Consider the following 144,179-nt stretch of genomic DNA (forward strand, 5'->3'; position numbering starts at 1 on the left):
TTCCAATACATAAAACATAGTTTTTGGAAAGCGCCCCTACCTCAAAATGCAAATTCCATAACTCGAAGGCATCACAGCGTCCTTTCCGCCTCGACCCAAAATCAACAATCAAAATCCCGACTACCAAAACCTCAGCTCCAAACCGTTTCCTCAGCAACCACAACGACTCTAATCGCAATATATAATAACCGAGATTAACTCTCATAACAACAAATGCTACGACTCCTCAACGTATAATAGAGCAGTAAATAGAGGGCTTTCAGATCGAAACGCTTACCGAACCAAAGGAACGGCTGAACCGAAATGACGGCGGTCTCCGAACCGGTTCGGCGGCAGCCCGGCAGTTAGCCCCAAGCAGCAGCAGGGACCTGAACAACATGCAGCGACAATGAAGTTCCCAGAAGCTCAACAGAAAGGAGAACCAGCTTAAAAATCCTTACCGACAAAGCCGTCTAGCGACAGCAATGGCGTTTCCGGCAGCTAGGCGCGGCGGCGCGGTTGACTTCTCCTCCGGGAGTGGCTGTAACGGAAACAACTTCTCCTTCCTCCTTTCACGGTCCCCATGGTGGCAGGAGCTCTGGCAGTGCTAACCTATGCTTGGCGGCAACAGGAACGGCGGCGGTCGAAGTCCAGCCGCAACGGGAACCAGGCACGGCGACGATCCCACCCGCGACGGTGACAGCGACAGCTTCACCTCTTCCGCGCGCGCCCCTTTCTTCTTCGTCTGTGGTGGTGTCTGCTCCAGTCTCATCTGCGGTGGCGCCGAAAATCAATGCGGCGACGCGAGCTCAAGCCCCACAGACAGGACGGTGGTGATGGCGGCGTTAACGGAACGGCGACAGGGACTTCTCCTCCTCGCGACGGTGACGGGTCGGAACGGGCGGATCTGCGGGGACGAGTCAGACCCGCGCCTCCCCTTCCCGCGGCTAAGCTCCCTCACTCCCGTTCTTCCTTCGGTGCGCCATGGCGGCGGCGGCTGGCAACTCGGCGGCGACGGCGATGCCCACCGTTGCTAGCCGTGTCTCTCTTCCTCCCCTGCTTCCCTCTGCGTTCCCCTCCGATCTCCCCTTTCTGTGTTTTCTGTTTCTTTGTTTATGGAGAAGGGGGAAACCATGGGTGTTGCGTTCTATTGGGGAAAGGGGAAAAGATCTGCTGCTGTTGCTGTGTATGGAGATAAGGGAACCGGGTCATGGTAACGGGTTACTGGGTTAGGGTTTCCTTATTTTGAAAAATTAGGGTTAGGGACATTTTAGTAATTTCAAATAAAAATAGGGATATTATAGTAATTAGAAATAAATTCTAATCCATTAATAATAATGTATAAAAATACTATTTGCTCATCAATTTCATAAATTATTTTCAATAAAATGTCCCCACCAAATAATTAGAAATAATATACTTATTTTCTTCATTTTCCAAAATAGTAATATCAATATTCTAAAATATTACTTATCCAATCCAAATCATTATAAAATACTTATTATTTTATAACTATCAACTTTATAATTCAAATATAGATAATAATCCAATAATTATAAAATTGGATAATAATCATAGCTTATCTCAAATCCAATAAATCAAAACTTGCCTTAATTATCTTTAATAAAATAATCTCTGAAATTAAGGCTATAAATAATTGTAGGATTTGAGACTTGATCATAATAAGACTTTTCAAAAGTTCTGGGTCTTACATCCTACCCACCTTATAAAAATTTTCGCCCTCGAAAATTGATACAAAATGAAAGAAATTCCATAACAGTTCACCCTTGAACACATTTAAAGAAGAAGCAAAAATATCTCAAAATATAATCATATATACGATTTTCAAATACTTTGATTGTCATATGCATAAGGATGTAAAGGTAGGAGTGATTGCAAAGCAAACGTTACAAGGTAGGCTCAATGTAAAAGATAACATGGGTCAATCATGTGATAGGAAGGCAAGGCCTCAAAGGCTATCAAACAGGATGGAGTTAAAACGACGTGCTCAACATCCGCACACTAATCTCACATCAACCTCAAAGCTTCAGCTTTCCAACTCCATCAAGCACTTTACAATCCTCATACTCGATCACAAGCCTGACAACCGCAAACCCATTCGCAAAGAATAAAACACCCACAACTTATACGTTGCACACCTACCGCATTCAACTTCCGTATACACATCACATCTTAAAGAACTAACGTATCGCGTTACTATGCCTACAAGTCGCACGTGATACCAAAACAATTCTCGAGTCTACTCAGAAGAATACAAGATTTAGAAATGAGAGATAAATGTCAACAATAATACTCATAGATTTGAGCGAGTGTATCCAATTCTAGATAAACAAGGATGCTCAAGCAATGAAGTTTTCTAAACACAATTCAATTGACAACTTCAAAGATAACCCTTGGATCAAAAAAAATTCAATAGGATCCATAGGAAGAAAATCAGCGCATTGGTTTGGAACAAATTCAAACTGAGTCGAAGAAGTATGAGGTTTACAGAAGAGAATATCTCAAACCCAAGGCAAAGCTCATAGAACTTAAGAGCATGATTAAAAATACTCCCAAATACATTGTTCATAAAAGAATCGAAAACTTGCGGAAAAATCACTTCGCAGTTTAGAAGAAAGTCAAGTAATAAACATTCTTCAAGAGAGTAACAAAAGCATAAATGTGGCTTTGCTCTAAATCAATTTCACGTTGAGGTAGATTATGTAGAGTTTTAAAACAAAATGCACACAAGTTTGGCTAAGAGCCAAAATATTTCCTCAAATATTTTAGAAAGATAATTAAATGCACAACTTAACCAAAAGCAGTTCATAAAAACTCGGAAATAATCAGATGCTTGTTCGAAATTCTCAAAATTTCATATTCAAACAAGCCTGTATAACATTTATAGCAAGTACGAAAGAGGAAGTTAAACTCTTTTTAGAAAAGAAACTCCGAGATAAAAATTTGCTTACAATCTGGTAAGGAAATAAGTGGTGCGTTACAAACAAACCGGTTTCCACTAAACAAGGAAACTTTCCAAAACCTCATTTAAAATAGCGCATGCCGATTTTTAAATTAACTTCATCAATATTGAACAATGGTTTCAATCTAAATCAAGAAACAGAAAATAAATTCCGTTTAAAACTTCTTACAAGAGAATTCAAAACTTCTTTAAAAAGTCCAAAATAATACTCCAAAAGTGTTCTTGAAATCTCCATCGCAGAAGAACATTCAAGAAGTTTAAGATGTACTAAAAAGGAGTCAAGCCTTGCAAGAAAGGATCTTAAATTAGAGTAGTTCAAACAAGATCCACTAAGCATGAAATATCAAACAAGTTTTAAATTGATCCAAAAGAATACAAAAGTCATAGAAAAGACAACTCAATCATTTGTAATTCTTCAATGATAGATCTTTAACTAAAAACTCTTGTAGAGATAATGGGAGAATAAACAATGTACTATCCTGAAACGAATCAAACTGACCCACATAAGGATGAGATTCACAAGAGGGGACAAACCAAGATCAATGGTAATGTTCACAAGATGTAAAAGATTAGTTAAAAACAGAATCACGTATGACATTCATAGAGGTGAAAAGCTTAAGAAGGAGCGAGTCTGATCATAAGAAGAAAGCTATGAGTCCAACATTTTCAAAAGAACAACAATAGCATAAACCATGTAGTATGCTAAATCAAACTCAAATCAAAATGAATTAAGTAAAGTTTATCAAATGAAACTCAACCGGGATAAAAGCGAGAAATCCCCTTTCTTTCCAGAATTTTGAAGAATACCTCAAATACATAATCAAATGAAGATGTACATTGGAACTATTGTAAAATTACTAGAAAGTCAAATTTACTTTTAAAGTAAGTGCAATTCCGTAAACTAGTAAAAGTACAGGCGAGGTATTAGAAAGAAATAGTTGTTAAACTGTATAAATAATCTCAAAGTCTCATATATAGAAAAGTATATATCTAATCAACAGCAATTTATAAAATCTCAAAATTGGCTGTGATCACTGTCAAGTAAGAGAAAAACTAAATCAACAATTTCTCAAAGAATGGACTCAGAACCCGAAGTTAAAAGGGCATAGCGCATTAAGACAAATTCAAAGCTATATCAAAGAATACTTGAATCAAGAAGAACTCAAACAGAGGAAGATAGACGCAACAAGGATTCCAAACAAGCATATGCAATTAAGATCAAACAAGAATGCATATGAATAGAGGAATAAAGTTGAAAAATCAAACTACTTTTCAAAAGGATTAGAAAACAAGAACTTCAAATTAGGACATGAAGGAACAGGTCGACTCGAACAGAATTCAAGACACACAACTGAATAGCCTCGAGAAATAGTTTTCAACGTTCCCAACACCGCGATTCGCTTTACTCGAAACTCGTATATCATCTATGATAACCCATCAGTGCTTTCATATACATAATTCACTAGTATTAAGCCGGCCAAACTTAATATCAGGAATTATGCAATGCAAGACTAACAGTGTTAATCAATAGACCGTCATGCGCATAAAGCTCTAATTCTCGTCATTCAACAAGACCTAATACATGACAAATGCTCAGAGTATGCAATTGAAGCATAGTCAGTCCATTCCTCAGGCTCTACAGGAAGAACTGCTCTGATACCATAATGTAACACCCTAACTACCAAAGCTCACACTTCCGGCTGCGCGACTCTGATAGCTCGGACATTACGACGACACTTATATTATTTAATACTAAAATATGAGCCTGTTTAAAACTTTAAACCGCAATACCGCTCCCAAAGATACTTTCGTTCGATAACGTACATCCATAAATATACATAAATATATATAAATAATGTTACAAACATAATCCAATACAATCCCTATCCCTCTTACAGAATATATTAAGATAAAGGCGAGGGTACAATAAACCATAACTAAAACAATACGGAGCATCACAACAACAATTAAATAAGCTCTTCATAACTTCTGCGCCCATATCCTGAAAGGGGAAAAATGTAGGGGGGGTGAGAACATCATCCTCGAAAGGGTTCTCAGTAGAGGGTTTTTGGGAATTACTGTAATAGGATACATGAAGATAAACCGTGCCAGTGATTTATAACCGTCTTATGCCTCTTTTCAAAAACAACGGTTTACAATAAAAGTAAAGTCGGAAATCTTTTCTGAAAGAGGAACCATTCTATTCTCAAAACATCAAAGCCTTTCAAAAAGGTTTATCTATACTGTACCAAAATAGCTTTTCATATTTTATTCCAAACCAGAAACACGAAACCAAAATCAACCATCGGTTCATATCATTCCAACCACGGCCCTAGGCCCAAACAATCCAACCATCAACCAATCACCACAATCCAACAAAGTCCCAATAGCAAACACAAAAAGGAAGATGCAAGCACAAACAAACAGTTATTGCAAGTAGAACAATTAGCAATTAATCACATAGGCAAACCAAGTATGATATGCACACCCAAACAATGTCACGTAGATGCATATGATGCATGCCTGTCCCTAATGGCTGATGATATCATCTGTCGGTTATAGAGCCAACCCGACAAGTCCTGGTAGCTAACCATTGGACTGTCCCTCTGTCGCGCATCCCCAACTCGAGTTATACTCATCATAAACTTGATCATAATCATGATCCATATCCATCACCTTCACTGGTGAATATTTACGGGGGCGAGCTCATCCGGGACTTTCACAGTACCCGGCCACACTTACGACATAGGGTCAACAGAGTATCAAATCTCAACCTGGAGCACGTGGTGGCTAGCCACTGCTACTACCCAGGGAAACTCGTATCTCAGATAGTGGAAGTGCAACATTCACATTTATCAATGATTCAGCATAAACATGCATTCAATCTCATCCATGGATCAACATCCATCTCAGCCATCCGGCTCACGGTTCAGTCCAGAACCAGCCAATATTCATATCATACACAGCCATTCCGGCTCACGGTTCAATCCAGAACCAACCAATATTTATAATCATACACAGCCATTCCGGCTCACAACAAAACAGCACTTCCACCATTCAAAATCATCAGATATATGAAATCGGCATTTAAGCCATAAATCATTTTCTCAATTCATTTCACTTTGAAATCAAGTTTCAACTCTTTTCAGCCTTGGCTTTAGAAATCTCGTTTCTCAAATCATCTCAGGCTCATAAGTCAAATTTACTCAAAGTGAGTTCCCTTTTTAACACAAAGCCACTTTCGGCATTCTCTTTCCAAAACTTCCAAAACCATGGCAAGTTAAGGATTTATTTCAAAATATTCAAAATCACCCATACAAAAATGGGATTTCATAACAAAAGTTGCTCGGCAGAGTCCCAAGTCTTTAGGGGAGAATAACATATCTCATTTCGCCAAAATCATTTAAAATCATTAAAACATTGGCTTTCTGATTTGAGTAAGAAAATAGGATCTAAGCCAAACCGAGTCACGTAACCTTTACTTCTTTCAAAACCATTTCCTTTACTTAAACAAAACCGGCTTCAATTCCATAATTAAATCTGAAGCGTTTCAAACTGATAAGAGAATCATTTTCGTTGTGTTAAACTAAAGTTCAAAAGATACTTTGAATCTTATTTAAAACGTCAAAATAATGAGGCTCATCAATCGAAATCCAATTCCTTTTAAAATCACGAAAACTCTCCCAAGGGACAATCTTTGTGTTTAATAGAGAAAAACATAAACCCGTTTTACCTTTTAAAACAGCCTCAAAGCAAAATTCTCTTTCAAATGAATTGTACCCAAAGACATACTGTTCTTCTTGGAAAATAAGGATAAATCATGATTCTCTTTTCAATAATTCTTTCAAATCATAACTTCATTGCTTTCTTAATTGCTCTAAGTAAAGGTAATAAAGAAGCCATAATTTCACAATCCTCAAAATAGATAGGAAAGGCATTAAACTCAAAATTCCCCAATTAACATCTCAAATAAGGACTCGGATTCTATAGAAATTTCGGCAGCACCTCCCCTAAAACTTGGACTTTTGCCACCCGGTTCGGGTCCCAACTAAACCGTTTCTCATTCTTTTTCAACAGCTCAAAACCAGAAATCAATTCAAAAGCAAGCTAAATCCAACAGTCGCCTCAGTGGCATATCTCAAGGAAGCCATTTCAAAAATCAACTCAATATCAACCGATTTAACTCATTTCCAAAGCTTTAAAGAATCGGTTCAGCAATAAATCGTTTATCAAAACCAAATCAATTAAAGCAACACAGGCTGAATTTCAAGAGTATTCTATCTTCCACATCATCAAAATAATTGACTCAATTCAAACCAATCCTCAACGGATTAAACTCATTTCAAATATTTAAAGAATCAACTTCAAACATTACATTTCACAAGCCACACAACAATTCAGCCAAGCCAACATCCATAATCATTCGAGTCAATCAAATAATACATAAGGCAGATACAATCGCCAAATACACAATATCTCACATCAGTATCCATATGTAATAATTCCAATACATAAAACATAGTTTTTGGAAAGCGCCCCTACCTCAAAATGCAAATTCCATAACTCGAAGGCATCACAGCGTCCTTTCCGCCTCGACCCAAAATCAACAATCAAAATCCCGACTACCAAAACCTCAGCTCCAAACCGTTTCCTCAGCAACCACAACGACTCTAATCGCAATATATAATAACCGAGATTAACTCTCATAACAACAAATGCTACGACTCCTCAACGTATAATAGAGCAGTAAATAGAGGGCTTTCAGATCGAAACGCTTACCGAACCAAAGGAACGGCTGAACCGAAATGACGGCGGTCTCCGAACCGGTTCGGCGGCAGCCCGGCAGTTAGCCCCAAGCAGCAGCAGGGACCTGAACAACATGCAGCGACAATGAAGTTCCCAGAAGCTCAACAGAAAGGAGAACCAGCTTAAAAATCCTTACCGACAAAGCCGTCTAGCGACAGCAATGGCGTTTCCGGCAGCTAGGCGCGGCGGCGCGGTTGACTTCTCCTCCGGGAGTGGCTGTAACGGAAACAACTTCTCCTTCCTCCTTTCACGGTCCCCATGGTGGCAGGAGCTCTGGCAGTGCTAACCTATGCTTGGCGGCAACAGGAACGGCGGCGGTCGAAGTCCAGCCGCAACGGGAACCAGGCACGGCGACGATCCCACCCGCGACGGTGACAGCGACAGCTTCACCTCTTCCGCGCGCGCCCCTTTCTTCTTCGTCTGTGGTGGTGTCTGCTCCAGTCTCATCTGCGGTGGCGCCGAAAATCAATGCGGCGACGCGAGCTCAAGCCCCACAGACAGGACGGTGGTGATGGCGGCGTTAACGGAACGGCGACAGGGACTTCTCCTCCTCGCGACGGTGACGGGTCGGAACGGGCGGATCTGCGGGGACGAGTCAGACCCGCGCCTCCCCTTCCCGCGGCTAAGCTCCCTCACTCCCGTTCTTCCTTCGGTGCGCCATGGCGGCGGCGGCTGGCAACTCGGCGGCGACGGCGATGCCCACCGTTGCTAGCCGTGTCTCTCTTCCTCCCCTGCTTCCCTCTGCGTTCCCCTCCGATCTCCCCTTTCTGTGTTTTCTGTTTCTTTGTTTATGGAGAAGGGGGAAACCATGGGTGTTGCGTTCTATTGGGGAAAGGGGAAAAGATCTGCTGCTGTTGCTGTGTATGGAGATAAGGGAACCGGGTCATGGTAACGGGTTACTGGGTTAGGGTTTCCTTATTTTGAAAAATTAGGGTTAGGGACATTTTAGTAATTTCAAATAAAAATAGGGATATTATAGTAATTAGAAATAAATTCTAATCCATTAATAATAATGTATAAAAATACTATTTGCTCATCAATTTCATAAATTATTTTCAATAAAATGTCCCCACCAAATAATTAGAAATAATATACTTATTTTCTTCATTTTCCAAAATAGTAATATCAATATTCTAAAATATTACTTATCCAATCCAAATCATTATAAAATACTTATTATTTTATAACTATCAACTTTATAATTCAAATATAGATAATAATCCAATAATTATAAAATTGGATAATAATCATAGCTTATCTCAAATCCAATAAATCAAAACTTGCCTTAATTATCTTTAATAAAATAATCTCTGAAATTAAGGCTATAAATAATTGTAGGATTTGAGACTTGATCATAATAAGACTTTTCAAAAGTTCTGGGTCTTACAAGAAACTCTGTTGATTCTAATGGACTAATGTTATAGATTTTCTCCTTTTGATTAATGCATTGATGTTTTTTCAAGAAAGAGTTTTCGTTCTTCATCATATGGATTTGAATCTATTAGGAAATAGTTCTAATCTTAAATGAATTCTAATTATCATATTGGAAAACTTGATTTTTTGAATTAAGCTTGAAACTTCCTTCTCACGATTCTTTAAGTGTTTGAAAATAGACTTGATAAGTAACATAGAATCAACTAGGGTTAATTCTTGTGAATTGTGTGGTTTATAAATCAATGAACGTATTTGTGGTTTATTAAGTTAAGAGAAATTGAATTACCAAGGGATTGGAGTTTGATTACTAATGATTTGCCATAGATATATCGTGCATGATTAAAGTAAAAAGTGAAAAATATTATTCCCGAAGTTTAACATCTCTAAAACCTTAACACTTTCCATCATATTGCTTTCTCAACAATTACTGTTTGCTGTTATTTAATTCACTGTTTTATGTTAACGATTTCTAAAATCCTAAATTTTGATTGTCTGACTAGATTAGTCATTTGATCATTACTTGCTTAGTCCGTTAATCCTCGTGGGAGTGATAATCTACTCTTGTGGTATTACTTGATACGATTCGGTGCACTTGCCAATAGTTTGTGGTTTTATAAAATCCCTCATTTGTATTTTTGCAATCATTATTAAAAAATAATATATTTTCATCCTTAAAATTTGGTAATTTCATGTCAAATAATTTTTTTAAAAAAAATTATTGTGAATGATCACATGTTTTTTGCAAAATAAAAAGAAAAATCTAGAGATCAAATTTTTTCTCGAATTTATTTTGCACCTTCTAAATATTTATTCAAATGTTACGACAAAAATGAGGATCAAATTGATAAATTATTTGCTAAATATGAAAGTGTTTTGTCACTCACAAAAAATATATTTTTATTGGTTATTTTTGTCATATTTTTAAATCATTCAGGAACTGTTTTGTCAATAATATCTTTCAAAGACTTTTTTATCTGCGACTGAATTTTTTGGATACTAAATTGATAGCTAATCTTGATAAAAATTAAAGAGATGCTTTCCATTCTATTTGGGAATTCATAAATCAAAGGAGTAGTATGAATTGGCCATCAAATCAGTCTGGCTTAAAGTAAAAACAGCCTTGCAGCGAACCAATAAAAAATTTTTTAAAAACAATTAAATAGTCAAACCGATGTACTTTTTTAATAGTTAACTAGTTTAAAATAATAAATTACAAAAAATTAATTTTAGAAAATTGTATATTCTATATATAATATATTATTTTATTATAACTGAGTTAAATCTTTAAACTTTCAAATTTTTAATTTCATCAGGTTAATGATGAATTTGATTTTTAAAATCTTGGATTTTGCCTAGTTTTTCATATTTTTCTTATTTGATCATTTACGCCTCACTTCCATAACTTCCTAATAGAACCTATACTTAAACATTTGGCATAATGAAAAACCAAAATCTATTCTATCTATTCTATTATATAAAAATCGAATTTCTACGCTTAGCTTAATGATAGAATTAACGTGGCATGCTTTTGAGAGTATTTTCTAATTTATTTTTTTAACTCATTAAATTCAATTCATTACGATGAATTAATTATATTAACTAATTGATTTGTTAGATATTTAAATATCACACAATTTATTATAATTTATATCAATCAATTATTATCAATTACTTTAATTTATTATTTTATAAGGGGCATAACAAAATAGATGATTTATTATTTATTCTAATTGAATGTAATATAATAATAAATACACATTAATTTAGTTAAAAAAATTATTGTCACCTATATAATTTATTATAAATATTTTTATATAAAATTAATAGTTAAAAATTATTAAATATTATTAAATTATCAACTATATGTCAGTTTTCAATCATCTTACTATATATACATAATTAATAACCATGACATTTAGTAAAAAAAAAAGATATTATGATGATATTAATAAAAAATAAAAAAAAATATTCAAAAACGAAATATTAATGATATTATATGGATATAAGAGATTAATTTGTATAAAATATATATATTAAAATATAAATATATATTAAAAATAAATTAATCAAAATATATATATATATATATATATATATATATATTGATTAATTTAGAGTTGTAAATATAATATTTTAAAATATCATAATGATCTAAAAATTCATAATTATATTTGACTTTCGTAAATAATAATAGAAAGAAAAGACATGGAATAATGAATCTAATTTAATAGAATAAATTATTATATGAGAATCATGGTAAGAAATTATAATGTGAATAATAAATTATCTTGATGGGCACGTCTCCTTATTCTTGAACATATAAATACTTAAATACTCCGAACGGTGGTTTTTCATATTTTTTCGAAGTTGGTTTTTCGCTTTACCTTTTATTTTTATTTTTTTGTTCTAAATAATTTTACAAACTATAATAATAGCTGCATACGAAGTTGTTTATTTTATCCTTCGACTCTCATCACCATATTCTTTTCTTCTTTTTCTTCTTTGGTTTCAGGCTTATTTGTTGTTGCTTCACATTATTTTATCGGATTTATTAAATGCTACATATATATATTAACAATGATTCAAGCACAACTATTTTAACAATAATAATGAGATTTATTTATTATCAAAAGGTTTTTATTTTTGCAATGATTTGACAATTCCATTTGTCTATTTCATTTAAAAAGGGTGTGCACACTTATTATCATGTCTAAAAATAAAAATAAATTAAGAACAATAATACGCCATTACACAAATATTTTTCTAAAAATCATACGGAACTATTTATTTCACCTTTTTACAGAAAATAGTGGAGTTTTGAGAGATTATATGAAACTATTTATAGAGTTGGTGTGCTATATTTTGAGAATGTTTTTGATTTTTTTTATTTATTAAATATAATTTATTATGATGAATTAATTATATCGATTAATTAATTTAATTAGATATTTAAATATAACATAATTTATTAAAATTTATTATAATTTATATTAATTTATTTTGGTATTATTTCATTCTTAATTTATTTCTTTTAATGTTTTGGTAATATTTTTAATTTATTTTTTTAATTTATTAAACCAAATAAATTATACTAATTATGTGTATTAATTAATTAATTTAATTAATGTATTAGTCATTAAAAAAATAAATCTATGAATAAAATAAAAAATTGAAATATTTTCATCTAATAATTAAATCAAATCAAATGTATTGAGCAAGGTTTTTTGGTTCCAATCACTGGACTGTTTTAGTTATTGGTTTACTGGCTCAATCAAAATAACTATTTTATAATAAAATAATAAATAAAATATAAATAAACACACAAAAGTATAATTATAGTCTAATATAAACTTTAAAATAGTATCCAAATTAAAAATACATCAATCACAATATCAGATAAATTATGCCAATATATTACACTATCAGACAAAAATTGATTAGATTATATTGTTTTCAATGAGATGAGTAAGTAGCAAATTTTTAGGCCTAATCATAGTTAGAATTGAGAAAGGTAAAAAAATACAAATAATATAAACATTGTTTATTTTTAATATCCAATAATAATAAATATAAAAATTAAAACTAATATTATTCTGTACAAAATAATGAAACATTTATTATACTCAAAGTATATTTAATCGGTATCAGTTGTCATTTATTTATTGATTATGTTTTGACAAATTTAGTTATTAAAAAATTAAAATTAAAACACACTATTGTTTCATACTTTTATTTTTATTTTATTATCATGAAAAGTCATATATACTAGAAGAGAACCTCGTCTTTTAATTAATGATTCTTCTATTCAGTAGTTTCTATTAAAAAAAAAAGATGACGTATAATAATATTATATTTGGCAAGAATATATGAAATTTTGAAAGGTTTAAGTAAGGGTTTGGCCCGTGGCATATTCGTAGATAAAGTGTAGAGTGGATAAAAATAGGGCTAATAAAAGAATAAACGATTAAAGCTTCCTCAATACTAAAAATCGTAGTACATCATGAGTGTTTTATAATTTTTTTGAATTTGATTGTTTCTTTATTATTGTATGTTAATATGTTTAATTTGTGTTAAAGAGGCTTTTAATGATGATCTTAATGTGTTAGTGTAAGGAGTGAGTGTTATATTTATTGTGTATGCTCTTAAATTTTATGTCTCTGATATATATTTGTGATTGATTAATTATTAAAAAAATTTGTTTAATATCTATTTTATATTTTATTAAAATGATAATAGTGAATATATTTTTTTCTTTTTTTAAATAAATAATATAATTTTTTATAAAAATAAAGTTTAAATAATTGTGAAATTAGAATATTCTACGGATAATAATAAATATTTTGCCATTAGATTTGTTATAAAAAAAACTTATAAAAATATTATGTTGTATTATATAATTTACTTATATTTTTCTTATTTTCAATTTAGATTATTTAGAGTAAAAGTGTTATTCAATTTTTTTAAATTATTAAATCAAATCAATTACAACTAATTAATTAATTTGATTAAATATCTTACAATTTAATATAATTTAATTTATATAGATACATTATTTTTACTATTTATGTAATAAATTTTAGAGATAGTTTTTACAATTTATAATTTATTTTTTTATCTACATATTATACTTTTAATAATAATTTTTTATTTATTTAGGAATAGATTATATATTTTCTACTAATATATATATAATGAATATGTAATTTTATAATTTTAGACTATTATATAAACACTAATTAATATTATCTTATTTCTATTATTTGAGTATCAATACACTATAATATGATCTTATAAATTTTTTTATTACATAATTTACTTTAATAAAAAATAATATAATTTGATTTATAAAAATTTAAATTTGAGCGCTTTATTATGGTTGAGCTTAAATTTTAGTTTATTTTTTATATTATATAAATATTAAATTCTTTAATTAAATATTTATTTAATTACAATATAATATTATATATAACTTTATATTATCAATTAAATTTCAGTTGTTGCATAGATGTTATATTTTAGATAATTGTATATTTTTAGGATCATTTAATTATATTTATTTTTTTAAAAGAATTACTATTATAAAAGAGCAACTAATATTTGTGATATTCTAAAATTGAATAAAAAATACAAGATATCAATACTTTAAATTTCTAAAATATAAATCTTAAAGTAAGTATACATGATTATGATTAATGTCATCATTAAAGGCCTTTATTTTATTTCAAATTTTACAGAACATGTTTACCTTATTTAAATTTTATTTTTTATTAATTGCTAATTTTTTTTGGGTACATTTAACTGTCATTAATTTATATCAATTAAAAATTATAATTTAAAAAGATAGACATGTATGTAAGAAAATGAACAAAAAATATATTCTTTTAAAAAAAAATTTATGTCATTTTTTTTTTGCATTATATCTTATATTTTTACTATAATTACAGGTTTTACAGATACAACAAACTAACAGTTATATTATTAAATATAAATTATTAAAAAATATATAATATTTAGTTAATTATTATAATCACGTTTAAAGGTATCTAAGTAATTTTCATATAATAAAAGTGATATGCTTTTTTGTATATAAAATTGGTGATATATTCTAATATATACATAAATATATTTCTTAATTTTAGTAACCTCCTCAATTTCTGTCTCCACTTTGATTTTTTTTTTTCTTTTTTTTTACTCATTTACAGCATCAGTTCTCTCTGATCTCTCTCACATACACATTCTCTATCTCTCAAGTCGTTCACTACATCGCTGAATAACGTCAAAAAAATTTATGTTATGCTATTATGTTAGAATATATTTTTGTTTTTTTTAAATATTTTTTTCATAATGAATATGTTATGAATTGTATTGAATTATATTGAATTGATTATTTTATGATTATTATATTATACTTTTTTTGTTGTTATTTTTTTAACAATGTCCAAAGAATATTTGTAGATACTCGATAAAATTTGTATTTCCTAAAGAGATAATTAAATAAGGACTTGCAAAGATGGAGAGGGGACATTGATGCGTGAGCATCTTTCCTATCTTTTCCTAGTGAATTTGCATCTAAATTGTTGAGTTTAATAAAGAATTAATTATCTTTTAGCCAATATGGATGCTAATTTGAATCTTGTGCAATTTTGTTTATTTTAGGTAGCATTCAGTGGGATTTGATGGAGTTTCTGCAGAAGAAGAGATGAAAGCGAATGATGCTGTCAACCCTGACCTCTCTGCACTCAAACCTGAATAACTCAAGTTACAGAGGTCCAATGGACGTGATTTCAGTGGCGTTGGAAAGCTAACTTCCAGAGCTTTCCAACGATATATAATAGTCTATACTTCTTCTCTGAACTCACTACCAAGACTGCGCCTAACTTGAGATTTCTCAAGTTAGGCGCAAGACACAACAACAATACGCGAGATTGGTCCTGTCCACTTCAAGTTAGGCGCACTAAAGCCCAAGTTAGGCGTACTAAAGCCCAAGTTAGGCGTGGATCCTAGTGAAGCCAAGTGGTCCCTATCCATCAATTGAAGATTTGTTGATTGCTATAATTAATTCTAATTTAAATTCAAATTTTAAAAATAGGAAAAGATATTATTTTAGTTTTAAAGATAGATTTTAAATTAATTAGGATTAGATATAAATAGGGGATAACACCTCAACATTATTCCATCCCAGACTACTAAAATATATTTTATTAGAATCCTTATTTTCTACTCTGAACCATGAGCAACTAATCCTCCATTGTTAAGGTTAGGAGCTCTGTCTATTTCTATGGATTAATTTTATTGCTTTTTCTATTTTAATTTATGCATGGATTTATAATTTAAGAATTATTTTCGCTCTTTATCTTATGAATTTGGGTGGAACGGAAGTATGACCCTCTTTCTATTTGAGCTCTTGTAAAACTTGAAAAAGCACTTTACTTGAACAACAGCTTGAAAATATATTTTCCTAAATTTTAATTATCTAGATTTAACGGGATACGTGACATATAATCCTTTTATTTTTGCGTAATTAGAATTTTTGTGGCATATAAACTGGAATTTGATCATGTAGCTTCTACTTGGAATTAATTGACCAAGGAATTGGCAGTTAATGAATTTTAGAGGAGACTAGAAATGTCTAAGGAATTAGGGTCTAGTCACATATAGTTTGCCATAAATTAAATCCTACATGACTAAAATAGTTAGTAAGAAAAGTTAATCCGGAACAATAGATAATTCTAAAACCTTAACTGTCTTCTCAATATTTTACTCCCAACTTATTCACCTGCCTGTCTTCAAACTCTTCTTTATTGTTTAATGCTTTTGAACTCTCAATTATTCTTTTTTGTTTGTCTAACTAAGCCTATCAAATACTATTATTGCTTAATCCATCAATCCTCGTGAGATCGACCCTTACTCACGTAAGGTATTACTTGGTACGACCCAATGTACTTGCCAGTAAGTTAATCTGTGGTTAAAAAATATCCGCACCAAGTTTTTTGACGCCATTGCTGGAAATTGACTGTGATTAACAATTATTAGTTATTTGATTGTTTAGATTAGACGTTTTAATTTTAATTTTATTTAAATATTGTTCTATTATTTTTCGAAAAAAAAAATAAAATTAACAATTTTCCTTCTTTTCTTTTTTTACGTTAACACTCCCCTCCCCCTGTTTCGTTTTTTTTTTAGTTTCTTTAACTTTAATTTTTATCTATTATTTTTTTCGTTAGCCTTCTCCCATCCCCTGATTCTTTCTTTTGCTTTATTTTATTTTTTAATTTTAAAATATATAAAAAAAAAGAGACTTTCGTTTTTTTATTATTATTATTTATTCCTCTTTTAATATTTCATTTTTTTTGCGCCTCTGCTCTAGTTTTAATTAAATTTATCTTTTCTTAATTTCTCAAAATAAGTTTGGTGTTTCCTAGTTAGTTTTATTTTAAATTTTCTTATTTTAATTTTTAGAATTCTGTTCTTTCTTCTTTACTTTCCTATTTACTACATGGTGCGTTTAATTCTGTTTAGTGTGTTGTGCTAAGGAAAATAATGGAGAGAGATCACATGGGTTACTACTCCCACCCAAGTAGTAATTCATATGATTGTGGATGGAGAAACTATCCGAATTTTGGTTGGTAAAGTCAAAACCAAAGAAACTTCAAGGCTCCATGTTCCAACTATCAAGAACCACCATCTCCATATTCATATCAAGAACCACCACCTCTCTACCAATATCAAGAACCATCATCTTTCTGCCCATATCAAGAGCCACTATCTCCCTATTCATACCAAGAACCATCCTTTTTTTACACTTATCAAGAACCATCACCCCCTCCTTATTCATCTCAAATACCATCAGATCTTGAGCTTCTCATGAAAGAATTCTTACATGATATAAAGACGAGTGTCAAAAATGTAGAGAAACATGTGCAGTTGATTATCAAGCAACAGGAAGAGGAGCAAGCAAATTCCTTTCCAAGAGATATAATACAAGATCCTATAGAAGAAAGTGAGAAAATCAATCAAAGGAGTTCATACTCTAGTGAACTAGAGAACTTTCCATCCTCACACATAGAAGAAGAGGAAGATGCAAAAACAAAGGAGGAAGATGCACCCACAAATGAGGAAGATGCACAACCTCCCATGCCCTTGGTAAGCAATGAAGAAGAGATTGAATTAGAAGACAGCTACCAAGAGGAAAAAGTTAAAATTGAGGAAGCTTGCAAAGAAGTAGAAGAATTCAAAGAAGAACACAAGGGAGTAGAGCTTGCAAGACCTCTCCCAAAGCCATCACCATCCAATACAACATTCAAGTGTGTAAAATTCCTATCCTTAACCTTTACGTTCCCACTTGAATATGGGTTATTGGAGATGGATGGTCAACTTAGAGCTCTTTGTGGTATTAAAAGTAAGAGGAAGATGGTTAGTGGTAAGAGTTGTCAAGCAAGGTTCAATATGGTTGCATGCTCCAAATTGAAGTGCAAGAATTGGTGTAGAGCTCAATTGAATGGGTTTAGAAGGTTGTTTGGATGTCTCTATGAGAATTCAGATCGCTTGCCACCCGGTGGGAATAATGGTGATCCACAAGGAGACGGGTATAAAAGCAAGGTTTGGGACCTTGGAATTCATTCCCACAATCAACACTCATAGGGCTTTGTCACTTGCTTCAACTTGCTCGAAGGCGTCATGCGCCTAGTTTGGAATCCTGGTGGCCATTGGAATTACAAACATTGGTGGAGATTCCTGGATCAGTACAAGCACAAGCCACCATGACAAGGAGCTCACCACATGTCCAACTTAAGGACTTTAATTAAAAGTGCTAGGTGGGAGACAACCTACTGTGGTGTGATCATTCCTTTTCATTCTCAACTTTATTTTGTTTTATTTTTATTAGTAGTAGTTTTCTTACTTATTTGATTTTTATTAAGTTCTTAATAATTTTCTGATCATGCAGCTATTTTATCACAGGAACCGAACACCTCAGGCTAAAAAAAAAAAAGCACACGACGCGCAAGCGTCGCTGATGCGTACGCGTCATATGGGTGTGCGTGAAAAAAATAAAGTGAACAGAGAGTTGCGCGTGCGTGCGGCTGGCTTCGCGCGAATCGCGCAAAACCCAGGGCACGCGGACGCGTGCCTGACACTGACGCGTCATTAAGGAAATTCGCAACTCACGCGTACGCGTGTCGTACGCGTACGCGTCGCCTTCACTGCCCAGTTTTAATTTTCTTTCTCTCTCTCCCAATCCTAATTCTCTCTTGTTCTTTTATCCTTTTATTTTTCTTTTCTCATAATATCTGTCTCTTTTTATTTTCAGTTCTTCTTTGCTTGAGAACAAGCAAACATTTAAGTTTGGTGTTGATGCTTCGCTTAAGAATTTTTTGTCTATTCCGATGGCACCAAAAGGGAGGCGAATCATCTTCACTGAGGAGTACAACCTGAAGAATAAAATGACCGTCCAGATAACTAAGGTGGTTGAGTTCTTTTCATTTTTATTCCCTCCCCCTTTTATTATGTATGTTCCGATTTTCTGCTATTTTGCTTTGTTTGCTGCATGATCCTTTATTAGTAGATTCATAGGTTATAATTTAATTTTTCTGTTAAGTGCTTCAATTTTGAAAGATGTCTCATGTATTGCCCACTAGGTTTTTGCTTTAATCCTTTATTAGTCTCACTTACTTAGATGTGGTGGTATTTTCTGTGATTCTGAATGAATGCTTGAACAGTGCATATTTTTTATAGTGAAGTTTATGAATGTTAAAATTGTTGGCTCTTGAAAGAATGATGAAAAAGAGAAATGTTATTGATAATCTGAAAAATCATAAAATTGATTCTTGAAGCAAGAAAAAGCAGTGAAAAACACAAAGCTTGCAAAAAAAGAGAAAAAAATAAAATAAAATAAATAAAAAGAAAAAAAAGCAAGCAGAAAAAGCCAATAACCCTTTAAACTAAAAGGCAAAGGGTAAAAAGGATCCAAGACTTTGAGCGTTAATGGATAGGAGGGCCCAAAGGAATAAAATCCTAGCCTAAGCGGCTAAATCAAGCTGTCCCTAACCATGTGCTTGTGGTGTGAAGGTGTCAAGTGAAAAGCTTGAAACTGAGCGGTTAAAGTCGTGATCCAAAGCAAAAAGAGTGTGTTTAAGAACTCTGGGCACCTCTAACTGGGGACTCTAGCAAAGCTGAGTCACAATCTGAAAAGGTTCACCCAGTTATGTGTCTGTGGTATTTATGTATCCGGTGGTAATACTGAAAAACAAAATGTTTAGGGTCACGGCCAAGACTCATAAATAGTTGTGTTCAAGAATCAACATGCTGAACTAGGAGAATCAATAACACTATCTGAATTCTGAGTTCCTATGGATGCCAATCATTCTAAACTTCAAAGTATAAAGTGAGATGCCAAAACTATTCAGGATTGCAGTTGTAAACCCCACTATAAGAAGAGACATGAGCTTAATTTAACTCTCATTCACATGTAAATTCACATCCTAAGCTTATATTAGTTCTGGTTGCTTGAGAACAAGCAACAGTTCAAGTTTGGTGTTGTGATATGTGAGCATCTTTCATATCTTTTCCTAGTGAATTTGTATCTAAATTGTTGAGTTTAATAAAGAATTAATTATCTTTTAGCCAATATGGATGCTACTTTGAATCTTGTGCAATTCTGTTTATTTTAGGTAGCATTCAGTGGGATTTGATGGAGTTTCTGCAGAAGAAGAGATGAAGGCGAATGATGCTGTCAACCCTGACCTCTCTGCACTCAAACCTGAATAACTCAAGGTACAGAGGTTCAATGGACGTGATTCTAATGGCGTTGGAAAGCTAACTTCTAGAGCTTTCCAACGATATATAATAGTCTATACTTCTTCTCTGAACTCACTGCCAAAGCTGCGCCTAACTTGAGATTTCTTAAGTTAGGCGCAAGACACAACAACAATACGCGAGATTGGTCCTGCCCACTTCAAGTTAGGCGCACTAAAGCCCAAGTTAGGCCCACTAAAGCCGAAGTTAGGCATGGATCCTAATGAAGCCAAGTGGTCCCCATCCATCAATTGAAGATTTGCTGATTGTTATAATTAATTCTAATTTAAATTCAAATTTTAAAAATAGGAAAAGATATTATTTTAGTTTTAAAGATAGATTTTAAATTAATTAGGATTAGATATAAAAAGGGGGATAACACCTCAACATTATTCTATCCCAGACTACCAAAATATATTTTATTAGAATCCTTATTTTCTACTCTAAACCATGAGCAACTAATCCTCCATTGTTAAGGTTAGGAGCTCTGTCTATTTCTATGGATTAATTTTATTGCTTTTTCTATTTTAATTTATGCATGGATTTATAATTTAAGAATTGTTTTTGCTCTTTATCTTATGAATTTGGGTGGAACGGAAGTATGACCCTCTTTCTATTTGAGTTCTTGTAAAACTTGGAAAAGCTCTTTACTTGAACAACAGCTTGAAAATATATTCTCCTAAAGGATACGTGACATATAATCATTTTATTTTTAGGTAATTAGAGTTTTTGTGGCATATAAACTGGAATTTGATCATGTAGCTTCTACTTGGAATTAATTGACCAAGGAATTGGCAGTTAATGAATTTTAGAGGAGACTAGAAATGTCTAAGGAATTAGGGTCTAGTCACATATAGTTTGCCATAAATTAAATCCTACATGATTAAAATAGTTAGTAAGAAAAGTTAATCCGGAAAAATAGATAACTCTGAAACCTTAACTGTCTTCTCAATATTTTACTCCCAACTTACTCACCTGCCTGTCTTCAAACTCTTCTTTATTATTTAATGCTTTTGAACTCTCAATTACTCTTTTCTATTTGTCTAACTAAGCCTATCAAATACTATTATTGTTTAATCCATCAATTCTCGTGGGATCGACCCTTACTCACGTAAGGTATTACTTGGTACGACCCGGTGCACTTGCCGGTAAGTTAATATGTGGTTAGAAAATATCTGCACCAGACATGGGCATTTTTTTAACTAGAAGTGAGGGATTGAAAAGGGACCTGCCACACTATTTTTTAGTATCCATTATCATACCTAATTAGCAACGGAGATCTAATTTGAACTAATTTAAAAAAGAACATGTGGACTCCATCTACATTGGATCTTAAGATAATGAATCTAAGTCAGATTTGGAGTCCTAACAATGGGCTTAGGTTGATTTTGCTTTTTTGAAGTCTTACTAAACCTAAATATATTTTGGATTAATATTTTGAGTCAATATTATTATAAATATTATACTATTAAATATTATAACATTTAGTATATGCAAAAATTTGATATATTTACAAGAGATTTTTTTATTCAAATTAAGAAAATTTTTTAATTATTTTTTTTAAATTTTAAATATTATTTACTAATGTAACGAAAAAGTAAAAGTAACAATAATCACTCACATAATTAAAATAGATAATTCTAATATATACATGACATTACATATATAAAAAATTATTATATATGATAAATATTTTTTTTGTAACAACTATTTACATGATTTAAGAGACAAGATATTTAAGGGATAAGTATTGTTTTGGTCCCTGACGTTGAGGGTCCGAATCGAAACCGTCCCCATTGTAATTTTGGATTTAAAATCATTCTTAACGTTTTTTTTCGTATTAAAATCGTCCTTTTAATTTTTTTGGACAAAAATACCCTCACCACTACTAACACAATTACCTCCTCCACCAGCACCATCACCACCACCAGCACCACCACCACCAACACCAATACCAACACCAACACCACCACCACCACAACCACCACCACCACCACCACCACCACCACCAACACCAACACAAACACCACCATCAACACCAAACACCACCACCAAGAACATCAAACAATAGCAACAACACCAAACAACACCAAATCAAGAAGCAGAAACAGAAAACAAGAAAGCAGAAGCAAGAAAGCAGGAAACAGAAAGTAAGAAAGCAGAAGCAAGAAAACAGGCGGCGAGGTTGCGAGGCAGAGGCGGCGAGGCAGAGACGGCGAGGCAGAGGCAGCGAGGCGGAGGCAGCAAGGCAGAGGCGGCGAGGCAGAGGCGGCGAGGCAGAGGCGGCGAGGCGGCGAGGTTGCGAGGTGGCCGCCGTCCCTTCCCCCTCCCCCTCCCACTCTCCCCTTCCCCCCACCCCCGCCCCACGTCCTTTCTCCTTTCCCCACTTCGAACCCGCATCCCCTTCCTCTTCATATTGTAGGATAGTGTGGTCATTTACTATTTTTTAATGGCAAATATTATCAAATAAAATATTGTAAAAAATTAAAAAAAATATATTTACTAATTCAAACAATACTAATTTATTTTTTAATAAAATAAATTATATATTGAATAATAAAAGTTGTTATTGATTTTTCTTCACATTAATACTCAACGATGATGTTCTGGTAATGTTACAAAAAATATTAATTAATCTAATATCTTTTGTAACGACATAAGTCTATAAGTTTGAAAACTTGAAAATCAAGTCATAAAATATGATTGTTTTGACTTCAAGAATAAATATGATACTAACAAATAAAATTATTTCAAGTAAATTTCAATAACGGTAAATCTCCACAAGTATTGCTATCAATAAAAAATTGTTTTATTTTAAATACAAATATATTTTTTTTTTCTATGATTTTTCTAACTCAGCAGGTTGAGGACTAATCCACCACGTATTGATGTTGTTCTATTTATTAAGGGTCTGCCGTTAGCCAATAAATTACTGTATACACAAAACAGGATTCAAACTCCAAATACTTAGTTAAACAGAAGAATGAGATGACAATTCAACTAACTCAAATTGATTAAAAAAATGCCAATTATTTTTAATATGTTCATGTTATAAAAAAATTTATAATAATAATTATTATATATTTTTTGTTTAATTTTTTAATAAAATTTTTTTATATAATTTTATGTATTACATACACTAGTTCATATGTAAAAATGAAAATAGAAATGAGTAAAAAAAATTTAGATGCTAAAAATAGTAGTATCACTCCAAGATCGTTGGGAGAAAATAAATAATAAAAAGAAATTAAAAAAAAAAAGAGATTTAAATATAAGACAGATACAAAAAAAATATTAATTACTTAACAATTTTTTTTTTAAAATCACTCACCATCTAAGACTACTCTAAGAAGAGAGACCTATAACATAAGATTGTTGTGTGAGGGTTTTTAAAAGGGCTGCGACTCTAGAAGCCGCATTTGCGGTGACTATTGATGGCTATAGATTGATTGTCCAATTAGATGATGACATGCAGAGTATGGGTTATTGTGGCTAAGATTTCCTTCACAGATTAATAACGATTAATTTTTCTACTTACTACGATGATAGTATTGTCAATAGGTGATATTTTGAGATTAGGAATGTCAATTAGTGTAGTGGTTCATCGACATTTGGGGTTGGCCCTTGGTGTCAGAAAGAGGAGAGATGTACAGAAGATGTTATTGAAGAAAATGTTGTGCTCGAAATGTTATGATTATGTGTGTATTGTTGTTTGCTTATTACTGGTACCTATAGACGAATGGCGAACCAGAATGTGAGGTTAGTGGGGTGATTATTGGTGATGCATACGAGAAGGAAAAGTCAATATATTATCTGTCAATTTGTTGTTAATAATAATTAATTATTATATTTTAATTATAATTAAAATTGATATGTATAAAGAGATATATTCACAAAAATATTTTGGTGAACTCTACCATGTCTTCTTTAAAATAAAAGGTAAATTACTCCTTGTGGCATATACAATGATTATTAATAAATTATCTTTTAACTAGAGTTTCAAAGTTCGAATGAAATCGTCAAATCTAATTACTATCTCTAATACGATCGCTAGAAAATCCTAAAAACGAGAGAGCTAAAAAACTGATAGAAATTTTTGGATATATTAGTTAAAAATGATGGTAATTGGTGCATGAAAGAAAACACCAAGGTATTTTATTTTATTTTTATCTTTAATTGTTCTTAAATTATTTTTCAATCATTATTCAGATAATAAAAATCCTAAGATGGTAATTATTGACTCATTGTTTTTATGACTAATTAATATTTTGGTTTGTTTTTGTTATATAGTTATACAAGACTATGGGGGTTGGTTATTTGAAGAGGAGTATCATTGTTGATCCGACTGAATTTTAAGAAAAATACTAGGAAGAAAATCTTAGGAAAGAGAGAGCTGAAAAATTAACAGATGTGCTCGTTGAAACGAGAGATTGAAAGTATATGAACAAGTTTAAAATCCTAACCTAATTGATTGGAAATGGTGATTGGATTTGAGAGGAATTATGGTTTTAAAATTGAAGAAGAGGTGTATTTGGTGCAGATTATAAAAATAACACTACTATCAAATTTCAAGATAAACATCGCGTCAATTGAAAAGAAAAGAGAAGATAACGTGAATCTTAAAACTCTGGTAGAAGAATAATTTATGAATAATCACTGTATATGTCACAAGGGGTAATTTACCCTCTATTTTAGAAAGGGTAGAGTAGAATTCACCAAATATTTTTATTAGATACGGTCATAAAAAAGATAATTAGAGATCTACAAAAATACTTTTATTAAATACAATCATAAATAAGAGTTAGTAGAAATTGATAGAATGTTTGTTGATTATTTAGCGAGATTGATGGGAAAAAGGTGAGATCTATGCTTGTGTGAATGACGTTACATAGTGTCGTGTATGATATGACCGAGTGTTGGAATTATGCCTTTTTTTTTTTTTCTTGGGTGATAGATTGGACAACCTCCATTCTTAAGAATGATGCCAGTTTATTTCAAAATCTGAAGCAAATAAAGCTTAGTGTTACACGTACCATGGTTGCTAGCCCGAGGGTGTTTTTTGTTAAAAGAAGGTTTGGGCTTATGCTTGGTTTTGGTTGGTGAGATTTTTTGATGTGGACACCATTGGATCCACATATCCCAAACATTTAAAGGTTCAAGTATAGTTGCTTTGCTAATAAAAAAATTGAAATAATGACAACTACCTGTATTTACCATACTTGATTAAGAATTTTACCGTGATTAACAACATTTAACCCAAAATTAAACCACTTTCTCCTTTCTACGCATAGTGTACTAATTGGTGGAATGCTAGTTATTGTAGCCATACAATAATTATGGCCACCACAAAAGACACTTTATAAAAAATAAATTTGAAAGAATTTAGGAGCTAAGTTTTCTATAGAAAACAGCCATAGGAATTTTTTAAATTACACACCAACTCAAGTTTAGAAACCTCAAGAAAGCCTTGTGATATATATCTCCCAGTAAATTTTCATCAAGAAAAGCTGTGTTGATATTAAATTGCTGAACATGCCAATTCTTTGGCTGCAGCGATGCCAACAACACTTGTATTTAATTTAGACATGCTACTACGAGTACTAGCATGTAATATTCCTTCTTTTAATTCAATTATTAGATAGATAATTACGATAATTTCCCTAAAATATACAAGACACAAGACTTACTATGATAACTGAATATAATAGATCTTGTTATACACAATATACAATAACATGCAAAACAACAAACTAAAAGATAAAATAGCTAACTTTCTAGGTAGCAGGTAGCATATAGAAAATGTTACTACAACAAATTGAACTTAAAATGTAGCATAATCCCCAAACTGTTTTATTTTATCTCTAGTACTAACTAGCATTAATTAAGAATGAACTATGCACCTACCTAGCTAAGGGAGTCATGTCACTACTAATTAAATTCACACTTACCTGCCCAAGTGCCCAACTAAATCTTCGTTTTGAATGTCACAACTATTATGTTTTCGAGCTAACTCTGCAGCCAAACACTCCTTTAGCTCTTTTACTATATCAGTCATGTATGGCCTTTCCATCGAAATGGCAGACACAGAGGCCATTGCTATTTCAACCGCTCTCCATGCAGAGTTGCTATCAAAATCTCCTTGTAACCTTGAGTCAACAATTTTTGTTATATCCCCTTTAGCAACCATGGAGTTGACCCATTGACTTATATGATGAGTCATATCTTCCCTTCCTATTATCACCGGTTGACCTGTGATTATCCTTAAAAGAACTACTCCAAAACTATACACATCACTTTTTTCTGTTAGTCTGTTTGATGTCGTGTACCTAACACGGCAAATCAAATAATAATTTGGTTAGAAAATTTTTCGTTATCTCTCATCAAACTTCTTTCAATCATCAAAAGAATAGATAATTAATCATATCATTAAAATTAAACACATACTCAGGATCTAGGTAGCCTGGAGTTCCGGCGACAATTGTTGACACATGTGTATCACCATCAACAGCAAAACATTTGGATAATCCAAAATCAGCTAGTTTGGCATGAAAGTTTTCATCTAATAGAATATTTGTACATTTTACATCTCTGTGGATTATAGGTGGCTTACAACCATTATGCAGATATTCCAATCCTGAATTTAAATTTCAATCATGCATAGATAGTTAAGAACTAGAAGTTAACGAAGAAATTTGCATATGCATTCATTTTCTTTCTAGCTAACCTTGGGCTGCGTCCAATGTTATTCGAAGTCTATCTTCCCAATTCAATGACTTTTCCTTATTGTTTCCTCCTGTAAAAAAATAAAAGTAAGAGACTTTCACAATGTTAAAACCTTTTAACATGTATTTGGTGAATAACATGAATAAAAAGAAGTATAATATTCTTAATTATATTTTTATTTTTAAATTTGATAAAATTATAAGGACTTTGAGACTAATTCAACTAAAGTAGAAATAATTGGATCGTACCTGAAAGATATTCATTTAAGTTTCCATTATTTGCCATATATTCATAGATGAGTCCTATATTAGTTTCTTCGTTGCAATAACCAATAAGAGAAGTCAGACTTCGGTGATGTACTCTCATTAGAAGCTTAACCTGCCATTCAGAAGTCACATGATCTTTTTGTCAAATAGAGTAACAATATAATTTACATTGAGATTTCTTTAAAATTTAACATTCTTTCTTATGCGTATTTTGATTTTCGAGAACTACTCGCCTCTGCAACAAATTGTTGATATCCATGCACCGATGATAGGGAAAGCATCTTGACAGCCACTTGAGTGTCCTCAATAAATCCGGAAATGGATCCTCTCCAGTTTTTTCAACACTTGACAAAATACAGTGCAATCTCTCACCTTTGATTTTAATAGTGGGACCAGAAATAAATAAGAGAGAAAATATGGTGAATGGTTAGATTAAACACTGTACACCATCCAGTTTTTTATTCACTGGAGAGGATCCACTCCCATATACAGTTCCAAATCCACCTCTGCCAAGAATCCTATCAAAGCTGTTGGTGATCTTAACAACTTCATTAAATGAATATTGTCGTTGCTTCAATTCCAATTCTGACCCCTTAATTGAATTACGAGGCTTTCCAAGAATAATGCTTTTATCAACATCTGATTTCCATGAAAATTTTCAGTTATTCACAATCACATATTATGTCAAGTTAGAAAAATTAGAAATTCTCTATTCATATAATTTTCTATGTAAAAGATTGTAAATGTCAGTTAGTAACAGTTTCCATATTGCTTTTTAAGGTGAAAGATTACCATAATATTTGCTTTGGTAAAAGGTTATAACTGCTGCAATCACAAGAAGAAGCAATATCCCTGCAATTGATGCTAGCACTATAATAACTGCATTATGCTTTTTCTTCTTTGTATCATTTGTTTGTTGGTTGCATGAAGTTGAGGCACATAAATTTGGATTTTGTCCCACCCTAGAATAAACATTGAGAGGACAACAAAGTAAAGTTAAAAAAATCTTTTATGAAAATACTCTTGAATGCTAGGTGAATAAGTCATTTTGGTATTTAAGTCCAATTAAGTTAGACCAATTTAATAAAAATTACTCACATAATGTGTGAATCACACTCCTCTTCTTCTGTTGTGGATCTTTTTTTTTACTTTATTATTGTTATATTGTTTATTTCTTCTTCTTCTTTGTTTGTATTTTTTCTTCTTTAGGGTGAAACATAAAGAGAAGAAGAGGGAGGAATTTACAAAAAATACAAAAAAAAATATAAAAATATTAGTTGAAAAACACTAAAATTTTAGTTGTATAGTATATAAATTGTTTTAAATTGTGTAGATTTTTTAATTAAAACACAAAGAAAAAAATGCAAAAATTTTAATCGCATAACCTACAAACTTTAGTTGCATAAAACAAATTGTTTTGAATTAGGAAGGTTTTTAGTTAACTAATAAAGAAGAAAACTACAAAATTTTTGTTGAAAAAACATAGAAATTTTGGTTGCATAGCACTAAAATTGTGTTTTTTTTTTTTTCAAAAAGTGGATTTGCCCTAAAAAATTTTTTGTGTTTCTTCTTATATTTATATTAAAAAAGTTGTCTTTATCTTTAAAAAATCTTTGGGTTTATCATCATAATACTTTTATATTTATTATCAATAAATTTCTATTTTTTTTTTCTTTGTTTCTCTTCAAATAGTTATATGTTTAGCATATTCAAAAAAAAAATTTATTTATCACTAACAAATTCTTGTGCTTTCTTTCTTTATTTCTCTTTAAATATTGTGCTTACCTTAAAAAATTTTTCTGTTTATCATAGTAAAATTTTTATATATTTTTTTAATAAATTTATGTGTTTTCTTTTCTAGAAGAATGAAGAAAAAGCAAAAAATTATGAAGTTGGAGAAAAATGATGTAGAAGAAGATGGAGAAGAGAAGGAGAAAGAAAAAATGATCGAAGTTGAGTGCCTGCATCAGTAAGGTAAATAGAAAAAGTTTATTGGATTTAATTTCAAAAATAACTTTTTCATCTAGCATTTATATTTTTAAAATTAGATGATAAATTATCATCTCATGTATTATTGTAAAATAGATTTTCTTTACACAATTTTAATACGTGAAATAATCGTATATTTAACTAATCTCACAAATGGTAACAGTTTCGATAAAAATAAATTTTTGAAATATGCATCAAATATATTCTAGAATTATTTGCAAGTATTTCTTAAATTGTATAGTTTCATGAGAATAAAGAAAATAATGTAATACGTTAATAATATAAGTTTTGTGGAACAAATTGAAAACTGCAATATGTCAATTGGTCCAATTATAAGAGTAATAACTAGGAGAATAAAAAATTTTTTGCAAACATGATTAAATTATTTGTTCAATAAATGCATCAAGAATTAGCCAAAATAATGGTTAATGATTGCAGAAAACCAAACATCTTATTATTTATAAGTTGCATTAAAGACTCTCGTTAGTCAAGTTAAATCAAATTGCATAACTTTATTAGTATTTATTTTAAGACTTATTTTATGTTTATGTTTATGTTTATTTTATTTTATTTGTTTTAGGCTCAATTATGATTTGGCCCATTTTTATTTTAGTAAACTTATGAATTAGAATTTTAAACTTAAGAAGTATAAAAATCTCTAAAATCTTGTAGCCATTTTTTTTCTTAAGTTTGATGAGTGAAAATTTTTTTGAATTTCTTTAAAAAACTTAGGTGTGAATAGGAGAAGTATAGTGATTTTCTTTTGTATTAGAAAATAAAATTGAAGTAGAGAAATTCTTTTTTTATTTTATTTTCATCTTATCTTGAGTTTCATTCCGTATTATTTGGTATCTAATTTCATATATTAGATTAATCTTTAGTAGTCCATATTTGTTTATTTATACCCTAACAAAAAGACCAAACAAAAAAATAAAAAACAAAAAAACAAAAACAAAAGCATTCACAGCATGCACAAGAAACAATATATTTTAGTTTTATTCTCAAATTTGTTTTAATTTGTTTCGTTAATTTATTCCTTATAGACACTTTCATATATTTTGGTGTTTTTTTATTTTTTTATTTTTTTTGTGTTTTCACCCCATTTTTGTTGATCCAATTTTTTTATTTTTTTTATTTGATTTCTAAAGTACAACAACCAAAAAATTTTTAATAGTGATAAAAAATAAGAGTGCTGAGTTCAATAAAAGATAAAATTTAATTTTAAAAATATACACAAGTGTCCATTATTGAATGAAATACGTGAGAGTGATTGCGAGGTCTTTGTTATAATATTTTTGCAAGTTCATTGCTATGGCGACCCACTTAGAAGATACTCTAGTTGATATGGAGATGATGCAAGGATCATTCAACACTTGACTAATCGCTTGAATGAATTGGAAGAATGGAGGCAGGAGATGACACAAACATTGTCCAAAAGTACTAAACATGGCACTGTTATGAGTTGACGTTAGGCTCATGAACCTTCTGATGATGACTCTTATGGGGCTACAATACCTCAACATAGAAGATAGGATAGTGATATCAATGACATCAAGATGCAAATACCACCATTTAAAGAGAGGAACAATCTTGAAGTTTACTTAAAATGCGAACATAAGGTGGAGAGAATTTTCGCTTGTCATAATTACTCTGAGGCAAAGAAGGTTTGCTTGGCAGCAGTCATATTTTCTGATTATGCCTTGTTTTGGTGGGATAAACTAGTGAAAACAATATAGTGCAATGATAATTACTCTATAGAAATTTGGGATCATTTGAAGCGCCTCATAAAAAAAAGATTTGTGCCTTCGTACTATTACAGGAAAGTGCATCAGAAGTTACATTGGTTGACTCAAGGCTCCAAGTCCGTTGAAGACTATCATAAGAAAATGGAGATGCTTATGGTCACTGCTAATATAGAAGAGGATACCGAGGCTACTATGACATAGGTGGTTTGAATAGAGAAATTGCTGATGTGGTGGAGTTACATGATTATGTAGAGATAGAGGATTTAGTCAGTATGGAAGATTGTCTCATGCTAATCTAAAGTGGTTCACACAAAATCTCGTAGTGATGACACAATAAAGACTAAGAGTGTTGAATCCAAGGATAAGTTGTTTTTATGCTACAACGAAGAAAGGTAATTCTAACTCTTTTTCTTCTGCTACTTCTAGGCATAGAGATATTAAATGCTTTAAATATCATGGTTTGGGTTATTATGCTAGTGATTGCCCGAACAGGAGGATAATGGTTATTAGAGGGGGTGATATTGTATCTGATTTTGATCAAGGTGATGACTCTGATCACAATAGTATGCCATTTTTGGATGATTGTTCTGATAGTGATATTGAGTATGTAGTCCATGATGAATTTCTTGTGGCTAGATGTGTTTTGAATTTGTAGGTGAAAGAAGATAGTCTATAATAACACCAAAATTTTTTTACACTAAATATTTTTGTGGGTGAAAAAGTGTGTAGTCTGATTATTGATTGAGGGAGTTGGACTAATGTGGCTAGTACACTTGTAACGACCGAGTTTTTAAAAAGACAGAATTTTTTTCCGAAGAAACGGAGTTTTTTTGGAAGTTCAGTAAAGCAAACACCTCCATTGCATCGTCAAACACCTTAATCTGCATTATTACTGCATCATCATCAAGCAAGCACCTCTACTAAGTTAAGCTTACTGATTCAGTTGCGAAAAATCTAGTGTTTGAGCCGCTTCTGCTAGGATTTCAAAATTCTAATTCTCGTAGTTAGTCTCAGTTTAACGAGTCAGACTCGAATCACGAGAGAAAATAAATAATAATAATATAATATTATTATTATTATATTATTATTTAACCTGCTTGAGTATTATTATATTATTATTTGATCTGCTTCTGTTAAAACAAGAGATAAGTTTAGAAATATAATAACCGGACTCAAAGTCTATTGATGCAGGTTAATGTCAGTACATTTTGATGACTTTAGTAATGCTAATATTTTATCATATACCTTGTATTCTCATGTTTATCATGTTAATAGTGTTATTTATACTATTAACTCATATATATGTTTACCTCTAGATATTTTACTACTTGTGTCTTAATACATCTACCTTTAGTAATTATCCGCCTGAGATATTTATAACAAACCTTCTTACTAAGCTACAATTTCTCCTTTCAACAAGTGACACCTAGCAGCTCTTATCTCTCCTCTAGCCGAACTTGATGAACAAGAAAGAAGAGAGAGAAAACTCCATGGTTCATTAATTTTCAAAGCTTGATTTCTTCCTAACCAAAACTCCGATCAAAATTCCGTACCAATTAAAGTGATCCTCTATTTTTCTTCTTCAAAAAAATGTAACTTTTCTTGGATCAAATTCAGGTTAGGTGGCTGCTCAATCCTCTTCTTTGGTTCGGCTATGAGGAATCACACTTGAACTAGTGTTTTCTTGATGTTTCTTCTAAAACTCTTGCTTAGGAGACTTGTGATCCAAGGAATCACCATTTCAGCAAGGTTAAGGTGAGGAAACCTTCCTAATGAGTTGATGATGGTTCGGCCAGTTTGGAGTTTTGAGATTTAAAGTTGTTTTTGATTGAATATTAGGAGAAAAAGTGAGTTAGAAGCTTTCTTGGTGCAGCCAAATTTGGAGCAGCAACTAAAGGTAGGGTTTGACAAAATTAATTTTGATCAATTGTGTTCTTGAGTGATTGTTAGATGATTTATTTGTGCTTAATTTTGGGTGTTTATGTGCTTGAATTTTGTTGAAAATTAGATGAGAATTTGATGAAAAATGAACTTGTAATTTGGTTATTATATTATTACTGCAGGGAAAACCAAAACTCTAGCCCAGTTTTGATGATAAAATTGAGTTGAAATCATGCTGGAAATGTTGTAAAAAAGTGGCTGAAAATTGGAATTGAAAAGTGAAAAAAAATCGGTTACCAAAAAAAATTGAAAAACTAGTTAAAGATCAAGTGAAAATTTGATGAATTTTTGAAGAATCTGAAAAACACTTTGAGTTTCTTGAAGAACAAGAAACCCTTGATGTTTGATTATTCGGGATCAAAGTATAAATATTAAAAAAATTGAGGTTAAAAGTTAATTAATTAAAGAAAGTTTAGGAACTAAAATATAAATATCAAAAGTTAAGGAAGTCAAAGTACATATATTAAAAAGTTTGGGGGTTAAAATACAATTTTCAAAAGTTTATGAATAAAATATTATTAAATATTAAATATTATTATTTTATTAATAATATAATAATGGTAAAAAAAGGCAAATTTTTCTAAAAGTCTTAAAAAGACAACTTTAAGTCCAGAATCTCATAATTCTCTTCATAAAAAAATCTAAGGAATGGTAAGAATATGTTAAAGAGACAAAGATAAAAGAAAAATAAAATATTAAAGAGGTGATAAAAATTAGAGGAAAGAGAAGTAAAATATTAATGGAAAGATAAAAATTTACTAGGAAAGTAAACTAGAAACAACGTAGTTAGTACTTGATTTATGTTTGAGATTTAATAAAGTATGAAGAATTAAATTAATTCAGTATAAACTTAATGAACTTATGCTTAAAACATGTTGATTATTCATACACTTTAAGTAACTTTTAAGCTATAAAGAAATTGGAATAAATTGTAATATAAATGTTAAAAAATAAAAATAAAAGTAAAATAAAAAAGCAAAGAAGAAAAAAGCTCTACAAGAAAAACACCTATTTAGGTACACTTGAAAAGTGTAGCTAAAAGTGAAAAAAAAAAATAATGCCTTAGATTAAGGTTACGCTTTTTGGGCTATGAAGATGCTTTAGTAGGGGATGTCTATTCGACCGTTGCTTATTCTCAAAGGCTACGCTTTTCTATACTAAAGACTACACTTTTGGCGTTTGGGAATAGGGTGCGCTTTTCAGGTAATGCTGTTCAGGACCAAAGGCTATGCTTTTCATCTTCCATCCTTACCAGAATAGACTATACTTTTCAATACCACTGCATCACTTGTAAACCGTAGCCACATTATATACCATAGTTACCGTAAATAAGTGTAGCCTTAGGTCCCTCATTATTATTATTTTTTTTTTGTATACCATAATTATTGCATATATGTGTAGCCTTAGGTGCTTATTGTTTTTGTTTTTATTTTCTATATATATATTAATACAACATAATATTTAGTAATATGATTACGTATTTTTAATTAAATGAGTTAAATATTATAAAATAAAAATAAATATATAATTATATTAAATAATTTCTTTAAATAATAAAAATTATTTGTAACCAAAATATACATTTATAATAATTATCCAAGATATTGGAATGAAGTCAATTTTGAATATTCATACATCTCACACTAAAATAAGTATAGCCATATCAAAATAAACATGATACCACTTAGAATTTACTACTAATACTCTATGTTACGTATTAGTTAATATTTAGAATTTAAGTCAAATATAATACTTTATATTCAAATAAAATATATAATTAAATTTATTGTGCAATAATATATAAAATAGCAATTCTACCTTCTAGTTTTCAAAAGAATACCAGAATACTTGCCTATTTTAGTTCATTGCTTTAAGTATATATCAAGCATACCTTAATGATAATATACCATCTCTTTGTTTTTGAAAGAGTTCATTTGGAATTGAACCTGATAGGTTGTTGTTCTCCAAGTTTCTGCCAAAACAAACACAACTAAGATGCTTTATCTATTATTATTTAGTATTAACCTACCACAACTAAGATGCTTTATCTATTATTATTTAGTATTAACCTACCACAATGAGATTGACTTACAAGTTTTGTAGTGATTGCAGTTGTGCCAGAAAATAAGGAACATCCCCAGTTAGGTTATTGTTCGATAAATCCCTGAGAGAGCATATCATTCAAATATCACAGTCCAAGAGCAGAAAAATAATTATTTTTCACTACTGGAATAGAGGCACTAATCCACTTTTTTATTAATTAAAGGTGAGTAAAAATAATGAATTTAAAATTAATTAAGACGGTACATACTTTATTTTTTAAATAAAAATGCCTAATTCAAATTTTTGGAATATAACTATTTTTTATGAATGTAAGTTAGATACTCACAATGACTTTAGCATAGTAAGCTTTAAGAGATCAGGAACTATGTGTCCTGTCAATCCACTTGTAGACAAGTTCCTGCATTCATTTCCAAACATAAATGTCATGAACTGATAGTTAATTAATTAATAAGATAAATCACAAAAAATAACTCAAATAATTTTGTCAGACAAAAATACATTTAAATTTTGTTATCGACAAAAATGCCTTCAAATAATTTAAAAAAACGCGACAAAAATGCCAACATTAAATATGTTTCTCAAAAAATACTTTAAAAATTGAATTTTGATGTAGTTTTTTGCAAGTATGATTAAAAAAATAAGATATTTTTATCCTTAAAATTTGGTAATTTTTCGCTAAGTATATATTTTTTGTGATTTTTTATCAACAACTAATAATATTTTTAAAAAATAAAAAAGATAGAGAACTAATTTTTATCCGAATTTTTGTATATAATTTTTAAATAGTTATCTAAATATTTCTATAAAATTTGGGATCAAATGCATAAACGGTTTGTCAATCGTTTACCACTTACTAAAAAAATAATATTCTTTTTAAATATTTTTGCTGTGCTTTTAAATTATTTGAAAGCATTTTGTCGATAATAAAATTTAGATGCATTTTTATTAAAGCTAAAATTATTCGAATGCATTCTTGATAGTTTACCTGATTAATAATCAAACTTCGGTATTAACCCATTATTCTTTAGAGATGATTAACTAATTTTATAAAAATATTTGGGAGATAATAACAAGTTAATCTAAAATAATTTAAATTTTGTTTATTTTATATTTTTAATTATTATTAAAATAATTAGATAATATTAAATAAAATAAATATGTAATCATAAATATTATATATATAAAATTACATATATTAAATAAAATAAAATAAATTTAGATTATTACTTCTTTAATATTGTCGTTAATTCTACAGGTGTATATATGAATTATAAACTTACATCGAAGTGATTCTTGGGATCCCATCGCCATCAAAATTACAATCTAGACCATCCCACTTGTATGCTTCAGGGCCACATGGATCTCCAAGCCAATTTCTAGTCACCCTATAGGCTAGCTTGATGTTTGTGATAGCATCAACTGCCATGGCATTTTAGATATTACTTTATAGTTAATTATGGATTTCCAAGCCTTGCATTAACTTGTAAATATATAATTTATATATAGGTGATTAGATAAGAATGATTAATTGCATACATACCATCATCTTTTTGAGTTTCTAAGAGCATTGATGATGGGTGGAAGGGTAGAGAACTCTGTCCTCAAAAATGATAATCGATATGTCTTGAATCCACTATGAGGTGAAGGAGTGTAACTGGTTTGTGTAGAACGGTATTTAGGAACAAAAGGACCATCAATTGGCTTACCATTGAGGGTGATATTGAATGACCTAGTTTCATTTGCTTTCAGTTTTTGGATCTCATTAAAATGTAGGTAGAAATAAATACGGTCAGTTATAGTATTTGCATCCCACTTAAAATCCAAAGAGGCACTAGAATTTCTTGGTGTGGCAGCAGTGCTCATGACAATTACAGGTGGCATTGATACTGTATTATTTAGATCATCAGTGTTAAGTGAGGTGCTTAATTGTGTCCACTCCTTGTTCGAATAAGGTTCCCATAAACGGTCGTATGGATCATCTTTGTACCTGATTAGTTACCATCAAGATGTAAAAAATGAACCAATAAAATTAAAATTTCAAAAATTCAATTGAGATTCATTAGAATTAAATTAGATATAAAAATAGAATAAATAATAATTTTTAATTATAAAAAATTCAAAAACTGGCAAAATTAATAATAAAAAAATAAAATTAACGATGTATTTATAAAAAATGCATTTTATTTAACAAAGATACCCAATGATTAAATTTCTATTGATTTTATTAAAAAATAATTAGAATACCCAAAATAGTCTTATCTTATTATCTTCAATATTTTTTTCTTTTTTTTTTATCTCTCACACCGTTATGTTAACGGTTACGGACTCGACCCTCGGGTCCCCCACTCGGAACGGCCTCCGAACCCGGATATCCAGGGTTGGCCCATCTTCTTCCTCTAGAAGAACCAAACTGGTCTTCTAGACCTTCTAGTCGACATTTAAATTTAAATATCTTCCTTATCTTAGTCCATGGACATGAAATACAACGGGACCAAGGATCCCCAGAAACACCTAATGGCCTTCGAGGCAAGGATGAACCTGAAAGGAGCCGTCGATGCGGTCCGATGCAGGGCCTCTTGACCGGACCCACGATCAAATAGTTCAACGCCCCCCGAACAGCTCCATAGCCAGCTTTCACGATATTTCGAGAAAGTTCATGGCCTAGTTCACGACTAGAATCACCAAAGCTAAACACTCCCATTAACCTGCTCGAAGTCACCCAAAGGCAAGACGAATCTACGAGGAAATACCTTGATAGGTTCAACGACGAGTGTCTAACGGTTGACGGACTTACGGATACGGCCGCAAGTCTCTGTCTGACCAACGACCTCATGAACGAGGACTTCTGGAAACGTCTCACCTCCAAGATGGTCTAGACTATGCACGAAATTCAAAGCGTCACAAGGGAATACATAAATGATGAAGAGGTGAGTCAAGTCGTGGCTGTCAACAAACGACAGCACGGCAACACGGCACTTGGTAACAACCTACCACCGAGAGAAACTCAGAAAGAACACTCCAAGCCGGCAAACACCAACCGACCACCCAGGGTGGAAAAATTCTCAAACTACACCCCCTGCCTACCCCATCACAGAAATCTACCACTAAACAGTGGAGCGAGACATCCTCCCAAAGGCATGACAACTGAAAGAATGGACAGAAGGCAACAAGAGCCTGTACTGCGACTATCACCGAGGATATGGGCATAAAATCCAAGACTGTTTCGACCTGAAGAACGCCCTCAAACAAGCCATTCGAGACGGAAAACTCCCTGAGTTCACCAAATTCATTAGGGAACCAAGATGAACGGAAAAAGATAGATCACCGGAGCGCGAAGGACGTAACCCAAGGACGTTACGACAAACGCCACAGGAGAGTCCAAAAACTAACCCCACCATAATGGTAAATGTCATCACCGGAAAGGACACACAGGAAAAATCAAAATCAACATTGAAAAAGGATCTTAAAATCCTGGCCGTAAGAAACCAAGCTCCAAACACTCCGGTCGTAGAAACGATTACATTCTCCCCCGAGGACTGCTAACACAGCACCTCGACAGAAGATGCCCCATTTGTCATCTCTGCAAAGGTCGGGACTGGACTCGTGAAAAGGATACTGGTCAACACCGGAGCAGATTCCAATATCCTCTTCAGAGGAGCCTTCGACAAGCTTGGCCTCCAAAACGAAAATTTACAAACCCATCGCAATGGGGTAACCAGACTCGGGGACAATTTCCTCAAACCGGACGATTCCATAGTCCTACCGCTCACCATCGGAACTAGGAGCCAGAGGAAGACCATCATCTCCGAGTTCGTGGTCTTCAAGGACTCCACCGCCTACAACATCATCATCGGAAGAAAAACAATCAATGACCTTTCCACCGTCATCTTCATCAAATTCCTCCTCATGATGTTTCAAGCCGATGACGGCACCATCAGAACAATACACGGGGACCGGGAAGTCACGGTAGAATGTGACAATACCAGCCTGGCCCTCCGCAAAAGGTCCTGAGACTTGGCCAGAATATTCCTTGCTGACCTCGGTGAACACCAGGACGGCCAGCCTCGACCAGAACCAGAAGGGGACATGAAAAAACTACAGATAGAGCAAACCAAGGAAGAATATACATTCATCAACAAGAACCTGCTCTATGACCTGAAAGGGGATTTGATAAATCTCTTGAAGCAGAACAGGGACATGTTTGCATTTACCTTGGCCGACATGCCAATCATAGATCCCAGCCTAATGTCCCACCGCTTGGCCGTAGATCCAAAGGCCAAGCCTGTGACCCAAAGACGAAGGAAAATATCACCAAACCGAGCAGCTGAGATAAAAAAACAAGTCAAAGCCCTGCTCGAAGCGGGCTTCATCCGAGAACTACCTTACGTGACATGGCTAGCCAACGTCGTATTAGTCAAGAAAGCAAACGAAAAGTGGGGAATATGCGTCGATTACACGGACTTGAATAAAGCATGTCCCAAAGACGCCTTTCTCCTTCCAAACATTGACAGACTCGTTGATGCCGCGTCAGGGCACTAGTACCTTAGCTTCATGGACGCCTACTCGGGGTATAACCAAATACCTATGTATCGGCTCAACGAGGACAAGACGGCCTTTGTGACTCCCAACGGCACGTACTGCTACACAGTCATGCCATTTGGACTGAAAAACGCAGGAGCTACCTACCAGAGGCTTGTCACCAAGATCTTCCAAGACCTTTCCAGAACCAAGTTGGAGGTTACATCGATGACATGCTCGCCAAAACCTAAACCGGCGAAGAGCTCATCGGCGATCTTGAACTCGTGATGAATACCCTAAGGAAACACCAAATGCGCCTCAACCCAACGAAGTGCGCGTTCAAAATGGAAGCCGAAAATTCCTGGGCTTCATGATCACCCGATGGGGGGTCGAAGCCCGAAAAATGCAGAGCCATCCTTGAGATTAGGAGCTCGGAAAATCTCAAGGACATCCAAAGACTGACCAGTTGACTGGCCGCCCTCTCCCGATTCCTCTGAGCATCGGCCCATAAGACCATCCCTTTCTTCAAACTCATGAAAAAAGGCATCAACTTTAAGTGGGAAACTAAGTGCGAAGAAGCTTTTCACTACTTCAAAAAAGGTACTAGTAGAGCCCCCATACTCTCCAAACCCAAAACGGGGGAACACTCTACCTTTACCTATCCATAATGGAAGAAACACTAGCCACAGAGCTCGTCTGGGAAGACAAGCATAGAATACAAAAGCCTATCTATTTCATAAGCAAAGTCCTCCAAAGCACGGAGACATGTTATTCTCGGCTGGAAAAGCTTGCCTTCGCACTGCTAATGGCCTCGCGACGTGTAACAGTCCAAACCACCCGCTAGCACGATATTGTCCGCTTTGGCACACAAGGCCTCATGGTTTTGCCTTTGACGATAGGGATGATAGCCGAAGCCCCCCACATTCACTCGTCAAAACGCGTCATGCTAGGGAGAGGTATCCACAGCCTTATAAGGCACGCTTCGTTCTCCTCCCCAACCGATGTGGGACCTTACACGACGCCTCCGACAATACTTCCAAACTCACCCCATTATGGTCCGGGCCGACCAGACAGAAAGGCAGGTGCTACAAAAGCCAGACCTGGTAGGAAGGATGCTCGCATGGTCCGTCAAATTATCACAATACCAGATCAGCTTCGAGTCCCGGAATGCCATCAAAGCAGAAGCCATGGCCAACATCCTCGCCAAAATGACCCCGGGTAATGAACCCACAGAGGCGTGGAAGTTACACATGGATGGCTCATCCAACACCAGTTCGCGAAGAGCAGGAGTGATACTAGAAAATATGAACGAAATCATCATCGAATAGTCCATTCGATACGAATTCCCGATATCCAACAATCAAGCCGAATACGAGGCCCTCCTGCCTGGACTAACTCTAGCCAAGGAAGTTGGTGTAAGTAGAAATCTGCAGTTACTCCCAGGTAGTCAGCTCCCAAATTAACGGGGACTACCAAACGCAGGACCCCCTCCTACAATAAAATTTGGCAAAAGTAAAAGAACTGACAGCTGAATTCGAGCGAGTAACCGTCCAACATGTTCCCAGAGAATGGAACACAAGGACGGACTTACTCTCAAAATTAGCAATCACAAGCCAGGTCAGGAAAACCGGCCACTAATCCAGGAGGTCTTAAAGACACCGTCAATTTCAGTCACGACCACTATCGAGCTCCCAATCTCAAGCCAAGACTTATGGACCTCCCCAATTCTTCAAAACCTCTTACACGGGACATTAACCGAGGATCCCAAAGAAGTAAAACACATGAAACGGGAGGCCGCAAACTACACCACAATAGCCGGATAGCTTTATAAATAAACACGGACTCTCCCAACCTCTCCTCAAGTGCGTAGAACCCGGCGGCATGGACTACATACTTTGTGACATCCACGAAGGATGTTGTGCCCACCATATAGGAGGAAAAATCCTGGCCCAAAAAATTATCCGAGCGGGTTACTTCTGACTGTCTATCACGAAGGACTCCCTCCAATTAGTCAAAAGTTGCAGCAAGTGCCAAATCCACTTTGACTTCCACCAAGCCACCCCCACCAGCTCAACACATTAATGGTAGACAGGCCCTTCGGAACCTAGGGGATCGACCTCGCCCGCCTCTTCCCCACGGCTCCCAGACAACTCCGATACCTCATCGTAGCCATTGACTACTACACTAAGTGGATCGAAGCCAAACCCTTGGCCTCCATCACGGCTGCCCAATGCCGGAAGTTCTTTTGGAAATATGTCGTGACTCGATTTAGGATCCCCGAGGTGGTAATCTCGAACAACGAAACCCAATTCATGGACAAGAGATTCAGAGATTTCCTGGAAGGACTCCACATCTCTCACTAGTTCAATTCAGTGGAGCACCCACAGACAAATGAGCAAGTTGAGTCGGCCAACAAAATAATAGTAAAAGGCCTTAAGAAATGGCTCGACAAAGCCAAAAGACTTTGGGCCGATGAACTCGACTCGATCCTCTGGTCGTACCGAACCTCCCCCCAAACCGCAACTAGGGAAACCCCCTTTCGGCTAACTTACAGCCTGAAAGTCGTCATCCCAGTAGAGGTCGGAGACCCCAGCCTACGAAGAACTGTCAAGGAAAACAACAAAGAAGTGGAGCGAGACCTCACAGACGAGGTCAGAAGCATAGCTCACCTACGAGAGCTAGTCCTAAAACAAAGGATAAGCCTAAGGTACAATCGCGGACTGATCCGACAGGACTTTAGACCTGACAACCTCGTCTTACGATGGAACAACATCGGTCCTCCCACTCCTGGAGAAGGGAAGCTCACTCCCAACCGGGAAGGCCCCCAACCGGATAAAAGCGGTGATCGGAAAAGGAGCCTACAAGCTCGAATGACTTGACGGAACCAAGATATTGAGAACCTGGAATGCCACCAACCTATGGTGCTACTACACCTAGGAACGTCAATGGAGAAACTTGTAACTTAGTTTTTTGTCCTTTCCTATTATCTTTTGCTCAGTTTTTATTTTACCATTATTGGGCACTCCTTTCTACCCACCTCGGGAGGTTTTAACAAGGCCCAACACCTTAATAAAAAGTTCATTTTCTTTTCCATAAAGCACTGCCTTAACCGACGGCACGAGTCATACACAGATACCCCCGAGGCCAAACAAACATGGATATCCACAAATATACCAAATTAAGATGATCCACCAAAGGTCCATCACAAAAAGAGTCACAAAACGGCTTAAAACAGTCCGAACGACCCCATAAAAAACGAGTCACAAAAATGGCTTAAAACGGCCCAAACGGCCCCATCCAAAACAAAGTCACAAAAAAGGCTTAGAGTAAACGGCCTAGATGACCTAGTCGCAAAATAAGCAAGTCGTAGAGCCGGCTTAACAGTAAATGGCCTAGACGGCCTCACTACAAAACTAACAATTCATAAAATCGGCTTGGCAAAAACAAGTGACAAACAATGGCCAAACGACCCGCCACAGTAAAAGAAAAATAAAGTCTTACAAAATAAAATTGTCATTCCGAGAAAACGGCATTCAAACTTACAAATATTAAAAGAAAATACTCTACTCTAAATCAACGATCTGGCCTTCCCGGATGGTCTTGAACGCCCCCATCACGGACACATCCGCATCCAGTGCAAGAACCAAAGCCTAGGCGCTCATCATCTCTTCAGCAGCAAAAATTGCATCGTTCACGTCTGCCAGCAGCTCCCCTTTCTCCTTCTGTAAGCTCGCCATCTCGGCTATCAGGGCATCCACCTCGGTAAGGAGAACGGCAGCTTGAGACTTAGCATTTGAGGCCCGCTTACGCTCACTCCGCAGCTGGGACGAAAGCAAAGTTTTAACCTCGGATAAACGGAGTAGCTCGGCCCCAGCATCTCCGGCTTCCTTGACAGTCATCGACTTAGCTGTCTTCGCCGCCTCTAACTTCTCCTTCAACTTTCCCACTTCAGCCTGGGACTGGCACATCTTCCCATCCAGAAGACTTGTCTGGGCCATCATCGACTCAGCCTTCCAAACTAGTACAGTAGAATGGAGAAGGGCCCGATATATCGACTTCGCAGCAACATCACAATCGTGAAAAAACTCCTCGGTGCCGGGAAGGAGATGCTGGTTAATGAAAGCCGTAGCATCGAAGCTCCGATCCATCACGAAAGGACCTTCCCCCTCCAAGTTTTTACTGCTCCCCTCAACCGGCCTCTTCCATTTATGAGAGGCCTCTGCAGCTGAACCTGAGGAAACAGGATCCCCACCCCAGCTGAGACCAGCTCCTAAGAGATGGTCCGAGAATCAGTTCGGTGTTGGGATGAAGGGGTGGAAGAAGATGCATCCGAACCTACCTCCTAATCCATGGCGGCCTTCAACCTTGCCAGGGTACTCAAGCCTTCGGTCATTTGAACTGAAAAATAAGAGAAAAAGCATTAGTTACAAGCCCGAGAGAAATAAAAGCAAAAGAAGAGAGTTACACACCAATATAAGTCTGACACGTCACCGAATCTCCCATAACATCCCGAGGTTCAACGGACGCTTCCCAAAGATGTGCCATAGAACATCAACGATGTCCTTATTCTTCAGGAACAACCCCTCGTATGTAACCCGCGTCAGATACGACGCTCTGGCACCAAAATTCCAGTACGTCGCAAAACGACGCTCCCTCTTCAGAGTCAACCAAAAGGGCTGATGTCCCCGAGCTAAGTGCACCTTAAAGTACTCCCGCTTAAATCTGTGGAAGGAATCATCAAAAAGACCGAATATTCGTTGGTTGGGCTGGGCCTTAAACGACACATATCCCTTTTTGTGCTTTCCCTCCTTCGTCGGTAGGGTACACAAGAAAAAGAATAAAAAGACATCTACTGAAGCCAGGATCTCCAGATACTCGCACATGAGCTCAAAAGTCCTGATAGCTACCCAACTGTTTGGGTGTAGTTGAGATGGCGCCGTAGAACAACGGTTCAACAAGACCTGGATAAAATTGGAGAAAGGAAGTCACACCCCCAGGTGTGTGAACATTGACTTGTACACTCACATCCAGTCCGGTACGGTGGGCGAGTCAGGGTTTATATAGCAAACTCTCTCATCAGCACCCAGGAGAACGAGCTCATACTGACACTCCAACTCGCCGCCCCCGCAAACCACTCCCTGATCATGGAGCCGTTGAAGATCCGCCTCCGTCATCCGAGACGGCGTTCCCCAGACATCCAATGTCACCTAATAATAAGTCGAGGGAACGCGACCGGCCGGAACCACCGGAGCACCTATCCCCTCACGCCTTTGCCGAGACATACCTAAAAAGGGAGAGTAGCACCACCATCAACGCACCAGAGCCATACGGTGAAAAATCACAATAAACACCAAAAACTACCATTTACCACTACCTAAAAACTACGCCCAAAAAATAGTGGTGCTCACCCCCGCTAATAATCTGCTAATCCTATCCAGAACACAGTTCCAAAACACACAAGCAAGACAAAAATAAAAAAGGCAAGCAATCAGAGCATAAAAGAGGAGCACCAGCAAAGCACAGGACCAACGCACAAACGGCAAAGGAAAAATGAAAGGCACCGAGAGAAGAATTCAAAACACTTTTTTGATAGAGAGAGAGAACGAAAAAAGTAAACCCAAAGTGAGGGAAATAAAAAAAGAAATGAAACAGTTACTGAAAAATTTTGAAAATGGAAAGACAAAAGGCAAAAATGGAGGAAACGACTGAAACGTCCCCTCACATTTAATGCCACTATGACACATCGAAAATCTCAAACTGCCTTTCAGAAAACGGGCACATGACAAGACGCCCAAAACAGACCAAAACCCGACCCAGCCTTCCCCATCACAAACTGTGAAGTGGCCGGAGAACTCTCGCGACTCCAAACTCTAACCGACAAATTCGAATTATGAGCCTCTCAAACACGACACCGAGCTCACTCGCTCACGAACCCAGTTCTGGACCCTGCACCGAAATGGCCCCTAGACCGACTACCCGGGATCGGGCTCCCTCCTAATATCCCAAAAACCCTAATAAAGCCACACACGGGAAATAAATATCCTCCAGTGGTAAGACCGACCTTTGTAAACCCCGTTAAATTAGTAAATAATTAGTTAATAAATTATTTTTTAATAACAAAAAATCAGAAATACAAATATTATATCAAATTAGGATAGAGCTCATCAAAACGAAAATCTAATTTCGAAGTAAACGGTCAGAGATTGGACCGAACAGGCCGAACCGGTTAAACCGGGCCCAGGAGCCCAACCGGCCTAGCATTAAAATAGCCCGAAGCCTTTCTTCTCCCCACTTCAGTAGAAAAGAACGTTGAAAGCGAACAGGGGAGGAAAGGAAGGAAAAATGCTTCGAACCCTTACGGTGAATTTCAAACCCCGTAACTCCTCCGTCCGAGCTCCGATCGCCGCACCGTTTGTGGTCACGCGACTACCGCATCGAGCTCTACGTTTCTATTGGAATAATTTCATAGGTAACTGATGAGCAGATATTTTATACATTTTTTGGGGTTAATTTCATATAGTTTTTAGTATGTTTTAGTTAGTTTTTAGTTTATTTTCATTAGTTTTTAGGAAAAATTTATATTTCTGGACTTTACTATGAGTTGTGTGTTTTTCTGTAATTTCAGGTATTTTTCTGGCTGAAATTGAGGGAGCTGAGCAAAAATCTAATTCAGGCTGAAAAAGGACTGCTGATGCTATTGGATTCTGACCTCCCTGCACTCAAAGTGGATTTTCTGGAGCTACAGAACTCGAAATGGCGTGCTTTAAATTGCGTTGGAAAGTAGACATCCAGGGCTTTCCAGTAATATATAATAGTCCATACTTTGCTCAAGGATAGACGATGTAAACTGGCATTCAACGCCAGTTCTCTGCCCAATTCTGGCGTCCAGCGCCAGAAAAGGATTAAAAGTTGGAGTTCAACGCCAGAAATGGATCCAAACCTGGCGTTGAACGCCCAAAATGGCCTTATGCACGTGAATTGCTTAAGTCTCAGCCCTAGCACACACCAAGTGGGCCCCAGAAGTGGATCTCTATACCATCTGTTATAGTTTATTCAATTTCTGTAAACCTAGGCTACTAGTTTAGTATTTAAACAACTTTTAGAGACTTATTTTGTATCTCATGATATTTTAGATCTAAACTTTGTACTCTTTGACGGCATGAGTCTCTAAACTCCATTGTTGGGGGTGAGGAGCTCTGCTGTGTCTCGATGAATTAATGCAAGTATTTCTGTTTTCTATTCAAACATGCGTGTTCCTATCTAAGATATCCATTCGCGCCTAACTATGGAGAAGGTGATGATCAGTGACACTCATCACCTTCCTCAATTCATGAACGTGTGTCTGACAACCACCTCCGTTCGATATCAGATTGAATGAGTATCTCTTAGATTCCTTAATCAGAATCTCCGTGGTATAAGCTAGATTGATGGCGGCATTCATGAGAATCCGGAAAGTATAAACCTTGTCTGTGGTATTCCGAGTAGGATTCAGGGATTGAATGACTGTGACGAGCTTCAAACTCGCGAATGCTGGGCGTAGTGACAGACGCAAAAGGAGGGTGAATCCTATTCCAGCATGATCGGGAACCTCAGATGATTAGCCATGCTGTGACAGAGCATTTGGACCATTTTCACAAGAGGAGGGGATGTAACCATTGACAACAGTGATGCCCCAACACACAGCTTGCCATAGAAGGACGTGCGTGCGTGAATCAGAGAACAGAGGAAAGCAGAGATTCAGAAGACAAAGCATCTCCAAAACTCCAACATATTCTCCATTACTGCATAATAAGTAACTTTTAACCCATGCTCTCTTGTTCATTCGCAATTCAACTGATAAATATAATTGACTTCCTGACTAAGAATTGCAAGATAATCATAGATTGCTTCAAACCAACAATCTCCGTGGGATTCGACCCTTACTCACGTAAGGTATTACTTGGACGACCCAGTGAGGGATCAGACACACACACGTGCTGATGACAACCCCTCTAAAAAGGCTTCTTCAACCACTTCTGTAGGCAATAAACCTACAGCAACTAAGGTTGAAGAATATAAAGCCAAGATACCTTATCCTCAAAAACTCCGGAAAGAGGAGCAGGATAAGCAATTTGCTCGCTTTGCAGATTACCTCAGGACTCTTGAAATAAAGATTCCATTTGCAGAAGCACTTGAGCAAATACCTTCTTATGCCAAGTTCATGAAAGAGATCTTGAGTCATAAAAAGGATTGGAGAGAAACAGAAAGAGTTCTCCTCACTGAAGAATGCAGTGCAGTCATTCTGAAAAGCTTTCCTGAGAAGCTCAAAGACCCTAGGAGTTTTCTGATACCATGCATATTAGAAGGTCAATGCACCAAGACAGCTTTATGTGATCTTGGGGCAAGCATCAACCTAATACCTACATCCACTATCAGAAAGCTTGGCTTAACTGAAGAAGTTAAACCAACCAGAATATGTCTCCAACTTGCTGATGGCTCCACTAAATACCCATCAGGCGTGATTGAAGACATGATTGTCAGAGTTGGGCCATTCGCCTTTCCCACTGACTTTGTTGTGTTGGAAATAGAGGAGCACAAGAGTGCTACTCTCATTCTAGGAAGACCCTTCCTAGCAACTGGACGATCCCTCATTGACGTCCAACAAGGGGAAATAACCCTGAGAGTCAATGATGATGAGTTTAAGTTGAACGCTTTCAAAGCCATGCAGCATCCTGACACATCAAAAGACTGCACGAAAGTTAATCTTATTGACTCTTTGGTAGAAGAGATCAACATGGCTGAGAGTCTCGAATCAGAGTTGGAAAACATCTTCAAAGATGTTCAGCCTGATTTAGAGGATTCAGAGGACATGAAAGAGCCTCTGAAAATTTTTCTGGAAGAAGAAAAACCTCCTAAACCTGAGCTCAAGCCATTACCACCATCCTTGAAATATGCATTTCTGGGAGAAGGTGACACTTTTCCAGTGATCATAAGCTCTGCCTTAAACTCACAGGAAGAGGAAGCACTTATTCAAGTGCTAAGGACACACAAGACAGCTCTTGGGTGGTCCATAGGTGACCTTAAGGGCATAAGCCCAGCTAGATGCATGCACAGAATCTTATTGGAGGATAATGCCAAACCAGTGGTTCAACCACAGAGGCGGCTAAATCCAGCCATGAAGGAAGTGGTGCAGAAAGAGGTCACCAAATTACTAGAGGCTGGGATTATTTATCCTATTTCTGATAGCCCCTGGGTGAGCCCTGTCCAAGTTGTCCCAAAAAAGGGAGGCATGACAGTGATTCATAATGAAAAAAATGAACTGGTTCCTACAAGAACGGTTACAGGGTGGCGCATGTGTATTGACTACAGAAGGCTCAATACAGCCACCAGAAAGGATCATTTTCCTTTACCATTCATAGACCAGATGCTAGAAAGACTAGCAGGTCATGATTATTACTGCTTTTTGGACGGCTACTCAGGCTATAACCAGATTGCAGTAGATCCTCAGGATCAAGAGAAAACAGCATTCACATGTCCATCTGGAGTGTTTGCTTATAGAAGGATGTCATTTGGGCTGTGTAATGCGCCTGCAACCTTCCAGAGATGCATGCTCTCTATTTTCTCTGATATGGTGGAAAAAACTCTGGAAGACTTCATGGATGACTTCTTAGTATATGGAGACTCATTCAGCTCCTGTCTTGATCACCTGAAACTTGTTCTGAAAAGATGCCAAGAGACCAACCTAGTTTTAAACTGGGAAAAATGTCACTTCATGGTAATTGAAAAAATTACCACCACCTGCCAATGTTAAGGCAATCAGAAGCTTTCTGGGGCACGCAGGATTCTATAGGAGGTTTATAAAGGATTTTTCAAAAATCGCAAAACCTCTAAGCAATCTGCTAGCTGCTGACACGCCATTTGTGTTTGACACAGAGTGCCTGCAGGCATTTGAAACGCTGAAAGCTAAGCTGGTCACAGCACCAGTCATTTCTGCACCAGATTGGACATTACCATTTGAGCTAATGTGTGATGCCAATGATCACGCTATTGGTGCAGTGTTGGGACAGAGGCATGATAAGCTTCTGCACGTCATTTATTACACCAGTCGCGTTTTAAATGATGCCCAGAAAAATTACACAACCACAGAAAAAGAATTACTTGCAGTGGTTTACGCCATTGACAAGTTCAGATCATACTTAGTAGGATCAAAAGTGATTGTGTATACTGATCATGCTGCTCTTAAATATCTACTCACAAAGCAGGATTCAAAACCCAGGCTCATCAGATGGGTGTTGCTTCTGCAAGAGTTTGATATAGAAATAAGAGACAGAAAAGGGACAGAGAACCAAGTGGCTAATCATCTATCCCGGATAGAGCCAGTTGAAGGGACGCCTCTCCCCTCTCTTGAGATCTCTGAGACTTTTCCAGATGAGCATTTATTTGCCATTCAGGAAATACCATGGTTTGCCGATATTGCAAACTATAAAGCTGCAAGGTTCATACCCAAGGAGTACAACAGGATACAAAAGAAAAAAATTAATTACTGATGCAAAGTACTACTTGTGGGATGAACCTTATCTCTTTAAGAGATGTGCAGACGGAATAATCCGTAGGTGTGTGCCTAGAGAAGAAGCACAGAGGATCCTGTGGCATTGCCACGGATCTCAATATGGAGGCCATTTCGGAGGTGAGCGAATAACCACCAAGGTCCTCCAATGTGGCTTCTATTGGCCCACACTCTATAAAGATTCCCGAGAGTTTGTACATAACTGTGACAGTTGCCAAAGAGCTGGTAATCTGCCTCATGGTTACGCCATGCCTCAACATGGAATCTTGGAAATTGAGTTGTTTGACGTATGGGGAATTGACTTCATGGGACCTTTCCCACCATCATACTCAAACACTTATATTCTGGTAGCAGTTGACTATGTATCAAAATGGGTTGAGGCCATTGCCACACCCACCAATGATACTAAAACAGTACTGAAATTCCTCCAGAAACATATCTTTAGCAGGTTTGGTGTCCCTAGAGTACTCATCAGTGATGGGGGCACTCACTTCTGCAATAAACAGCTTTACTCTGCCATGGTTCGGTATGGAATTCGCCATAAGGTGGCTACTCCATATCATCCACAAACTAATGGGCAAGCTGAAGTCTCTAACAGAGAATTAAAGAGAATCCTAGAACGGACAGTAAATACCCGTAGAAAGGATTGGGCACGGAGCTTGGATGATGCTCTGTGGGCTTACAGAACAGCATTCAAGACCCCTATAGGGACCTCTCCATACCAACTCGTGTATGGTAAGGCATGTCACCTGCCCGTGGAACTGGAACATAAGGCCTACTGGGCAACCAGATTCCTAAACTTTGATACCAAATTAGCAGGAGAAAAACGATTGCTCCAGCTAAATGAGCTAGAGGAATTCAGATTCACAGCTTTCGAAAATGCCAAGCTTTATAAAGAGAAATAAAAAAAGTGGCATGACAGAAAGATGTCATCTAGAATCTTTGAACCAGGACAGAAGGTTCTGTTGTTTAACTCTAGACTCAGGCTATTCCCCAGGAAACTGAAATCTCGGTGGAGGGGACCATACGTGATTACAAGTGTATCACCATATGGTTATGTGGAGCTTCAAGATATTGATTCTAATAAGAAGTTCATTGTCAATGGACAGAGAATCAAGCACTATCTTGAAGGCAACATTGAGCAAGAATGCTCAAGGCTGAAGCTAGATTAAAAGCTCAGCAAGGTCCAGCTAAAGACAATAAAGAAGCGCTTGCTGGGAGGCAACCCAGCCATGGGGCAACAATCCTCTAAGCATTTTGTCCTATTTTTATTTTTATTTTTATTTGTTTATATAAAGTTCACTGACACTAAGGTGAAGAATCATTTAAGTCCACAGAGTTACAGAAGGACTCGGCACACAAAACAGAAAAAAAGAGCTCAATGGCAAGAAAACGCCAGTAATGGTAGCAATCTGGGCGTTCAACGCCAGAAATGGGCACCCACTGGGCGTTGAACGCCAGTAATGGCAGCAGCTGGGCGTTAAACGCCCAGGAGAGCAGCATTTGGGTGTTGAACGCCCAAAACAGGCAGTGTTTGGGCGTTCAAACGCCAGGATGGCAGGGAGGAGACAAAACTCATTTTTATTCAAATTTTTTCATTCTAAATCTTGATTTTCATACTTCAATACATGATTTCTTACATAAACATGTTAAGAACCCTGATTTTTAAAATCCCTAATTTCTAAAAACCCTACCTTAAAAATATCAAATGTATTTTAATCCATAAGCACCAGGCCTCTTTGTAAATTCAATCCAACTCTTTTCAAAACTTTTTTTTTACAAATCTATCTTTTCAACTCATCAATATCTTTTTCAAAACCTCCACTTTATCTTTTTCAAAAACTAAATCTATCTTTTTCAAAAATCTTTCATATCCTCTCAATTTTAAACTATATCTTCTCTTATCATATCTTCTATCTTATCTTTTCCAAATAAATCTTTTTATCATATCTTTATCTCTTTTTTTCGAAAACCCACCCTCCCTCCCTATAAATTTGAGTTCGGCCTCCCTCCCCTCCCATCAACAATTGCACCTAGCTCTCCTTCTATCCCTCTCCTTTCTTTTCTTTTGCTTGAGGACAAGCAAACCTCTAAGTTTGGTGTGTTTATCCGCGATCACTAAGATCATGGCTCCCAAAGGAAAACAACCCACTCCAAGAGGCAAGAAAGAGAGCGTTCCAAAACCACTTTGGAATCAAGGGAAGTTCTTATCTAAAGAACATTCGGACCATTATAACAAAATAATGGGTCTGAGATCAGTGATCCCGGAAGTTAGATTCGATCTGAAAGAAGATGAATATCCGGAGATCCAGGAGCAAATTCGAATCAGGAACTGGGAAGTCCTAGCTAATCCTGAAACGAAAGTGGGAAGGAATATGGTCCAGGAGTTCTATGCTAATATGTGGCAGACTGACAAGCAAAAACTATCTGGAACTGCTTTCTATGAATATCGGACCATGGTCAGAGGAAAGATTGTTCATACCATCCCTGATAAGATCAGAGAGATCTTAAAGCTACCTCAGCTGAAAAACAACCCAGACTCCTTCAACAGGAGAATGATGAGAACAGACAAGGGCCTGGATAAGATTCTAGAGGACATATGTATCCCTGGAGCCAGGTGGACCACCAACACAAAGGGTGTCCCAAATCAACTCAAGAGAGAGGATCTCAAACTAGTCGCCAGAGGATGGCTGGACTTCATTGGGCATTCTCTGTTGCCTACTAGCAACCGTTCTGAAGTCACAGTTAAAAGAGCAGTGATGATCCATTGCATAATGATGGGAAAGGAAGTGGAGGTTCATCAGCTGATCTCAGCTGAATTCTACAAAATTGCTAACAAAAATTCTAAAGAGGCCAGGTTGGCTTATCCAAGCGTGATTTCTCTGCTCTGCAAGGACGCCGGAGTAAGAATGGGAATAACTGAGTATATCTCAGTTGAGAAACCAATTACCAAAGCATCAATGGAAAAACAACAAGCACAGGATGATCCCACCAAGAAGAAAACACAGGAATTTCTCCCAGAAATCCCTCAATCTGAATACTGGGAGTATCTTGAGACGTCTATCACCAAGATATGGGAAGCTATGGAGCAAATAATAAAAGAACAGAAGGAACACAGTCAAATGCTGACCTATATGTTTAAAGAACAAGAGGAGCAAGGGCGTGACTTAAGGGAATTGAAGCGCCAGAAGTTATCTCTTGAAGAATCAAGCACCCCACGGATCAAAGGACCACCTATTTCCCAGAACAAAGGTTGTTAAATTCCAATTTCTGCTTTAACTCTGTGATAGTGTCATTAGAGAAGTTCACCTTAGGAGTCATATAGTAGTAATTAGTATCTATTTTGATCTTATCTCCAATTAAGCCATAGTTTATTTTTCTCATCATCAGCAAACATGAATAAAATAGTAGATCTTTTGAATAAGAGGCAATAAAATTTCGAGTTTTAATAAGAGAAATTCTAATTAGTTACATGTGGTGGCAATACTTTCTGTCTTCTGAATGAATGCTTGAACAGTGCATATGTCTCTTGAATTTGTTGTTTAAGACTGTTAAATATGTTGGCTCTTGAAAAAATGGTGAACATGAGACATGTTATTGATAATCTGAAAAATCATAAAAATGATTCTTGAAGCAAGAAAAAGCAGCAAAAAAAAAAAAAAAAAAAGAAAAGCAGAAAAAGCCAATAGCCCTTAAAACCAAAAGGCAAGGGTAATAAAAAGGATCCCAAGGCTTTGAGCATCAGTGGATAGGAGGGCCTAAGGGAATAAAATCCTGGCCTAAGCGGCTAAATCGAGCTGTCCCTAACCATGTGCTTGTGGCGTGAAGGTGTCAAGTGAAAACTTGAGATTGAGCGGTTAAAGTCAAGGTCCAAAGCAGAAAGAAGAGTGTGCTTAAGAACTCTGGACACCTCTAATTGGGGACTTTAGCAAAGCTGAGTCACAATCCAAAGGGTTCACCCAATTATGTGTCTGTGGCATTTATGTATCCGGTGGTAATACTGGAAAACAAAGTGCTTAGGGCCACGGTCAAGACTCATGAAATAGCTGTGTTCAAGAATCATCATACTGAAATAGGAGAATCAATAACACTATCTGAATTCTAAGTTCTTATAGATGCCAATCACTCTGAGCTTCAATGGATAAAGTGAGATGCCAAAACTGTTCGGAAGCAAAAAGCTGCTAGTCCCGCTCATCTAATTAGAATCTGAGCTTCACTCAAAAACTCTGAGATATTATTGCTTCTCAACCTATTAGTCTTCTATTTTATTTGTCTAGTTGCTTGAGGACAAGCAACATTTTAAGTTTGGTGTTGTGATGAGCGGATATTTTATACGCTTTTTGGGGTTAATTTCATATAGTTTTTAGTATGTTTTAGTTAGTTTTTAGTTTATTTTCATTAGTTTTTAGGAAAAATTCATATTTCTGGACTTTACTATGAGTTGTGTATTTTTCTGTAATTTTAGGTATTTTTCTGGCTGAAATTGAGGGAGTTGAGCAAAAATCTGATTCAGGCTGAAAAAGGACTGCTGATGCTGTTGGATTCTGACCTCCCTGCACTCAAAGTGGATTTTCTGGAGCTACAAAACTCGAAATGGCGTGCTTCCAATTGCGTTGGAAAGTAGACATTCAGGGCTTTCCAGAAATATATAATAGTCCATACTTTGCTCAAGGATAGATGACGTAAACTTGCGTTCAACGCCAGTTCTCTGCCCAATTCTGGCGTCTAGCGCCAGAAAAGGATTAAAAGTTGGAGTTCAACGCCAGAAATGGATCCAAACCTGGCGTTGAACGCCCAAAATGGCCTTATGCACGTGAATTGCTTAAGTCTCAGCCCCAGCACACACCAAGTGGGCCCCAGAAGTGGATCTCTATACCATCTGTTATAGTTTATTCAATTTCTGTAAACCTAGGCTACTAGTTTAGTATTTAAACAACTTTTAGAGACTTATTTTGTATCTCATGACATTTTAGATCTAAACTTTGTACTCTTTGACGGCATGAGTCTCTAAACTCCATTGTTGGGGGTGAGGAGCTCTGCTGTGTCTCGATGAATTAATGCAAGTATTTCTGTTTTCTATTCAAACATGCGTGTTCCTATCTAAGATATCTATTCGTGCCTAACTATGGAGAAGGTGATGATCAGTGACACTCATCACCTTCCTCAATTCATGAACGTGTGTCTGACAACCACCTCCGTTCTATATCAGATTGAATGAGTATCTCTTAGATTCCTTAATCAAAATCTCCGTGGTATAAGCTAGATTGATGGCGGCATTCATGAGAATCCGGAAAGTCTAAACCTTGTCTGTGGTATTCCGAGTAGGATTCAGGGATTGAATGACTGTGACGAGCTTCAAACTCGCGAATGCTGGGCGTAGTGACAGACACAAAAGGAGGGTGAATCCTATTCCAGCATGATCGGGAACCTCAGATGATTAGCCATGCTGTGACAGAGCATTTGGACCATTTTCACAAGAGGAGGGGATGTAACCATTGACAATGGTGATGCCCCAACACACAGCTTGCCATAGAAGGACGTGCGTGCATGAATCAGAGAACAGAGGAAAGCAGAGATTCAGAAGACAAAGCATCTCCAAAACTCCAACATATTCTCCATTACTGCATAATAAGTAACTTTTAACCCATGCTCTCTTGTTCATTTGCAATTCAACTGATAAATATAATTGACTTCCTGACTAAGAATTGCAAGATAATCATAGATTGCTTCAAACCAACAATCTCCGTGGGATTCGACCCTTACTCACGTAAGGTATTACTTGGACGACCCAGTGCACTTGCTGGTTAGTGGTACGAGTTGTGAAAAGTGTGATTCACAATTCATGCACCAGTAACCTGCCTATTCACCCTCAGCTTCTTTTTCCTCAATTTTTGAGAAATTAAGTGGAGGTATTGAATTTCTTTGGTCTTTGATGTTTTAGGATCTAATTAGTTTGAGAAAAATGTTCACTCTAACTTATGTGAAGATTGGGTAAGGTGAGGATACCATAATTCTATTTTAATTTCACTGAATTTGAGCTTTGGATATTAAATTGGATATATATGTGCTATGAATGTGTATTAGGTTGTGAATAAATAATTGGAGCTTGAAATTGTGAATATTGGAACTTGGAGGAAGCTGAGCCTAGTGTTTATTGAATTTCGAAGGGCTGTGTTTGTTTTAAATAAGTTGCTTTGGTCACTTACGTGGGAATCGGCCAAGGTATGGTTTAGGTTTCTTGCATTTAATATATAATGTCCTATGAAAACTTAGGCTAGATGACCATAGGATAAGCTGAAATGCACGGAACTGTACAATACTTAGTATTCTTGATATCTATGATGTGATTTGGTTATATAATGGAGGTCATTATTATATTGACATTTCAATTCAATATGAGTAAGTTGGTGATTTTAGGTTTACGAGCATATTGAATGAATGCATGATGGATTTGTTGAAATGTATAATATTGATGGATGGTGGTTGATAAAATGGTGTAAAGTTTTGTTATTGGAATATAGTGTTGGGATTGGCAAGTTTAGTAAGGAATGGAATGAAGATTTTGGAATGTAAATGAGGTTTAAGAGGTTTTGTAAAAGTTGGTTTTTGGCCGAACTTCGGCGAGGCATAACTTAGCTTCCGAACCCTCAATTTGTTTCCAACTTGTTTTAAAGTGAAAATTGGTTCGGTGAAATTTATGCCGTTCAAAGAACGGAAGAAAAATTATTTAAAACAATCAAGTTATGCTCGTCGAAAGTTTTGGAGTGTAATATGTAATTATGCAGGTAAGTTTTCCATGTTTATGGAGCTCTCTGGTTGTTCTAATTTTTTTTGGAAAGACGCACGTTCACGCGTACGCGTGGCCCACACGTACGAGTGGCATGCAATTTGACTGTGCGTATACGAAAAGCCCTATGCGTATGCGTAATGAGCCAGCATGCATGTCCACGCGTACACATGACTCACGCATACGCGTGACGTGAGGTACTCACCAATGCGTACACATGACAAGGGGACGCGCGCGCGAGCGACATTTTTACACTCCCACGCGCACGCATGAGCCATGCGTACGCGTGGCCCCTATCTCAGCAATCATGGTTTTCAGAATTTTAAACCGCACTTCAAGCTTCTAAAACTCTATTTTCATTCTTTTAATCATTAATAATAGTATTAAACCTGATAATCAAATGAAGTTAGGAAATAGGGATAACTTGGAGATGAAGTAAAAGCTAAAAAGTGATGAATCGATTATGAAATGTTACAGATGATCATATATGATACTTGGCTTGATAATCAAATGAATGATCATGTATAATTCTTGGCTTGAAATGATTAAATGATCTGAGATATGAGATTCCCTGGATAAAGTACCGTCGCTTGCCACCACGTGTACCAGGTTGAAAACTCGATACTCTGTTGACCCTACGACGTTAGGGTGACCGAGAACTTATAAATTCCCGGAAATGTTAACCTCCATTGAGCAATATTGATTATTTGAGAAAAAGCTATGCATAGACTCTTGGGGATGCACGTCGAGGGACAGTCTAAGGTTTTCAGACTTGTCGGATTGGCTGGATAACCGACAGATCAGCCTCATCAGCCATAGGACAGGCATGCATCATATGCATACTACTTGGATTACTTGTTTGTGCATTAACTGGGTGTGCCTAAGTGTACTTGCCATGTTAAATGTATATTTGTTACTTACAATATTTGTAACCTTCTTGTGCTTGCCTTTATCTATTATTTGTCTGTGAAATGCTGACGGAGATGGAGGTAAGGAGGAATGGCAATATGGGACTTAGATTTAAGACTATGTTAAGTTAGAGGTCGTAATACCACACCACCTCTGTTTTACGGCTTAAGGGTAAAACTCAGTGTGGTAGGGTGTTATAACCTTGCTCGCTCTCCCATTGCGGGGGCAACTGTTACGGACCTGACCCTCGGATCTCCCACTCGGAACGGCCTCCGAACCCGGATACTCGGGGTTGGCCCACCTCCTTCCTCTAGAAGAACTAAAACGGCCTTTTAGACCTTCTAACCGACTTTCGAATTCAAATACCTCCCTTATCTTAGCCAAATAAGATAAGATGAGATAACTTCCACTAGCTATATAAAGGGGAGCCCAAACCCCCTCAGGTACGTCATTCATTCCACACTTTACACCTCTTAGATCTATTCTTACTTGAGCTTCAGGGTGTCTTTGCAGGTACCACTCCCCCCCCCCCCCAATTGCTCTAGTCAGACAATTCGATGACCGTCTTGACTCATAAGTCTTCGATCCATCTCACAACCCGTACTAGAAGCATCCAGTATATTAACCAACCTAAAAAAAGAACCTATCCAACACCAATATGTGTCTTTTCTGCCTCAGACACCTCCAAAATCCATGGCAGAATCATAAAACAAAAGAGAAGTAGAACTCAAACAGAAACAGGGATAAGGAGGAGCTGACGACATTTTTGGACTGTTACAGCGAGGGCTTTTGGTGAGCAGAGGCACGGCGGCGCGCGAATTCTCTTCTTTTCCATTACTCTCTTCGTTGTCCTCTTCCATTTGCAATTCTTGTCCTTTTCTCTTTTATTGCATAGAGTCGTTTATTATTAGTGCTTCCTCCACCAAAGAAGCAGCACAAAGCCCTGACATTGCAAGCGCCGCCTTTGAATCGAGTCTCCCTTAATTGTAATCCATCCTCCTCCTCACTAAACCCCGCCTCCCATGATCTCAACGCTCCACCCCTCCGAGTTCTTCGTCACCTGTCTCATTGTCTTCACCTGCAATGCCATCATCGTTGCCATGTATCGCACCCACGTTTTTTCCTTTGTTATTCACGTTTTCTCTGCTTCTTTCTTTTTACATAATCTCTTTTTCTATATTTTTTTCCTCCCTTCTTTTCCGATCATTTCTCTCTAATATTTTCCCTCTTTTTTTCTTTCTTCTTTCTCCCCTTTGCTTCTCTCTTTTTCTCTATTTCTCTCTCTAATTTGTGTTGCTCTCAAATCGCCTCTACCACGCCACTGTTGAAGTCGTCATTCTCCGCCTTGTTCTATCCCTTTTATTCATCTGTTGTCCCTTTTTTAGTTTTATTTTTCGAGGGACTTTTTGCTATTTTTTTCTTCAATCCAGCATTTATGCTATAGAATTATTTTTTAGTTTTGTTTGAAATTGTTTTTGAAAACTCTAGGTGGTTATGATGGTAATGTTTAAGATTTGAAAAAGATTGAGGTGGTGATTTTGTTGTTAAGAAAGTTTCAAAGGTTGGAGAAAATAAAAGAGACAAAGGTAGTTGAGGTATTTTAATTAATTATTAATGGATTTAACGGAAATTTAACGATTGGTTATTGTTGTTAAAAAAATTCATCGATAAAAAATATTTTTTATGGTTATAACTTTAGTTTTAATTATTTATAGTTAATTTTGTCAGTATCTAAATATTTTATTTTAAAAATAATTATTTATTTTATAAAAATAATATGTTTTTATGACATATAATTTTTTAAAAAAAGATGCTTTTTTTTTTGTATTTTATTATCAACAGATTAATGACAAAAAATTGAATTGGTATGTTTTTTTTTTACTGATTTTTCTAAATATTTTATTTTAAAAATAATTATTTATTTTATAAAAATAATATGTTTTTATGACATATAATTTTTTTAAAAAAGATGCTTTTTTTTGTATTTTATTATCAACAGATTAATGACAAAAAATCGAATTGGTATGTTTTTTTTTTACTGATTTTTCTTGTGAACTGGATTAGTTTGGTAGTCGATTTTTAATTAACTTGTTAATTTGGTTGTTTTTATCTACTTTTCAGAATTATGATTGCTATACAAATTTTAATTTCTTGTCAATAATCATCATAATTGCCCTTTAGTAATCATCATATAGGATTTTTGACATTCTTAGCCTGTTTATTTAGATGAGGTTGAGCGGCCCACTTCATTTGGTGACGGACTTGAATGGCACGAGGTGATCATGCGCATTTGCCGCACGTAAATTGAAAGTCCTAATTAATTTGTTTTGCAAAATTATCTTCTTAATTAATAATTCTAAAATTAAAATATATATATATATATATATATATATATATATATATATATTGAAAAATGGTAGGAAGTAAGGGTGTTTGCACTGCGATTTGGATTGATTTTGAGTCGAAAATTCATTCGATTTGAACACTAACTTTACTTGCGGTGCAGTTTGGATTGGATGATTTTTTTAGAAAAATCTGATCCGCTCCTCTTCAATTTCAAGCGGTTTGGATTGGATTGGATTTACAGTTTTGTAAATTAAAAAAATTAAATATATATAACAAGTCTCAACATCAAATTTTAAATAATCAAGAATGACATAACAAGTTTCAACAATATCTTAGCAAGCCAAAGATAACATAATAATAGAAATAAAAGCAGGGACGGAGGCAAGTGTTAGAGAAAGGGGGCAATGGCCGCCCCTTAAATTAAAAAATTAATTTTTATATTAGTCCTCTTAATTTTAATTTTTTCTTCTTCTAAAAATATATTTTTATTATGTTGTCCCCTCCTAAGAATTACTCTACCTCCACCCTAAATAAAATTATAGGTTAGTTAAAATAAATAAAAAAATAATATTTTAAATATAAAATATTTATTAAATAATAATAATACATGAATAATATAAAAATATATAACAAATTAAATATGTTATAATTATAATTGTAAATATAATAATAAAATAATAATATTATAGTACATTGTGCGGTTTGGATTGGATTGAATCGGTTATGAAAAGTATATTCGAAATTCGATCTGATCCGACGATTAAAAATAGAATCCAATCAAATTTAAAGTACCGCAGTTTTAATCAATTTTTTATTTGGATTAGATTGAATGAACGGTTTAATTTAGATCAATTTAGATTTGAACACCTCTAATAAAAAGTTGAGTCAAGAAAATTTTGAAACCTTTTTTATTCTTAGGTGTTTTTCTAAAAAAAACTGTTTGACTTAAACGGTAAAACTGTATGTCTCATTGCAAAACTATCTCATTGAGAGCTGCACAAAGATTTGAGTATTGAGTGAGGAATATAGTATCTATAGTAACAGGAGCGTGTGCAAATGAGTGACTAAGTGAGTGTGTGTTGTGTATAAGAAAAAATAAATAAAAACTTCCTTTTTCCTCTTCTCCTTGAACCTTTTGAGTTTCATTCAACCTGGAGAACAGTGGTAGGATTGGTTCCGTAAATTTTTTTTAAAGAAGGTACAAGTATTTTATTTTATATTTAATATATCAAAAAGTTCATGTGTTTATGTTTGTACTTTTTAAAAATTATAAATAATTTTAAATCACATAAAAAATTTTTTTAAAATTAGTTTGTATTTATTAAAATTAAAAAATTTAATATAATTTTATATATTAATTAATATTTAAATTTAATTTTTATATTAATATTTATTATAACATTTTAAATTTTAAAAATTATTTTATCAAATATATTATTTTGTATTTATTAAAAATTAATTTTAATTTAATTTATTAAACATAAATATTACAATTTTAAAAAAATTATTTTTAAAAATTAATTTTTAAAAATTATTCTTAAAAAATAAAAATTTTATCAAACTAAACCGTACATCACTCCAATAAAAACTAAGTGGGCAATGATCCGACTGAATGGACTAACCTGTATGTTAAGTTGGTGATGGAACCGAGATCTAGTCTTAGGACACGTGCCAATGATCCAACCGACTGTATGCTAATGCTGTAAGTATCATTTGGCAAAGTCCTCAATTCTATTACCGAAATAAACGGTGTCCCAGTGCCTGTGTTAGCGAGACAGAGATGTATATGATCCTGTGATGAAGAGTAGATGATCTCATAGTTTACGCTGATTGATGAGTTTGTGAATTTCACTGTTTCCCACACATTTGGTCCAACATGAAGTTCAAATTGTGGGAGTTTATTAAGACCATCATAGTTTCCGTACAAGAAACTAGCTCTGATTAAATAATCAACACCACTTGTCATGTTTATTTTGTAACAGTTTCTCACACCATTAGGGAAACTCCTTAGGTAACTAAATTGTTGTTGATGAGTAATCCTATCTTCAGGCGATAGAGTCTTACTCACACCGGAATCAATGAAATTAGCATCTGAAATATAATTGATTCCTGTGTTCTTTTCAGTGTAGCTAAAATTTTCAGGTAATCCACAATCTATGCTAATGAATCCTGATAAAAACCATTAATTAAACTTTATTAAATTAAAGAAGTTGTAAACCTTAAAATTACCCTTCAAATTTTAATAAATAACCGAACCTGATTGATCCTGCCCTATGACCAGTGTTAAGAGAGAAAGAGCTCCAAGCAGGAGAAAAAGAGAATGTAGCATCTTTGCCGTGTACTATGTTTTGTTTGAGGTGACAAAGATTACGAGTGGTTGAGTGCCTATTTAATGGCTTTACATTGCTCAAGTTGCATTTTTTAAGTTGCAATTTATTTAACCGTTTTATTAATTTATTATAGTTGTGTTATTAATTGTACTGGCTCTCTATAATATACAGATGATGAGATATTACAGTGTTGACCCAGAAGGGTAAAGAGAAAAATTCCAAGTCAGCTTCTATATCATTTTCCTTCCTGATAGTTTATTCCTACTTGCTACGATATTCATCATATTTTAGACCAGAACTGATTTAAAATACTACATATTTTAGCAGGAGCTATTCAGACAAAGAAGTTCAAAATATTTTTTAAAAATAATTTTTAATAATTAAAATTTAATATATATAATCAATTAAATTATATTATTTTTGTTAAAATTAGATCAAATAAATTAATTTAATCGAAAAATCAGTAAATTAAATTTTAAACTAGTCTAAATTAATATTTTTTTTATAAAAAATAACTACAATAATTTTATTATAAAAATAACTAAAATATTTCTTTTTTTTATACCGAAAATAGGGAGACTTAAACCTACGACTTCTTTGAACTATAACTCATCGACAACTAAAATATTCCTATATATATATATATATATATATATATATATATATATATATTAAATTTTGAGAATTCTAAATCCTAATCCTATAACGGCATAAAGAGAAGAGAATGGTTAGAATTTAGCTTTTCGAAATTTAATAATAATAATAATAAGAGTATTTTAGTTATTTTTTATAATAGGGATATTGTAGTCATTTTTTATAAAAAAGTATTAATTTAGATTGGTTCAAGGTGCAATTCACTGATTTTTTGGCCAAATCAATTTGTGTGATCTAATTTTGACAAAAATAATACCATTTAATCAATTATATGTATTAAATTTTAATTACTAAATAATATTTTAAAAAAAGACGTTTTAGTGGGAGTACATAAGGAGTACATAGTATATAAGGTGTAATAACTCAACAAATATTTTCTAAGGGGATTTTTCATTCTTATCAAAATGAGAAGAACTTATTTTTTCTTCCTCTCTCAATCCCTTCTGGTTCATCAAACCATCAACATCATAGCTTGGGGCATGAGATTTTTTTCATGGTGCGGTGAGCTTGGAGAGCAACTAAGCTGTGTTAAAAAAAAGTTGTGAATTGAGATTCAATCGTTGCCAATTTTACCATTTTCTTTCTTTCTCTAATTTTTCTTTTGATATTTTCTTTTCCTTTTTCTTACCTCTTCGTTCAAACTCATTCAATAGAATTTGATGAAAGGCTATTTCGGAAGATTCTTTCTTATTACTCTATGATTCATTGATTTCTCAAAATGGCGGACATGGTAAATAGATCATCGAGTGGTGGTTTTGACAACTGGAACAATGTCATATGAAGCATGGCTACAATGACATACTCTCATTGTAATAATAAGCATGGCTACACAGAAGTTGTGTGCTGTACGAAGTATGGCTACTCCTCCCATTCCTATCAACGGCAGCAATATGACACTACCATCAATGACGTGATCACTGAGGAGCATGATGCTATACTTAGTGACAAACAATTCCAGCTCAATTGTCTCCAAGAGAACACTGGAATATCAAGATCTGAGTTGACTCTAAAGCAAAGATTTGCCTTGTTAAAGTTAATCAAAGATAAAAGTGTGCATCAACAACCTCATAATGTAAACCAAATTTTGACTAATTCCATTCAAACCTCCACTCCAGGTAAAACCATCACATTACATTTTAATGCGAGAATTATGAGTATTATCACTCTAAAATTTACACTATGGGTCATAGACTCCGGTGCAACAGATCATGCGACTTTTGACTTAAAAGATTTTGCAAGCTTTCAAAATATTGCTCCAATCAATGTGATATTGCCAAATGGGACCAAAACTCTTAGCACCATCATTGGCACAATCACATTCTCTAAAAATTTTTTTCTAACAAATATTTTGTACATTCTTTCTTTTGATTTTAAATCGATCTCTGTGTCAAAATTAACTTCAAACTTACATTGCTAACTGTTAATTGATGATAAGTGTTGTGAGATACAAGATCGATCCACATCAAAGTTGATTGGCATTGCTGCGTGTATAGAAGGGTTATATACAATGAGTAGAGAACCAGGATTCTCTCATTTTCCTCCTCCTCCAACAAAGTAAGCTTCATTGGCGGCAACTATGACTACTACTCATCCCATAACACCTTCACATACTGAGCACAATAATATTTGGCATCTTAGATTAGGACACATACCCATGCATAAATTGATTTTGCTGAAAAAATATTATCCTTTTATAGATCGTATTGCTTCAAAACTTCCTTGTGACTCATGTCATTTTGCAAAACAAAAGAAATTATCTTTTGATCTTAGTAGAACTGAAATAAAGGATTGTTTTGACTTAGTTCATATGGATATATGGGATCCTATTTCTGTCCTGTCTAATGAAGGATATAGGTATTTTTTACTGTGGTAGATGGTAAGAGCAGGTTCACTTGGATTTTTTTTATGAAAACCAAATCTGAGGCATCATAATTGGTTATTAATTTTGTGAATTTTGTCAGAGTACAATCTAAAAAACAAGTTAAGTGTATAAAGACTAACAATGGCCAGAATTCACTCTAAAATCCTTTTTTGCATCAACTGGCATTTTACATCAAACTTCTTGTGTAAAAACACCAAAGCAAAATGAGATTGTAAAGAGAAAACACCAGCACATTTTAGGTGTTGCTAGAGCACTGTTATTTTAATCAGGAATTCCACATTGTTTTTGGCAATACGTAATTGCTCACGCTATTCACCTAATTAATAGGCTGCCCATCACTAAACTAGATAATGCTAGTCCTTATAAGCTTTTGTATGGTAACTTGCCTAACCTTTTATATTTAAGAGTATTTGGTTCTCTTGCATATGCCTCCACATTAACAAATTCAAGAACAAAATTAGACACAAGAGCCAGAAAAATAGTTTTTCTCGGTTTTAAATTAGGAACAAAGGGCTTTCGACTTATTGATTTAAAATCAAAGGAAATTTTCATATCTAGAAATATAACTTTCTATGAAACTCATTTTCCATTTTTACATTTTACTAGCACTGATATTTCTGTGGTACCCACTCGTACTCCACAATGCATTGATCTTTTTGAATATGATACACTATTTACACATCATTTGCAATCACCCACATATACTACACTCATAGATTCAAATGAACATTTCTCAAGCTCAATGCACTCACTAATTTTTTCACACACTATTGCACCCATTACCACATCACACACTAATAATGCACCTGCATCACAATACTCTGACATCACACATGATTGCATCACTAGAAAATCTGAAAGAGTCAAGAAACTGCCTGCTTATTTGAAGGACTATCATTGTATGATAACCCACACAGCTCACTCTAGCAACTTTGCCAACTTTAACTCTTTATATCCTATCTCACAACACTTGTCATATGATAAACTAACCCCAAAATATAAGCCACTTTCTCTAGCCATCACCTCAAATCCAGAACCTAGCACTTATGAAGAAGTGGCTGCACATGAATGTTGGAGAAAGACAATACAAGATGAATTGACAACTCTAGATCAGAACAAAATTTGGTGTCTCACTGAACTCCCAAAAGACAAGAAGGTTGTGGGTTGTAAATGAGTTTTTCGGGTAAAATTCAATCCCGATGGCACCATAGAGAGGCACAAAGAGAGACTAGTTGTAAAAGGATTCACTCAAGTGCAAGGAGTAGATAATGGTGATACTTTTAGTCCAGTTATCAAAATGACTACCCTACGAGTAATGTTAGCATTAGCAGCGACAAAAAAATGACATTTGAAACAGCTGGACGTCAATACTTCCTTCCTTCACGGAGATTTGGACAAGAAAGTTTATATGAAGATACCATTCGGTTTGGCTGTGTCACAACCAGGTTTGATTTGTAAATTGCAAAAGCCTCTATATGGGCTTAAGCAAGCAAGCATGCAACGGAACATTAAACTCACTCAGACTCTTGTGGATGCTGGTTATAAGCAGTTTTTTTTATGATCATTCACTCTTCATCAAGAAACAATCCAAAAGCTTCACTGTCAATTTAGTATATGTTGATGACTTGGTTTTAATCGGGAATGACATTGGTAAAATCAATTCCATCAAGTAAAATTTGGATGACAAATTCAAAATAAAGGATCTTGGTGATCTCAAGTACTTCTTGGAAATGGAAGTAGCACGCTCTAATGACAAGCGGATAAATGTCGGTCAAGAATTACCAAAAAGTTTTTTTTCCAAATCAACATCGCAAAGTATAGTCTCAACCGACGAAATTTTCGCTAGTCAAATTTAAAATGTGTGTCACAAATAAAATCAATAACCGGGAGTAGAATACCAGGTCATTTTCCCTAGGAGTTGACACAAGATGCACATCATTGGTTATGATTTCCTTAGAATTTTCGAAGTTGAGAGCAAGAAAAATAAATAACTAGAAATTAGAACAATAAATAACTAGCAAGAATTGACAATTAATCAATATAAAAGATCTTAGTTAGGGGTGAGATTTGGAATTTCTATCCTCATTGTCTTTCCCAAGTGTGATGGTAAAGGCTCATTGGTCTCACTTAGTTATCCTCTAACAATTGAAGGAAAGTCAAGTGAACACAATTAACTTTAACTCACAAGTCCTAGTCACTTCATGGAGAGAGACTAGAGTTGGTGAGGTTCAAGCTAATTAGTAATCTTCAATTACCAATCAACACTTAAGTATAACAATTCAAGAGGCTCCAATTATTCAACCCCAAACTAAGCAAGGAAATCTACTCCATGATCGTAGATGACATTTCCTCAAACACTTGGTGTGCAAAGATAAAAGACATGATGAAAGCGAGAAAATAATCTAATTCAAGTTACCACTAATAATAATCAACAATAACAAAACAAGAAATAACAATGGATATGGAAATAACTCAATGCATTAACAAAATTCAAGATTAACAAGATCTAAATATGAGTTCAAGATAACCAAATTGAAAAGAGTACTAAAGGAATTAAAGAAGAAAACTATAAGGAAAATAACTAGGAGTGAAGGTAGTAGCAGTTTCTCTCAAAATCCAATTGAAAGTAAACTAAGAAAACCAAAACCCTAGAGAGAAGTAAGAGTTTCTGCCCCTCGAATTCAAGAACTAATCGAAAAACTAAAACTAAAAAAAAAGTGAAAAGTGTCTGTCCCCGCTCCATCCCCAGCCTCTTGTCTTCATTTTCAGACTTGAAACTGCGCCAAAAGCAGCTCAGAAATCGTCCCCAATGTATTCCTTTTACTGAGGCACGTGACACTCACCATGCGTACGCATCATATGGGCGATGATCTGGTCACGCATACGCGTCGGGACCAGCTTCTCCAAACTTCAATTTCTTGTGTTCCTTCCTCTTTAGCATGCTTCCTCTTCATCCTCCATGCCATTCCAGCCCTATAACCCTAATATCACTCAACAAACGTATCACGACATTGAATGGTAATATGAGAGGATTAAAAATTAGTAGTTTAAAGGCCTAGGAAGCATGTTTTCAATCATAGCATAAAATTCGGAAGGGAACTTAAAAACATGCAAATTATATGGATAAGTGTGAGTAAAGTTAATAAAATCCACTTGATTCAATCCAGAATAAGTCATAAAATAGTGGTTCATCAAATCTCCCCACACTTAAACGTTAGCATGTTCTCATGCTAAGCTCAAGGGAACCAAAAGAGTGAAGGAAAAATGGTAGGACTTATGCAATGCAACCTATCTATATGAATGTAACTACATGCTAAATGCTTCTACCTACTTGGTTAAAAGTAAATCAACCTCCGAGAATATATGAACAAGTAGGGCTAGATCATGTGATGACTCATGAATTCCACTAATTCAAATCTCAAGAATGAAAGTACTGCAAGAAGAAAGCTCATGAAAGCCGGGAACACGGATTGAGCATCGAACCCTCACCGGAAGTGTATGCACTTTAATCACTCTAGTGTTTGAGGGTCGATTCTCTCGGATCTCTATTAATCCTGCTTTCTAAGGTTTGCTCTCCTTCTACCAATCAACAAAAATTTAAGCATGAATACACATATCAAGAGGTCTTTTTAAGGGTTGTAATGGGATTATGGTCAAGGTAGGAATGTATTTGGTTAAGTGAACTAAAATCCAAATCCTTGATTAACCTAAACTTCCTACCTAACCTAAGACACTCCATGTAATTACAATGAAAAACCTAACTACCCATTAACTATATTTCCACAAATTCATGCACCTTGATATTTTTTGAATACAAATTATATGTATTGATATCATCACTTACCTTGGGGCATTTTGTCCCCTTTTTATTGCTTTCTCTTTTTTATTTATTTATTTTTTTATGTAATTATGGTAGAGAATATATATATACACAAGGAGTTAATGTATATGATTAAAGTGTTGGATGCATGAACAAGTGCCGAAACTATTTTCATATTTTCACATAAGAATATAAAATACCCAATTCCCAAACCAATTCCCCTACACTTAATACATGTACACTCTCACTAGTCTTAGCTAACCAAGGATTCAAATTAAGGACATTTATTGTTTTCCACTTAGAGTTAGTGATGAGCTAAAACAAAGAACAAATGGAGTTAAATAGGTTCAACATTGGTTTGCAAATGACGATGAAAGAGTAAGGCCATTTGGGTATGTAAGCTTAGTGAAACAAAGGCTTCAATCACATAGATGCATTCATATATCAAACAATGAAAATATAGAATCAAGCAAGACAAAGATCACAATCTTAGAGAGAACAATACACACCAAATCAAAATATTGGTTGATAAGATGCAACCAATCAATAGGCTCAAAATCTCACGAGGCTTGTGTGTTCTAACTCTAAAACCATGTTCTAAAATAAATTTCTTCCAGCAAGTTCAAAAATTTTAATTCAAACTAGTGAAATGCCTTAAAATAGTTTCTTGGAAAAGAAATTATTACTTCAACCAAGTAGTACCTAAATGCAAGCAACTAACTACAAATGCAAGTTATCCTACCTAACAAAAGAAAATTAAAATATTGGTGTTGAAGAAAAGGATCGTTACCTACGGAAGTCGGTCACCGACCTCCCCACACTTAAAAATTTGCACGGTCTTCCATGATATTAGTGATGAGCAAAGCAGGGTCAGAATTGTCACTTCCACTATCCGTCTCTTGATTGTTTTCCATATTGTGATCTGAAGTGGACTCTGGAGTGTCGGGATCCTCCATAGGTGGGTTAATACAACCAATGAGCTTCTTCAAGTAGTTGTAGCAGCGCTTGTTGGGTCGCTCAATCTGCCCAATCTTCCGGCCTTGCCGGTCTACCTGCTCAGTAAGCTCAATCAACAATTGGTAGGCAGGCTGTTGTGGTGCATGTGGTGCTGTCGAAGTTGCCAGGATATCTGAGTGTGAGGCCATATCCAAGCTCGTGGTTACTATTTGAGATCTAATATATTTTCCATTCGGGACAATTTCGTCGTCCCTTGGAATCATTGTCTTCACATTCCTAGCCTCATAAAAAACTCCAATCGTAGACACCAGGTCCGTAACCAAAGCGGAAAGAGGGAGGTTGTCCACTATTTAAACTCGGCCCATAGCTTGTCGGATGAGTCGAGAAATGTTGAGAGGTTTCTCCATTAGGATACACCAAACAAGAATGGCCATATCTGCAGTAATGGTGGACTCATGAGTGATTGGCAATACATAGTGAGACATGATCTATTCCCACACTCGAGCCTCCATAATGAACGCTTGTGCTGAGATGTACTTAGGTTGAGTCCTGCTTTTCCCATGGATCCAATGGCTACCGGGTTGAGCAATGACCTGGAGGATGGAATCCCAGTCAAAATTGTATCTCTTGTGCTCAAATTGTGCCTCTTGGTTAGCATCCATCCCTTCTGGACTGGGTAAAACCCTAAGTATCCGCTGAATAGCGTCCTCCGATATCGGAACTTGCTTGCGGCACATGAAAATTGATTGAAGGGTAGGTGTGTGATAATTGGCGTAAAATTCAACTATCCATGAGAGGTTAACTTCGCTCGGCCTCCGATTTAAGAATCATTAATGCCGCCTCTCAATACGTGGTACCACAAATTGAACGAAGTGTTCTGGAAGAAGTAGGAGATGCTCATTGTGGTAGTTTCTATCTACCAAGATAGGGGACATCCACTCACAATAGTGGTTGGTGAATCTTGTGGAGTCGTTTGCCAGAACTTCCTTCTTCGCCTCGTCAATGCGGTTAGTGATGAGCGGATAATTTATACGCTTTTTGGCATTGTTTTTAGTATGTTTTTAGTAGAATCTAGTTACTTTTAGGGATGTTTTTAATAGTTTTTATGTTAAATTCACATTTCTGGACTTTACTATGAGTTTGTGTGTTTTTCTGTGATTTCAAGTATTTTCTGGCTGAAATTGAGGGACTTGAGCAAAAATCAGATTCAGAGGTTGAAGAAGGACTGCTGATGCTGTTGCATTCTGACCTTCCTGCATTCAAAGTGGAATTTCTGGAGCTACAGAACTCAAAATGGTGCGCTTCCAATTGAGTTGGAAAGCAGACATCCAGGGCTTTCCAGCAATGTATAATAGTCCATACTTTGAACGAGTTTAGACAATGTAAAAGGGCGTTGAACGCCAGTTCTACGCTGCTGTCTGGAGTTAAACGCCAGAAACAAGTCACAAACCAGAGTTGAACGCCAGAAATACGTTACAACCTGGCGTTCAACTTCAGAAAGAGCCTCTGCACGTGTAACATTCAAGCTCAGTCCAAGCACACACCAAGTGGGACCTCGGAAGTGGATTTATGCATCAATTACTTACTTCTGTAAACCCTAGTAGCTAGTTTATTATAAATAGGACTTTTTACTATTGTATTAGACATCTTTGGATCATCTTTGGACGCCTAGTTCTTAGATCATGGGGGCTGGCCATTCGGCCATGCCTGAACCTTTCACTTATGTATTTTTCAACGGTAGAGTTTCTGCACTCCATAGATTAAGGTGTGGAGCTCTGCTGTTCCTCATGAATTAATACAAAGTACTACTGTTTTCTATTCAATTCAACTTATTCCGCTTCTAAGATATTCATTCGCACTTCAACATGAATGTGATGAACGTGACAATCATCATCATTCCCTATGAACGCGTGCCTGACAACCACTTCTGTTCTACCTTAGATTGAATGAGTATCTCTTAGATCTCTTAATCAGAATCTTCGTGGTGTAAGCTAGATTGATGGCGGCATTCATGAGAATCCGGAAAGTCTAAACCTTGTCTGTGGTATTCCGAGTAGGATTCAGGGATTGAATGACTATGACGAGCTTCAAACTCGCGAGTGCTGGGCGTAGTGACAGACGCAAAAGGAGGGTGAATCCTATTCCAGTATGATCAAGAACCTCAGATGATTAGCCGTGCTGTGACAGAGCATTTGGACCATTTTCACAAGAGGATGGAATGTAGCCATTGACAACGGTGATGCCCTTACATAAAGCCAGCCATGGAAAGGAGTAAGATTGATTGGATGAAGACAGCAGGAAAGCAGAAGTTCAGAGGAACGAACGCATCTCCATACACTTATCTGAAATTCTCACTAATGATATACATAAGTATTTCTATCTTTATTTTCTGTCTATTTATTATTAATATTCGAAAACTCCATAACTATTTTATATCCGCCTGACTGAGATTTACAAGGTGACCATAGCTTGCTTCAAGCCGACAATCTCCGTGGGATCGACCCTTACTCACGTAAGGTTTATTACTTGGACGACCCAGTGCACTTGCTGGTTAGTTGTATCGAAGTTGTGAATGAAAAACGATTTATTAAGACGTGTGTACATAGTTTTTGGCGCCGTTGCCTGAGATCACAATTTCGTGCACCAAGTTTTTGGCGCCGTTGCCGGGGATTGTTCGAGTTTGGACAACTGACGGTTTATCTTGTTGCTCAGATTAGGTAATTTTCTTTTTGTTTTATTTTCAAATTTTTTTTTTAAAAAAATCTTTCAAAAATTTCTCCTTTGTTTTCGAAAAAATTTTAAAATAAAAATGTTTTCAAAAATATTTTTCTTCAGAATTTTTAAGAATGAATTCTAGTGTTTCATGATGATTTGTTGAATCCTGGCTGGCTGTAAGCCATGTCTAATCTTTTGGACTGGGGTTTCAACTTATCATCATAAGAGCTTGTTGATTCTCACACACTTAGTTGTTCTATACATGGAAGGTATCAACAGCATACTAAAGCTTGGCTGGCTATTAAGCCATGCCTAACCCTGTGATTGGAGCTTTAGACTAAAGAGCATAAGATTCCTGGAATTCATATTAAAAATTTTGGAATCCTTATTTTTCTTTTTCAAAATGATTTTCGAAAAAATTAAAAGAAAATACAAAAAAAATCATAAAATCATAAAAAACAAAAAAATTATTTTGTATTTCTTGTTTGAGTCTTGAGTCAGATTTAAAGTTTGGTGTCAATTGCATGTTCATCTTTCATTTTTCGAAAAATTCATGCATTCATAGTGTTCTTCATGATCTTCAAGCTGTTCTTGGTAAGTCTTTTTGTTTGATCTTGATGTTTTCTTGTTTTGCATCTTTTCTTGTTTTTCATGTGCTTTTTTGCATTCATAGTGTCTAAACATGAAAGATTTCCAAGTTTGGTGTCTTGCATATTTTCTTTGCATATAAAAATTTTCAAAAATAAGTCTTGATGTTCATCATGACATTCAAAGTATTCTTGGTGTTCATCTTGACATTCATAGTGTTCTTGCATTCATCATATACTTTGATCCATAACTTTCATGCATTGCATCATTTTTCATGTTTTTCTCTCTCATCATAAAAATTCAAAAAAAAAAAATATCTTCTCCTTTTTCTTCTCTTAAAATTTCGAAAATTAGATTTGACTTTTTCAAAAATTTTAAAAATCTAGTTGTTTTCATGAGTCAAATCAAATTTTCAATTTGAAAATCTTATATTTTTCAAAATCTTTTTCAAAAATCAAATCTTTTTCATTTTTTTAGTTATTTTCGAAAATTTTAAAAAATATTTTCCAAAAATCTTTTTCTTATTTTTATATCAAATTTTCGAAAATAACAATAACAATTAATGTTTTGATTCAAAAATTTCAAGTTTGTTACTTGCTTGTTAAGAAAGATTCAAACTTTAAGTTCTAGAATCATATCTTGTGATTTCTTGTGAATCAAGTCATTAATTGTGATTTTAAAAATCAAATCTTTTTCAAAACTAATTTCAATCATATCTTTTCAAAAATATCTTCTTATCTTATCTTTTTCAAAATTTGATTTTAAAATATCTTTTCTAACTTCTTATCTTCTTATCTTTTAAAAATTGATTTTCAAATTTGTTTCAACTAACTAACTAACTTTTTGTTTGTTTCTTATCTTTTTCAAAACTACCTAACTAATTCTCTCTCTCTAATTTTCAAAAATATCTTCCCTCTTTTTCAAAAATTCTTTTTAATTAACTAATTATTTTAATTTCTGATTTTAATTTTCAAAAATTACTAACCTTTTTCAAAAAATTATTTTCGAAAATTCTCCTTCTCTCTCATCTCCTCCTACTTATTTATTCATCTACTAACACTTCTCTTCATCCCACATCTCTGATCTCCTCACCCTTGTGTTTCTTTCCTTACATTCCATTCTTCTCTTCTTCTTTTCTTCTACTCACACAGGGACCTCTATACTGTGGTAAAAAGGATCCCTATTATTATTATTTTTTTGTCCCTCTTTTTCATATGAGCAGGAGCAAAGACAAGAACATTCTTGTTGAAGCAGATCCAGAACCTGAAAGGACTCTGAAGAGGAAAATAAGAGAAGCTAAATTACAACAATCCAGCAAGCACCTTTCAGAAATTTTCGAACAAGAAGAGGAGATGGCAGCCGAAAATAATAATAATGCAAGGAGGATGCTTGGTGACTTTACTGCACCTAATTCCAATTTACATGGAAGAAGCATCTCCAGTCCTGCCATTGGAGCAAACAATTTTGAGCTTAAACCTCAATTAGTTTCTCTGATGCAGCAGAACTGCAAGTTTCATGGACTTCCATCTGAAGATCCTTTTTAGTTCTTAACTGAATTCTTGCAGATATGTGATACTGTTAAGACTAATGGAGTAGATCCTGAAGTCTACAGGCTCATGCTTTTCCCTTTTGCTGTGAGAGACAGAGCTAGAATATGGTTGGATCTCAACCTAAGGATAGCTTGAACTCTTGGGATAAGCTGGTCAAGGCTTTCTTAGCCAAGTTCTTTCCTCCTCAAAAGCCGAGTAAGCTTAGAGTGGATGTTCAGACCTTCAAACAGAAAGAAGGTGAATCCCTCTATGAAGCTTGGGAGAGATACAAAGAACTGACCAAAAAGTGTCCTTCTGACATGCTTTTAGAATGGACCATCCTGGATATATTCTATGATGGTCTATCTGAAATGGCTAAAATGTCATTGGATACTTCTGCAGGTGGATCCATTAACCTAAAGAAAACGCCTGCAGAAGCTCAAGAACTTATTGACATGGTTGCTAATAACCAATTCATGTACACTTCTGAGAGGAATCCTGTGAGTAATGGGACGCCTATGAAGAAGGGAGTTCTTGAAATTGATACTCTGAATGCCATACTGGCTCAGAATAAAATATTGACTCAGCAAGTCAACATGACTTTTCAGAGTCTGAATGGAATGCAAGCTGCATCCAACAGTACTCAAGAGGCATCTTCTGAAGAAGAAGCTTATGATCCTGAAAACCCTGCAATAGCAGAGGTAAATTATATGGGTGAACCTTATGGAAACACCTATAATCCATCATGGAGAAATCATCCAAATTTCTCATGGAAGGATCAACAAAAGCCTCAACAAGGCTTTAATAATGGTGGAAGAAACAGGTTTAGCAATAGCAAGCCTTTTCCATCATCCAATCAGCAACAGACAGAGAACTCTGAACAAAATACCTCTAATTTAGAAAACTTAGTCTCTGATCTATCTAAGGCCACTGTAAGTTTCATGAATAAAACAAGGTCCTCCATTAGAAATTTGGAGGCACAAGTGGGCCAGCTGAGTAAAAGGATCACTGAAATCCCTCCTAGTACTCTCCCAAGCAATACAGAAGAAAACCCAAAAGGAGAGTGCAAGGCCATTGAATTGATCACCATGGCCGAACCTGTAAGGGAAGAAGAGAATGTGAATCCCAGTGAGGAAGACCTCCTGGGACGTCCAGTGATCAATAAGGAGCTTCCCTCTGAGGAACCAAAGGAATCTGAGGCTCACCTAGAGATCATAGAGATTCCATTAAACCTCCTTATGCCATTCATGAGCTCTGATGAGTATTCCTCTTCTGAAGAGAATGAGGATGTTACTGAAGAGCAAGTTACTAAGTACCTTGGTGCAATCATGAAGCTGAATGCCAAATTATTTGGTATTGAGACTTGGGAAGATGAACCTCCCTTGTTCCCCAATGAACTAAGTGATCTGGATAAACTGACATTGCCTCAGAAGAAACAGGATCCTGGAAAGTTCTTAATACCTTGTACCATAGGCACCATGATCTTTGAAAAGGCTCTGTGTGACCTTGGTTCAGGGATAAACCTCATGCCCCTCTCTGTAATAGAGAAACTGGGAATCTTTGGGGTGCAAGCTACTAAAATCTCATTAGAGATGGTAGACAATTCAAGAAAATAGGCTTATGGACAAGTAGAGGACATGTTAGTAAAGGTTGAAGGCCTTTACATCCCTGCTGATTTCATAATCCTTGATACTGGAAAGGATGAGGATGAATCCATCATCCTTGGAAGACCCTTCCTAGCCACAGCAAGAGCTGTGATTGATGTTGACAGAGGTGAATTAGTCCTTGAATTGAATGAGGACTCCCTTGAGTTTAAAACTCAAGGTTACCCTTCTGTAAACATGGAAAAGAGGCACAGTAAGCTTCTCTCAAAACAGAGTCAACCAGAGCCCCCACAGTCAAACTCTAAGTTTGGTGTTGGGAGGCCACAACCAAACTCTAAGTTTGGTGTTGAACTCCCATATCCAAACTCTAAGTTTGGTGTTGAGAAGTCTCAACAATGCTCTGAACATCTGTGAGGCTCCATGAGAGCCCAATGTCAAGCTATTGACATTAAAGAAGCGCTTGTTGGGAGGCAACCCAATTTTTATTTATCTAATTTTATTGTTCTTTCATGTTTTATTAGGTTCATGATCATGTGGAGTTACAAAATAAATATAAAAATTGAAAACGGAATCAAAAACAGCAGAAGAAAAATCACACCCTGGAGGAAGACCTTACTGGCGTTAAACGCCAGTAAAAAGCATCTGGCTGGCGTTCAACGCCAGAACAGAGCATGGTTCTGGTGCTGAACGCCCAAAATGGGCAGCATCTGGGCATTTGAACGCCAGAATTGCACCCTGGAGAAGAGCTGGCGCTGAACGCCCAGAACAAGCATGGTTCTGGCGTTCAACGCCAGAAATGGGCAACAAATGGGCGTTCAACGCCCAGAACAAGCACCAATCTGGCGCTGAACGCCCAGAGTTGTGTGCAAGGGCATTTTGCATGCCCAATTTGGTGCAAGGTTGTAAATCCTTGAACACCTCAGGATCTGTGGACCCCACAGGATCCCCACCTACCTCCATTCACTTCTTCTCACCCCTCTTTCACACAATCCCATAAACAATCTTCCCCAAAACTCTTCACCAATCACCTCAATCTCTCTTCCCTATCACCACTTCACCACTCACATCCATCCACTCTTCCCCATAAACCTACCTCATAAACCCTACCTACCTTCAAAATTTAAAATCAATTTCCCACCCAAAACCACCCTTATGGCCGAACCTTACCCCCCCTCCCTTCCCTATATAAAGCCCTCCATTCTTCTTCATTTTTCACACAAAACAACCCTCTCTTCCCCTCCTTGGCCGAAACACATCTCTCTCTTTCCCTCTTCTCCATTTCTTCTTCTTCTTCATCTATTCTTTCTTTTCTTGCTCGAGGGCGAGCAATATTCTAAGTTTGGTATGGTAAAAGCATAAGCTTTTTGTTTTTCCATTACCATAGATGGCACCTAAGACCGGAGAATCCTCTAGAAAAGGGAAAGGGAAGACAAAAGCTTCCACCTCCGAGTCATGGGAGATGGAAAGATTCATCTCCAAAGCTCATCAAGACCACTTCTATGATGTTGTGGTCAAGAAGAAGGTGATCCCCGAGGTCCCTTTCAAGCTCAAGAAGAATGAGTATCCGGAGATCCGACATGAAATCCAAAGAAGAGGTTGGGAAGTTCTAACAAAACCCATCCAACAAGTCGGCATCCTAATAGTTCAAGAGTTCTATGCCAATGCATGGATCATTAGGAACCATGATCAAAGTAAGAACCCGAACCCAAAGAATTATCTCACCATGGTTCGGGGGAAATACTTAGATTTTAGTCCGGAAAATGTGAGGTTGGCATTTAACTTGCCTATGATGCAAGGAGATGCACGCCCCTACACTAGAAGGGTCAACTTTAATCAAAGGTTGGACCAAGTCCTCATGAACATATGTGTGAAAGGAGCTCAATGGAAGATTGACTCCAAAGGCAAGCCGGTTTAACTAAGAAGACTGGACCTCAAGCCTGTAGCTAGAGGATGGTTAGAGTTCATACAAAACTCCATCATCCCCACTAGCAACCGATCCGAAGTTACTGTGGATCAGGCCATCATGATTCATAGCATCATGATTGGAGAGGAAGTAGAAGTTCATGAAGTCATCTCCCTTGAACTCTACAAAATAGCCAAAAAGTCCTCCCCCATGGCAAGGCTAGCTTTTCCTCATCTTATTTGCCATCTATGTTACTCAGCTGGAGCTTTCATAGAAGGAGACATTCCCATTGAGGAAGAGAAGCCCATCACTAAGAAAAGGATGGAGCAAGCAAGAGAGCCCATTCATGGAGCTCAAGAGGCGCATGAAGCTCATCACCATGAGATCCCGGAAATGCCTCAAATGCATTTTCCTCCACAAAACTATTGGGAGCAAGTCAACACCTCCCTAGGAGAATTAAGTTCCAACATGGGACAATTAAGGGTGGAACATCAAGAATACTTCATCACCCTTCAGGAAATAAGAGAAGATCAAAAAGCAACGAGGGAGGAGCAACAAAGACAAGGAAGAGACATAGAAGAGCTCAAGGACATCATTGGTTCCTCAAGAAGGAAACGCCACCATCACTAAGGTGGACTCATTCCTTGTTCTTACATTCTCTGTTTTTCGTTTTCTCTATGTTAAGTGCTTATCCATGTTTGTGTCTTCATTACATGATCATTAGTATTTAGTAACTATGTCTTAAAGTTATGAATGTCCTATGAATCCATCACCTCTCTTAAATGAAAAATGTTTTAATTCAAAAGAACAAGAAGTACATGAGTTTCGAATTTATCCTTGAACTTAGTTTAATTATATTGATGTGGTGACAATGCTTCTTATTTTCTGAATGAATGCTTGAACAGTGCATATGTCTTTTGAAGTTGCTGTTTAAGAATGTTAAATATGTTGGCTCTTGAAAGAATGATGATAAGGAGACATGTTATTTGATAATCTGAAAAATCATAAAAATGATTCTTGAAGCAAGAAAAAGCAGCAAAGAACAAAGCTTGCAGAAAAAAAAAGAAAAAAAATAGGCGAAAAAAAATAGAAAGAAAAAGAAAAAGCAAGCAGAAAAAGCCAAAAGCTCTTAAAACCAAGAGGCAAGAGCAAAAAGCCAATAACCCTTAAAACCAAAAGGCAAGGGCAAATAAAAAGGATCCCAAGGCTTTGAGCATCAGTGGATAGGAGGGCCTAAAGGAATAAAATCCTGGTCTAAGCGGCTAAACCAAGCTGTCCCTAACCATGTGCTTGTGGCGTGAAGGTGTCAAGTGAAAACTTGAGACTGAGCAGTTAAAGTCAAGGTCCAAAGCAAAAAAAGAGTGTGCTTAAGAACCCTGGACACCTCTAATTGGGAACTTTAGCAAAGCTGAGTCACAATCTGAAAAGGTTCACCCAGTTATGTGTCTGTGGCATTTATGTATCCGGTGGTAATACTGGAAAACAAAGTGCTTAGGGCCACGGCCAAGACTCATAAAACAGCTGTGTTCAAGAATCATCATACTGAACTAGGAGAATCAATAACACTATCTGAACTCTGAGTTCCTATAGAAGCCAATCATTCTGAACTTCAATGGATAAAGTGGGATGCCAAAACTATTCAAGAGGCAAAAAGCTACAAGTCCCGCTCATCTGATTGGAGCTATGTTTCATTGATAGTTTAGAATTTATAGTATATTCTCTTCTTTTTATCCTATTTGATTTTCAGTTGCTTGGGGACAAGCAACAATTTAAGTTTGGTGTTGTATGAGCGGATAATTTATACGCTTTTTGGCATTATTTTTAGTATATTTTTAGTAGAATCTAGTTACTTTTAGGGATGTTTTTATTAGTTTTTATGTTAAATTCATATTTTTGGACTTTACTATGAGTTTGTGTGTTTTTCTGTGATTTCAAGTATTTTCTGGCTGAAATTGAGGGACTTGAGCAAAAATCAGATTCAGAGGTTGAAGAAGGACTGCTGATGCTGTTGGATTCTGACCTCCCTGAACTCAAAGTAGAATTTCTGGAGCTACAGAACTCAAAATGGCGCGCTTTCGATTGCGTTGGAAAGTAGACATCCAGGGCTTTCCAGAAATATATAATAGTTCATACTTTGAACGAGTTTAGACGATGTAAAAGGGCGTTGAACACCAGTTCTACGCTGCTGTCTGGAGTTAAACGCCAGAAACAAGTCACAAACCAGAGTTGAACGCCAGAAATACGTTACAACCTGGCGTTCAACTCCAGAAAGAGCCTCTGCACGTGTAACATTCAAGCTCAGCCCAAGCACACACCAAGTGGGCCCCGGAAGTGGATTTATGCATCAATTACTTACTTCTGTAAACCCTAGTAGCTAGTTTATTATAAATAGGACTTTTTACTATTGTATTAGACATCTTTGAATCATCTTTGGACGCCTAGTTCTTAGATCATGGGGGCTGGCCATTCGGCCATTCCTGAACCTTTCACTTATGTATTTTTCAACGGTAGAGTTTCTGCACTCCATAGATTAAGGTGTGGAGCTCTGCTGTTCCTCATGAATTAATACAAAGTACTACTGTTTTCTATTCAATTCAACTTATTCCGCTTCTAAGATATTCATTCGCACTTCAACATGAATGTGATGAACGTGACAATTATCATCATTCCCTATGAACGCGTTCCTGACAACCACTTCCGTTCTACCTTAGATTGAATGAGTATATCTTAGATCTCTTAATCAGAATCTTCGTGGTGTAAGCTAGATTGATGGCGGCATTCATGAGAATCCGGAAAGTCTAAACCTTGTCTGTGGTATTCCGAGTAGGATTCAGGGATTGAATGACTGTGACGAGCTTCAAACTCGCGAGTGCTGGGCGTAGTGACAGACGCAAAAAGAGGGTGAATCCTATTCCAATATGATCGAGAACCTCAGATGATTAGCCGTGCTGTGACAGAGCATTTGGACCATTTTCACAAGAGGACGGGATGTAGCCATTGACAATGGTGATGCCCTTACATAAAGCTAGTCATGGAAAGGAGTAAGATTGATTGGATGAAGACAGCAGGAAAGTAGAAGTTCAGAGGAACGAACGCATCTCCATACACTTATCTGAAATTCTCACCAATGATATACATAAGTATTTCTATCTTTATTTTCTGTCTATTTATTATTAATATTCGAAAACTCCATAACTATTTTATATCCGCCTGACTGAGATTTACAAGGTGACCATAGCTTGCTTCAAGCCGACAATCTCCGTGGGATCGATCCTTACTCACGTAAGGTTTATTACTTGGACGACCCAGTGCACTTGCTGGTTAGTTGTGCGAAGTTGTGATAAAAAGTTGAGATTACAATTGAGCGTACCATGTTGATGGCGCCATTGATGATCACAATTTTGTGCACCAGTTAGCTTTCTTCAACCGCTTAGAAGGTAGTTTGACTTTTGAGGAAGTTTGCGCCTTAGAAGGTGCTCTTTGAGGTGTAGGTGTCTTTTTAGAAGCCTTTTCCTTTTCTTTCTTGGTGACCATCCTGAAAAGGAAGAGAAAAGAGAAAACCTTAAGCTCAGAGAGATAAACACCGGAATTAAGTAAATGCAAATGAGAATCAATGCCGAAAAAAAAGGGTAAAGCGTCTGAAATACATGGTAGCTACAACATGTAAGTAAGACATCAAAATGATCATGGAGGCATATCACTAGCACTAGATGCAAGAGTGGAAGAAGCATATAAGTGTAAAGCAAGAAAAGAGTGATCTCAAGCATTGATATCAACAATGATAGACATATGCGAATCAAACAAAAAATAGTGAGCATTTTGATGATGAAATTTTATGGAGACTAAGCTCAATGCACACAGAGCACAAGTGTTATGAAAAAGAAGTACTAGGATTAAAGAATAAGATCAAAGATGAACCAAAGTGTCATTAGTGCTTTTTCACAAACACTTGGGGTGCATATCATAAACAACAAGCAAGTTGACAAGTCCAAGTGTGTAAATATGCCCCAAAATAAAATACCAACTACCATAGCAATACCACATGATATAAACAACTCAAGAGATATCAAAATAATCCACCAATTCACAAAAAAAATTCAACTTGAAACTCCAACACCAATACAAAAATGCAAGGAGAAAAAGAACTAATAGGAAACAACAAAGAACAAAAGTAAAATGCAATTAAGAACAATTAAAATATTCGAATGTAACAAACAAAAGAAGGGTTAAAGAGTAAAAGAGAGTAAGAAAAGAAACCTTAAAAAGAAGAAGAAGAGATGAGAGTAAATGCAAGTAAGAATAAGATAAGAGGGGTGAGAAGAGAAAAAAAGAAGAGAAGAGGTGGGACTGCCGGAGGTGGTGGTCCGCCGGACAGGAGATGGAAGAGGGAAAAAAGAAGAAAGAAGAAAGATAAAATGATTAGAAGAAGGAAGAAGAATGAAGAGAAGTAGGGCAGCACACCTATTGAATTGAATCGGCTCCACGACGAGTGTGTGTCACCCACACGTACGCGTAGAAGGCCCAAAAGAGGTGACGCATATGCGTCGATCACGCGTATGCGTGATAACTTTTCGTGCTCGATGCATGAAACCTACATAGTTCCATCACAACTCTTTGTTTTTTGTACTATGCAGCAGCAACATTGCAGCATTAAAATACGACGCGTGCGCGTCAATCACGCACACGCGCGGGTAGGAAAAAATTTTGGGTGATGCATACGTGTCTGCTATGCGTACGCATAGGGTGGGTTATGCGCCTCGCACCCCACATGCATAGTTCTATCACAACCCTATGTTTTGGAACCATGCAGCAGCACCCTTTCCGCACCGTTCTCGCATGGTGGGTCACGCATACGCGTGAGTTGCGCCCCCTTTTTTTTAAAGCAAAATCAGTAAAAGCAATTATAGCACAAAACAATCGAAGTGAACTTAAGAAAATCAATTAAAGATTCTAAAACTAAGTAAAAGAAGCTGTAGATAAGGAAGATCATACCATGGTGGGGTGTCTCCCACCTATCACTTTTCTTTAACATCCTTAAGTTGGACGGTCTATGAGCTCAATCCTCTTCCTTGGCTGGGTCTTTCAAGAGAAATATCTCCAGCACCTTGTTGTTCTTCACTTTTGCACCATGGTAAAGTTTTAAATGGTGGCCATTAACCTTGAAGAATGTAGGGTTTGAGGGATGGCTCAAGTGGACTACACCATATGATTCAACCTTCTCCACCACATATGGTCCATCCCATCTTGACCTTAATTTGCCCGACATCAATCTCAATCTGGAGTTATAGAGGACTTGATCTCCAGCTCTAAACTCTCTTCTCCTGATGTTCCGATCATGTACCGCCTTCACCTTTTCTTTATAGAGCCTTGAGTTTTTATAAGCTTCTAACCGAATGCACTCCAATTCTTCCAATTGTAATTTCCTTTCAACTCTGGCTCCTCCCAATCCGGAATTACATTCCTTCACATCCCAATAAGTCTTGTGTTCCACCTCTATCGGAAGGTGACAAGCTTTTCCGTAGATTAGCCAGAATGGACTCATGCCAATCGGTGTCTTGTAAGCCGTCCGATAAGCCCATAGCGCATCTCCAAGCCTAGAGCTCCAATCCCTCCTATGAGCTTTAACCATCTTCTCGAGTATGCGCTTAATTTCTCTATTAGACACTTCGGCCTGGCCATTTGTTTGGGAATGATAAGCCGTAGCCACCTTGGGAATAATGCCATATTTCTTCATCAAACCTGTCATTCTTTTGTTACAAAAATGTGAGCCTTGATCACTCACGATTGCTCGTGGTGATTCAAAGCGGAAAATGAGGTTATTTCAAACAAAAGAGACAACCATGTTAGCATCATCAGTACGGGTAGAAATTGCTTCCACCCACTTAGAAACATAATCAACTGCTGACAGAATGTATAAGAAACCATTCGAGTTTGGAAAGGGACCTATGAAGTCAATACCCCAAACATAAAAAATTTCACAAAACAACATGAGTTGTTGGGGGCATCTCATCCCTCTTGGATATGTTTCAAAACGTTTGGCATTGGTGGCAAGAGTTACATAAAAGATTTGCATCCTTAAAGAGTGTGGGCCACCAAAATCCGCAGTCTAAGATATTTCTTGCAGTTCTTTGAGGGCCAAAGTGGCCACTACTTTTAGAAGAGTGGCATGCCTTCAAGATAGACTGAATTTCAGATTGTGGAACACACCTCCTAATTATTTGGTCGACACCATATCTTCACAAATATGGGTAATCCCATATGTAATACTTGGACTCGCTCTTGAGCTTGTCCTGTTGATGTTTAGAGAAATGTGGAGGAAAGTTGTGACCAACCAAAAAATTAGCGATGGGTGCATACCAAGGAACAACCTTGGATATTGCTTGCAAGCTATCAAGAGGAAATGCATAATTGATAGGAGTGGAGTCACTTTTCATATGCTTTAAGCGACTTAAATGGTCCGCCACAAGATTTTGGGAACCACTCCTATCCTTGATCTCTAAATCAAACTCTTGCAAGCCTTGGCTTTGATTCTTTCTTTGCTAGTAAATACTTCAACGCCGCATGGTTTGAATATACTACCACCTTAGATCCAAGTAAATAGGCCCGAAATTTATCCAAGGCAAAAATAATTGCTAAAAGTTCCTTTTCAGTGGTAGTATAGTTAGACTGGGCACCATCTAATGTCTTAGAAGCATAAGCTATGATATAGGGGTCCTTACCTTCTCGCTGAGCATGCGCCGCTCCTACCGCATAGTTAGATGCATCGCACATAATCTCAAACGTCCTACTCCAATCAGGCCCTCTCACAATAGGAGCTTAGGTTAAGGCACTCTTCAGCTTATCAAATGCTTCTATACACTCTCCACTCAAGTCAAACTGTACATCTTTTTGCAATAGACGGAAAAGGGTTAGTGCAACCTTACTAAAGTTCTTGTTGAAACGCCGGTAGAAACCTGCATGACCAAGAAAAGAATGGACTTTCCTCACAGAAGAGGGGTAAGGTAAATAAAAAATAACATCAACCTTGGCAGGATCAATAGATATACCAGTATAAGAGACAACATGACCTAGAATAATACCTTGCTTTACCATAAAGTGACATTTTTCAAAGTTAAGCACAAGGCTTGAACTAGCGCATCTTTCTAATACTCTAGCAAGATTATCCAAATAAAGGTAAAAAGAATCACCTTAAACACTAAAATCATCCATGAATACTTCCATACAGTGCTCAAGAAGATCCGAAAAGATGCTCATCATGCACCTTTGAAATGTAGCCGGTGCATTACATAAAACAAAAGGCATCCTTTTGTATGTATATATTCCAAAAGGGCATGTAAACGTGATTTTCTCTTAGTCTTTCGGAGCAATATGGATTTGAAAATAATCGGTATAGCCATCTAAAAAGCAATAATGTGATTTATCGGACAAGCGATCAAGCATTTGATCGATGAATGGTAGTGGATAGTGATCCTTGCGAGTGGCCAAGTTCAAGCGCCTGTAGTTGATGCAAACCTTCCATGAATTCTGCACCCTTGTGGCCATGAGTTCCCCACTCTCATTCTTGACTATGGTGACGCCGGACTTCTTTGGAACTACTTGTACCAGGCTAACCCACTCACTATCCGAGATTGGATAGATAATATCGGCCTCTAGTTGTCAGGTCACCTCTTTCTTCACAACTTCTAGAATTGTGGGGTTCAACCGCCTTTGAGGTTGATGGATAGGCTTGGCTCCTCCTCTAGAAAAATGTGATGCCACAAACTTGAGGGCTTATACCAACTATGTCCGCCAAACTCCACCGAATAGCTTTCTTATTTCTTCGCAATACATTAAGCAATCTCTCCTCTTATTGGGAGGTAAGCTCCTTTGTAATGATCACCGGGAGCTTTTGATTTTTTTCAAGATAGGCATACTTAAGGTGGGGTGGAAGTGGCTTCAACTCCATATTTAGCTCATGGCTTGGCACTTGATTATCCGGTTGCACCGGAGGTAGTAAGGTATCTTCATCATATTCAGGGGTTTCCCCACAGCACTTTGAACCATGTTCTTCTCATCAACTGTATCATGGTGGGCTTTGGCCACAATATCATCAATCATATTACACCAGAAGATAGAATGGTCCTCCAGTTGATGCTTCATAGCCTCATCAAGATTAAAACTCACTACTCTTCCATCAATTTCAAAGGAGTAGGTACCCAAAAAAGCATCCAATTTAAATCGGGAGGTTTTCAAGAACGGCCTCCCTAGCAAGATAGATGATGGTCTTCCGGAGTCATTAGGGGGCATCTCAAGGATATAGAAGTTAATTGGAGAAGTTAACCCCTTGATGCTCACTAAGACATCGTCTGCAATGCCAACCACCGAGATTATACTTTTATCTGTCAAAACAAAACGGGCCACCGACTGTTTCAATGGTAAAGCTTCAATGCATCATAAACAGATAAAGGTATAATACTAACACAAGCACCTAGGTCACACATGCAATAAAAAAATTGTATACCACCTATAGTGCAAGTAACTAGACAAGGACCTGGATCCCCACATTTCTCCGGTATAGCACCTATCAAAGCAGAGATTGAGATACCCGAAGAAATAGTTTCTAGATTATGAATCTTCTCCTTGTTTATGCACAAATCTTTTAGAAACTTAGCATACTTAGGAACTTGGTGAATAGCATCAAAAAGGGAAATAGTTATCTCGACCTTTTTGAAGATATCCACCATCTTGAGATCTAGCTCCATTTGCTTTTTGGTCCTCCTAGCTAGGTGTGAAAAAGGAATTGGAATAGCCTCTTTCAAAATATTTTCTTCCTTAGAAACTCTATCCTTTGGTTTAAAAACCTCTTCTTCAACCACCTCTTGTACCTCATCCTCATCTTCGACATCTTCTACCTCAAAAACATCTTCATCTTGAGTGACTTCTCTTGAGCTTGGCTCCTTGGGACTCCTCTCTTACAATGTAGTACCGGACCTCAAGGTGATGGCATTGATGCTACCCTTGGGGTTAGGTAAGGGTTGAGAGGGAAGTGCATTAGAGCTTGAAGGTTGAGTATTGGAGGTAGAGGGTAGGGCCATACGGGATAGAAGGTCTTGGAGAGCAGAGGTGAAACTGGTGAGGGAAGAGTTAAGTGTGGTTTGAAGCTCCTTTTGCCTTTGAAGAATAGTGCGAAGGGTATCGTCCGCGAGAGCTTAGTTGGAGGAAAAAGAAGGGTAGGTAATTTGGGGGACTTGTGATTGGGTGATTTGAGGTACTTGAGCTTGCCCTTGGTGAGGTGGTTGGTATCTTTGACCTTGGTTTTGTTATTGGTAAGGAGGATTTTGTTGATACCAGTTTTGCTGGTAATTATTGTTCCACCTTTGGTTTGCACCATTGTCTCTCCTTCCTTGGTTGGGATTATCTTGGCAACCTTGATTGTAGTTACCCCCTTGATTGTAGTTACCTCCTTGTTGATAATACCCTTGATTTGGATGGTTTTAATAAACATTGGTAGCCGCCATGGTATTGTCTTCTTGAAGTTGTGGACATTCATCGGTATAATGAGAGTTACACGCACAAATTCCACATGCTCTTTGTGGGGCTACCGGTTGGTATTGTTGTTGTGGAGGAGGTAGAGGTTGTTGTTGATTGAGGTGGAATTGCTTGAGGATATTGGTCATCTCTCCCAAAGTCTTGGTGAGGGCGGACTCACTACTAGAAGAAATTTTTGCAATAGCCTTGGGATGATTATTCCTTTGCTTTGCATGTTGGGTAGATTTGGCTAAATTGGTGATAAGTTGCCACGTTTCCTCCGCCATTTTGTATTTTGTCAAAGAGCCATTACTCGAAGCATCCAAAAGAATCTTATCTTGAGGCTTCATGCCTTGGCAAAAGTAACTAATTAACACCAACTCGTCAATCATGTGATGAGGGCACGAATCAAGGAGCTTCCTAAAACATTCCCAATACTCATAGAGAGTTTCCGATTCACCTTGAATGATGCAAGAGATTTCCTTACTCAACCTATCCGTGACCTCCGATGGAAAGAACTTATCCAAAAATTTCCTTCTAAGCAAATCCCAATTAGTGACAATATTTTCGGATTGAGTGTAGAACCACTCCTTTGCCCTTCCCTCAAGAGAAAATGGAAAAGCAAATACCTAAATGGCGACTTCGTCTGAGCCATACCGCCTAGTAGTTGAGCAAGCACCTTGAAAGTCTCTAAGATGTTTGATGGGATCTTGAGCAGGTAGACCATAGAATTTCGGAAGTAGATTGATCAACCCGGTCTTGAGCTCAAAATCGGCATTTAAATCCGGATAACGCACTTGAAGTGGTTGGAGAGTAAAATCCGGAGCTCTCGCCTCCTTAAGAGTGACTCTTCTAGGGGCGGCCATAGTATCGGTACCTAAATCAATGGAAGAGACGTTAACAGAATCAGTGGAAGAGGAGTTGATTTCTTCCTCAAATGACGCTTCGGATTCAACCTCGGGTAAGGTTGGTGAATTGGCGGAAACCCTTTCACCACCCTCGGAGGCTAACCAACGCCGAGCTTGCCTAATGTGTGACAAGGTTCTTTCAATTTCGGGATCAAATGGGGATAAGCTCGGATCCGACAATAAACGCTTCATTCAATAAAAGAAACATAGAGCTCATGGCAACAAGATATATTAAGCAAAATAACTAATAAATACTACTAATAACAAACTAGCACACAAACAAAAGATGCAATTATTCAAATATGAACATATTTACACCAACCAATGACATGGCACACATATGTAACTCCCCAGTAACGGCACCAAAACTTGACAAGCGGATAAATGTCGGTCAAGAATTACCAAAAAGTTTTTTTTCCAAATCAATGTCGCAAAGTATAGTCTCAACCGACGATATTTCTGCTAGTCAAATTAAAATGTGTATCACAAATAAAATCAATAGAATAACTAGCAAGATTTCCTTGGGATTTTCAAAGTTGAGATCCAAATATGAGTTCAAGATAACCAAATTGAAAAGAGTACTAAAGGAATTAAAGAAGAAAATTATAAGGAAAATAACTAGGAGTGAAGGTAGTAGCAGTTTCTCTCAAAATCCAATTGAAAGTAAACTAAGAAAACCAAAACCCTAGAGAGAAGTAAGAGTTTCTCTCCCTCGAATTCAAGAACTAATAAAAAAACTAAAATTAAAAAAAAGTGAAAAATGTCCGTCCCCGCTCCATTCCCAGCCTCTTATCTTTATTTTCGGGCTTGAAACTGGGCCAAAAGCAGCCCAGAAATCGCCCTCCCCCCGCGTATTTCCTTTACTGAGGCAGGTGACACTTGCTACGCGTACGCGTCAGCCACGTGTACGCGTTAGGACCAGCTTCTCCAAACTTCAATTTCTTGTGTTCCTTCCTTTTTAGCATGCTTCCTCTTCGTCCTCCATGCCATTCCAGCCCTATAACCCTGATATCACTCAACAAACGCATCACGGCATCGAATGGTAATACGAGAGGATTGAAAATTAGTAATTTAAAGGCCTAGGAAGCATGTTTTCAATCATAGCACAAAATTCGGAAGGAAACTTAAAAACATGCAAATTATATGGATAAGTGTGAGTAAAGTTGATAAAATCTACTCGATTCGATCCAGAATAATCAAAAAATAGTGGTTCATCATCTAACTCTGGAATTCACATTTATCACGGAAGTACGCCATGGACCTTCTTAGGAATTTTGGTTATCTAGATTGCAAGCCTCTCTCCATCAATTTGATTATAGTTAGAAACTCTCGAAAGAATCAGGTATCATTTTAACAGACAACACTATTTACAGACAGCTAATCGGCCGACTCCTTTACTTCACAAATATTATATCCGATATCTCTTATGCTGTGAGACGTTTGAGCCAATTTTTGGACTGTGCAACTACTTGTCACCTACAAGTTACTTTTCGCATACTCCGATATTTAAAAGGCCGACCTGCAATTGGTCTATTCTTCTTCTCTACTTCTAATTTGCATCTCAGTGGATTTGCCAACGCTGACTGGGCTACCTATGCCGATACTCGTCGCTCCATTTTCGGTTATTGCTTCATGCTTGGGAACTCTCTTGTTAGCTAGAAGAGTAAGAAGCAAACCACCGTTGCCAAGTCCTTTATAGAAGGTGAATATAGGTTTCTTGCTGTTGCCCTAGTTGGTTATCTTTTTTAATGGATTTAATTGGTTTGCCGCTTCAAAAGTCTATCATTCTATTCTATGACAAACAGTCAGCCATTCACATTGTTCGTGAAAAAGTATTTGTCTAGTCTTTTTCTTGCTAATGTTTCTAAGCTAGGATTGTTAGATTTACACAATTCTAACTTGCGGGAGGGTGCTATCTAGATTATTATTTTTATCAATAATAGATATAGAGTTACTGTTCTAATTTTTTTAGTGGGAGTACATAAGAAGTACATAGTATATAAGGTGTAATAACTCAACAAATATTATCTAAAAGAATTTTTTATTCTTTTTAAAATGAAAAAAATTTATTTTTCTTTCTCTTTCGATTCCTTTTAATTTATCAAACTATCAATATCACAACTTGAATAGTTTAGAGCATGAAATTTTCTTTAATATTAAGGTGAGTTCTATAATATAAAAGTAATTGATATAGATTTTATAGATTTTTTGAACTAATCAATGAAAAACCAACCGTATAAAAAAGTTGTAAGGAAAAGTTACGATTTAATCTAGCTATGGTATAAATCAATTTCTTCTTTCACTATATTTATTTATTATTCTCTCTTCATTTTTTTTACTTTATTAACAATTTTTGAAATAAGTTGATGTCACTTCATGGAGTGTAAACCAAAAAAAAAAAAATTTATTTCATAAAGTATAAAAGAATGACTCTTTGCAGGGACATGAGAGTTGTATGATATTATCGATTTTTTTTTTGGTTGTCAATATTATTGGTGGTGGTGGTTGTTTTTCAGTTTTAAAAATTTTATCATCCTTTATAAAGAATAAAATTCTTTTCCCACATTATTTCATAGCCATTTTTTTTGTATTATATTTATTTTATTATTTTGTGGTGATAAATATAAAATATTACTCATTATTTTTCTTTTGTGACATGACACATTAGCATATGGTTGGATTATTTTAAAGAATTTAATCCAATTTTAAATTAGCTCAAAAACTAATGAGTTAAATCGAATTGATTTAATATAAAATTAATGTGTATAATTTGTAAATTTTAAATAATAATTAAAAATTATTTTAAAATTAATTTAATAAATATTATATTATATTTATATTAAAAAATATATTTTAAATTAAAAATAATAACATATAATATAAAAATATATTAATTAAAATATAAAAATATATTAATTATAACCTGGATCAACTCAAAATATGACCAAAATCCGAACCGAATATAACATTGAATTAAATTTGACAAGTATAAATTCAATAAAATATATTTTAATTGAAGTCAAATTAGTCTTAAACATTTCTAAATATACCTAAACATCCCTAAATATAAGTATATAACTATTTCCGGAATAAATAGTAACCAACCAAGCAACCACATAAATCATAAGAATAAATATAGGCTGATTTTTTTCATATATACGGAAAAAAATGGAGTTTAATGTTAAAATGGATGTATATAAAGTAATATAATTTGCTTTTTTCGAGTTTTTAAATTCAAAGCTTGCAAAACGTAGATTACTTTTGATGATTTAAATATTTTATAAAATGACATCTTACAAAAAATTGTTTATCTTTTTTAATAAATGATCATTTAGATTGGGCAACTTATGAAAATAAATTAACCAGTCTCTACCAAAAATTGATGACTGCTGTTTATTCTTTCTGTGACGGGCTCTCATTAATCGAGAGACCAAATATATGTGTTACGTCTTCTAGTGTCACAGTCATTTCATTGACTGAAAAATAAAACATGTGCGTTTCAAACTTCCATTGTTATACTAAAGCATTCAATAGTGTAGAATATTTTTTCATTTTTCTTATTAATGAAACGTGGTAGAACTAAGTTGATATTAGGACCACTATATCTATCTCGTTATAAATTTTTGACATATCAAATTTAATGGGCAACAAATTTTGATAATTTATAAAAAAAATTATTAATATTAATTAATAACTACCATTAGTGTTAATAATAATATCAATAATAGTAATGATAACACTAATTAATAATATATAATAAAAAATGAATAATATATTTATAATAATAATAATGATAATTAACCACAATAATAACCATAACGAAAATAATATGTTATTAATAATAATAATAATAATAATAATAATAATAATAATAATAATAATAAAATTATTATTATTATTATTATTATTATTATTATTATTATTATTTAATATAAAAATATATTAATAATATATTAATTATATATTATTAATAATAGAGTAAAGTAACAATTAAATTTTTAAAGATTTCGATTTTGGACTAATTAGTCCTTAAAAAATAAGTATTAATTTGGTCTTCTAGAATAGTAAATAATGGACACATGATGTTTTTCTATTAATTTATAAACTAAAACTTAATGGCGATGCTTACATGTATTGTTAATTACTCTGACTTATCTATCTATGAAAGATAGTCATGTAAATAATAACTTTTGGAACGAAACTTCACTTGTTTTGATAGAATTGTGATAGAGAGCAGTTTATAAAGTATATATGAAAATTCAAAAAATAATAAATGCTTCACTATCCAAAATTACATCATTTTCATACTCATGTGATAGTAACGAGATATGCACCACTGTAAATATCGAAATACAAGGATAATTAATTTTTGTTTCTCACTATTCATTTATAGAAGGACATACATGTCAACTGTTTGCTATCTTAAAAGACCTAATTGATATTTTTTTCTTCAAGAACTAATTAGCCTAAAATCAACATCTTCAAAGATTTAATTGTCACTTAACTCTTTCGGTAAGTCGGGTACCGGACGGTTCAGGTTGGTATCCTGGTTGGTGAGGGGGTCTCATCAGGTCGTGGGCTGCCGGTTAGGTGTAGGCGGGCCCCCGAGCACTTCGTGTGGAAAGGGGGGTGTCACCTGCAAAGACACTCCGACGCTCTAGTCAGTAAATGTGCAGGCAAAAAGGGGGTAGAGTGATGTGTGACGTACCTTGGGGGAAGGGTAAGACCTTCCCCTTATATACTGTGTCAGAGGTGGGCCCGATAAGGACAGGCCCACTTTCTCCGAGGCGCGCTCCTCACAGTTGTAACAGAGCTGTCAGGGACGCGTGTCCGGGTCGGCTGCGGGGCGTCCCACCCCCGACCGTTCGGGTCGGGTGATTCTCGGGTCGGGCCAGCCCGTAAGGGGGCTTGGGCCAGGCCGTAATAGTGCCCCCACGCGCCAGTAATAGTCGTGAGAGCTATTAGTGACGTGTTATTTCTTGTTCCATGCATCGTCGTCAGGTCGGCCGCCTGTGGGAGGGACGTGCCCCCTGCGCGCGTGTCTCTTGGTTGTTGAGGCAACCGTTCGTCACTTCGTTCTTCGCGCTGAGCATTAAATGCTCATAATGGGTTGCAAAATCCCGCGCACAAGGATCATTTTGCCCCTGGCCCTTTCGCGCTTTGCATAGCGGTTTTTAAATAGTTTCTTCTTTCTCTCTCTCCCATTCTTGTTACTCTCATTTTCCCCTCTCCCTGATATCCAAAACTTCGTTCGAGCATTCCTGTGCCTCTTCCTTCTCTCCTAAGTTCCTGCAACCAATTCAGGTAACTCTCGATCCTTGCTTTTTGTGCCTTATTGCTGCATGTTTGTTGCTTGTGTTTGCTGCATGCTTTCCCTGCTTTGCTTGGTTTTCGTTGATGTATAGCTTTTTAGTGCCAGTAGGTGCGCTAGGGGAGGGGTACCATTCCAGGGTAGGCTCTTAGGTGGCTTGTATGATGGATAACTTTAGCCATGCTTGATCTTAACTGTTGAATAGGATGGACATAGTTTTTGGATTTTTCCTGGGCTCCCGACCTCATAGACTAACGGAGTGGTACCCCCACTGTAGGTATGCCTCGCGTTGTTTTCTGGGCTTCCACTTCTGCCACGTATTACGACCCTTACGCCTGGGTGATCTCCGATGTGAATGATTCACCGAATCAGATGGATCTGGAGGAGTTGACAGAGTTCCGTCAAGCCAAATACCTGTGCGGGGGGACAGACGAGGAGGCCAATTACGACGTATTCGTTCCTGCCCCCAATGAGCGGCTGTATGAGATTAATTTTCACTCCCCTCGGGTTCCCGACTGGATTTGGTTTTACAAAGCCATGTTCACCCAGGTGGGCGTTTGCATACCGTTTTCCGACTTCCAGATGTCGCTTCTTAGTCGGATATCCGTGTCGCCATCGCAGCTTCATCCAAATAGCTGGGCTTCTATCCGTTGTTTCGAGATGGTTTGTGAATATCTCGAGCTGCCGGCGTCGGTGGATGTCTTTCTCTTCTTCTTCAATCTTACTAACCCTTCCAAACAAGGGAAAGCGAGGAAAGAGTTCCTGTTTTTCCGATCTGCCCAAGGTCGGAGGATATTTGGCTTGTTCGAGGACTCCTATCATGGGTTCAAGGACAAATATTTCAAAGTTCGTCCTGTCAAAGGTCGCCATCCCTTTTGGTTGTCGTTAGAGGGAGAACGCCTCATCCCGACATATTGGAGTTTCGGGACGGGGTCCAACTCCTTCATTAAGGTGACCTATAAGGGAATGTCCCCTGTAAATAAGAGAATTGCCGATGTGTTGTTCGCGCTTTTTGGAAAGAACCCCGTGAACCCCCACCTCCTTATGGGTGAACGGGAGGCTGCCAGGAGTTATATTTGTGAGTTGTTTTGTCTTATACTTTTGTGTTGTTTATCATTGCTTGTTATTCCCGACTTCACGATTGACGTGTTTGTTTGTTTGTTGTAGTGGAGATGTCTGCCTCGATAACTGGGCTTGAAGGTTTGGTCAAGACTTTTTAGAGGACAGCGACGAGGAGAAGACGGACGAGAAGGTCGACGGGAAGTCGGAAGGCCCTGCCAAGGAGAAGGAGGACCAAGCTGTGCCCTCTCCTCAAGACGCTGCGATGTCTGACAAGAATTCGGCTGGGATGCAAGCCTTCCCCATTCCCGAAGAGGCGGCCGTTGTTGGGCACTCGTCCTCTACCCGCCAAGAGGACGATGATGTGGAACTTATTCATACTCCTAAGAGGCTGAGGGCATCCGCCATCCTAGAAGGAACCCTCACCGTGATGGAGAGAAATTTTGATGCTGGGACTTTCATCGACTCCCAGCTGATCCCTGGCATGGAGGAACACTTCCTTGGCACCGACCTGGCGGAGCAGGCGAGGTGGATGTATCGGACGCTGCTCCGTGGGGCCGTGATAGCTCGGAAGGCCGAGTTCGAGTTGTCGGGAATGTAGTCTCTTCGAAGAAAGCTTGAATCTTCTGGTAAGGCGAACAACGATTTCAAGGTGCAAGTCGAGTTGCTTCAGGGGCAGTTGTCCGAGGCAGGGAAAAAACTCAAGGCTGCTGAGGAGAAAACAACGTCTGTCGAGGGGAAGTTGAAGGCTTCCGATGAGACGGTGTCCCGTTTAACCGAGCGGGAGATGACCCTAGAGAGCCAGCTGAGCGCCGCACAGGGTCGGGTGGCAGCCTTGGAGAAGGAACGCGACCAGGCCGTTTCGTCGGCTAAAGCTACTCAAGCCGAGGTCGAAGAGCTTAAGAGGAAGCACAAGGCGACCAAGGAGCAAGGAAAGAACGCGATCTTCATGACTGAGGAGGCTCTGAAGGCTCAGGTGAAGATCGTGGTTCCAGACTTCGACACGTCGGCTATTGGGGTCATCAAAACGATCTAGGATGGCAAGATTGTTGACATGCCCCGAAAATGAACTCTTGTAACTTTGGCTTTTGTATGTTTTTTTTGAATACTTTTTTGCAACTATTAACCTTTATAGTTTAGTGGTCGCCTGGCTGGCTTATTGTTATTGCCTTTATCTTGCTCGGTAGCATTTTTGTTTTTGTTACTATCTTTCCGGGGTAGACTTATTGTTTGTGTCCGTTTTTCCGTTCATGTTGGTAACTCAATTGAAACCGTTACGGTCTTATTGTCACGGCCGTTTGTTATGGCTATGGTTCAGTTGGCTCTCGGGGTGATCAGTCCCGGGTTGCCGTTTTAAAGCGCGATGGTGTGGGATATGTATCGGGAGATAGTAAATGGGAGAATTCCGACAAGTAAACATTAGTCGTTAGCTAAACAAATTTATGAACATGGTAGGTATTTGATAAAAATAAATCATTGGGGATTAACAGTGGGCTATCTAGCTTATCAGGCCACTTGGCCGGTGTGCCTGAGCTACGAATAAAATCTTCTCAGGTTACCTGCATTCCATGTTCTCGAGATTTCCTTGACGTCGAGCCTCTCCAATTTGTAGGCGCCTTTGCCAAGCACCTCTTTGATTCTGTAAGGGCCTTCCCAATTTGTCGCCAGCTTTCCTTCTCCTGGTGTCGGTAGCCCAATGTCGTTGCGTTGCAAGACGAGGTCATTCTCTTCAAACTCCCTTCTGAGCAATTTGGTGTTGTATCGCAATGCCATCCTTTGTTTCAGTGCTGCTTCCGACAAGTGAGCACTTTCCCTAGCCTCATCCACTAGGTCCTTCTCAACCGCCTCTTCTACTCCTCATGCCGTGTTGTTAGAGGGACGCGAATACGCCCCCCAGGTTGCTTAGGAGATCGTCGGGCCGTGTGGTTTTCGCGAGGATGTCGTCCACGTAGACTTCCACTGTCTTGCCTATGAGCCCGCTGAATATCTTGTTCATCAGCCTCGGGTACGTGGCGCCAGCGTTTTTCAGGCCAAATGGCATCACCTTGTAGCAATAGATCCCCCCTGGCATTATGAATGCCGTTTTATCCTCGTCGGGCCGGTGCATCGGTATCTAATTGTACCCAAAGTAGGCGTCCATGAAGCTCAGATACCGGTACCCCGCCGCCGCGTCGATGAGTGCATCGATGTTGGGAAGGGATAACAGTCCTTGGGGCACGCTTTGTTGAGGTCGGTGTAGTCCACATACATTCTCCACCTCCCATTGTGCTTTTTTACCAAAACCACATTTGATAACCAAGTGGAGTAGTCTAGTTCACGGATGAACCCTGCTTCGAGGAGGCCGGCCGTCTGCTTGGCCACCTCCTCTGCCCTTTCCTGTGACATCTTCCTTCTCCTTTGGGCCACTGGTTGGGCTTCCGGCTTGACGGCCAGGGTGTGTGACATGAGTTGGGGGTCTATCCCCAGCATGTCGGATGGCGTCCAAGCAAACAGATCAACATTGGCTCTGATCATCTCCATCAAAGGTTCTTTTAATTCATGGGGGAGTGGTGCACGAATTTTGAATTACACTTTTCACACTCGTACTACTAACCAGCAAGTGCACTGGGTCGTCCAAGTAATACCTTACGTGAGTAAGGGTCGAATCCCACGGAGATTGTTGGTTTGAAGCAATCTATGGTTATCTTGCAATTCTTAGTCAGGAAGTCAATTATATTTATCAGTTGAATTGCGTATAAACAAGAGAGTATGGATTAAAGGTTACTTGTTATGCAGTAATGGAGAATATGTTGGAGTTTTGGAGATGCTTTGTCTTCAGAATCTCTGCTTTCCTCTGTCTTTTGATTCACGCACGCACGTCCTCCTATGGCAAGCTGTGTGTAGGTGGATCACCGTTGTCAATGGCTACCATCCATCCTTCCAGTGAAAAGGGTCAAGGTGCACTGTTACCGCACGGCTAATCATCTGCAGGTTCTCAGTCGTACCGGAATAGGATTTACTATCCTTTTGCGTCTGCACTACGCCCGACACTCGCGAGTTTGAAGTTCGTCACAGCCATCCAATCCCAGAATCCTACTCGGAATACCACAGACAAGGTTTAGACTTTCCGGATTCTCATGAATGCCGCCATCAATCTAGCTTATACCACGGAGATTCTGATTAAGGAATCTAAGAGATATTCATTCAATCTGATGTAGAACGGAGGTGATTGTCAAACACACGTTCATGGATTGAGGAAGGTGATGAGTGTCACTGATCATCACCTTCTCCATAGTTAGGCACGAATGGATATCTTAGGTAGGAACACGCATGTTTGAATAGAAAACAGAAATACTTGCATTAATTCATCAAGACACAGCAGAGCTCCTCACCCCCAACAATGGAGCTTAGAGACTCATGCCGTCAAAGAGTACAAAGTTCAGATCTAAAATGTCATGAGATACAAAATAAGTCTCTAAAAGTTCTTTAAATACTAAACTAGTAGCCTAGGTTTACAAAAAGTGAGTAGACTATGACAGATGGTGCAGAGATCCACTTCTGGGGCCCACTTGGTGTGTGCTGGGGCTGAGACTTAAGCAATTCACGTGCATAAGGCTGTTTTGGGCGTTCAACGCCAGGTATGGATCCATTTCTGGCGTTGAACTCCAACTTTGAATCCTTTTCTGGCGTTAGATGCCAGAATTGGGCAGAGAACTGGCGTTGAACGCAATTGGAAGCGCGCCATTTTGAGATCTGTAGCTCCAGAAAATCCACTTTGAGTGCAGGGAGGTCAGAATCCAACAGCATCAGTAGTCCTTTTTCAGCCTGAATCAGATTTTTGCTCAGCTCCCTCAATTTCAGCCAGAAAAATACCTGAAATTATAGAAAAACACACAACTCATAGTAAAGTCCAGAAATATGAATTTTTCCTAAAAACTAATGGAAATAAACTAAAAACTAACTAAAGCATACTAAAAACTATATGAAATTAACCCCAAAAAGCGTATAAAATATCCGCTCATCACAACACCAAACTTAAACTCTTGCTTGTCGTCAAGCAACTAGACAAATAAAATAGAAGACTAATAGGTTGAGAAGCAATAATATCTCAGAGTTTTTGAGTGAAGCTCAGATTCTAATCAGATGAGCGGGACTAGTAGCTTTTTGCTTCCGAACAGTTTTGGCATCTCACTTTATCCATTGAAGCTCAGAGTGATTGGCATCTATAGGAACTTAGAATTCAGATAGTGTTATTGATTCTCCTATTTCAGTATGATGATTCTTGAACACAGCTATTTCATGAGTCTTGGCCGTGGCCCTAAGCACTTTGTTTTCCAGTATTACCACCGGATACATAAATGCCACAGACACATAATTGGGTGAACCTTTTAGATTGTGACTCAGCTTTGCTAAAGTCCCCAATTAGAGGTGTCCAGAGTTCTTAAGCACACTCTTCTTTCTGCTTTGGACCTTGACTTTAACCGCTCAGTCTCAAGTTTTCACTTGACACCTTCACGCCACAAGCACATGATTAGGGACAGCTTGGTTTAGCCGCTTAGGCCAGGATTTTATTCCCTTAGGCCCTCCTATTCACTGATGCTCAAAGCCTTGGGATCCTTTTTATTACCCTTGCCTTTTGGTTTTAAGGGCTATTGGCTTTTTTTTTTGCTGCTTTTTCTTGCTTCAAGAATCATTTTTATGATTTTTCAGATTATTAATAACATGTCTCATGTTCATCATTCTTTCAAGAGCCAACATATTTAACAGTCTTAAACAACAAATTCAAAAGACATATGCACTGTTCAAGCATTCATTCAGAAGACAGAAAGTATTGCCACCACATGTAACTAATTAGAATTTCTCTTATTAAGAACTCGAAATTTTTATTGCCTCTTATTCAAAAGATCTACTATTTTATTCATGTTTGCTGATGATGAGAGAAATAAACTATGGCTTAATTGGAGATAAAATCAAAATAGATACTAATTACTACTATATGACTCCTAAGGTGAACTTCTATAATGACACTATCACAGAGTTAAAGCGGAAATTGGAATTTAACAACCTTTGTTCTGGGAAGTGGATGTTCCTCTGATCTGTGGGGTGCTTGGTCCTTCAAGAGATAACTTCTGGCGCTTCAATTCCCTTAAGTCACGCCCTTGCTCCTCTTGTTCTTTAAACAAATAGGTAAGAATTTGACTTTGTTCCTTTTGTTCCTTTATTATTTGTTCCATAGCTTCTTGCATCTTGGTAACTGATGTTTCAAGATACTCCCAGTATTCAGATTGAGGGATTTCTGGGAGAAATTCCTGTATTTTCTTCTTGATGGGGTCATCCTGTGCTTGTTGTTTTTCCATTGATGCTTTGGTGATTGGTTTCTCAATTGAGATATATTCAGTTATTCCCATCCTTACTCCAGCGTCCTTGCAGAGCAGAGAAATCAAGCTTGGGTAAGCCAACCTGGCCTCTTTAGAATTTTTATTGGCAATTTTGTAGAATTCAGTTGAAATCAGTTGATGAACTTCCACTTCTTTTCCTATCATGATGCAATGGATCATCACTTCTCTTTTAACAGTGACTTCAGAACGGTTGCTAGTGGGCAGCAGAGAATGCACAATGAAGTCCAGCCATCCTCGGGCGACTGGTTTGAGATCTTCCCTTTTGAGTTGATTTGGGACACCCTTCGTGCTAGTGGTCCACCTTGCTCCAGGGATACATATATCCTCTAGAATCTTATCCAGGCCCTTGTCTGTTCTCATCATTCTCCTATTGAAAGAGTCTGGATCATCTTTCAGCTAAGGTAGCTTTAAGATCTCTCTGATCTTGTCAGGGATGGTATGAACAATCTTTCCTCTGACCATGGTCCGATATTCATAGAAAGTAGTTCCAGATAGTTTTTGCTTGTCAGTCTGCCACATATTAGCATAGAACTCCTGGACCATATTCCTTCCCACTTTCGTCTCAGGATTAGCTAGGACCTCCCAGTTCCTGATTCGAATTTGCTCCTGGATCTCCGGATATTCGTCTTCTTTCAGATCGAATCTAACTTCCGGGATCACTGATCTTAGACCCATTATTTTGTAATAATGGTCTGCATGTTCTTTAGATAAGAACTTCCCTTGATTCCAAAGTGGTTTTGGAACGCTCTCTTTCTTGCCTCTTGAAGTGGGTTGTTTTCCCTTAGGAGCCATGCTCTTAGTGATCACGGATAAACACACCAAACTTAGAGGTTTGCTTGTCCTCAAGCAAAAGAAAAGAAAGGAGAGGGATAGAAGGAGAGCTAGGTGCAATTGTTGATGGAGGAGGGTGGAGGCCGAACCCATATATAAAGGGAGGGGGGGTGGGTTCGAAAATTTTGAAAAGATATGATAAAAAGATTGCTTTAGAAAAGATAAGATAGAAGATATGATAAGAGAGGATATAGTTTAAAATTGAAAAGATATGAAAAATTTTTGAAAAAGATAAATCTAGATTTTGAAAAAGATAATTTGGAGATTGGAAAAAGATATTAGTTGAAAAAAAATAGATTTGTTTTGAAAATTTGAAAAAGAGTTGGATTGAATTTGCAAAAGAGGGTTTGTGCTTATGGATTAAGATACATTTGATATTTTTAAAGTAGGATTTTTGAAAATTAGGAATTTTAGAAATCAGGGTTCTTAACATGTTTATGTAAGAAATCATGAATTGAAACATGAAAATCAGAATTAAAATGAAAAATATGGAGAAAGAATGAATTTACCTCCTCTCCATCATCCTGGCGTTTGAACGCCCAAACACTGCCTGTTTTGGGCGTTCAACGCCCAAATGCTGTTCTCCTGGGCGTTCAACGCCCAGTTGTCGCCCTTTTCTGGCGTTGAACGCCAGATTGCTATTCTTACTGGCGTTCAGCGCCCACTGGCTGCCCCTTTTGGGCGCTGAACGCCCAAAATAGGCTCTTACTGGCGTTTTCTTGCTAGTGAGCTCTTTTTCTCTGTATTGTGTGCAGATTCCTTCTGTAACCCTGTGAACTTATGCAATTGATTCTTTACCTCGTTATCAATGAACTATATATAAACAAATAAAAATAAAAATAGGGCAAAATGCTTAGAGGATTGATGCCCCATGGCTGGGTTGCCTCCCAGCAAGCGCTTCTTTATTGTCTTTAGCTGGACCTTGCTGAGCTTTTAATCTAGCTTCAGCCTTGAGCACTCTTGCTCAACGTTGCCTTCAAGATAGTGCTTGATTCTCTGTCCATTGACAATGAACTTCTTATCAGAATCAATATCCTGAAGCTCCACATAACCATATGGTGATACACTTGTAATCACATATGGTCCCCTCCACCGGGATTTCAGTTTTCCGGGGAATAGCCTGAGCCTAGAGTTGAACAACAGAACCTTTTGTCCTGGTTCAAAGATTCTAGATGACAGCTTTCCATCATGCCACTTTTTTTATTTTTCTTTATAAAGCTTGGCATTTTTGAAAGCAGTGAATCTGAATTCCTCTAGCTCATTTAGCTGGAGCAATCTTTTTTCTCCTGCTAATTTGGCATCAAAGTTTAGGAATCTGGTTGCCCAGTAGGCTTTATGTTCCAGTTCCACGGGCAGGTGACATGCCTTACCATAGACCAGATGGTATGGAGAGGTCCCTATAGGAGTCTTGAATGCTGTTCTGTATGCCCATAGAGCATCATCCAAGCTTCTTGCCCAATCCTTTCTACGGGTATTTACAGTCCGCTCTAGGATTCTTTTTAGCTCTCTGTTAGAGACTTCAGCTTGTCCATTAGTCTGTGGATGATATGGAGTCGCCACCTTGTGGCGAATCCCATACCGGACCATGGCAGAGTAAAGCTGTTCGTTGCAGAAGTGAGTGCCCCCATCACTGATTAGTACTCTAGGGACCCCAAACCTGCTGAAAATATATTTCTGGAGGAACTTCAGCACTGTTTTAGTATCATTGGTGGGTGTGGCAATGGCCTCAACCCATTTTGATACATAGTCCACTGCCACCAGAATATAAGTGTTTGAGAATGATGGTGGGAAAGGTCCCATGAAGTCAATTCCCCATACGTCAAACAACTCAATCTCCAAGATTCCTTGTTGAGGCATGGCGTAACCATGAGGCAGATTACCAGCTCTTTGGCAACTGTCACAGTTACGTACAAACTCTCGGGAATCTTTATAGAGTGTGGGCCAATAGAAGCCACATTGGAGGACCTTGGTGGCTATTCGCTCACCTCCGAAATGGCCTCTATATTGAGATCCATGGCAATGCCATAGGATCCTCTGTGCTTCTTCTCTAGGAACATACCTACGGATTATTCCGTCTGCACATCTCTTAAAGAGATAGGGTTCATCCCACAAGTAGTACTTTGCATCAGTGATTAATTTTTTCTTTTATTGCCTGTTGTACTCTTTGGGTATGAACCTTGCAGCTTTATAGTTTGCAATATCGGCAAACCATGGTGTTTCCTGAATGGCAAATAAATGCTCATCCGGAAAAGTCTCAGAGATCTCAAGAAAGGGGAGGGACGTCCCTTCTACTAGCTCTATCCGGGACAGATGATCAGCCACTTGGTTCTCTGTCCCTTTTCTGTCTCTTATTTCTATATCAAACTCTTGCAGCAGCAACACCCATCTGATGAGCCTGGGTTTTGAATCCTGCTTTGTGAGTAGATATTTAAGAGTAGCATGGTCAGTATACACAATCACTTTTGATCCTACTAAGTATGATCTGAACTTGTCAATGGCATAAACCACTGCAAGTAATTCTTTTTCTGTGGTTGTATAATTTTTCTGGGCATCATTTAAAACGCGACTAGCATAATAAATGACGTGCAGAAGCTTGTCATGCCTTTGTCCCAATACTGCACCAATGGCGTGATCACTGGCATCACACATTAGCTCAAATGGTAATGTCCAGTCTGGTGCAGAAATAACTGGTGCTGTGACCAGCTTAGCTTTCAGCGTTTCAAACGCCTGCAGACACTCTGTGTCAAACACAAATGGCGTGTCAGCAGCTAGCAGGTTGCTTAGAGGTTTTGCAATTTTTGAAAAATCCTTTATAAACCTCCTATAGAATCCTGCATGCCCCAGAAAGCTTCTGATTGCCTTAACATTGGCAGGTGGTGGTAATTTTTCAATTACCTCTATTTTTGCTTGATCCACCTTTATCCCCTTGTTTGAGATTTTATGCCCAAGGACAATCCCTTCAGTCACCATGAAGTGACATTTTTCCCAGTTTAAAACTAGGTTGGTCTCTTGGCATCTCTTCAGAACAAGTTTCAGGTGATCAAGACAGGAGCTGAATGAGTCTCCATATATTGAAAAGTCATCCATGAAGACTTCCAGAAATTTTTCCACCATATCAGAGAAAATAGAGAGCATGCATCTCTGGAAGGTTGCAGGCGCATTACACAGCCCAAATGGCATCCTTCTATAAGCAAACACTCCAGATGGACATGTGAATGCTGTTTTCTCTTGATCCTGGGGATCTACTGCAATCTGGTTATAGCCTGAGTAGCCATCCACAAAGCAATAATAATCATGACCTGCCAGTCTTTCTAGCATCTGGTCTATGAATGGTAAAGGAAAATGATCCTTTCTGGTGGTTGTATTGAGTCTTCTGTAGTCAATACACATGCGCCACCCTGTAACTGTTCTTGTAGGAACCAGTTCATTTTTTTCATTATGAATCACTGTCATGCCTCCCTTTTTTGGGATGACTTGGACAGGGCTCACCCAGGAGCTATCAGAAATAGGATAAATAATCCCAGCCTCTAGTAATTTGGTGACCTCTTTCTGCACCACTTCCTTCATGGCTGGATTTAGCCGTCTCTGTAGTTGAACCACTGGTTTAGCATTATCCTCCAGTAAGATTTTGTGTATGCATCTAGCTGGGCTTATGCCCTTAAGGTCACCTATGGACCACCCAAGAGCTGTCTTGTGTGTCCTTAGCACTTGAATAAGTGCTTCCTCTTCCTGTGGATTTAAAGCAGAGCTTATGATCACTGGAAAAGTGTCACATTCTCCCAGAAATACATATTTCAGGGATGGTGGTAATGGTTTGAGCTCAGGTTTAGGAGGTTTTTCCTCTTCCAGAGGAAATTTCAGAGGCTCTTTTATCTCCTCTGAATCCACCAAATCAGGCTGAACATCTTTAAAGATGTCTTCCAACTCTGATTCGAGACTCTCAGCCATGTTGATCTCTTCTATCAAAGAGTCAATAAGATCAACTTTCATGCAGTCTTTTGATGTGTCTGGATGCTGCATGGCTTTGACAGCATTCAACTTAAACTCATCATCATTGACTCTCAGGGTTATTTCCCCTTGTTGGACATCAATGAGGGTTCGTCCAGTTGCTAGGAAGGGTCTTCCTAGAATGAGAGTAGCACTCTTGTGCTCCTCCATTTCCAGCACTACAAAGTCAGTGGGAAAGGCGAACGACCCAACTCTGACAATCATGTCTTCAATCATGCCTGATGGGTATTTAATGGAGCCATCAGCAAGTTGGAGACATATCCGGGTTGGTTTAACTTCTTCAGTTAAGCCAAGCTTTCTGATGGTGGATGCAGGTATTAGGTTGATGCTTGCCCCAAGATCGCACAAAGCTGTCTTGGTGCAATTACCTTCTAATGTGCATGGTATCAGAAAACTCCCAGGGTCTTTAAGCTTTTCAGGAAAGCTTTTTAGAATGACTGCACTGCATTCTTCAGTGAGGAGAACTCTTTCTGTTTCTCTCCAATCCTTTTTATGACTCAAGATCTCTTTCATGAACTTGGCATAAGAAGGTATTTGCTCAAGTGCCTCTGCAAATGGAATCTTTATTTCAAGAGTCCTGAGATAATCTGCAAAGCGAGCAAATTGCTTATCCTGCTCCTCTTTCTGGAGTTTTTGAGGATAAGGTATCTTGGTTTTATACTCCTCAACCTTAGTTGCTGTAGGTTTATTGCCTACAGAAGTGGTTGAAGAAGCCTTTTTAGAGGGGTTATCATCAGCACTTGTGTGTGTCTCATCCCTCACTGACAATTGATTGCCAGAGTTAGAAGCTGGAGTGACGTGAGACGCCAACTTCTTGTCTGTTCCTGGCATCTGAACGCCAGAACTGTGCCCATTTTGGGCGTTCAGCGCCAGATCTTGCCCATTTTGGGCGTTCAGCGCCAGATCCTTGCTTGTTTCTGGCGTTGAACGCCAGTCCTTGCTTGTTACTGCGTTGAACGCCAGTCTTGGGCATGGTCTGGGCGTTCAGTGCCAGCCTTCCACCAGATTGCTGGCGTTTTAATTCCAGAATTACTTTTCCCTGGGCTCTTACTGTCCTCAGGTGAATTTTGGGTGGTTTGCTCATTCCTTAGCTCTTTGCTGCCTTAAGGTGGGGTATTTAATGTTTTCCCACTTCTTAATTGAACTGCTTGGCATTCTTCTGTTATTTGTCTTGACAGCTGCTGCTTTGTTTGCTTCAATTATTCTTCCATATTTATATTAGCCATCCTTGTCTCTTGTAGTTTATCCTTGAATTCGGCTAACTGCTTTGTTAGAAAGTCCAATTGCTGATTGAATTCAGCAGCTTGTTTTACAGGGCTGAGTTCAGCAGTTACTATTTTAACCTCTTCTTTCATGGAAGGGTCACTGCTTAGGTACATATGCTGATTCCTGGCAACTGTATCAATGAGCTCTTGAGCCTCTTCAATTGTCTTTCTCATGTGGATGGATCCACCAGCTGAGTAATCTAGAGACATCTGAGCTCCTTCTGCAAGCCCATAATAGAAGATGTCTAACTGAACCCACTCTGAAAACATTTCAGAGGAGCATTGTCGTAGCATCTCTCTGTATCTCTCCCAGGCATCATAAAGAGATTCCTTATCTCCTTGTTTAAAGCCTTGGATGTCCAACCTTAGCTGTGTCATCCGTTTTGGGGGAAAGTATTGATTTAGGAATTTTTCTGTCAGTTGTTTCCATGTCCTTATGCTGGCCTTAGGTTGGTTATTTAACCACCTCTTAGCTTGATCTTTTACAGCAAATGGAAACAGTAATAGTCTGTAGACATCCTGATCTATTTCCTTATCATGTACTGTGTCAGCAATTTGTAAAAATTGTGCCAGAAACTCTGTAGGTTCTTCCTGTGGAAGACCGGAATACTGGCAGCTTTGCTGCACCATGATAATGAGCTGAGGATTCAACTCAAAGCTACTGACTCCAACGGAGGGTATGCAGATACTACTCCCATATGAAGCAGTAGAGGGGTTAGCATATGACCCCAGAGTCCTCCTGGACTGTTCATTTCCACTTAGATCCATAATGGAGAAAGGGAGATGATGTCAAATAAAAAATTTATTTTTATTTATTTATTTATTTATTTATTTCGAAAATAAAATAAATTAAAATAAAATAAATAAAAATAGGTGAAGATTTTCGAAAAAAATGAGGAGAGAGAAAGTGGTAAGGGAGTTTTGAAAAAGATATGATTTGGAAAAGATTTTAAATTTTGAAAAAAAAATCTGAATTTTAGAAATGAATTTTGAAAATTTGTTTTAGAAATAGAGAGAAAAGATATTTTTTTTTGAATTTAGTGAGGAAAGAGAAAAACAATAAAATAGCACAAGATTTAAAATTTTTAGATCTAATGCTCCTAGTTTTTGAAAATTTTGGAGGGAAAACACCAAGGAACACCAAACTTAAAAATTTTAAGATCAAGACACAAGGAAAACTCAAGAACACTTTGAAGACTCACAAGAACACAAGAACATGAATAAGGAACACCAAACTTAAAATTTTTAGAAAACCCAAGAAAAATCAACAAGAAAACACCAAACTTAAAGTTTGGCACAAGATTTAATCAAGGGGAAATTATTTTTGAAAAAGATTTTTAATAAAACTGGTGCCCAATCATCAAGAACATAAACCAACACTCTAGCCAATTGGGCAATAAATGTAACACTTGTTTTGAAGAAGGATATTTTTAACCAAGAACAATAATAAGAGACTCTAAATCAAAAGGAAAAATTTTCCTAATCTAAGCAACAAAATAAACCGTTAGTTGTTTAAACACGAACAATCCCCGGCAACGGCGCCAAAAACTTGGTGCACGAATTGTGAATTACACTTTTCACACTCGTACCACTAACCAGCAAGTGCACTGGGTCGTCCAAGTAATACCTTATGTGAGTAAGGGTCGAATCCCACGGAGATTGTTGGTTTGAAGCAATCTATGGTTATCTTCCAATTCTTAGTCAGGAAGTCAATTATATTTATCAGTTGAATTGTGAATAAACAAGAGAGTATGGATTAAAGGTTACTTGTTATGCAGTAATGGAGAATATGTTGGAGTTTTGGAGATGCTTTGTCTTCAGAATCTCTGCTTTCCTCTGTCTTTTGATTCACGCACGCACGTCCTCCTATGGCAAGCTGTGTGTAGGTGGATCACCGTTGTCAATGGCTACCATCCATCCTTCCAGTGAAAAGGGTCCAGGTGCGCTGTTACCGCACGGCTAATCATCTGCAGGTTCTCAGTCGTACCGGAATAGGATTTATTATCCTTTTGCGTCTGTCACTATGCCCGACACTCGCGAGTTTGAAGTTCGTCACAGCCATCCAATCCCAGAATCCTACTCGGAATACCACAGACAAGGTTTAGACTTTCCGGATTCTCATGAATGCCGCCATCAATCTAGCTTATACCACGGAGATTCTGATTAAGGAATCTAAGAGATATTCATTCAATCTGATGTAGAACGGAGGTGATTGTCAGACACACGTTCATGGATTGAGGAAGGTGATGAGTGTCACTGATCATCGCCTTCTCCATAGTTATGCGCGAATGGATATCTTAGGTAGAAACACGCATGTTTGAATGGAAAACAGAAATACTTGCATTAATTCATCGAGACACAGCAGAGCTCCTCACCCCCAACAATGGAGCTTAGAGACTCATGCCGTTAAAGAGTACAAAGTTCAGATCTAAAATGTCATGAGATACAAAATAAGTCTCTAAAAGTTCTTTAAATACTAAACTAGTAGCCTAGGTTTACAAAAAGTGAGTAGACTATGACAGATGGTGCAGAGATCCACTTCTGGGACCCACTTGGTGTGTGCTGGGGCTGAGACTTAAGCAATTCACGTGCATAAGGCTGTTTTGGGCGTTCAACGCCAGGTTTGGATCCATTTCTGGCGTTGAACTCCAACTTTGAATCCTTTTCTGGCGCTGAACGCCAGAATTGGGTAGAGAACTGGAGTTGAACGCTAGTTTACGTCGTCTATCCTTGAGCAAAGTATATACTATTATATATTGCTGGAAAGCCCTGGATGTCTATTTTTCAACGCAATTGGAAGCGCGCCATTTCGAGTTCTGTAGCTCCAGAAAATCCACTTTGAGTGCAGGGAGGTCAGAATCCAACAGCATCAGCAGTCCTTTTTCAGCCTGAATCAGATTTTTGCTCAGCTCCCTCAATTTCAGCCAGAAAAATACCTGAAATTATAGAAAAATACACAACTCATAGTAAAGTCCAGAAATATGAATTTTTCCTAAAAACTATTGGAAATAAACTAAAAACTAATTAAAGCATACTAAAAACTATATGAAATTAACCCCAAAAAGCGTATAAAATATCCGCTCATCAGGGAGATTTCTATTTATGAATGTGAATTTTTCCTCCGCGTCCCCAACTTTGAATTTTTCCAGGTCCCCCTCTGGCTCGGGCCTGGGCTTGTCGTCTATTCTGGCATCCAGGTCGGCAAGGAACACCCCTGATGCTTCTTTGGATTTTTTTCTCAAGGAGAGGCTGGCATGGTCGCAGGCGACTGCCGTTTCGAAGTCTCCTCTAATGGATCCTACGGATCCGTCATCAGTAACAAACTTCATTACGAGCAGCTTCGTACTGATCGCTGCTCCAAGGTCGTTGATGGTTTTCCTCCCCAGGATGATGTTGTAGGCTGTGAAATCCCGCAAAACTACGAAATCGGCCACTACTGTCCTTCGCCTCTGTCCTTGTCCCATGGAGGTCGGGAGGGAGATAATCCCATCGGGCTTGATGAAGTGGTCGCCCAACCCTACCACACCGTGTTGGTGGGTCGCTAGGTCGGCGTCATGCAGTCCCAGGGCATCAAATACGTTACGGAACATGATGTTTGAGTCCGCCCCTGTATCCACGAGGATCCGTTTGACGAGGCCGGTTCCGATTCTGGCCGTGATGACCATGGGGGGCTCTCCAGGACCTCGTCAAACCATTGATCTTCTGGGCCAAAGGAGATGGATGGGAGCCTCTGGGAACTTCTCGCAGATGAAGAGGAGACTGCCAGGACTTTGGTGTCTTTCTTCTGTACCGATCTCGACCTCGGGGCCGAATTCCTCGCTGTTACTACGTTCACCACCATGAGACCGTGGTCGTCTCCCTCCGGTTCTTGGCGTTGCCTTGTCGTCCGGGACCTGTCCTCGCCCTCGTGGTCGCGATTCCGTCTCCTCGGCTCTCTAATGAGGTGGGAGAATTCGGCCAGCTTTCCGTCCCTGATTGCTTGCTCTAGTGCATCCTTCAGGTCAAAACAGTCTTGGGTCTTGTGCCCGTATCCCTTGTGATATTCGCAATAAAGGCTTTGGTGAACTTCCATGATCGGTGCCGCGAGGGGAGTGTAATTAGTGAACTTCCCGACTCGGGGGAATGGCTTTGGTGTCTTGTTCGCACCGCCGTCTCTGGCGTGTTCCCTTGGTCTTTCTCCACTCTCGTGGTGCTGAGTTTGGTTGTGAGAGGGCTGCCGTTTGTTGGCAGCCACGACCCGGCTGACTTCTTCATCATTAATGTACTCCCTCGCTACACACTGGATCTCCTACATTGTCCAGACTGGTTTCGTAGTAAGATGCTTTCTGAAGTCCTCGTTCAGGAGTCCGTTCGTCAAGCACAAACTTGCTACCGAGTCCGTCAGCCCGTCAATCTTCAAGCATTCATCGTTGAACCGATCCAGGTATTTCCTGGTCGTCTCGCCAGATCTTTGTGTCACCCCCAGCAGGTTGATTGGGTGCTTTGCTTTGGCGATCCTGGTTGTGAATTGGGCTAAGAAGGAATGGCGGATGTCTGCGAAACCGGTCACTGAGCCCTACGGGAGGTTATTGAACCACCGTATTACAGGTCCCACCAAAGTGACCGGGAAAGCACGGCACCTTACTTCGTCTCCCACTCCGTCTAGGTTCATCCTGGCCTCAAAGGCCGTGAGGTGTTCCAGCGGGTCTTGCGTTCCGTCATACCTCATGTCCATTGGCTTGTCAAAGTGTTTTGACAGCCGGACCTCGAGTATGGAACGATGGAATAGGGTCGCTCCCATTATCACGGGTCCCCGGGTTCTCGCCGTTCTTCCTTCATCGTCTTCCCAACGAGCGTCTTCGTGTCCGCGATCCGTTGTACGCCGCCTCTCATGTCTAGCGTAGATGACGGGGTCATGGCGTCTTCTTGTGCGTCCTCTTTCCCCAGCGCTCTCGGATTCAGCTTGGGGGCTGGGCGTGTGTCTGGAGTGGCTCCTAGAGTGGGAGCGGGAGTGGCTTTGTTCTGGGGTGTGCTGATCGTGTTCTCTATCTACTAGCCGGCGTTCCAAGTCTTGCATTCTGTGGCGCAGCTCTTGCATTATTCTGGCGTGATTGTCGCCAGTTCCCCCGAAGGGGCGTCTCTCGAGGGATTGTGTTGTGTGCCTCGGAGGGGATCTTGGATGCTGCTGGGAAGCATTCACGGCGGCGTCCCCTCCGGGCTCGGCCTCGCGGCTTGTTCCGGTTTGGACCAGTACGAAGTCCATGGACGATCCCCACAGACGGCGCCAATGTTCGGTAAGTCGGGTACCGGACGGTTCGGGTTGGTATCCTGGTTGGTAAGGGGGTCTCGTCAGGTCGTGGGCTGCCGGTTAGGTGTAGGCGGGGCCCCGAGCACTTCGTGTGGAAAGGGGGATGTTACCTGCAAAGACACTCCGACGCTCTAGTCAGTAAATGTGCAGGCGAAAAGGGGATAGAGTGATGTGTGACGTACCTTGGGGGAAGGGTAAGACCTTCTCCTTATATACTGTGTCAGAGGTGGGCCCGATAAGGACATGCCCACTTTCTCCGAGACGCTCTCCTCACAGCTATAACAGAGCTGTTAGGGACGCGTGTCCAGGTCGGCTGCGGGGCGTCCCACCCCCGACCGTTCGGGTCGGGTGATTCTCGGGTCGGGCCAGCCCGTAAAGGGGCTTGGGCCAGGCCGTAACAACTAATAATAATAATAATAAGAATTAATAATATATAATAAAAACAGTAATAATTAATCATCATAATAACAATAACAGCAATAATAGTAGTTATTAATAATAAAAAATATTAACTATACATTATTCATAATATGCTAAGATTAATAATAATATGTTAAGAATAATAACTCATTCTTATGAATATATTAATAGTATATTAATAATATATAATTATTAATATATTATTTAAAATAATAATATATTATTAATGACATTTAATAATAATAATAATAATAATAATAATAATAATAATAATAAATCTAACCGTTAAATTATATACAAAAAATCTATTAATAAAAAAATAAATTTATTCATAATTAAAATACAAAAAAATATTTACTCATTGAGGATGATTCAAATATTTAATAATATGATTTTGAGTTAATGTAAAATCACAAACTATTTTTTTTACTAAATTTAATCCTCACTCACTCAAACAACTTCCGTCTTTTCTTCCTTTTTTCTTCTCAAATTCAACTCTTTCCTTTTCTTCAACTCAACCAAAAATAGATCTTCTTCAGTTTTTTTAATACTTGAAAAATAAAGTATGATTTCTTACCTTTAATTCAGTAGGACCAAAAATAAAGATGAGAGAAAGTAACAAAGAGTGAAATTAAACACGGAACACTATCCAATTTTTTTTCCATTGGAGAGGATCCACTCCCAACTCAACCCATACGCACTATTCAACTCCGTTCACATTCAAAATGAAATCCCAAAACGCAAATATAAAGACCATCTTTACCTACACGTGTCGAACATGTAAAGAGGGGTGATGCAAAACGCATCTCACGCTTTGGATTGACTAATTGCCAAACGCAGGTAACGTTTGGTGTGTTCCAACACGGTCAAAGCCCTACTTGATCTGCATGCAGGGGACAACTTCATACATGTTTCATCTTGTGGTGGCACGCCGTCCTAAAAAATACAAATTACGTTTGGCAACTGTCATTTTACTTTTTTTTTGTTCTATACAAAACGTAGCTTGCGTTTTACAGGCCTATAAACTTGCAGGTCCGCATCTATGCATTACGCATTATGCATCAATATATTTAAATTACACTCATTTTTACTCTATTAATAAATTAATTTCTGATAAATATAACTCTATATTTATAGTTCTATATGCCATGATTTATTTTATATAAAAATAATTCTTAGTTTCCTATACTTCTAACACTAGCTTTTATTTTCTTTAGTATTCTTCTTTTCGATTTCAGCATATATTTTGGGTATTTGTTTGTAATTTAATTTTGTTAAAACAATTTATTTATATTATTAATGCTGGTCTAAATAGTTCATATCAATAAAAATAAATAGTTAAATTCGTCCCAATCAATTTTAGATTAATCAGATACTTTAATTTTAAATAAATTTTATTACTCTAAAAATTTTAAAAATTATTTATCTTTTTTTTTTGTTTTTAATAAAAATTTTAATATCGGCATAAGATATATAAATTCTTAATGAATTTTATTATCAGTGTTAGAACTTATGATAAAACCTATAAAAATACACTTGGTATTCAAATGCTATTGTGAAGTTCATGTATTTACAAATACAATAAATAATGTGTATTTATAGGCTAAGAATATAATCTAATCATAAGGTAGAAATTAATTTAATATCAACAATATGAGATATATCTAGATATAAAAATTCTCAAAAATTTAGAACTACGTATTGCAAGGGCGGAGTTAAAAATTTTTTTGAAAAGGTTAAACATAAAAAATATATGTTAAGAAGAGAGAAAAATTAATAATTAAAAGAGAGTTAAACTAAAAAATTGGAAGCTTGGGAGGGGCTATGCCCCCTTTCCCATAAAAAGTGGCTCTGCCACTGACGTATTGTGAATTGCGGGAACTTAGTGCAAATATATATATATAAACATACGAAACTATATATAGGAACTTAGGTGCAGACGAAATTGCGAAAAATCAGAGTACAAACAAAATAGTAGAAACTCGAATGTATATGAAACTGTTAAAATTCAGAATACAGATAAAATTGGTGAAATACAGAGTTCAAATGAAACTGCTGGAATTTGGGATATTAACAAAACTGTCAGAATTTAGGGTATAAATGAAATTGTCAGAAAATAGGATGCAAACAAATAAAATGCATAAATTTAGAGTGTAGATAAAATACGTATGTTTGGGATTGAAAACTAGAAAAGAAAAATGTAAAAATAGTCTCATAAAATAATTTGGAACAACAGAAAAAATTTGGGAATCGGAATTCAAGCAAGATACGTCGATTCTGATATCATGTTAGAATTTATAATCATAGCTTAAGAGAATAGACTTCATAATTTGCGATTTTGACCGAATTTATACGAGTCTAACTGAATCTACTCAAATTTACTAAAAAAAAAATTTGTGTTTGAGTTAATTTGATTTTACTACCTAAACTCGTAAATTTATATGAATTTACGAGTTAATTTACAAATTTGCATTGTTCTGAAAACTGAATCGGACCGGCCGATTCAACCGGGTTAATCGAAAACTGGTGACCAAATTAGTTCAGTTGACCATATAAATCTGTCTGCAAAAAATTGGTCAAAAAATCAGTCGAACCGGTAATTAACCGGTGAACCAGTTGAACCAATCGATTTTTTAAGAAGTTTCCAGTTTGACAACAATGTCAAAATGGTGCCGTTTTACATTTAAAAAAAAAAACCTAAATCTTTTACCCATTCAATGCACCTCAGCCGCCATTTGGCCATTCACACTACCACCCCTCTCCTTTCTGAAATCGAAAGAAATCAACAACTCAAGCCCTAGCCACCCAATGACCTAGTCCCGCCGCCCGCAGCCACCGCAGCACCGCAGCCACGTCAACCACCGCAGCTACCTCAGTCCCGTCGCGTGTGGAAGCTCGGCGCCGTCGCAGGAGCTTGACGTCGTCTCCTCTGTTCGAGCACGCTCTCTGTGTTCACCGTGCCTCCGTCACCATCACCGTGCCTCCGTCATTGTCTCCTCTGTTAGTGCTTCCCTCGCCGCCGTCAGGTAGGTCTTCTCCTTTTCTCCATTTTGTAGTATTTATTTATTTGTGTATTTTAGATTGAGTTTTGCGCTGTTCATTCTTGTGATTATAGGTTCTGAGATTTCTGATTTCATATTCTAGTTATTTTTGGTGTCTTCGTTACAATGTTCATCACTCTTACGATGTTATATTATATCTTATCTTCTGTGACTAGGAGTCATTTAGTTTGGTTAATTACTTAATTTTGTTCATAATTTTTGTTAGCTTGATTTTGAATTTTGTTTGCTTGACTTGGAACTATTTTGCTTGCTGTGATATTGAACATTTTTCCCTGTTAGATACTTTGGTAGTTGATAATTATGACAAGCTAGAATTATCAGAGGGAGATAATGATTAACATTCCAATTTGAGGTAAAGGTTCTACATTTTGTATCTATGCCAAATTTGGTGACCTTGACCCGAGGCTTCAAGGATCTATGAAGCTATTACAGTATTCGTTGGTTTCAAGATGCATCAATCTTGTAGTGTTTTTTGAGTGGCTACCAACTATGGATTCACTTTAATTTTTGTTGCTGATGTGTATTTTGATTCAGAAATCAGAATTACAGGAATTGTTACTGAAAATTGTTGCTGATTTTTTTATTATGGTGTTGAAATGATGTTGTTGATTATGGGAATTGTTTCTAATTTTCTTAGTTTTGATGATTAGTACTTTTGTTAAGTTAAAAATTATGATTTTTTTTGTTGGTAGAACATTATGTGTGTTATTTAGGTACGTCTTGATCTATTTTAGATATAAATTTTAATGTTTAAAATTATTTATGAATTTTTATTGATAAATTACGTATAATTTATTATGTGAAATTAAAAATTTTTTAATTTTATAGTTTATAAATTATTTAATTTAAATATTTAAAATTATATATTAAATTTTTAATAATTTTATTTAATATTTAATTAAATCGATTGAACTCCGGTCGAATATCGATCGAACCATTAAACCAATAAACTAATCACTTCACCGATTTATTGACCGATTCCGTTCTCGCAACCTTGTAATTGTGATGTTTTTGTATTTTTATGTATAATGAGAAGTGTCTATTTATAGTTTGAAAATATAATCTAATTACAATGACGAAATCAAACCTAATGTCAAACTAAATAAATATTGATAGACAACATATATCTAGATACTATATTAATATATAACATCCTAAATATATTTAAACAATAAATAGGTCCTAAACTATGTCATTATAAAATAAATTAATTCCTTTACAGAGATACCAATCGGTTTTTAGGATTTCTATAATAACAAAAATTTATTAGATATCCAAGTGTCCAATTTAAAATTTTTTAACAATTAAATTTATGTGCTTACCCATCAATAAATATTTATCTTTGTTTTTCTTCCTCTAAAAAATAAATGATAATGACAAATATTAAACAGGTAAAGATCTGTATCACGTCGGCCACTAACAACTTGGACACGGGATAAACTCACATGCAACCATCTCTAAATCTGTAAATCTATATGATCATAAAGTGTACCATAGTGAAAATAGAAAGAAAGAAAAAGCCATGACTTAGCGACTTAGTCGTTAGTCTTAAACTACAATATAATATATATACATCTTTCAAACTATCTTTGCTTTAATTTGTCTCTAACGTGTATGCTTGACTTTTACTTTTTATTTATTTATTTATTATTATTATTATTATTATTATTATTATTATTATTATTATTATTATTATTATTATTATGTGAGGAGAGTGGAATAAATGAATAGTACTTGACTATGTGCTTATAATAATTAATCGTTCAGGATTAATTGTCTTGAGGTCATTAATTGACTTAGTCATCTATCCATAGGCGTAAATTTTAGAATATTATATTTAAAGAAAAATATAAAAAAAAAACATAAATCAGCTAATTTTTTAAACAATTCTATTTAATAATTAATTTTAAATTTTATAAATTCAAAATTTGAATAATTAAGAAATGATTAAGCAAATCCTAATTAAAAATGGTAGATACTCTTCTCTTTCTCTTTCTTTTCCATTCTCACAGTCACGCCATCTACACTCCTCTTCAGTTGGCGCAGCCACCGCGACACCCAACACCATGCCGTTAGGTGACACCCCACAGCCGGAAGCAACCAACCACCGTCCAACAGCGGGCATCGTTCTCTCGTGCCACAACCAACTCCACATACTGCTGCCATCACGACTTCCTCCACCGTCGCAGCAACCACCGATGACGCAGCAACCTCCGCCTAGATGTGTATCCCGGCCGATCAACCGCATCTCCTCCCGAACGACCTGAGTTTTTGTCCTTTCCCATCTTAGAGTTTTGGTTTAACTTGTGTTTTTTATTATGAATGTTTCGTATGAATGTTTTTAATCGATATTGGTTTGCGAATTAAACTCTTATGGTATTAGATAGTTCTTTTTGAGATAATTAGTAGTTTCTTTTTAGTGCCTATGAAGTATTTTATATTGTATATTTAGTTCCATTCCTACTTTTGGATAACACATGATGATGCAGGTCTTCCACCTTCTCCACCTTCTCCATCTTCAAGTCTTTTTGATGTTTCTGGTATAATGATGAGAGTTTATTAAAGCCTTTAGGAATTAATGTCTTTAATAAGTAGAAAAAAAAAGAAGGGAATGGCGAAAGAATAGTTGTTATTAGGAGAAGGTGGCTTTGGCCTTGTTTACAAAGCAGGCCTACAAGATGGGAGGAATGTTGCAGTGAAGATTCTGAAAAGAAACAATGTACAAGGAAAAAATGTCAAATGACTATCAAGCTAGTGAAGAGCCAGATAAATCCATCAGCAATAAAAAATATCTAGTGCATTAGAGTGTAAAAAATGAAAATCTTGCTAGAGGACTATCAGTGAGCATGAATTTTTAATTAAATAATGACCTTGATTCTATAAAAATTGTCATAACCTTAATGCCAATTCTATTGACAATTTCATTATGTTTGTTATATTATATTCGGAAGTTGGTATTTCAAACTTTAGAAGCAAAACAAATGAAGCTTGTATCCTTGTATGGAATTAATCTTTTCATGTTGCTATTTATGTCAACTTTTTCTTCTTATATTATTGTTGTTAAATTAGTTTAGAGAGTTTTTCTTTTTTCATTGTCTTTTGGAAGTTATCAAGCTATCATGCAAATAATGATAGCTATTACTTATATGAACACAAGTACATAAAGATAAATTTGTTTCTTCAAAATTATTGGATATTTAAAAGCAAATACAAATAGATTATAGAAGCAATTTCGGATGGTGTATCATAAACTATTGAACATTTGTATATGAGAACTTCAAAATACAAGATTGATAAAAAAGAATTTCATGGTAAAAAACGAGATTGATTATACTACATTGTTAGAGTGATAGTTTCAAAAGCGAAACCAACATGGCATGTTGCTTGGGATGGTGGTGAAGGAATTCAGAGGCATCCGAACTGCAACACAAGAAAACTTGGAAAATATATAAAGTAACATCAATTTAGTATGAAAAGGAACATCCTGATGTTTGATAGAAGTAACATCCACCTAGATATTTGCAAAAAAAATTAGGTACCTACACGGAGAAACATGCCGAGTAGGATTTAAATAAAACCATTCAATTCTTAAAGAAATACAGACATCTACAACTGCAACAAAAAAAAACTCAAAAAATAACATCCATTTAGTATGAAAAAAGAACATCCTAATGCTTAATAGAAGTAACATTCACTTAGATCTTTGCAAAAATAATCAGGTATTTACACAGAGAAACATGCCGAATAGAATTTAAAAAAAAAGGAAAAATGTATCAAAAGTGTCTTAAACGGTGACAGTATCCCATGTGTACATTATCATGAATTTTCTAGTTATTCTTTTTTTCTGTAGTATGACCTCGAAAACGCCATATCTTCTGCAATGAATGGCGAAGAAGGGAAAAAGAAAAAGAAGGATAAGTTCCATAGCCGAATCCACATGTGTGTGTATTGATGGTGGCGCATGACGGTCGGCAGCAAGACTTTTCAACAACACAAATCAGGTGATTTTGTAATCTGTAAATATCTTTGGGTAAGGCTTCACACAAGCAGAACTTCCAATGTAATTTTACGAAAATATATATAATCACCATACATTGTCACCATAAAAAATTACTAGAATCTACCAATTTAGATAAGGAACAATAGTATTAAAATAAGTGACATACACTTTTTGAATGGGATAGAGTTTTAATTTTTTTAGACAAATTCATCCATTATCTAATGACAGCAACATCCAATATCTAGTTACATGCAATTCCTGTTCATGTTACAATTTTAAATAAGCATATTCAGAACATACACTTAAGCCTCTAAATTTAATTAATATTACAACATTTAGCAATTCAGAAAAATTAAATCACCTACGAAACACACCCTAGATGAACATGTACAAAAATAGTCAAGTAAATTTTAACTATTTTGCTATAAAATGCAACACCCCTAAACTTAGTAAAGAATCACCCACATACATAGCAAAACGAACATACTTTTGATGTGAACAAAAACATCTAAAAATTTGAGAGGAAAAAAAGGTTTCCGATTCACCGTCTTTAGATAACTTAATCAATTGTGATTGTGTGGTTAGATTTCAAACCGTACATACAACTTACAACCTAGTTGAGCATGTATAGATAGAGTAAACTAAATTACAGCTGTTCCCAATAAATTTTAAAACCATCTGCATACATGTTTAACTTCACATTCATGTTCTTGATAATTAAAAACCAACAATGCTGAAAATAAATTGACTCTTGCACCATATTTAAGACCAAACTTAAATTAAACCAAAATTAATCTAAATTTAATCTAATTTTGGCATTGAACACCTAAACCATCTTTACAAAATAAAAAGCCTGTGCAAAGCGTGCATGCAGAATCCACTAATTAAGGAAACAAACAAAGTACAGGAAACAAATTAAATCATTTACTTTTTGAATCGAAAAGAACAATTTTTTTTAAAAAAAAAGCTATATAATTTATCATAACAATAACATCCAATCTATAATCGCATCCAATTAAATATTATTAAACACAAATCAAATAAAAAATCCCAATTACTTCTTTCTTCCAATATAGGGTTTGAAAAAAAAATAGATACATATTCAAACGCAGTAAAAATAGGGACAGTGGACTCATAGTGGGAGGGTGGCAGTGCAGCAGCTGGTAGCACCGCAAGGAGGAAGGTCGGCTACGACGGTGGCACGGATGTCACTCAAAACACGCGTGGAGGCGCCGGCAAAGATGATGCCTCGAACTGGGTGGAGGCGGCAGGTTAGTCGGCGCAGTGTTGGCGAGGACGCAGAGGTCGATCGACGCGGCAGCAACGACATTGAATGGAGCGGAGCTGGCGATTGGTAGCGTTGGCAGTGGAAGGCTCGGCACTGGTGGTCGTTCCACGTTGGCGGTGACATCACCGGCGGATGGTGGCGGCGCAGCAGGAATTGAATGTGAGGGAGGAAGAGGAAGGATTGTGCGGTGAATTTTTGAATTTTAGTGAATGTGAACTTGAAAGGTGAGGTTAGGGTAACTAGTGGGTGAGTTTTTGGGATGTTTCTTTAGTTGTTTGGAGTTTTTGTTATTGAGTCCATTTGAGTTGGTTGGTAACTGGCAGATATTAAGTTGGTTACATAGCGGAGTTGTATATTTAATGGAAAAAAGTCAAACAAGTAATGGAATTAAATATAAAAATAGTTCATTGCATTAATAAACTCAAAATTAACAATATCCAAATATGACCACGAGCAATTAAATGGAAAATAAAAGAGTAGAATGATAGAAAGGCAAACTATAACGATAAAAACTTCAATCGAAGGTAGTAGCAGCTCTCTCAATATCCAATCCAAAAGCCAAAAACTAAGAACACTAAGAACCCTAGGAGAAGTGGTGTTTTCTCTCTAAAATTCAAAACTAAAAACTAAAACTAAGTGAAAGTGAATATGTCTTGAGTCTCAGCTTGCCCCCTGCCTCTAGTCTGTGTTTTTGGGCCGAAAACTGGGTCCAAAATTAGCCCAAAATTGCCCCTGCGAGTTCTGATCAGTGCAGCACGTGACACTCTGTCATGCGTACGCATCTCTATATGATGCGCCAATGCACGTGCACGCGTCAGCCATGCGTGCGCGTCAATTCTCGCTACTCAGCTCCTTAGTTTCTTGTGTTCCTTCCACTTTTGTATGCTTCCTTTCCATTCTCTAAGCCATTCCATCTCTATAGAACCTGAAAATACTTAACACACAGATCACGACATCGAATGGTAATAAAGGAGAATTAAAAATTAGTTATTAAAGGCTTAGGAAGCAAGTTTTCAATCATGGAACAAAATTAGGGAGGATTTGTAAAACCATGCAGTTTGTATGAATAAGAGTGCGAAGAACTGATAAAATCCACTCAATTTAGCACAAGATAAACCATAAAATAGTGGTTTATCAATCTTCCCATACTTAAACATTAGCATATCCTCATGCTAAGCTCAAGGAAACCAAAAGAATGAAGGGAGAAAAGTAAGACTCATGTAATACAACCTATCTATATGAATGCAGCTATATGCTAAGATGCTTCTACCTACTTGGTTAAAAGTAAACAAGTTCTCCAAGACAAACATAAATCAGATTCCACTAATTCAAATCACACAATAAGGGACAAGTAAATTTGTAAGAGGAGAGCTCATGAAAGCCGGGAACACAGAATCAAGCATTAAAACCTCACTAGAAGTGTATATGCACTCTAATCGCTCAAGTGTCTAGGGTTAATCCACTCGAATCTCCTATAGTCATGCTTTCTAAAACTTTTTTCTTCATCTAACCAATCAACAAATATTTAGTATACAAATGCAAACATCATGAGGGCTTTTCAAGGTTGTAATGGGGCTAAGGTAAGGGTGAGGATATATGTATGGCCAAGTGAGCTATAATTTGAATCTTTGACTAACCTAAGTTCTCACTTAATACATACACACACACTCTATATAATTCTAAAATCATGCTTAGCCACCCAAAATCTCACTTCTGCATATTTTCACACACTCATGTATCAAGTCTGATTCCATCACATATGCATTGATCTTTTTATTGAACTTAACATTGGGGTAATTTTATTCCCTATTCATTTATTTTTTCTCTTTTTTTCTTTTATTTCTTTTTTTCTTTTTATATAAATGAAAGCATAATATATCAATGCATATGGTTTCTATACTTTCACAAGATATAGCGCCCAAATTCTCAATATTTGTCAATAAAAACAAAACACATCCTCATCAACCAAAGTTCCCACATTTTCCCACACTTAGTTGACACACACTATCTTAAGCCAATCAAAGATTCAAATAGGATAATTAATTTTTTTCCACTTAAGGCTAGTGATGTGGTAATATAAAGAACAAATGGGGGTTAAAAAAAAAGGCTCAAAGTGGCAAACAAAGGCAAATGAAATAGTAGGCTATTTGGGATAAGTGAGCTATAATCAAATGATGGTCTCAATCACATAAATGCATGAATATACATTAAATAATTGACATATAGAATGGAACAAACCAAAGATTGCAATCATAGAAAAGAAAACACACAAGAATAAAAAATCATGGTTAAATAATATAACCATATAATTAGGCTCAAAGTCTCACAGGTTGTGTGTTCTTAGCTCTAAGGCCATGTTCCAAATTGAAATTTTCAAGCAAGTTTAACAAAAATTTTTATTTAAATTAGTGAAATGCTATAAAATAGTGTCTTGAAAAAGGATTTATTACCTCAACCAAGTAGTACATACATGCAAGAAACTACTACCATGCAATCTATCCTATCTAACAAAAGAAAAATAAAATATTGGTGTTAAGAGAGAGATGTTACCTCCGGAAGTCAGGTACTGACCTCCCCACACTTAAGGCTTGGCACAGTTCTTTGTGCCATCAGTGATGAGCAAAGTGGGGTTGGGAGCATCACTTCTACTGTCAGGCTCATCATGGCTCTCCATGCTGGCATGTGAAGTGGAATCTGGGGTATCTTTCTCTTCCAGAGGTGGGTGAGTACTGACAATGAGCTCTTTCAAGTAAGTGTATCAGCGCTTGTTGCGGCGCTCCATTTGCTTAATCCGCCGAGCCTGCCGGTCTAGCCTCTCAAGAATCTCAAGTAGCAGCTGATTGTTGGATGGTGGTGGTGCCTGTGGTGTGGATGATGGTAGAGCAGAAGATGAAGGAGTGTCTAAGGACAGGCCTGCATACCAGCTCGTAGAAGGTACTAGAGGTCTGATATACTTCCCATTCGGGATAAACTAATCATCCCTAGGGATTATGGCCTTCGTATCCCCAGTCCAATAGGAGACTCCTGCTGCAGAGACCAAATCTATAACCAATGCAGGAAAAGGTAGGTTGCCCGTGATCTGCACGTGTCCCATAGCCTGCCGGATGAGTCTTGGTAAGTTGGGAGGTTGCTCTGTGAGAATGCACCAGATGAGAATAGCCATGTCAGCAGTGAATGTGGACTCATGAGTGCTCGAAAAGATGTAGTGGGACATGATCTGTGTCCATACGCGAGCTTCCAAGGTGAGTGCTTGGGCGGAGATACTCTTGGGTTTTGTCCGGTGTTGTCCATTGATCCAAGTGCTTTCAGGTTGTGCTATGACTCTAAGGACGTTGTCCCAGTCAAACTGATATATCTGGCGCTTAAGCTGGGCTTCTTGATAGGCATCCAACCCCTCTGGGATAGGTGAAAGATCCAGTACTCTCTGAATGGCACCTTCGGAGATAGGGACTTGCTTTTGACGAATATAGACAGACTGCAGGGTAGGCGAGTGAAAGTTGGAGTAGAATTCAACTACCCAAGAGAGATTGGCCTCCCACGGCTGCCTCCTTAAAAATCTCCACTGTCTCCTTTCAATGCGGGGCTCCACAAAATCAACGAAGTGTGTTGGAAGGATGAGTAGATGCTCATTATTATAGTTTCTCTCTGCTAAGACGGGAAACATCTGCTCACAGTAACGGTTAGTGAACCGTGCAGAGTCCCGTGCAGGAAATGCCTTCTCTGCTTCATCAACTTTGATGGTTGATAAACCCCATTTTTAGGGTTTATATTGTGCTTAATTTAGTGAATTTTATCCACTAAACTCACACTTATTCATATAATTCGCATGTTTTACATTTTCTTTCTTAATTTTGTGCTATGATTGAAAACATGCTTCTTTGGCCTTAAATTTGCTAATTTTAATCCTCTCTTATTACCATTCGATGCCGTGATATGTTTGTTAAGTGTTTTCAGGCTTTACAGGGTAGGAATGGGCTTAGAGGATGGAAAGGAAGCATGCATAAGTAGAAGGAATACAAGAAATTGAAGGAATTGCTAAGCTGTTAAGCTTGACCTCTTCATACTAAATCGATCATAACTTGAGCTACCGAGGTCCGAATGAGGCAGTTCTAGTTGCGTTGGAAAGCTAACATCCGGGGCTTCAAAACAATATGTAATTTGCCATAACTTGAGCTACAGAGTCACGTGCTGGACATATCAGAAATCAATGGGGGCAACTTCTGGGCTATTTTTGGCCCAGTTCCAAGCCCGAAAACACAGAATATAGGCTGCAGAGTGGGGGAAACATACATACAACTTTCATTCACATAATTTTAGGTTTTAGATGTAGTTTTCTAGAGAGAGAGGCTCTCTCATCTCTCTAGGTTTTAGGGTTTTTAGGTTTATTTCTCCTCAATTTCAGAATTCTACCTTGCTTCAATTTTAGTTTCTTCTACTTTAATTGTTCTATTACTTTAGTTTATCTACTTCTCATTGATTCCTTTATTTTGCTAATTTAGTTTATAAGTTCATATGTTACTCTCAACTTTCATTAATGCAATTTATGTTCCTTTATTTTTATTTTGTCAATTCCTCTATTTTTATTTATTAGTCATTGATGTTTGCAATTGGTTGTTTAGATTTAATATTCTTTGTTAATTTTTTAAGTTTTTATATTATGCCTTCCAAGTGTTTGATAAAATTCTTGGGAGGATTTTAAATTAGATTTTTGCATTCTTATTTTGGATTGATTAATTAGAGACTCTTGAGTTTTTAAAGTCTCTTGTTGAATGGTAATTGAGACTTGCTAGTTGGCTTAGGCTTCACTAAATCTAGTCTTTGATTAGGACTTGTGAACCTATGTTGATTTTGCTCACCTGACTTTTCTTCATTGTTAGAGGTTAACTAAGTGAAAGCAAAGGGAAATTACCATCACAATTGATGATGATAATGAGGATATGACTTCCAATTATCAATCCTTGCTAAGAGCTTTCTTAGTTATCAATTTATTTTCTTATTATTTACATCCCTTGTTTATTAAACTCAAAACCCAAAAAGATACAATCTCATAACCAATAATAAACTACACTTCCCTGCAATTCTTTGAAAGATGACCCGAGGTTTAATACTTCAGTTTATTTTTATTGAGTTTTCTTTAGTGACAAACAAATTAAATTTGATTGAGGTTTAATTGTCGGTTTAGATCTATACTTACAACGCGCTTACTTTTGTGAAATTCTTTACCGACGATTTTCCCCCCATCAATTTTTGGCGCCGTTGCCGGGGACTTGCAAATGTGTGCCTTATTATTGGTTATTATGAATATTGTGAATAAATTTGCTTTTTCGTTTCTTTGTTAGTTGTTTCTAGTTTTAGGAGTTTAGTTTCAATATTCCTTATTAGTTTTTGTTTTTATTTTCTCTTGATACTATGAATTCTCACCCCTTTAGCTATAAGTTTGGTTACAATCATGTTATAGGAAGAGGAGATTACAATGAAAGCTTGCATCAAGGATGGGACAATCAAAGATGGGAGGAGTCACAAGGATTTGATCAACCCTTTTGGTAACAACCTCCACCCACTTACTATGAGCAAGAACCATTCCAAGGTGCATATCAATCCAATAGATATAGTGGACCCTCTTGTAGTTACCAACAAGCCCCAGCCCCACCATATGCTTATGAACCCCCTCCTCAACATAACTTTGAACCACCATACTCACAAGTCACCTACTACCAAACACCCTCATATGATCCTAATCCTTATCCACCATACTAACCACCTTATGAGCCGTATGAACCATATATGAAACCACCCTAATTCTAACCCAATTACTCCCAAGAACCACCACCTCCATATACACTATGTCCATATCCATCAATCCAAGAGCCATATGATCCTAATTATGTTATCCAAGAGGAACAAGAGTCAAGGGATCGTCTCAAGAAAACACTGGATTAATTTCAAGCAACCATTCATCAATTGGAGCGAGTGGTAAGCCGAAAAGTACACGAAGCTCTCATGGCTAAAGAATCTCAACTTGAGAACAAGGGATTGAAGTGTGTTGTGCAACAAGTGGAAAAGATGGAGAGTGTTGAACCGCCGCATCCTTATTATGATGAACCACCCTCCTATCATGAACCTTTCCTCCTAAATAATGAACCTTCATATCCACTCCAATCTTCAATTCATGACACTCTAAGTGTTCTTCTTCAAGAGCAAAGAGAGATGCAAAGGACGACACAAGAGTTCATAGCTACCTTGACTGAGGTAGTAGGTAATTTAGCCTCTCTGCACGTCAACACTCAAAGCACTCCCATGGCTACATGTGGAGAACCAATAGAAGAACATAGTATGAAGGAGATACTAGAAACTTCGGTAGACGGTGAGGAACGTGACTTTGTATTGGAACAAGTGGAGGAAGCCATAATAGTTGAAGAGGAAGAAGTGGTTGAAGACTTAGGAGATGCTGAACCTCCATAGGAATCTAGAGTTGAAGAGTATTCCTCCAAGAAGATTGAAAATGATGTCAAGGAGGCTAGTTGGTGGACGAAATTGTGATTCACACTTTTCACAACTCCGCACAACTAACCAGCAAGTGCACTGGGTCGTCCAAGTAATACCTTACGTGAGTAAGGGTCGATCCCAAGGAAACTGTCAGCTTGAAGTAAGCTATGGTCATCTTATAAATCTCTGTTAGGCAGATTCAAATGGTTATGAGGTTTTGATAATTAAAAGATAAATAGAACAGAAAATAAAATAAAGTTACTTATGTAATTCATTGGTGGGAATTTCAGATAAGCGTCTGGAGATGCTTTGTTGCTTCTAAATCTCTGCTTTCCTATTGCCTTCTTCCAACCACGCGTGCTCCCTTCCATGGCAAGCTGTATGATCCTCTCGGATGAAAAATACCATGTACAATCTCTGCACGGCTAATCAACTGTCGGATTTTTCGTCTCGGATGAAAAATACCATGTACAGCTACCGCACGGCTAATCATCTGTCGGTTCCCACTAGCGTCAGAATAGGACCCTTGTCCTTTGACACACTGTCACTGCGTCCAACATTCACAGGTTTGAAGCTCTTCACAGTCATCCCTTCCCAGATCCTACTCGGAATACCACATACAAGGTTTAAAATTTCCGGATCCTAGGAATGCTGCCAATGGTTCTAGCCTATACCACGAAGATACTAATCTCACGGACTCAGTCCGTATATTAGATACCCAAGAGATACGCACTCAAGCTGTCACCCAATGACTACGTTGAGTTCAGATAGAACGGAAGTTGTTGTCAGGCACGCATTCATAGAATTGAGAATAATGATGAGTGTCACGGATCATATCATTCTCCAGATTTAAGTACGAGTGAGTATCTTAGAATAAAATCAAGCATGATTGAATAGAGAACAGTAGTAATTGCATTAATTCATGAAGAACAGCAGAGCTCCACACCTTAATCTATGGGGTGTAGAAACTCCACCGTAGAAAATACATAAGTGAAAATAGTCTAGGCATGGCCGTGAGGCCAGCCTCCAATGGAGATTCCAAAGTGTAAAAGTTACATAAGATGATCAAAAGATCAAAAGTGATCCAAAGATGTAAAATAACTCTCTAAAAGTAGTTTTTACACTAAATTAGTAACCTAGGTTTACAAAAAATGAGTAACTAAGTGCAGATAGTGCAGAAATCTACTTCCAGGGCCCACTTGGTGTGTGCTTGGGCTGAGCATTGAAGCTTTCACGTGCATAGGCTGTTCTTGGAGTTAAACGCCAGCTTGGGTGCCAGTTTGGGCGTTTAACTCCAATTTTGGTGCTAGTTCTGGCATTTTACGTCAGAAAGTTTTAGGCTGGCATTTAGCGCCAGTTTGGGCCATCAAATCTCGAGCAAAGTATGGACTATTATATATTTATGAAAAGTCCAATATGTCTAATTTCCAACACAATTGAGAGCGTGCCAATTGGGCTTCTGTAGCTCTAGAAAATCCACTTCGAGTGCAGGAGGGTCAGAATCCAACAGCATCTGCAGTCCTTTTTTAGCCTCTGAATCAGATTTTTGCTCAGGTCCCTCAATTTCAGCCAGAAAATACTTGAAATCACAGAAAAACACACAAACTCATAGTAAAGTCTAGAAATGTGATTTTTGAATAAAAACTAATAAAAATATAATAAAAAGTAACTAAAACATACTAAAAACTATGTAAAAACAATGCCAAAAAGGGTATAAATTATCCGCTCATCACAACACCAAACTTAAATTGTTGCTTGTCCCCAAGCAACTAAAAACAAAATAGGATAAAAAGAAGAGAATATACAATAAATTCCAAATATCAATGAAGCTCAGTTCCAATTAGATGAGCGGGACTAGTGGCTTTTTGTTTCTGAACAGTTTTGGCATCTCACTTTATCCTTTGAAGTTCAGAATGATTGGCATCTATAGGAACTCAGAATTCAGATAGTATTATTGATTCTCCTAGTTCAGTATGTTGATTCTTGAACACAGTTACTTTATGAGTCTTGGCCGTGATCCTAAGCATTTTGTTTTCCAGTATTACTACTGGATACATAAATGTCACAGACACATAACTGGGTGAACCTTTTCAGATTGTGACTCAGCTTTGCTAGAGTCCCCAGTTAGAGGTGTCCAAAGCTCTTAAGCACACTCTTTTTGCTTTGGACCACGACTTTAACCGCTCAGTCTCAAGCTTTTTACTTGACACCTTCACGCCACAAGCACATGGTTAGGGACAACTTGATTTAGCCGCTTAGGCCAGGATTTTATTCCTTTGGACCCTCCTATCCATTAATGCTCAAAGCCTTGGATCCTTTTTACCCTTGCCTTTTGGTTTAAAGGGTTATTGGCTTTTTTTACTTGCTTTTTTTTTTCTTTTTTTTTCCCTTTTTTTCTTTATTTTTTCGCCATTTTTTTCTTTTCTTTTCTTTTCTTTTCTTTTTCCACAAGCTTTTGTTTTTCACTGCTTTTTCTTGCTTCAAGAATCAATTTTATGATTTTTCAGATTATCAACAATATTTCTCTTCTTTCATTATTCTTTCAAGAGCCAACAATTTTAACATTCATAAACAACAATATCAAAAATATGCACTATTCAAGCATTCATTTAGAAAACAAAAAGTATTGCCACCACATCAAAATAATTAGATTATTTTCAAGATATAATTCGAAATTCATGTACTTCTTTTTCTTTGTTTTAGAAAACATTTTTCATTTAAGAAAGGTGAAGGATTCATAGGACATTCATAGCTTTAAGACATAGACACTAGACACTAATGACATGTAATAAAGACACAAACATAGATAAAACATAAAGCATAGAAATTGAAAAACAAAAAAATAAGAACAAGAAAATTAAAGAACGGGTCCACCTTAGTGATGGCGGCTAGTTCTTCATCTTGAAGATCCTATGAAGTGCTTGAGCTCTTCTATGTCTTTTCCTTGCCTTTGTTGCTCCTCTCTCATGGCCTTTTGGTCCTCTCTTATTTCATGGAGGATGATGGAGTGCTCTTGGTGCTCCACTCTTAGTTGCTCCATGTTAGAACTCAAATCTCCTAAAGAGGTGTTGAGTTGCTCCCAATAGTTATGTGGAGGAAAGTGCATCCCTTGAGGCATCTCATGAATTTCAAGATGAGAAATTTGCTCATGCTCTTGTTGAGGTCCATGAGTGGGCTCTCTTGTTTGCTCCATCCTTTTCTTAGTGATGGGCATGTCCTCTTCAATGAGGATGTCTTCCTTTATGACAACTCCAGCTGAATTGCATAGGTGACAGATGAGATGAGGAAAGGCTAACCTTGCCAAAATAGAAGGCTTGTCTGCCACCTTGTATAGTTCTAGAGATATGATCTCATGAACTTCTACTTCCTCTCCAATCATGATAATATGGATCATGATAGCCTGGTCTACAGTAATTTTAGACCGGTTGCTAATAGGAATGATAGAGCATTAGATAAACTCCAACCATCCCCTAGCCATGGGTTTGAGGTCAGGCCTTCTCAATTGAACTGGCTTGCCTCTTGAGTCTCTCTTCCATTGAGCTCCTTCCACACAGATGTCCATGAAGACTTGGTCCAACCTTTGATCAAAGTTGACTCTTCTAGTGAAAGGATGAGGATCTCCTCTCATTATTGGCAAGTTGAATGCCAACCTCACAGTTTTTGGACTGAAATCCAAGTATTTTTCCCGAACCATTATGAGCCAATTATTTGGGTTCGGGTTTACACTTTGGTCATGGTTCCTAGTAATCTATGCATTAGCATAGAACTCTTGAACCATTAAGATTTCGACTTGTTGGATGGGGTTGGTGAGAGTTTCCCAACCTCTTCTTCGAATCCTACGTCAGATCTCCGGATATTCACTCTTTTTGAGCATGAAGGGGACCTCGGGGATCACCTTTTTCTTGGCCACAACTTCATAGAAGTGGTCTTGATGCACTTTTGAGATGAATCTCTCCATCTCCCATGACTCAGAGGTGGAAGCAATTGTCTTCCCTTTCCTCTTTCTAAAGGTTTTTTCGGCCTTAGGTACCATTAATGGTTATGGAAAAACAAAAAAACATAGATTTTTTCACACCAAACTTAGAATGGTTGCTTGTCCTCGAGCAAAAAGAAGGAAGAAAGGAGTAGAAGAAGAAGAAATGAAGGAGATGGAGGTGTGTGTATGATTTGTGAAATTAAAGGTGGTAAGGAGGGGTATTTATAGGGTAAGAGAGAGAGGGAAGTCGTGTATGAGGGGTTGGGTTTGGAATAAAAATGGTTTGAATTTGAATGGTGAGGTAGGTGGGGTTTTTGGGGAAGAGTGGATGGAAGTGAGTGGTGAAGAGCTTATGGGGAAGAAGGTAGGATTTGATAGGTGAATGGTGTTTTGGGGAAGAGGTGGTGATGTGATTGGTCAAGGGTATTTGGGGAAGAGTGTTATGGAAAGGTGTGAAGGGGAGAGAAGAAGAGGTGGGGTAGGTAGGGATCATGTGGGGTCTACAGATCTTGAGGTGTCAAGGAATTCTACTCCCTACACCATTCTGGCGTGTAAACGCCCTCTGTGTGCCAATTCTAGTATTTTAACACCAGCTCTGCTATCTTTCCCGGCGTTAAACGCCAGTCTGCTGCCCCTTTCTGGCGTTTAACGCCAGCCAGACACCCTTTTTCTGGCGTTAAACGCCAGTCTGTCTGTCATTTCTGGCGTTTAACGCCAAATAGACGCCAGACACCCTTTTCTGGTATTAAACACCCAGAATGCTGCCCATTCTGGTGTTTAACGCCCAGAATGCTGCAAGACTGGGCATTAAACACCCATTCTGCTATCCTTACTGGCGTTTAAACGCCAATAAGCCTGTCCTCCAGGGTGTGCTGTTTGTAATGCTATTTTTTATTTTGCTTGAATTCTGCAGTTGTTTTTGTGACTTCACATTATCATCCACCTAAAGAAAACATAAAATAACAATGGAAAATAATTATATATAATTAAATAACATTGGGTTGCCTCCCAATAAGCACTTCTTTAATGTCAATAGCTTGACAGTGAGCTCTTAGAGAGCTTCACAGAGATTCAGAGCTTAATGGTGGCCTCCCAACACCAAACTTCGAAGTTGAGTGTGGGAGCTCTGTTTGACTCTGTGTTGAGAGAAGCTTTTCATGCTTCCTCTCCATGATTACAGAAGAAGATCCTTGACCCTTAAACACAAGGTAGTCCTCATTCAATTGAAGGACCAACTCTCCTCTATCCACATCAATCACAGCTCTTGTTGTGGCTAGGAAGGGTCTTCCAAGGATAATGGATTCATCCTCTTTCTTCCCAGTGTCTAGGATTATGAAATCAGTAGGGATGTACAGGCCTTCAACCTTCACTAAGGCATCCTTTACAACTCCATAAACCTGTTTTCTTGATTTGTCTGTCAATTCTAATGAGAATTTAGCAGCTTGTACCTCAAAGATCCCTAGTTTCTCCATTACAGAGAGTGGCATGAGGTTTATTCCTGATCCCAGGTCACACAGAGCCTTCTTAAAGGTCATGGTGCCTATGGTACAAGGTATTAAGAACTTTCCAGGATCCGGTTTCTTCTGAGGTAACTTTAGTTGCCCCAAAGCATTCAGTTCATTGATGAGCAATGGAGGTTCATCCTCCCAAGTCTTATTACCAAATAACTTGGCATTTAGCTTCATGATTGCTCCTAGATACTGAGCAACTTACTCTTTAATAATGTCTTCATCCTCTTCAGAGGAAGAATACTCATCAGAGCTCATGAATGGCAACAATAAGTTTAGTGGAATCTCTATGGTCTCTGTATGAGCCTTAGATTCCTTTGGTTCCTCATTAGGGAACTCCTTAGTGGTCAGTGGACGTCCATTGAGGTCTTCCTCACTGGAATTCACTGCCTTTCCCCCTTATATGCATTCGGCCATGTTGAACGTATTGATGGCCTTGCACTCTCTCTTTGGATTCTCTTCTGTATTGCTTGGGAGAGTACTAGGAGGGATTTCAGTAACTCTTTTACTCAGCTGACCCACTTGTACCTCCAAATTTCTAATGGAGGACCTTGTTTCATTCATGAAACTGAGAGTGGTCTTAGATAGATCAGAGACTATGGTTGCTGAGTCAGAGAGGCTCTGCTTAGAATTCTCTGTCTGTTGCTTAGAAGATGATGGAAAAGGCTTGCTATTGCCAAACTTATTTCTTCCACCTTTATTATTGAAGCCTTGATTAGGCTTCTGTTGATCCTTCTATGAGAAATTAGGATGATTCCTCCATGAAGGGTTATAGGTATTTCCATAAGATTCTCCCATGTAATTCACCTCTTCCATTGCAGGATTCTCAGGGTCATAAGCTTCCACTTCAGATGAAACTTCTTTAGTACTACCAGATGCAGCTTGCATTCCAGTCAGACTCTGAGAAATCATATTGACTTGCTGAGTCAATATTTTGTTCTGAGCCAATATGGCATTTAGAGTATCAATCTCAAGAACTCCTTTCTTCTGAGTTGTCCCATTATTCACAGGATTTCTTTCAGAAGTGTACATGAACTGGTTATTTGTAACCATTTTAATGAGTTCCTAGGCTTCTGCAGGCGTTTTCTTCAGATGAAGAGATCCACCAGTAGAGTGATCCAAGAACATCTTGGATAATTTAGATAGACCATCATAGAATATACATAGGACGCTCCATTCTGAAAGCATGTCAAAAGGACACCTTCTGATCAATTGCTTGTATCTTTCCTAGGCTTCATAGAGGGATTCACCTTCCTTCTGTCTAAAGGTTTGGACTTCCACTCTAAGCTTGTTCAACTTTTGAGGTGGAAAGAATTTGGCCAAGAAAGCATTGACCAACTTTTTCCAAGAGTTCAGGCTTTCTTTAGGTTGTGAGTCCAACCATGTCCTAGCTCTGTCTCTTACAGCAAAAGGGAAAAGCATAAGTCTATATACCTCAGGATTAACCCCATTGGTCTTAATAGTGTCACAGATTTGCAAGAATTCAGCTAAGAACTGATAAGGATCTTCTAATGGAAGTCCATGAAACTTACAATTCTGCTGCATTAGAGAAACTAATTGAGGCTTAAGCTCAAAGTTGTTTGCTCTAATTGCAGGAATTGAGATGCTTCTTCCATAGAAGTCAGAAGTTGGTGCAGTAAAGTCACCAAGCACCTTCCTTGCATCTCCACCATTGTTGTTATTTTTGGCTGCCATAACTTCTTCTTTTTCGAAAATTTATGTTAGGTCTTCTCCAGAGTGTTGTGCTTTAGCTTCTCTTAGCTTCCTCTTTAGAGTCCTTTCAGGTTCAGGATCAGCTTCAACAATAATGTTCTTATCCTTGTTCCTGCTCATATGAAAAAGAAGAGAACAGAGAAGAAGAGGAATCCTCTATGTCACAGTATAGAGATTCCTTTATGTGAGTAGAAGAATAGAAGAATGAGGTAGAGATAGAATGAGAAGAATTTGAACACAGAGAGAGGGAGAGGGGGGATGTTAGTGAATAAATAAAATAAATAGAAAGAGATGAGAGAGAGAAGAAATTCGAATATTAATTAAGAAGAAAATAAAAATATTTTTGTTTTTATTTTAATTATAATTTAGAATTCGAAATTATTAAAGGAGATAAAATAAAATTAAAATTTATAACAATTAGTTAATAAAAACGGTTTTTGAAAAAGTGGTTAGTTAATTTTCAAAAATTAGAGAGAAAAAAGTAGTTAGGTGGTTTTGAAAAAGATTAGAAATAGTAAACTTTTTTTTTTTAAAATTAAAACAACCAAGTCAAGTAGTTAATTGAAAAAGATTTGAAAATCATTTTTGAAAAGATAAGAAGATAGAAAAAGATTTTGAAATTAAATTTTGAAAAAGATATGATTGAAATTTATTTTGAAAAAGATTGAAAAGGAAATTAAAAATATTTGATTTTTGAAATTAAAGTTGATGACTTGACTAACAAGAAACTAAAAGATAAGATTCTAGAATTTAAAGATTGAACCTTTCTTAATAGGCAAGCAACATCTTAAAATTTTTGACTCAAAACATTAATTGTTAGCAATAATTTCGAAAATATGAAATACAGATAAGAAAAAGATTTTGAAAATTAATTTTAAAATTTTCAAAAATATTAAGAAGAAAAATGAAAAAGATTTGATTTTTGAAAAATATTTGAAAAGATAGAATTTTTAAATTGAAATTTTGACTTGACTAATAAGAAACAACTAAATTTTAAAAATTTTTGACCAAATCAACCCAAAATTTCGAAATTTATGAGTAAAATAAGGGAAAGATATTATTTTTTATTTTTGAATTTTTAATAAGGAGAGAGAAAAATAATAAAATGACACACATGACATAAAAATTTAAGATCAAAACAAAAAATGCATGCAAGAACACTTTGAATGTCAAGATGAACACCAAGAACACTTTGAAGATCATGATGAACATCAAGAACATGTTTTTGAAAATTTTTAAGAAAAGAAAAATATGCAAGACACCAAACTTAAAAATTTTTAAACTTTAGACACTAATAATTCGAAAATGCATATGAAAAACAAGAAAAGACACAAAACAAGAAAAATCAAAGATCAAATAAGGAAAATCATTAAGAACAACTTGAAGATCAAAGAAGAACATAATGCATATATTTTCAAAAATTTTAGAAAATAAAAAAATAAAAAATGCAATTGACACCAAACTTAAAATTTGACACTAGACTCAAACAAGAAACATAAAATTTTTGGTTTTTATGGTTTTATTAATTTTTTTGTATATTTCAAAATTAATTAGAAAAAGAGAATATAGAAATTCAAAATTTTTAATAAGAATTCCAGGATTCCTGTAATGTTAGTCTAAACCTCCAGTCCAAAAGATTAGACATGGCCAATGGTCAGCCAAGCTTCAGCATAGAATTTTAATTGAGAATCCAAAGGTTTATGCAATGTTATTCTAAAGCTCCGGTCCAAAAGAATTAGACATGGCCAAATGGCCAGCCAAGCTTTAACATAACACATACAAGCATGTCCTTTTTACAAGGGAAGGTGGAAACCTCGGTCCAAAAGATTAGACATGGCATAACAGCGAGCCAGGTTTCACCATATCTCATGAAACTCTAGAATTCATTCTTAAAAATTCTGAAGAACAAATTTTTTTTGAATTTTTTGAAAATACACTTTTTTTTTGAATTTTTTCGAAAATAAAAATAAAAAGCTTAAACATAAAATAAAATTACCTAATCTAAGTAACAAGATGAACCGTCAGTTGTCCAAACTCGAACAATCCCCGGCAACGGCGCCAAAAACTTGGTGGACGAAATTGTGATTCACACTTTTCACAACTCCGCACAACTAACCAGAAAGTGTACTGGGTCGTCCAAGTAATACCTTACGTGAGTAAGGGTCGATCCCACGGAGACTGTCGGCTTGAAGTAAGCTATGGTCATCTTGTAAATCTCAGTCAGGTGGATTCAAATGCTTATGAAGTTTTGATAATTAAAAGATAAATAGAACAGAAAATAAAATAAAGTTACTTATATAATTCATTGGTGGAAATTTCAGATAAGCGTCTGGAGATGCTTTGTTGCTTCTGAATCTCTGCTTTCCTATTGCCTTCTTCCAACCATGCGTGCTCCCTTCCATGGCAAGCTGTATGATCCTCTCGGATGAAAAATACCATGTACAGCTATCGCACGGCTAATCATCTGTCGGTTCCCACTAGCGTCGAAATAGGACCCTTGTCCTTTTGTACACTGTCACTGCGCCCAATATTCGCAGGTTTGAAGCTCTTCACAGTCATCCCTTCCCAGATCCTACTCGGAATACCACAGACAAGGTTTAGACTTTCCGGATCCCAGGAATGCTACCAATGGTTCTAGCCTATACCATGAAGATACTAATCTCACAGACTCGGTCTATGTATTAGATACCCAAGAGATACGCACTCAAGCTGTCGCCCAATGACTACGTTGAGCTAAGATAGAACGGAAGTAGTTGTCAGTCACGCGTTCATAGAATTGAGAATAATGATGAGTGTCACGGATCATATCATTCTCCAGATTTAAGTACGAGTGAGTATCTTAGAATGAAATCAAGCGTGATCGAATAGAGAACAGTAGTAATTGCATTAACTCATGAAGAACAGCAGAGCTCCACACCTTAATCTATGGGGTGTAGAAACTCCACCGTAGAAAATACATAAGTGAAAATAGTCTAGGCATGGCCGTGAGGCTAGCCTCCAATGGAGATTCCAAAGTGTAAAAGTTACATAAGATGATCAAAAGATCAAAAGTGATCCAAAGATGTAAAATAACTCTCTAAAAGTAGTTTTTATACTAAACTAGTAACCTAGGTTTACAGAAAATGAGTAACTAAGTGCAGATAGTGCAGAAATCCACTTTTGGGGCCCACTTGGTGTGTGCTTGGGCTGAGCATTGAAGCTTTCACGTGCATAGGCTATTCTTAGAGTTAAACACCAGCTTGGATGCCAGTTTGGGTGTTTAACTCCAATTCTGGTGCCAGTTCTGGTGTTTTACGCCAGAAAGTTTTAGGCTGGATTTTAGCGCCAGTTTGGGCCATCAAATCTCGGGCAAAGTATGGACTATTATATATTTCTGGAAAGCCCAAGATGTGTACTTTCCAACTCAATTAAGAGCGCGCCAATTGGGCTTCTTTAGCTCCAGAAAATCTACTTCGAGTGCAGGAGGGTCAGAATCCAACAGCATCTGCAGTCCTTTTTTAGCCTCTGAATCAGATTTTTGCTCAGGTCCCTCAATTTTTTAGCCAGAAAATACCTGAAATCACAGAAAAACATACAAACTCATAGTAAAGTCCAGAAATGTGATTTTTGAATAAATACTAATAAAAATATAATAAAAAGTAACTAAAACATACTAAAAACTATATAAAAACAATGCCAAAAAGGGTATAAATTATCCGCTCATCACTAGTGCACAACCTCCATGGCATATTCCCTATGAAGAATTGGACGGAATAGATCAAGAAGCAAGTTCCCTTGGTGATGAAATTGAAGAACCTTCTCCCGATGAAATTGAAAGCAATATTGAGGTATATTTCTCTCAACCTCATGGTTAAGATGTGAGTGACAGAGAAGAGTTTGATGAACTTGGTGAGGGAGAGCTTGAAGGTGAAGACTCTTCTCAAAAGGTGGAAGTCCTTTGAAAAGGATGGACGGGAGTTGAACATGCGTTGTCAAGATCATTGGAAACTTCTCTCCCTAGGTTGTCATCTACTCCTTCATTTGAGTAGGTAAAACTTATCTTTATTCGTCTTCCTATCCCACTTGAGTATGGTATTCTTGAAACGAACGGCCAACTTAGGAAGCTTTGTGGTATTAAGTGTAAGAGAAGAATGTTTAGTGGTTATAGTTGCAAATCAAGGCTCATCAAAGTTGATATTTCAAGAGCTAGATGCAAAGGCTCGACTGGTGAGAATTTGGTTAGATCTAAGAGAAAAGTTTGGTACTTCATTGAGAATTCAGACTGCTTCCCATCCGGTTAGAAAAATGATGATAAACTTGAAGACGGGTGTAGAAACAGGATTTGGGATCCCGGCATACAAGAGGATCAATTTTGGGAGCTCAATGCTTATAAAGAACTCCATCAAGGCTTGGTGAATTCATTCGGAAATGTCAAAGCTTATTGGAAGTCCAAGTGTTGGTGGAAGTTTCAAGATGAGTTCAAGCACAAGCCACCATGACAAGAGGCTCACCAAATGTCCAACTTAAGGACTTTAACTAAAAGTGCTAGGTGAGAGACACCCCACCATGGTAAATTCTTTCTAATTTCCCTTTTTGTTTATGTTAGTAATAAGTTATATTTTTATTTTTAGTTATGTTTATCTTTTTTAATTTATGGTTCAGTTGCTTATTAATTTCTGGTTTATTATTAAAAAAAAAATTGCACTCGACGCGTAAGCGTCGATGACGCGCACGCGTCATGTGTCAGTGCGTAATATTGAGAAAATGAACAGAGAGTTGTGCTGGAACAACGCGGGAGGGGTGCCTGGTGCATAAGCCAACCCACGCGTATGCGTGCCCCACGCGTACGCGTCCCCTGCATTTTGCCAATCCACGCGTAAGCGTCAGTGACACGTACGCGTGGAATAAAAAATCGGCATAGTATGCTGATTGAACAGAAAGTTGTGCGGCCATGATGCTGGAATCACGCGAGTAGTCACGTGTATGCGTGACCGACGCTCATGCGTCAGTGTGCATGTTTGGCCACCCATGCGTACGCGTGGGCGACGCTTACGCGTCGCTTGGCTTATTCAGGTTTCATGCGTACGCGTGCTGCATGCACGCGCGTCGCGTCCATTTCTTGTTCTCTTATCATTTCTCCTTCTTTCTTCATCCTTTCTTACTTTCTTCATCCTCATTTCTTTACATTCTCATCCATATTATCTTTCAATTTCTTTTACTTGCTGCATTTGCATACTTTTCTTCCTTACATTTTAATTTTGTTCATGTTTTTATTTTCTTTTCTAAGTCTATTATTTTTTTATTGGTGTTAAATGTTCTTATTCAACTGTTGCATCTTTTTTTTTGCGTTATTTTGATGCTTCATGACTTGTTTTAAATTATTGGGTATTACTATTCATAGGTCAATACTAAATTCTTATGACACATGTATTCTATTTGCATTGATATGCACTTAGACTGTAATTCATGACCCACTTTCTCTCCTCTATTGTTGCAATTTTTGAACTTTTGATATGCCATTTGCTTTTATTGTTTTCTCACTTTCATGTTATAGCTACCATGTGGTTAAGACCCTCATTATTTGGCATTAAACCATCCATATTTTATTTATTTTCCTATCTTTGTTTCTGGGTTACTTTTCTTCCCTTTTCTCTTTTTTCAGGATGGCCACCGAGAAAGGAGAGGAAAAGCTTCTCAATGGGGCAATAGACAAGCCCATCTACACAATCTTTAAAGAAAAGCATCAGTTGTAGCCACCCGTCCACTTGTACTTCTTTGCATGCACCGAGGAGGGTGCAATCTTTAAGTGTGGAGAGGTTGATACCGACTTCCGTGTGATAGTTATTTTCCTTTCAACACCAATGTTTAATTTTCTTTGTTAAATTAGTTATTGTATTTGCATGTTTGATTGCATGTTTGTTCTGCTTGGTTGGAGTAATGAGTTTCTTTTCAAGACACTATTTTATAGTATTTCACTAATTTAAATTAAAATTTGTGTTAAGCTTGTTTGAATATTGTAATTTGGAACATGGTTTATAGCTAAGAACACACAACCTGTGAGATTTTGAGCTAATTATATGGTTACAATATTTAACCATAATTTTATTCTTGTGTGTTTGCTTCTCTATGATTGTAATCTTTGCTTTGTTCCATTCTATATGTCCATTGTTTAGTGTATATTCATGCATACATATGATTGAGGCCATCATTTGTTATTAGCTCACTTATCCCAAATAGCCTACCATTTCATTCACCTTTGATTACCACTTTGAGCCTGTTAATCCCCATTTGTTCTTTATATTACCACATCACTAGCCTTAAGTGGAAAAACAATTAATTACCCCATTTGAATCGTTGGTTAGCTTAAGATAGAGATTGTGTGTCAACTAAGTGTGGGGAATTGTGAAAAATTGGGTTGATGAGAATGTGTTGTGTTTTATTGACAAAAATATTGAGAATTTTGGTGCTTACTCATGTGAAAATTGAAAAACCATATGCATTGATATATTATGCTTTCATTTATATATATAAAAAAACAAAAATACTTATGAATAGGGAACAAAATTACCCCAATGTTAAGTCCAATAAAAAGATCAATGCATATGTGATGGAATTAAAAATTGATGCATGAGTATGTGAAATATACAAAAGTGAGATTTTGGGTAGCTAGGCATGAATTTAGAATTATATAGAGTATGTGTGTGTGTGTTAGGTGAGAATTTAGGTTAGTCAAAGATTCAAAGTATAACTCACTTGGCCATACATGTATCCTCACCCTTACCTTAGCCCCATTACAACCTTAAAAAGCCCTCATGATGTTTGCATTTGTACATTAAATATTTATTGATTGGTTAGATGAAGAAAAAAGTTTTAGAAAGCATTACTAGAGGAGATTAGAGTGGATTAACCCTAGACACTTGAGCGGTTAGAGTGCGTATATACTTCCGGTGAGGGTTCGATGCTCGATTCTTTGTTCCCGGCTTTCACGAGCTTTCTTCTTGCAAGTTTACTTGCACTTTATTTTGTGATTTAAATTAGTAGAATCCAGTTTATGTTTGTCTTGGAGAATTTGTTTACTTTTAACCAAGTAGGTAGAATCATTTTCGCATGTAGTTGCATTCATATAGATAGGTTACATTTAATAAGTCTTACCATTCCTCTTCATTCTTTTATAATTTCTCTTGAGTTTAGCATGAGGACATGCTAGTGTTTAAGTGTAGGGAGATTGATAAACCCCATTTTTAGGATTTATCTTGTGCTTAATTTAGTGAATTTTATTAACTAAACTCACACTTATTCATATAATTCGCATGTTTTACGTTTTCCTTCCTAATTTTGTGCTATGATTGAAAACATGCTTCTTTGGCCTTAAATTTGCTAATTTTAATCCTCTCTTATTACCATTCGATGTCGTGATATGTTTGTTAAGTGTTTTCAGGATTTACAAGGCAGGAATGACTTAGAGGATGGAAAGAAAGCATGCATAAGTGGAAGGAATACAAGAAATTGAAGGAATTGCTAAGCTGTCAAGCCTGACCTCTTCATACTAAATTGATCATAACTTGAGCTACAGAGGTCCGAATGAGGCGGTTCTAGTTGTGTTGGAAAGCTAACATCTGGGGCTTCAAAATGATATGTAATTTTCTATAGTTTCCATGAATTTAGGCGATGCATATGCGTGGATCACACGTACGCGTGACAGAGCCACGTGCTGGACGTATCAGAAATCGCTGGGGGCGATTTTTGGGGTGTTTTTGGCCCAGTTCCAAGCCCAAAAACACAGAATAGAGGCTGTAGAGTGGGGAAAACATACATACAACTTTTATTCACATAATTTTAGGTTTTAAATGTAGTTTTCTAGAGAGAGAGACTCTCTCCTCTCTCTAGGTTTTAGGATTTTTAGGTTTATTTCTCCTCAATTTCAAAATTCTACCTTGCTTCAATTTTGGTCTCTTCTGCTTTAATTGTTCTATTACTTTAGTTTATCTACTTCTCATTGATTCCTTTATTTTGCTAATTTAGTTTATGAGTTCATATGTTACTCTCAATTTTCATTAATGCAATTTATGTTCCTTTATTTTTATTTTGTTAATTCCTCTATTTTTATTTGTGAGTCATTGATGTTTGCAATTGGTTGTTTAGATTTAATATTCTTTGTTAATTTTCTAAGTTTTTATGTTATGCCTTCCAAGTGTTTGATAAAATGCTTGGGAGGGTTTTAAATTAGATTTTTGCATTCATAGTTTGGATTGATTAATTAGAGACTCTTGAGTTGTCACAGTCTCTTGTTGAATGGTAATTGAGACTTGCTAGTTGGCTTAGACTTCACTAAATCTAGTTTTTTATTAGGACTTGTGAACCTAAGTTGATTTTTCTCACCTAACTTTCCTTCATTGTTAAAGGTTAACTAAGTGAAAGAAAATGGCAATTACCATCACAATTGATGATGATAATGAGGATATGACTTACAATTATCAATCCTTGCTAAGAACTTTCTTAGTTATCAATTTATTTTCTTATTATTTACATCCCTTGTTTATTAAACTCAAAACCCAAAAAGATACAATCTCATAACCAATAATAAATTATACTTCCCTGCAATTCCTTGAGAGACGACCAGAGGTTTAATACTTTGGTTTATTTTTATTGGGTTTGCTTTAGTCACAAACAAATTAAATTTGATTGAGGTTTAATTGTCGGTTTAGATCTATACTTACAATGCGCTTACTTTTGTGAAATTTTTTACCGACGATTTTCCCCCATCAATGGTCCTCTTCACCCGCTTAGTAGGTGGCTTGACGCTTGCAGATGGTTACACCTTAGCCGGTGCTCTTTTAGTTCTCTTCCTTGCCGGTGTCTTGTCAGAAGCCTTCTCTTTCTCTCTCTTGGTGGCCATCCTAAAGAAGGAAGAAAGAGAAATAATGTCAAATATATATATAGCTAAGAACTGGGAGAAAGAAAGTCTAAGTGATAATAAATGCCAAGGGAAAAAAGAATGTAGAAAAGACATGGTAGTTACAACATGCAAGGAAGACATCAATTTAAAATCATGAAGGCATATCATAACAACTAGATGCAAGAGGGTCAAAAGCATGCAAGTAACAAGCATGAGAAGCATAGCTCAAGCATCAATATCAACAATAATTATCACATGTAACAAAATAATGAGCACTTGTATGTTGACAATTAATGACTAATATACTCAATACACATGGATTACAAGGGTTGTGAAAAAGAAGCATTGAAGTATAAGAATAAAATAGATAAGAAATCAGAACACCAAAAGAGCTTTTTCACAAACACTTGGTATGTAATTTAAAAAATAGGAATTAAAGTAATTAATCCATGCAAATATGAGATCCAAAATAAAATGTCAATTATCAAATTACTCCTCATAATATCCACAAGCTAAAATATAGTAATCAAATAAAGCTCCAACACCAACATAAAAATTCAAGATAAAGGAATGAAAAAGAAATTATAAATAGCTAAGCTAACAAAAAATTAAAAATAAATAAAATAATCAAATGCAATAAATAAAAGAAGAATGAAAAAGTAGAAGAGAGGAAGAAAAGAAACCTTAAGAAGAAGATGAAAATAGGAAGATGAATGGGAGTAAGAATGAGAGAAGAGTAAGAAGGGAGGAAGAAAAGAAAAGAAAATTGTAGCTGCCGGAGTTAGTGGTCTCCGGTGGTGGTCTGCCGGTGGTGGTGAGAGAAAAGAGTAAGAAGAAGGAAGAAGTAGAAAGAATAAAGAAGAAAGAAGAATTAGGATTAGAGAAAGAAGAGAGGGTGAGAGAAAGGGAAACTGGGCGGCGCGTTGAGTAAGTGACGCGGCGCATATGACGCGCATGCGTCGCCCACTGATGAGCGGATATTTTATA

At 36.7% G+C, this 144,179-nt stretch overlaps 3 protein-coding genes and 2 non-coding genes across 6 annotated transcripts; 1 reads left to right on the top strand and 4 right to left on the bottom strand.

Moving 5' to 3' along the window:
* Nucleotides 1-26,160: 26,160 nt before the first annotated feature.
* Nucleotides 26,161-27,855, bottom strand: LOC140177064 (receptor-like protein kinase At3g21340). Its single transcript, XM_072209469.1, has 5 exons — nt 27,717-27,855; nt 27,466-27,595; nt 27,219-27,287; nt 26,939-27,128; nt 26,161-26,820 (listed from the first exon to the last, which is right to left on the bottom strand). Exons 1-5 carry the CDS (start codon nt 27,762-27,764, stop codon nt 26,439-26,441), a joined length of 819 nt encoding a protein of 272 aa, XP_072065570.1. The 5' UTR covers nt 27,765-27,855; the 3' UTR covers nt 26,161-26,438.
* Nucleotides 27,856-27,882: 27 nt separating this feature from the next.
* Nucleotides 27,883-62,712, bottom strand: LOC112730230 (putative leucine-rich repeat receptor-like serine/threonine-protein kinase At2g19230). Of its 2 annotated transcripts, XM_025780327.3 has the most exons (9): nt 62,585-62,712; nt 61,951-62,497; nt 36,763-37,209; nt 36,503-36,641; nt 35,548-35,619; nt 35,251-35,322; nt 35,050-35,130; nt 28,276-28,445; nt 27,883-28,122 (listed from the first exon to the last, which is right to left on the bottom strand). In XM_025780327.3, exons 3-9 carry the CDS (start codon nt 36,788-36,790, stop codon nt 27,911-27,913), a joined length of 774 nt encoding a protein of 257 aa, XP_025636112.2. In that variant the 5' UTR covers nt 36,791-37,209; nt 61,951-62,497; nt 62,585-62,712; the 3' UTR covers nt 27,883-27,910. The 2 variants fall into 2 exon arrangements, with proteins under 2 accessions (XP_025636112.2, XP_072065571.1); XM_072209470.1 differs by lacking the exons at nt 27,883-28,122; nt 28,276-28,445; nt 35,050-35,130; ... (2 more) ...; nt 36,503-36,641; nt 36,763-37,209 and adding an exon at nt 61,159-61,479.
* A 12,309-nt stretch (nt 62,713-75,021) lies between these two features.
* LOC112731911 (small nucleolar RNA R71) lies at nt 75,022-75,129 on the bottom strand. The gene has a single exon (XR_003167661.1). It is a non-coding gene; the product is annotated as a small nucleolar RNA R71 (small nucleolar RNA).
* An 8,237-nt stretch (nt 75,130-83,366) lies between these two features.
* On the bottom strand, nt 83,367-84,056 carry LOC112730231 (uncharacterized). Its single transcript, XM_025780328.1, has one exon. The coding sequence runs from the start codon at nt 84,054-84,056 to the stop codon at nt 83,367-83,369; it is 690 nt and encodes a 229-aa protein (XP_025636113.1).
* A 49,730-nt stretch (nt 84,057-133,786) lies between these two features.
* LOC112731542 (small nucleolar RNA R71) lies at nt 133,787-133,894 on the top strand. The gene has a single exon (XR_003167315.1). It is a non-coding gene; the product is annotated as a small nucleolar RNA R71 (small nucleolar RNA).
* Nucleotides 133,895-144,179: the final 10,285 nt, after the last annotated feature.

Source organism: Arachis hypogaea, chromosome 12 (genome assembly GCF_003086295.3).
Source record: "Arachis hypogaea cultivar Tifrunner chromosome 12, arahy.Tifrunner.gnm2.J5K5, whole genome shotgun sequence".
NCBI lineage: Eukaryota > Viridiplantae > Streptophyta > Magnoliopsida > Fabales > Fabaceae > Arachis > Arachis hypogaea.

Bases quoted from the DNA above. Each gene is read 5' to 3' on its own strand.
- LOC140177064 (XM_072209469.1), bottom strand. From the start codon at position 27,764: ATGCTTTCCCTATCATCGGTGCATGGATATCAACAATTTGTTGCAGAG. The intron at 27,288-27,465 runs GTACGATCCAAT...ATTTTTTTACAG, and splicing joins CTTAAATGAATATCTTTCAG to GAGGAAACAATAAGGAAAAG. The intron at 26,821-26,938 runs GTATGTGTTTAA...TTGCCGTGTTAG, and splicing joins CCAGGCTACCTAGATCCTGA to GTACACGACATCAAACAGAC.
- LOC112730230 (XM_072209470.1), bottom strand. From the start codon at position 62,657: ATGCTACATTCTCTTTTTCTCCTGCTTGGAGCTCTTTCTCTCTTAACA. The intron at 62,498-62,584 runs GTTCGGTTATTT...GGTTTTTATCAG, and splicing joins CATAGGGCAGGATCAATCAG to GATTCATTAGCATAGATTGT. The intron at 61,480-61,950 runs GTTAGTCCATTC...ACTGTTCTCCAG, and splicing joins ATCACCAACTTAACATACAG to GTTGAATGAAACTCAAAAGG.
- LOC112730231 (XM_025780328.1), bottom strand. From the start codon at position 84,056: ATGACAGGTTTGATGAAGAAATATGGCATTATTCCCAAGGTGGCTACG.